Source organism: Uloborus diversus, chromosome 7 (assembly GCF_026930045.1).
Source record: "Uloborus diversus isolate 005 chromosome 7, Udiv.v.3.1, whole genome shotgun sequence".
Taxonomy (NCBI): domain Eukaryota; kingdom Metazoa; phylum Arthropoda; class Arachnida; order Araneae; family Uloboridae; genus Uloborus; species Uloborus diversus.
This window is the reverse complement of record NC_072737.1, coordinates 36,409,548-36,537,437: the sequence shown is the minus strand read 5'-3', so window position 1 is coordinate 36,537,437 and position 127,890 is coordinate 36,409,548. Positions and strand designations below refer to the sequence as shown.

At 33.7% G+C, this 127,890-nt stretch overlaps 1 protein-coding gene across 1 annotated transcript; it reads left to right on the top strand.

The window, feature by feature from the left end:
* Positions 1 to 15,726: 15,726 nt before the first annotated feature.
* Positions 15,727 to 121,924, top strand: LOC129226658 (protein outspread-like). Its single transcript, XM_054861288.1, has 20 exons — positions 15,727 to 15,874; positions 36,799 to 36,931; positions 84,889 to 84,969; positions 86,749 to 86,814; positions 88,516 to 88,667; positions 89,282 to 89,399; positions 92,119 to 92,378; positions 94,195 to 94,535; positions 96,892 to 97,160; positions 98,234 to 98,293; positions 99,304 to 99,513; positions 100,031 to 100,312; positions 101,682 to 104,108; positions 111,078 to 111,155; positions 113,495 to 113,627; positions 114,000 to 114,155; positions 114,927 to 115,050; positions 120,135 to 120,267; positions 120,865 to 120,970; positions 121,816 to 121,924. Exons 2-19 carry the CDS (start codon positions 36,812 to 36,814, stop codon positions 120,919 to 120,921), a joined length of 5,067 nt encoding a protein of 1,688 aa, XP_054717263.1. The 5' UTR covers positions 15,727 to 15,874; positions 36,799 to 36,811; the 3' UTR covers positions 120,922 to 120,970; positions 121,816 to 121,924.
* The last annotated feature ends 5,966 nt before the right edge of the window (positions 121,925 to 127,890 follow it).

The following is a 127,890-nucleotide window of genomic DNA, read 5'->3' as shown; positions in this document are numbered from 1 at the left end:
TAGGTTTATGTAACAGTAAGCAAAACAATTCAATTATTTTTAAACCATCCAATAATAAATCAAAATAACGATTGGGTTATGTTGAGGAAAGGAGAATAACAACAACCTGTTTATGACATGCAATGGCTGCCATTTTGTCCTTGTTGGACTCATCGGCCTGGAATAGTCAATAGCCAAACTGGAGGCAGATGTTTCTCATTGAAGCTGAGATTGCCAACAAAGTTAAGTTGCAAAATCGGCAATAGTTGCAGTTTTTTGTTAATTTCAGCTTCTGCACAAAAGAGTTTGAGATATTTGTAGAAACTTTTTTTTTTTTTGTTTTCAATCAGGTTTAGGTTTTAGGCTGAAATTTGGACAGGGCAGGTTGTTTTTACCGCCCAAAACTGTCCGAAAGTGTCTTAAACTGTCCAAAAGTATGCTAAAGCTAAAGGGAGTGTAATCTAATCAATTAGTAGTTACTGCAATATTCCTAATACATAAATAGAAATATTAAAAGTTTTAACTACTGAGTATTTGATAATAGGTTTCTCCAAAATGTTCATTTAGAAAATATTTTTCTTAGAAAAAAATTGCCAAAAACTATTACATAAAAACTTCCTTATGTAACAGTTAGTATAGTTATGAAAGTAAATTCACAACACTAGCAAAACAACAAATTTCAGTTAAATTTACAACTCAAAGGAATGTTATTAAATGTAATCAAGGGTACCCTTATGCAAAATTTTAAGGGGGTGGGGGCTCAAAAAATTTCCCCATGGTTTAGCAGAATATTCCCCATGGAAACCGACTTTAGTACAGATTAGCGATGTTAAAATTTGACATTTTTAATAACTTATTCATTAATGGCTGGAAAAGAAATATTTATACATTTTTGCAAAGAAAAAAGCATTAAAAGCAAGAAAGTTCTCATTCCTAAGGGGAGAGCTCGATCCCCCTCGCCCCCCTATATGGGCGCCATTGAATAAAATATTTAAGTGTAAAAAAAAAAAAAAAACTTTAATATTTTTTGTAGTGGTTTCTACATATAAATTTTACATGATATTTAACAAAAATTCTCTTTTTAATCATAAATTAAAGAACAATAAATTGATGTTTAAATATATGCACTTATATTTTAAAACTTGTGCAATTTGGAATTCATATTTTTAATTTTTAATACATTCTGTAACTATATATATATATATATATATATATACAATAAACAAAAACTATAGTAGCTTGGCAATTTTTAGAAACAGATTATTGGCACTTTCCAAAAGTAGTTTCGTGGTACAGTGAAACCTGTGTAAGTTGACCACTCGCGGTGCAGTACTTTGGCGGTCAACTTAGACAGGTGGTCAACTTATAAAGGGCGGTAATATATATATATATATATTTTTTTTGTCATTTCTTGCACCATGTATTCATTTTTTGAGGAATTCACCCTTACTCTTTCTGTTCAACTCACTTTCATTGTTTAACATTATTGAAAGTAAAACAATAATTAAAAATACTATTCAAATAATTTTGTTAGTTTTTCCTTGTTTTTAACTATATTAGACACTTTAGTTTTAGAAATTCCATATATGCCAGCTAATATTCTCTGGCTTTTTCAATTCTCAGTTAATATTAATATTCCATACTTTTTATTAATCTCAAGTTCAGCTAACTTTCTTTTGAAGCCTTTTTATGTAAAACTAATAGCACAAAGAGCAACAAGCTCGACTCTCCCAGTTCATAAAGGCAAAATCAAAGTGTCCTATCTCTTAATCCCTTGCACCAGAAACATGTAACTTTATTCATTAGCAAGCCCAGATCTGCGGACCCGCAGTGCGAGAGGCCCGCGTCCTTAAAGGGGCTAACGGCCCTAGAAATTTAAGAAAAAATAGAAAAAAAACCCCTAGCATTAAGGCTTATTCACTTTACTAATAGACACTGCTGGCCACTAGGGAGGGGCCCTACATATTTTGTTGCAGGATAATCAAAATGTATAGATCCGGGCCTGCTCTTTTTAGCACAATTCCTGTGTCACAACATATTGCAACTGAAAGGAAAGACTTTGAACTTTTCTACTGACACCTATTTTCATTGAACAGAGTACAAAACGCTATCTCAAATAGAACAACAAATGAAAAACAAGTTTGGAGAATAAAGAGCAGCATTAAGCTTTATGCTGCTGTTTAGTTAGTAAAATGCTGTTCTGCCATCAAAGCATTAAAAACATTCTTAGGTAGCTATAAAAAAAAATAATAATAATATTTTTAAAAAATGAATAGTAAAATGAAATAATTTGCCGAAGAAAGTTAAAAAAAAATAAACCAAGTGGTCAACTTACAAAGGGCTTTTTACAACACTCCAAACCAAATTTGGCGAACATTAGTGGTCAAGATAGACAGGTGGTCAGGATAGAGAGGTGGTCAAGTTACAGAGGTTTTCCTTCATTATATGAGATAGGACTAATTCCGTTCCTGACACAAGCGACAACTTACAAGGGTGGTCAACTTTACAGGTTTTACTGTAATTCAGTTTTAGATCATGAAATGGTACCATAGTCGAGAAGAAAATCTTCACAAAGTAATAAAAGTCTCAAATATATATATATATTTCCCTTCAGTTCCAAAATTCATGTATTGCATTTAAGTCAATTATTGCACTATATTTTGAACACTTTCATTTGCACTAATGACGAAAATTTTGGTTGCTATTATGGTAAAGAAAAGTAAAAATTTAAGTTATTAATAAAGAAATCAAGTTTTATGAAACTAGATTAGAATTAGATGTATGAATGAGTTACATATATGTTTATTTTTGAATGTTCACATTGAACAAATATTCAATATACAACTTAACTTTGACACATTGTATTCTGTTTTTGATATTTTCTCACTAATTACATTTTCTCAAAAAATGTAGTTTGGACACTTTCAGACAGTTTTGGACACAAGGGTTTTGGACAGGACGGTAAAAACCATGGTATTTACCTTAGGTTTTGCTATAGTGTCCAAAACCTTGCCAACCCTGGATTCAATGCTAACAGTAGGGAAATGCTGGAATTACAAAGTTTTTTTGGACCCTTTTTTTTCATCAGAAACCAAATGAGAAAGTCTGTACAATTGAGCTAACATACAATAGATGATAAAAGTGCAAAAAATGAAAAATTTGCAGTTACTGACCTTTACCTGCCTGCTGCACATGTTTCCAGCTTGGTTATTGACTATTCCTGGCAGATGAGTCCATAACAGGAATGAAACTGCAGTCTCTGGATGATATAACTGTGCTGTCAGTATTTTGCATGTAGTTCGGCCTTAACTCTTGCTTAAGGGGTTAATTTGCTGCCTACTGAGATGAAATATAATGGAAACAGGGTTCCCACAGGTCAGGGAAAACCTGGAATAGTCGGAGAATTCGGTCAAAAAATTCAGGGAAAATCATTAATTTCATTAAAAGCCTGGAAAAATTTATATTTTGCATTATAAACTTGCAACAAGTAGGTTATTATGTCCGTTACGTTTGGCATCGAAACGAGAAAGAATATAAGTGTTATAAGCAGTGGCGTAGCGAAAGAAGGGATAGGGGGGGGGCTATACCCTCCCCCCATGAAGCAACAAAATTATATGTATGAACACACATGTAAGGGTCTACAAGTGCGTCTTTTGACCTTTAATTTCGAAAAAAACATGGAACCATGAAAAATTTCTTGCTTTGCCACTGCACATGGGAAGGGAGCAGGATTCGAAAATATCATGATATTTTCGAAAATATCCGATATTTTGATATATATATAGGATATTTTGATATATATATCTGATATTTTCAATTAGCACAAACTGAAATCTTCAAAATAGTAAATGCATTTTTAAATCACTCTTTAATTTCTTATTTTATAATTACAATATGTAGACTTAAAATTAATGTTTCTTTCATTATTTATATCTAATATTTCAGTTTAAATTTCTATCAATTTTAATAGAGTTAATTTAGCATTAGCTGTTTTACTCATTTTTCTTCTGTTAGCTATTTTTACAGTTATATGATTCATATATAAATAATATGCATTACTCGGTGCACAGTCTTAAGATATTTTATGTTTTCTGAGCAATGTTTAAAATTTAATTAGGTACTTTTAATACAAATTAAAATTGTTACATTATTAATAATTTTATGAATATAAAACAAAAGTAAAAAAGAATATTATTTAACTTTGTTATATTAATGATGAAATATACACTATAAAATATATTAAATATCTTTTTGGTTATTTTTAATTATAAATAAACAAAATTGCTATGGTTAACATACTTTTTATATTGAAAATACCATAGTTGAAAAAATAAATATCGAAAATATCATGATACTTTCAAAATAAATATCGGATATATATCGTGATATATATTATGATATATATCGGCGAACCTTGGAAGGGAGTACCGTACTCAAAGTGTACAATGTTAGTAGAAAGAAGCATTAAAGAATGAATATTAAAGTCCTGATATTAAAATGCTTAACAGTTTGTTTTTGATTATGTTTCAAAAGAAGTCATAACTTTTAAGATTTTTTTAAAATTTGCCTATATATTATCTCTTGTATTGTTATTTTGAACTGATCCTATTTTTTCTTTTGAAATATTACCAAAAGAAAAAAAAAGAGATAGAGATTGGAAATGAAATGTAAGAGCGTCTTAATTTCTTCCCCCCCTCCCCCCCGTGTCTTGAAGTACGAAATGTAAGCTATTGCAGTCTCATCATTGTATTGGTTTTAACAAGTTCGGTGAGTGTTGCTCATCTGCCTTATTGCAGATTATGCAAACAGATACATCCATGACGATAATATCAAAAGATAAAATCATTTTAATCATATTTTTACAGTTTTACCATAAGTAAAATTAAATTTGTTTGTGTAAAAGAAACAAAATTATAATTTTTAAATATTGCACTAAAATTTTTCAAATATATCTATAAACACATATCCATATTGTACAATGATAATACATAAATCGTTTTTTCAATTAAATTGCCCAATTAAACTTTGCAGTTGAAAAATGTAAAATAAATAAAATCTCAGCTTCACATATTCAATGTTCAGGCATCTTAAAAAGAAAGAAAATGAAATAAATTTTTAATAAAAAAACACCGATTTACTTGTATCATTCGATTTTTTTAAGGTTATGTTACGCTAAGCATACTATTTATGAAAGAAAACAGTCATATTTTTATTTTATTTAGCTGATTGATTCAGATTAAAATACACTTAGTATTGACCTTACTATGTAGATTGCAAAATTTTATTTTAAATAAGTAAATTCGTTACGATTTTCTTCAAGTAACTTAGCCTGCAAGTGCAGGTGTATATTTATTTATAAATGATGTTGTTCACTGTTCGAACGCAGGGCCAAATTTAGCTCCATGCCGTCCCTAAGCAGATTTGAAATCTGCTGCCCCCTCCCTCATAAGAGAAGCAAAAATTCAAAACTACTCCAAAAAGTGCTCCCGAAATTTAAACTGTCAAGCTTATGAAGAAATGATGACGTTTCACATTCAGGGGCGTACCGATGGGAAGTCACTGCGAGCTCCCAAAAAAATTAATTCCTTATTTGGCAAATTTTGCTCACGATTCAGAAAATTTGGAGATAATATTGTTTTATATTTTTTTCTTTTTAAAATTTTTTATAATCGTTTTTTAATGATGCCTAACGTTCTCTCTCATTAGATATAGTATGATATGCGATTATGCGTGTAAGGTCATGTTTTATCATTCGTTAAAACTAGAATTTTCCTCCTCTCAAAAGTTTTAGTTCGATGCATCTCTGTTTATATTTACTCTGATCAATTACCAATGAAAAACATTTGATTTTCATAAGATGTGTAAAAGTAATTATTATTATTAGATTTCAAGAAAAAACTGTCTCTGCGAAAAAATGAAAGAATGCTAATATTTTACTTTCAAGAATAAAAAAATCATTTAAAAAATGTGTGGCTCAAGCAAAATTTGCCACGGCCAAGGCAGCTGCTTACTCTGCCTATTGGGAAATTGGGCCCTGCTCAAACGATCTTAAAAGCTGCTAGGAAATAACCAGCCAGGTGGTAAGCCCCGAGACCTTTCTAGAATCATTACCTACTTCTGTATGAAATATTTTCTGAAGGCTACAATGTTCTGTAGGCAATTCCAGTACATAAGTCATCTTAAAATAGTAATAAATAGGCATGTATGCATATAATTTAAGAACTGTACTACAACTTTCTCAAAATATCATAAATGTCTTGTAAAGTATTGATTTATTAAATTAGTTGGTTGTTAATTAAAGCAGTATATTTTGATTTTCAATTTTTTAATTTATTAATATAACACGAAAACTTTTCAAGCAATTAAAGTGTAAATTTTAATAAATTACTTAAAATTTTACATAATATATATATATATATATATATATATATATATATATATATATCGAATTCATATATATATATATCGAATTCGAGGGGTTTTTTTTTTTTCATTTTATGCGAAAATTTTCCATAGTATTGTCCATCTTTTTTATATCATCAAAAAGTAAAGATTCCACCGAAAAAAACTAGCACTTGTTTTTTTTTAAGATCAGATATTTTGACATGAGATTTTTCGATTGAAAATTATGTTACTTTTTTTAATAATAAATCAAAATAAGGGAAAAAAATAAATATTTTAAATTAAAAAAACTGCAGTGTATTTGAAACATAAAAAGATAACTTTTCAAAGTTTCATTTTTTTTTTTTTTTTTTTTTTTTTTTTGTGGGAGATAGAAATAAAAAAAAAAACAAAAAGTCGGTTTTTTGAATTTTTACATAAATTTGGAGGTTATGTGAAAAATGTGCAAAATTATAATTTGTAGACCTTTTTATTACCAACTACTTTGCTATTTAATTTTTTTTTAAAGGATTTTTTTTTACTAAGGAGTTTTGCCAGAAATCGAGCGTTTTCACTTTTCGAAATTCCCACCCTTCCCGACCTCAGATTGCCAGTAAATTATTTTTCCAATTAATTTTATTTTGCTCACCAAGCAACCACCTCAACTAGAAAAGGTTCCCGCCAAACAAGATAAACAATTTAAAGGATCTATCCATATTTCTGAGGAGTTGAAGGTGGGAGGAGGATCTAACTGAAGTAGGTGTGATGAAAGAGGAGAACAGGGAGGATGATAGTTTGGCAGATACTTGGCGGGCAAACTAGATATCATGACTTTTTAAGGTTGAGGTTTTTTTTTTTTTTTTTTGGTTTTGGATGAAGGCGTTTTTTTTTTTTGTGGGGAAGACTTAAAGGTTTTCTTGGCGGAGAAATTTTTACAACAGGGTTGTTTTTGCTGATATTTTTTTACTATTTGAGTAAGGGGAGATCTCTTTCGTTACATATATCTAAATCAAGTGTAAATTGTATGTATAGTAGAATATAATTTTTTAAATAAAACTACTCTCTCTCTCTCTCTCTAGTATAAGTATAAAAATACACACTCTAAACACAACAATTTCAAAAATGACGAAAAAATACTCAAATTTGAACATAACGCGAGTCAAAATGGCTCAGACTACGTGGTATTCAAATTTGAAACATTCAAATACTCAAATCAACATGTGTGCTCATTTTTGAGGTATTTGTGCTCATTTTTGAATATGCAATAATTTCAAAACTGAGTAATATGTACTCTTTTTTGAGTATGAAACAATTCAGCACACTATTTGAAAACATGATGGGTGCTCATATTTGAAACAAAAGGTTTCAAGAAAATTTGAAAGCATGAATGTAGTTACTCATTTTTGAAAACTTCATTTTTCTCAGTGTTCCAATGGGAGAAGAAAACCTAAACCTTGCTACTCAATGTCCTGTTAAAATGTTTGTTTTGTGAAGAAATAAAGATGTTTCATAAAAAAAACAAGTTTAGATAATCTTTGAAGATGATAATGGAAGCGGGTTCACATAGAATCTCCTGAAGTTTTTCTATTAAAGTTATAAAAATGCAATTTTAGGCTACCTTTCATGATGTAAAAAGATGGGGATAGAGTTAAAAAAACTCCTCCCTCCCCCTATTTTTCTTTGTCCATAATCTTTTTATTTATTTATTTTTTAATATGTTGTAAAACATCCTGACCTACTCTTTCTTTTCCAAAAAAATTTAACTGTTTTAGTTTTTCTATAATGGAATTTTCAAAACTTTGTCTGTTTGAAAAACAAACGCTTTTAGCCCCTGAAAAAAAAAAAAAAAAAAAAAAAAAAAACTTTTGACGCTTTGGTCTGAGGTGATATTTAGGAGTGAAAGCTTATATAATTTTTTCCTTTTTATTTAAATTTAAATCTCCGGGCTCTTGAATTTCTTGATGCACTTTTGTTTACCATTCATTTTTTTACCTTAGAAAAATTTAGAACTGGTGTCTCTACCTTACAATGTTCTGAATCACTCTTTCTCTCTATATTTTAATTTTTCTTCTATTTAAAACATATTTCCGGGCATCCCATGTATATTTTTGTCCACTGCGTTGTGATCTTCGTGGTGAAGTTTTGAATAAAAATATTCATAAAAATATGTTGGAAGCAAATCCCGATAACTTACATCTTATAAAATCATCGTATTTTTTTCTTTTTTGTGCCCTCAAACCTGTGCGTCCTTTAACAGTCAAGGTTGACGCCCTCTTAGAGGACCCAGTCCGCCCCTGGGCAGGCTAAATTTTAAAGAAATTATTGTTCGATTCAAAGATATTGAAAATTGTCTGCTTTGACCAGAAAAGGAACTCGACTCAATCACTGCGCCCCTTCCCTATCCTCCAATTGCCCCCCCCCCCCCTTTTTTTTTCTGCCTAACCTTCTGATTGCAATCTATTCTAGTTGAACTTTGCTTCTTCATACATACTAGCACGCCACATTTTTTTTTTGCAACACGCTGTTTACTTTTTTTTCCAGTGTGATGTGCGCCCTTTTCGGCTTGCGCCCCTAGGCCAGGACCTAGGGTGACCTATTGGGTAATCCAGACCTGGTCGGAAGGCATATGTTCAAGGCCCGACGAATCCCGGGCGACGAAAAAGAAATACCTTTGATGACTAATAGTTCTTTCAGAAACCGTGATTTTTCCTCGAACTTGCCGATCATTTCCCACGGTACTAAGAAACCATAGTCTGTAGTAATACGATATTCGTTGTGATTTCCCTCTGATAACATAGTACATACTGCTTTGAACACTGATGCAAAAAAAAGGGGGGGGGGGGGCTTGGGGGCACCCGAAAAGCTGATTATTTTGTTGTTGTAATATCGGACTATATTATTGGATTTTAACATTGCTGATAAAATGACCTCCCAAAAAATTTGAACTTATGGCCATCGGGATGGCCACCGTTGACTTTCTTCTCTACAATTCAAAGGTCCATTCTTATGAAATAACATAAAAAAAGCCCGTTTGTATGGAATTTTTAGTTTTCATTTTCGTGAAATGGGGTTGTTTCCAAAATTTTAAAAGTATTTTTTTCTGAAAGAGCATGCTTAAAAACATAGGATCTGACCATTTTTTAAATAATTTGTTAAAGTTTAATATTTTAAAAAAATTGCTTAAATCTGTGCGCTTTCATTGTTTACATTTCTTGCCGATGACATCACAAATGATGAAATGCCATTTTGTGTTGCCATTCACAGAGCAAAATATTTAATTCGCATCTTTACTCACGTGTATTGGCAACGATAGGGTTGATAGCTAGCGTAGAGCGCAATTTTAATTCGCTTCTTGATTATCATAACGTGGAAACGCGGTATAAAGATGCGCCAAAGAGCATTTGTGACGTCATCAAGACCACGCCTTGTTTGAAAAATCGGACATTTAAAAAAATTAATTAAAAAATAACTGTTTTGAAAATGAAAGAATTTTCTGGGTCCATGTTATTTTTTTTTTTTTTGCTTATTCTATCAATTTTAGTGACTAAAAGTACTACTTTTGACTGAAGGAAACAACCCCACTGTCCACTCATTAAAGAATAATTGTTCAATTGATCATTATTTTTTAAGTGAGGGAGCAAGACCCCTTTACTATTGGAAGTGAGAGGGCAGTTGCCTCCAGGACTGACCATGTGAGCATTCGGACAAATGTCCGAAACGCCGTTCAAAAGACGCCGATCGACCACTGTTTTCCTTCTTTCTTTTGCAAAAGTTCTTCTCAGTTGAAAAATGAAGGTTTTTTTTCGCTTTTAGCACTTCAGTTTGGAAAACTTTCAACCCCCCCCCCCCCCCCCAACTTTCCAAAGATCGTCTAAAATTTCTTTTTTGGGGCTTCTATTTTAAGAAAAATTCCAAGGGAGAGCCCCTGAAGGTATCAGGATACATCGAAGAGCATCTTCTACAAAGGGCTCCAAATTTCTCCTCCCATCAACATAACCAAAGATCATCTAAAACTGCGTTCTTCGAGATACAATTTTGACAAATTTCCTAATAGCTTAAGGTCAAGATTGACGGCCATTTCAGCTGTGGGTGAAACATAGACCCCATATTTGGTCACTCACAAGATGGAAGTAGGCGAGATGTTTACTAAAGTTTCGAACAACAAAGCAGAATTGGATGTTTATTTCGATGACTAACGAAAACAACGCAAAATATACTGTATACCTTTTTTATTTTTTTCATTGTTTAAAATAGTTTTCTTGAGAGATGAAAAATATTGTATTTAAAATTTCATCTTATCCTTATTGCAATAGACACTAATATGCTAAAAGCTATAATATTTCAATTAAATTGATGTTTAATGAGGATTTTTTATTTTATAGTTATTTTGATGCTTCAAATTCAAAAACCTTAATCTTAATTTTTATTGCAGTCGCCGTATTTAGCAGGGTTGTTTGGTTTGAACCGTGGTTTAAACCAAGTGGTCTTTTTAAAGAAACTATGTGGTTTTTTTTTTTTTTATAACAAAAATGTTTTTCTTTTTTTGAAAATTTTCATTGCTTCCCCCCAAATTTTTTCATGTTTTACATATTATTGCAATGAGTAAAATCTAATTAATGCAAAGTAACTATAGCAAAGCTTTGTATATGGATTAGAGATTTAATAAATTTAGAATCTTATATTCTTTGAGGTAATGCAAGTAGAGTAGGCATAAAATTGCTTTTTTATCTTCACACTTTTTGCATCCCCGATAGGCGATGCAGTCAGAAAAAGAAAAGAAAATATATGTAAAATTAGGAAAACAGAAAATATTCATGTAACTTATTTAAAAAAAAAAAAATTAATTTGAGTTTTGTCATCTTGAATTCAAATTATGTTTTTCGCAATCACGAGTGTGTGTGTGTATGTAGGCGTGTGTGTTTGTGTGTGGGGGTATGTGTGTTTGTGTGTAGGGGTATGTGTGTTTGTGTGTAGGGGGTATGTGTGTTTATGTGTAGGGGGTATGTGTGTGTAGGCATGTGTGTTTGTGTCTGTGTGCAGGCATGAGTGTGTGGGTAGTTGTGTGTATGTGAGTGTGTAGGTGTGTGTATGTGTTTGTGTATGTGTGTAGGTGTATGTGTTTGTGTGTGTGTGTGTGTAGCTGTATATATGTGTGTGTGTGTGTGTGCACGTGCGTGTATGTATGCCGTATGCGTGTAAGTGTAGTATATGGTGGTAACCTAGAGACGGTTTTCGCTAGAGGAGCAGCATCGTGAAGAGCCGTCAACGGTGATGCTGCAGAGGGTGGCGCCGGTGGAAATAAAATCATAGGACATCAAAACAGTCAAATGAAAGCAATAAGCAATCGTGATTGCTCAAAAAAATGCCAAATTTTCACCTTTCAAAGAACTTTCTTGATCCCAATATAATAAAAAAAGTATCCTTGTATGAACGGTGGAATAACCAATAAACATTAACTTTTATGACAGTCTTCATTATTAAAATATGTTAAAAGAGTATTTTCATTTCGGTTTGGACTGAAGCTTTTAATTAAAATGATTTTTTTTCTTTGATAAAAAAAAAATTGTATTCCTAAATGCATTAAACCAGGAAAAATGTCTACAATGTGGAAAATATAATGATTTTCTTAAAACCAACTTGTCATTTTTCTATAATTGTTGTCACAGATACATTAGGTAAATAAATTACATGATTTGTAACTTTTTTTCAAATTTTTAAACTAAATATTCATTGATCTTTTGATTTTTTAAGTTGTATAATGTACATCAGACTTATGATTTATTTGTAGATACTGCAAAATACTTTCCACATGTTAAAAAATGCCTGTTTTAAAATTTTACTTTTATTTTTTTTTATTTATAGTTAAAAAAAACGGTTTTTTATACCAACCCTGATCTTTAGTCACTCCCAAGATGGAAGTAGAAAAGATTCTCCGGGGGGAATACCTAAGTTTCCAAAAACAGAACTGGATGTATATTGCAATACAATGGAAACTATTGAACATTTCGCAAATTTGCCGTATTTTCTCCTGGATAATTAATTATTTTCTTGAAAATTTTTTCCTTCAAATTTTATCTTCAGTATATTCTTTTATCATTTTTGCTTTGTACGCTAATGTGCTAAAAACTGACTCTTTTATCTGAGTTCTAGTTTTTTGAGGGTTTTTAATTATTTATAATTATTTTTATGCAACAAATTCAAAAAAGTGGGCTCCGAATTCCGACTCTTCAAACATCACCAAAGATCGTCTAAAACTGCGTTTTTTAGCGCTATACTCTCGAAAATTTCCGTGGAAGAGCCCTCGAACCCATCTTTCCTAATATAGTCACATAACAATTACGTTTTTAAAGTTTCAGTTTTGAAAAATGAACGTGAAGTGCCCCCTAACCTTTTCTACCTTCAACATTACCGAAGTTAGTCTAAAAAGCATTTTGAAAGCTACAAGTTCGAAACATTTTCGGGAAAGGAATCCCCCCCCCCGGACTAAAAATTTCTGAGTGAATATCACACGTACGGCTACGTTGAAACTGTTAATACCTCCCAAGTCCCTGATGAATTTGATTGTTCAATGAAAGGAAAAATTAGTTATTTTTAAAAAGTAATTATTTGCTCCTTTTCAATTAAATGTTATTTATTGATTTTAATAAATATTAGCGTATTATTTGAATTAGTATTTGGTTATTTATTTAAAATAATTAATTGATCAATCAATGGATGTACTTTCTCTTGTCCTTTCTTTGTGCGAATGTGTTGCTGTGCTGTGAACGGTTGCCTACCCTATAAACGGGTCCTTATGGCATGTGTGTAGTGTCTACTGTGGAAGTCGGGCTTCGCACAAAATTACGGTAGGGGAGACCGGGGTTAGTTGTTACACAGGGTAAGTTGTTGCATTCGAATTTAAAAATAACCGTCAGCAGAAACTGACTTTCCTTGCAGGTAGATTATAGCGCTCACCCATCTGCATTCCATGACAATCACTGAAGTGCTTGCAGTCAATAGCATGGAGAGTGCTCAAAAAAAAAAAAAAGGTTTTTTGAGTCTGGAAGTAATTTTTCTTTCCGCTGTTATTTTTCTATTTGTGACGAAGCCGTTGCAAATAACGAATTTATTTCTGTACCAAGTGAAAGCCTACATTTTTAGGTAAGTGCTAACATATTCAAAAGTTTTGTACAAAGATATAATACCAGTAATATGTGCCAAGAACTAAAGTGGCGTCGTATGGGCAAGTTGTTACAATTTTGTTGGGTTTAGTTGTTACAAGTAACAACTTGTCCCATGCACGTTTTAATTTAATCTTATGTTTTATTTTTAAATGTGATATGGCTGGGGTCTATAAAAACAAGACGGGCAGGGGCAAAACACCTGAAGAAACATACCTGGATGTGGCTAAAGAAGTAATTGCAGGTAGCTCACTACGAAAGACAGCCGATGAATTTCATGACACTAGAGAGATTCTGCAGTAAGATTAAAAATGCTAGTGGTGGTAAGTAGTATTTCTGATCTGTTTTATTGCATGATTTAATTCATATAAAGTACCGTAGTTGGATGATAATAGTAATAATTCTGATCTCTTTCATTCTATGATTAATTTATTGTTAATATGTATGGTTGAATAGATAATAATAATAATTACAACAATGATAATAATAATAAATAATGTATTATTCGAATGTAGGTTTTTCTCTACGCTGCAGGAGTGCAGAAGCGAAGACGGTTCACAAGCGGAAACCATAGGTCAGCGCCACTTTAATAGATACACCAGTAAAAAATGTTTTGCAAGCGAAATCTGTGAAAAGGAAATTGTGTCTAACAGAGAAGAAATCAACAGACACAAAGGCAAAAAAAAAAAAAAAAAAAAAAAAAAAAAAGGTGCGTCCAAACAGTGCGTCCTTCAGATGAAGATGATGAAGACTGGTTCTGCATAGAGTGCTCTAAACCGTACTCAGAATCCAAAAAACCAACGAAACGTCTTCAATGTCGTAATTTTGACAAATGGGCACATGACCGATGTGCTAAGTTTGATAAATTACATGCTTGTGAAAATTGTAATTCGGACAATGATAATGATGATGATAGTTTATTAGAATAAGTCATTAATGAAGTAAATTTGTAAAGCCAAAAAGTTTTTGATTTTTAACGTGGTTAAGAATTTTTGAAATTTAACAGAATAAACCAGAAAATGTGTAAAATTCATTTCATAGTTAAAATATATCTCATGTAATAACTAACCCCATATACTGTAACAACATGCCCCGTGGTGGGGTAAGTTGTTACAATCTACATCTATTCAAAAAACTTGAAATATTTTGGAGTAGTGGCTTCTAATCATTTTTTAAAAAATATGTTGTGAATGTTAGACAATCTAGATGCATTTTAAGGTTTCACGCGTGTAAGTAATTGAAATAGTTTAGAGTGGAAAAAATATTGAAAAAATTGTAACAACTAACCCCGGTCTCTCCTATATTTGGAAAAGTGAAGCAGCGCACCTCAAACTGCCGGGCGAGCTGGCATAAGACAACATAAAATTAACAATTTAGTTTAGAATAAATTAGGAATTATTTTAATAATTAATGTTCCTTAATTTTGATTAAATATTTAATAAAAGATGTGATTTTTTGTGCTGATTAATTGGAGAGTCGCCGGTTTTCCCAAAATGCCCGAGCAAAACTTTATTCCCAGACCGACCCTATTTGCCATCCCTTGCCCCCCCCCCCCCCCCCCGTACGAGCTGTCTCTGACTTTGAGCGTTACTAAAAATGTTTCCAGAAGCGCAAGAGTTTTTAAACGCATTTGTGCGAAGGCGCAAGGGCGCAGTTACTCGAGATTCCTTTCGTACTTGCTTTGTTCCCAGGGAAACTGTCTAGTTCAAATGATTGGCACGAGCTTTCGGGGGTGGATTTTGGGGGGTGGGGGTGCTTAAAAATTATTTTAAAGACGCCTTGGAAAACAGCTAAATTGTACCTTAATTCCACCCCTCCCCCCACTTATTTAGAGTTTGGTTGTCAAACCAAGATTTTTTCTTTTTTAATTTCTGTGCATCTTTCGAAGCACAGCTCTGGTTAAATCTCAGAGAAAAATCAGCTCAGAGAGAAGATAGAGAAGGCTAGCTCAGAGAAAAATTAATCATCCTTACTTCCAGTTTCCAGTCCTACAATTTTGTCCACGAAAAAGGAAAAAAGTTGCACCGTTTGGCGAAGAACCCGGAGGTTTCGGGTTACGTCGGAGCAACCCTGTCCTCGGCCGACCCTCCCTCACCCCAAACTCGAAATGCTGCAACAAGCGGGTTTTCGAGTGCACACAGACAGAAAGGAGCGTCTGTTTGTTGTCCATCGCGAGGCAGGGATTCCAAGCGATTTCGTTCGCTTATTATTATCAGTCACGCGTTCGGCCGAGATGGCGGTGTTTTCGTGCTGCTGCTGCTTCCCCAAGTGTGACTGCGGCCCGCACCTTTAGATGTTCTTTGGACTTAAAATACCGATTTTATATCCTTCCTTAAAAGCGAGACGTATGCACGGTAAGTTCTAAGCACTTTTACAAACATCTGTTCTGCGAATATTCTCTCTCTACTTGAAGCAAGTGCATGGGAATCCAGGGGGGCAGGGCAGGTTTGTTATTGAGCAATCATGATTGCTTATTCTCACTTTTGACGTGATGATCCTTTTCCGAAACGAAGAGACAGTTTGTAGCAGCCTCGAAATGCATTGAAAAATACCGCCAGAGAGTTGCAAGTAACTTAATTTTTTAAACAATAAATATAATAATTTTATTGCTATTTTTAAATTTATCGTCTGCCAAAATTTGCTTCGGTTATTTTATAACTATCTATTCTCAACAAACATTTTTTTGTTTTAAAAACACGGGAACGAACAATAAAAAGGAAGTTTTTTTTTTTTTTTTTTGAAAGCGATAAATCTTTTCGCATCTTATTTATTCTTTTGGCTTTCTCTCAAACGTTATTTACGTGCTTTTTGTAGAAAGTCTATATGCGACAGGCACTATTTTTTCTGCTCATTAGTGGTCAAAATGTTTTACAAGCATATTTAACATTTTTTAAAAATCTTACGTTTTATTTTATATCATATGCACATTTCTTACTGCTCTGATAATTAATTTTTTTTTGGATTCTTAATGCATTATGGCATATAATTTTTAATGTGTTCCGACTAATTAGTGTTCTTTTCGTTCATTTAGTAAAAAAAATCGATTGAAGTTTATGCAAAACTATGACTTTTAAAAACATGGAGATTCTGTAAGACTGTATAAGAAAAACTACTACAGATTCAATAGTCCACTCTGTAGAGCACAGAAACTCAAAATGAAAAAATGTACGTCACAATGATTAAAGAAAAAAGCATTAAGCATTTTTTACATTGATTGCGAAAACTATAATTTATTAGTAACGAACAGGAGCATCCAGGGGGGAGGGGGGAGGGGTAAACATTCTCCTTAAAATTCCGAAATTTTTCTGTTTTGACAGTAGAAAAGAATTAAAACTAGCCGTATCCTCTTCCAATTTTTTTCCTGACTGTGCCACTGGAAGCAAATTTAATTCCTCTTTCTCTTTCTCTTTTTTGAATGATTGCTTTAACTGCGCAAATTCTTGAAGTAAGGTTACAAGGCGAAATATTTTGTGCGGGCATTTGCTAACGTCTGTCTGCAGAAAAAAGACACGCGAAAAATTCTATTCATCGTTCAGTACCCGATTCTGACACACCCCTGGTAGAAGACGGGGACAGTTGATTTATGTCAGTTGACAGTTTTTCTAGTAGTAAACAACATCTTAGCATCGTACTGTCAGAGCTTAACGCAATGAGCAAAAATATTACAAGAATCAAATTAAAAAAAAAAAAAAAAGTAATACGGCAGCAAAAAACAAGTTGAAAAGTAAGTTCAAAATGAATTATTTGATTCAAGTATGTGACGAATTCAACTTGTAAAGGCTCGAAATTCAGGAGTTCTTCATGAAAAACTTTTCCCTATAAAGTTTGTTTGAAGCAAATTCGCCTCTAAGCTTGCGGGATTTATATTTGCCTTAAATTTAACAGTTGGCGCTAATGTTAAATTTTTTGAACTGTTCAAAATTGAAAGAAAAATTGTTCAAAATTAAAAAATAAAATATGGGAATGATGTGTCCTCGCCGAGACCTTTCGAGCAAAGAATAAAAGTTTGTTCAAATCGGACTATTCACCACTCAAAAGTTATTGTGCGGGCGTGGGGGCGTGGGGGGGGGGGGGGGGGGGGGGGGGGGGGAGAGACCAATGCTCAGACAATTTTGCCCGTCTCAATGTCCTATTTTCCAGTTTTTAATTTTTTGATACTTATTTAATTATTTTATTTATTTTTGACCTTTTTTTTTGTTTTTCGCGATATTTTTTAGTTGCATTATGCCTTTTTTTGTGCTTATCTCTTCTTTCTCTGACTCTTACTGGGAAAATTGTCTAAAAATGGCATGACATGTGACAAAGGGGGAGGAGAAGGGTAAAGTGTGACACTTTGTAACAAAGGGGGAGGGGGGTAAAAAATGTTGAGAAAACGTGCGGCATCATTTATATACTGCCCTTTATTACAATACACTGATTTTTACTAGTAACGCATCGTAAGTCATCCAAGCCATTTCATATGAACTTTGCCTTTCATATTAAGTAGGGGAATGTGGGGCAAAGTGAAATAGCGGGGCAAAGTGAAATGGTGAAATATTTACTCTGCTTTTAGCGCCACCTATCTGGTAATATTTTAACTATATACTATCACATGTAATCTATTCCAGTCAAGAAAATAAACAGATTTTTTAAAAAAATACTAAGCATTTTTCATAATGCACTCAAAAGGACAAAATAACTTTTCTGGGTCTGAAAGGACAATTTAAGTATCCCTATAGTTTACAATTATTTCAAGAAAAAGACTTCACAAACGAAGAAAAGTGCGACTCAAGTCATTTAGAGAATGTTTTATCATTATCTAGCTTTCAATCACAAATTTGAGTGTCGAAGCATGCATATTTTTCTTAATGGGAAGGTTGGTTTGAAATGACTTGAGCGCACTTTTCTTTGTTTGTGAAGTCTTTTTCTTAGAATAATTGAAAACTGCAGGAATACTTAAACTCCTTTCTGACCCGGAAAAGTTATTTTTTTCTTTTGAGTGCATTACGAAAAGTGCTTAGTATTTTTTTAAAAAAAATCTGTTGTTTTAAACTTTTTGGTTTTCAAACAAAATTTTATTTTATAATTTAATTTTTTAGCGTTAAGTTGTACCTTAGGATTAAACAAATCATTTAATGAAATTCTGAAGTCTGTAAGTGGTCTAGTTGCTGAGATATAAGCAAAAGAATGGTTCACAACATATAAGTAACTTGGGATAAAGATCCTAATACGTCTCTTTACTTAGTCCGGTTATTGATTAATGGCATAGCTGCATAGAGATGAGGATAAAAACTCCGTGAAAGCAACGACAGTGAATAAATTTCATTCTTGCTCTAGAGAAGCCTTGATTCAAAATTTTCATTATGATTACTATTAACATAACTGTTGCAAGGTAGCAAAATTTGTATCAATGGGTTTTATATTTAAACATTTAATGGGGAAATTACATGAAATTTGCTATTTTCCATCCTAACTGAAATAATAATTTTATTTCAGAATTTTAATTTTTCATCGTTAGTTGTACCTTAAGATTAAGCAAATCATTTAGTGAAATCCAGAAGTCTCTAAGTGAACTAGTTGCTGAAATATAAGTAAGAGCAGGCCTCAGATTACTTCGTGACAATCAGGTCAAGTATAATAAAAGTGCTTAAAAATACCACCGAAGATTTAAGCATGTGATAATACAGGCAATTTTCAAAAATTACTTCTCATATTGTAATATTATGTTGCAAGTCAAAAATTATTTTTGCTATTATAAAATGGTAAAATTCTTTTTATTAACATTTTAAATATTAATTGAGACCTTCTAATACTCTGTGAAATATTTATTTAGTTGATATTAAGCCTTTCGTACTTTAAATATTTTCTAGGATCAGTCAAGTACATGCCGGGCAAAGTGGATGAAACTAATCCAAACGAAATAGTTAATTTCGTTTAATTATTCAATCATTTACCAAATCACTTACGTATTCATTTATTAATTCATTCATTTACATTAATCCATTTAGTAATTCACTTATTTATTCATTCATTCACTTATTTCTTCTATTCATTCACTCTTTTACTTGTTCATTTATTTTTCTTCATACTAACTTCATTAATTAACTAATTTAATTTTCAGTTTACTGTTTAGGTATCTTTTCATTTATTCATTAAACCTTTTATGTACTGATTCAATTGATAAAAAATATTTTCTATAATTGAATAGAAAAATAGTTCATTTTAAACTTTGTTTCATGATTAAAAAAAAAAAGTGAAATTTTTCCACTTTGAAAGCGCAAATTTACTGCCAAAAAAAAAAAAAAAAAAAAAAAATACTGTTTCAATGCAAGTTTTATTATAAAATAGAATGTTCTCTCTTTATGTACTGTAATTTTCAAAATAAATTTACAATTTGTTTATTCTGAAAAGCTCAGTAATCTTAACTATTTCACTTGACCCCACGTTCCCCTACTTTACTTATAAAATCGTTTAAAATGCATGTTCTTCCAAATTAAGTTTCATTCATTACGAACATATGTATGCAAATCTATTATTAGTTTTTTTTCAAAAGCTTTTCTAAAGTTTCACAGTGCTATAAATGCAAAGTAGAACGGCATTTTATTTGTTTCCTAACACGAAATAATTTAATACGAAGTCTTTTTTTGAACTCCAAATAAGTTTTAAGGTACTAACTCTAAAGATCCACTTTCATCAGCAGGTTGATTCTTTTGTTACTTGTTCTGAGTTTTCTAACTACAAGAATCAAGTAAGAAAAGCTGTTCAGTCAAGATGTAATTAAATTATTATATTTTGCGATTTTGAAGTACTCCCTTAGAATCTTATTTTAGGTTAAACGTTACATAGGCCTCAAGCCTTTTTTACAGTTGCTTTGTGTTTGAGCTTATATCCGAAACCAGTTTCTAGTTTAAAGTGACCTCAAGTAGTATTTCCGTTCTTTTTCTTTTGGTTTTCATTAATAAATTTTCTTTTAAATAGCGTTTTTCAAATGTGGCTATTAGCATCTAAACGTCTTTTTTAAATTAAATTTAATGTGCTGTAGTTGAATTAACAGTGATCAATCCTATCAATTAACTCGGGTAAGAAAAGATTAACGACCACTGATCTATTACTTTTAGTATTTTTCACATTTTGTGATTAAAAAGTTACAAAATATCAAAATATAATATTTTTTGTTCTGACTTCTAATTGTTCTTTCCCCTCATTTCCCCCAAGCTAAATTTTTATTCAAAACCAAAGTGAAAATGCGCCTGACTGTATTTTTGAGGTGCATTTCCTGTTTTCAATTTATATCAGTGGGCGTAGCTACAGTTTCTGCCGCCCGGAGCGGCTCCTCTATTTGCCGCCTTTTCATTAAGACATTACTAATACAATAAAATCATCGAAAGTTATTGAACTTAAAATTGAAAAATTTATTGAAGGAAAAAAGCAATTTATTTAATCCGTATTCTTCCTACAAAAACAGGGAGGAGGCAGCCCCTCTCCCAAAGAAAGCTCTAAATTTACGTCGAAAATTAATAGCAACGTTCAAGAGAGGATTCTCTCCCGAATCTTCTTCAAACTGTGGTTAATTAAAGTATGTGCTTATCCGAGACAGTACGTTGTAATCAGGATGAGATACAAAATCTCGTAAAACTGTAATAGGCTGCTGCAACAAAAGCAGAATAAATATTATTCAGAGGCTAACTAGAAAGTCGCCCGTCAAAGTATGACTGGTGAAATTGCTTCTAGATTTGAACAAAGTAATTGCCTGTTTGAGGATATTTTGATAGTTGAAATTATAACCCTAACTCCAGTGGATGAACCCTAAACCCCTGCAGGTAGCGTTCATTGTTGAGCATTTTTTCGTTTCTTTATTCCCCTGAAATGACAGTCTTACCAGTAAAACTGTCCAGTTGCCGGATCGAGTTTAGCCTTGTCACAATAAAGCCTTTCCCTGCATGTTAAACATTACCAAAACATATTACCAAATTATCATTCCATGGATCGAGTTTCATTGTTGAAACACGCGAGTTACTCGATCATCGGCTATTATTTATATGAGGATTTGGGAGGAAATTTGAACCGTTTACGAACTGTTCACAAAATTACGAACTTCAAAAAACGGACTTTCCAAAAAATTAAGGACTCTGAAAACGGATCGTTCACCAATTTTTTAAGTTCAAAAACGGAATTTGGCTATATCCATCGGTAAAATAATTTTATTGGAGCAGTACAATTCGTAATTTCGTTGGCTGAATTTGGATCGCTACCGAAAAACTCATTATCGCGAACATAAAAACTTGTCTAAAGATCTCCCTAGCTTTTTCGACAACTTTCATCGAAAAAATTATCGTATATTGTCGCGCGAAGAATTAACTACTAAAACCAAGGTTCAAAGTTAGGTGATTGACTGTAACACACCTGCAGCAAAAGTTCCATAATTATATCCGAAAACAAAGATAATAAAACATTAACATTTTCTCAACTTTACTCCAGTCTTTTTCAATATACACTAAAAAATACACTGGCACATTCTGAAGTTGTTGTTGTTGTTGTTGTTGTTGCAAATCTCCGGTGTTTAGCAGCGCTAAACCAGGACCAGGTCTATGAAATTCGTCACTCTCAAAAAATCCAACACCAACATTGGATCCTCCAAAAGATCCAATCTTGAAAGTCCCAGACAATTCAGTATATGTTCGGGGGTGGCCTGATGGTCGGCACACTTCACACAGGTTGGAAAAGTCTTATTTCCACTGCAATAAGTCAATGATTTTAGGTGTCAACTAATGAGCCTAGTGATGGTCGTCTGATCTTGCCTACCACACTTGAGAGATAATGCACCTCCCGGACACTTCGCCTAGTACCAATTATGGGTAGGAGGGACAGTCCAGGAGGACTTTGCATCCCTTTTAGCCTTAGAAAATAGCAACAAGAAAGTCAAAGAATCAGGTGTATATAATGGCTCACCAGTCCCTTTTTTAGCCAAGATATCGGCCATCTCGTTACCGTGTTCATCAACGTGAGATGGAATCCACTGAAAATGCACCTCTCGAAAAGAAGAAATATGCTCCAGTTTGTTAATAATAGAAACACCATTACCATCACCCACTTTATGCCAATTAGGGAGGTACTGGATGGAACTTCGGCTATCTGACAGAATCCAAACAGCTGAAGAGCCGGGAGAAGACAAAATTGAACCGAGCCCCTCATCGATAGCAATAAGCTCGCTTCTAAAAACTGAGCAAGAGTCTGGATTTCTTCTGCTTAATTTTGTTGCACACCCTTGGAATAAAATATAAACACCACTACCAGAGCAGTTTACGTTCAAACTTACTACCATCCGTATACATTATAATAGAGTCCTCAGGGACATTGTATATCACTTCTAAAGCCAATTGTTTCAAATAAGCCGGTGCATCTAATTTCTTGTTCACCTGGGAAGGAAGATCCGTGTGGAAGTAGATTCTGTTTAAACCAATTGAAGGATCAATGCTCTGTTTCAAACTATGCTGAATTACATTTTTTGGGATCAAGTTGTCTGAGTAAGCCAAGCTTAAAGGGCTATTTTTCTTTAATCTTTTATTGTTGGTCCACCCCAACAAGAGCTCAGACGTTTGATTCTGGGTCCCATAACTGGTGAGCTTTGAGAAATATTTCACCAAATTAGTTTTTCTCCTAAGGCTGAGAGGTTGCAGATCGGCCTCATATAGTACTATCTCATTTGGGCAAATATTACGAAGTCCTGTAATAATACGAGCCGCACTAAGCTGTACCCTTTCAAGCTTTTGTAAGTTGGTGTTTGAATGATGTGCTGAAGTAATGTTATATTATCCAGCAGTTAATTAAATACGTTACTTACGCTGAAAACCCGACTTCTCGAGAAGTACGGCAAATCTCGAATTCTGGGTTCGCGATGTTTCTGTATAGTTATTTGCTTGGAATATCGAACTCAGTTTAAAAAACATGCATGTTATATGTCTATAAAGAATTAGAATGCAATATTCTCTTGGTATCAGTCTATCAGTTCAAAATAAAAGCAACAATTAGCGAAAGTCGCAATTGCGAATATACCAACTCTTCTGAATCTCGGTGAACATCCAATGCAGTTGTTAGAACATCACGGTCGTATTGATTGAGAAGAGATAAAATGGAGGGAATGAAGACTTTCATTCGTGAAAGAAAGGTCCCAGGTCACGTGACAGATTTTAATAAAAAGCGTCAACCATTCGTCGTTGTTGAGTCACGTGACTTGAGCTCTTTACCCAAGCTTTTGCTTAGCCAGTGATTGGACTAGCTCTCTCCATGTACTAATTCCTGCAGCTCTAAGGTCATATTCATATTGAACCTCAATTCTCCTAAAACTTGAACTTTATATTGAACTAGTGGTACCCGCACGGCTTTGCCCGTTATAGAAAAATTAAAAGGTCTTTTGGTTCGCCTGTATATTTACAAATAATGTATGGTGAATTTTCTCGCCAATTGGTTTGTACCCATGTTACGGTTCCACGTTATGATAATTTCGTAATTTACTCGTCCATCTTATGATAGTTTTGTTCTTAAAATTGGAATAGAAAAAGAACAAGATTGAATTTTCGAAAAATCGCTTCGAGGTGCACACCCCCAATCCACAAACTAACTTTGTGCCAAATTTCATGAAAATCGGCCGAGCGGTCTACAGGCGCTATGCGCATCCAGACATCCTCCGGACAGAGAGACTTTCAGCTTTATTATTAGTAAAGATAAAGAAAAAGAAAATCTATAAACGTTTCACAAACTAAAGCAATGGAATGTTTTTGTTTTTCATTGACAGGCCATTCCTTTTTTTATAGTTTTACTTCGAAAAATATACCAATTTAATTACTTTCACTTTTTAAATGCAGCAATAATAGATAGTCGCATGGTTTGTGTATGTTTTATTCGCTTGGTAGAGTTGATCACTGACGCATTTCTAGAACAAACAGAAAACTTTGAAAGATGTTTTGAGTCGCTTGGTGCTGTTTACCGATGCATTCTAAATGAAACAAACTGAATAAAAATAATAACAAAGATGAAAATTCTTGGAACGCTCGGATTGAGCTCCTGTTTTTGCATCTTAGATGATCAGTTTACTTTTCACTTCGCAATGAAAATGTTTATTTGTCTTAGAATAACTTTCCTTACGTATTATATAAACATTTTGTTCCAGATGAATATCATTGATAAAAGTTTTCCTTTCTGCTATAATTTCTTCGTAGATAATTAACTATCATAAGCAGTAAGGGTGACCGGAGGTATTTCCAACGAGTCTTGAAATGTTTTTCCTGCATTGAAAATACGACAATAAGACTCAACAATTCTGTACTTCAGAGCCAGAGGAACGTAAATCACGTTATGATAATTTTACAGTAGATAGGAAGAACTTTTTTCTGGCGCATGCAAAGGATGGGACGCGCACTCTTTTAACCCTGGTAAAAAATTGAAAAGGATTTTTTGATAGAACTACGTTCACATGGCTCGATGCGGAATAGGCTTCTGCATACAATGTACAGTTTGACCACGGATCGTATGTAATTTGGCAGTCGGCCAAGTTAAGACGATTCCATCTAAATGAATCTAGCAGGGAGAAGGAAAAATAGCGATGGGATTTTGATGCCGCGTTTTATAATGTCACTAGCGCCTCATTAATTTATTGTATTCTCTAAAATGGAAAAAAAGGGGAAACAAACAGAGTTTCTATGGAAACAACAAAAAGAAAATAAAATGTTTTCATTTCGTCCGGAAATGTAAAAATGGTAAGCTTAAAATTATGTTGCAAAAAATATATCAGTTAATTTTTGTCGTAAGAAATAATAAGATCGAATTTCGTTTACATTTAAAAAATGATTGCAGTAAACGAACTGTCATTTGTACGAAACTGCGTTTGAATAATTAAGAGGCAAAAGCGCACATTTGTAACGAACCAGCTACCACCCCTGAAAACTAATAGATAAGTCCATTTCCGATTATAAACCGGATATCAATCTTTCCTTCTGGTTCTAAAGTACAAAATTTAGTCAAACGTATTTTCACGTTTCATCTTAAATAGAAATTTAGCATCGTAGAAAAAAAAAAGGGAAATAAATTTTTGAAAATAGTTTTTTTTAATGGAATTGATCACTATCATGGTTTTTATTATTTTCGTATATTGCACAACTCCATAATAAATTTCACTCCTCTAAAAATATCAAGGAGAAATTTACACATTGAAAGTAGGAAATGCGCCTCAAAAATTTAATCAAGCGCATTTTAATGCTTTGAATTAGAAATAGAAATTTAGCGTCGGGGGAAAAGGAATTTTAATTTGTTAAAGTTTACATTCAAATGTTTTGTTTTTAAATGTGAAATACATATCTTTCGGAACGTTAAAAATAAAAATAGCACTTATATCCTCTTTTTCTTTCTCTGCCATCTTTCATTTCATTGATAGAAAATTACTTTTTTTTTTTTTTTATGGAATTGACCACTATTTTGGTTTTCACTGTTTTCGTATTTCACTCCTTAAAAAATGTCAAGGAGTATTTTTCACGCCTTGAAAATAGGAAATGCGCCGCAAAAATTTAATCAAGTGTATTTTCATGCTTAGCATCTTAAATAGAAGTTTACCATCGCAGAAGAAGAGGGGAAGGAAATTTGAACATTTTGAATTTTACATTAAAGTGTTCTTTTTTTAAAGAAATTTTAATGCAAAATTTTAGTCATTCTGATTACTTAAAATGAAAACAGTACACTTCTCTTCTTTTTCTGTCATCTTCCATTTCATAGATAGAAAATTTAGCTTTTTGTATAGAATTGATCACTATGATTGTTTCCACCACTTCCTTATATTTCACTCCTCTAAAAATGTCAAGGAGTATTTTCACGCATTGAAAGCAGGAAATAAGCCCCAAAAATTTAATCAAGCTCATATTAATGCTTAGCACCAAAAATAGAAATTTAGCATCATGAAAAAAGAAGGGTAGGAAGTTTGAATTTTTTAATTTTACATTCAAATGTTTTGTTTATTTTTCTTAATGCAAAATGGTAATTTTTCTGAATGTTAAAAATAAAATTAATGCGCTTTTCTTCCTCTTCTTTCTCTGCAATCTTTCATTTTATTGATAGAAAATTTCCCTTTTTTATGGAACTGATCACTATTATGGTTTTCACCCGTTTTGCATATTTCACTCCTTTATACTGAATTTCACTCCTCTAAAAAGGTCTAGGAGTATTTTCAAGCCTTGAAAATAGGAAATATGCCTCAAAATTGCAATCAAGAGAATTGAAATGCTTTGTATCGTAAATAGAAATTTCGCATTGGGGGAAAAAGGGAAAGAAGTAAAATGTTAAATTTTACATTCAAATGTTTTGTGAATTTTTGAAAAGGCAAAATGGCAATATTTTTAAACATTAAAAAGTTAAACTAGTACGCATATAATAACGAATAAACACCTTTGTGCTGAAAAGTAAAATAATCAATTATCCAACGTATTGAAGCACAAAACATGCAAATTATTGCAGACACGTGTTTCGGTGTTACAAGGAACACCTTTTTCAATGCAAAGAAGTGTGAGCTTCTGGATGAAAAGTCATCCGAGAAAAGGATGATTTTCATCCAGAAGCTCACACTTCTTAGCATTGAAAAAGGTGTTCCTTGTAACACCGAAACACGGTCTGCAATAATTTGCATGTTTTGTGCTTCAATACGTCGGGTAATTGATTATTTTAGTACGCATATCTTCTTTTTTTTTCTTCGCCAGCTTTCATTTGATTATTAAAAGTTTGCTTTTTGTATTGAATCGTCTATTTCACTCTTCCATGATGAGTTTCACTCCTGTAAAAAAATTCAAGGAGTATTCTCACGCCTTGAATAAAATTTTAGCTATAGCTCTGAGTGTTACTTATTCCGTAAGTTCATTAAGCTATGTTAAAGTTTGGATATGACCTTTTCAAAGACATGAAAAGCACTAAATTTTTGAGAAAACAACAAGGGCGATAAAAATATTCAGAATCAGCTAATTGCGTCATATACATCAGTTTATTCAAGCAATATTTTATTCTTTACAAACTGATTTCACTTTATCTCATGTAAATAATCTACAACTACAGAAATTTTATTACTGTAGCGGTTTGTCTCAATTGTAGTTTCAATATTGAAGGAAGGTGTCAGAGGTCACGTTTTATGAGTCTTTAACCTCAAATAATTTTGAACATTGCATCAATAAAAAAAAAGTCACAACGAAAGCTAACAACGATTTCTTTGAAGTGTCAGCTTAAAGGTGAATATGTTTTGGTTTAAAAAAGAATATTCCTCGTTTTATTTATTTATTTTGTTGTTGATATTCAGCTTCTTTGAAAAAAATTATGTGACTTTGAAGCAAAATATAACTTGTCGTAATGAACGGTAAATCTGCTCATTTAAGGATTTTGCTTTGCTTATTACACATAATATCAGTATTTTCCGGATTTTCGATCATCCGGCTTGCTTTTGGTCCCAGTTAATCCGGATAAACGAGATTGTACTGTAATTTTATTGCTTTTGTTGGCTTAAAATAAACGAAAAACTCCTTAAATATTGCGTAGTTATCCAAAGTTAAGAAATAATGATTATTAAATGTAACATATTTTCTCCTGCGGTTCCCTTGACTTGTTCTGTGGCCCCTAAGGGGGTCATATGGCCCCCTTTGAGAAACCTTGGTATAGAGCTGAGGGATTCAAGCTTTTAAACTTTGGGGAACTTTTGGAGCTTATCGTTTTCTTGAACGAATCTTCTGATCCTAGAGTAGAAAAAAATAGTATACCAAAGTTTTATCTCACTCAAATTTGCAAAATTATTTTTGAATCTTTATTTTATCCCTATACAAACGTTTCAACAAGAAAATGAATAGCAAGAAAGCTACGGGTTTCTTTTCTTGGTTTTCCACAATATATATTTTGAGGATATAAATCAAAAGTAATAAACAAAATAGTTATTTTTACATGCATAATCTTTTCGATCGTAAATAAAATTAAAATTTGCTAAAATTTTGACTTCGGTGAAGCAGCTAGTGATCACTTGCGGAACTCCAGCCACAGTTTCAGGAAACCCTAAGGTTCTGCGGAAACGTTTAAGTTCTCTGGGATAGAGCATTTGTAAGGAAAAAGCTAAGTTTATAAAATGATTTTCAAGTACTTCATCTGAAAAAAATACAGATTAATTGTGTTTAACTCGATGCTTTCAGATTTAAAGACCGCGGTTATGTAAAAAACAATAGAAAAATAAGCCAAAGGATAGTCTGTACCGCAAAACCAATCAATAGAGGAACTTTTTGTAGTTAAAAAATATGCGGTTTTAATTAACACGGAAAAGTTTTTCTTTGCCATTCTATGAATTATGCGGCACAAGTTCTAATAACTGAGCACGATTTGTCCGCAAACAATGCCGGAAGCTACTATTTCAAGCTATTGACCCGTTGAGGACCATGGAGCACATGTGTCCCCTAAATTCAAAATTTATTTTGTAAATTATCAAATACAAATAATTTATTAATTGCATTTTTTCCTTTGTATTGAGGCATCAGAATCTTAATATCAGCATTAAAAAAAAAAAAAAAACTTCTTAGAAAATACATTATTTTTGACACGAAAGCATCGCAAAAGTTTTTCATTAAAACCTACAAAGCTCACCACATTTTGTAAGTTAATCACTTGTCTATCGTGATCACCAATATGCACCAAATTTAACTGAGAATCTTTTAACAAACTCTTTACAAGTTGACCATGACTACCTGTCTAAGTTGACAACTTAAGTAATGCACCGCAAGGGTTTAACTTACATAAGTTTCAATGTTTCCGAAATGAACAATAAATTAAGAAAATTTTAGAAAATGGTTGTTGCATTGCATTTCTTATGGACCACACAGTCATATGTGCCCCAATCATTTGCAGAAAAATACTGAACCAATTTTTAAAAAACTTGACATCAGTGATTTTTTTTACGTTGTCTTCCAGAGCTAAAGTGCATCAAGTCTATTTCGACTTAATCTATTTTAGCTATAAACACCTTACTTATCAACGTAACATTTCGTCGCCAAACTTTGCTACCTTCAGAGCTAAAATGGATTAAGTCGAAATGGACTTTACCATTGCAGCTCTGACCCCATCATTTAATAGTTTTACTCTAGGCACAATAGTTTTACATACAAAAAGTCTATACTCTGCGGTAAAGCTCGTCATATTTTTTGTTTTATATATATATCATCACAATTCAAATAAACTATAGGAGGCGCTGCTGTCACTGGCAAATGGCTGCTGAAAAAGGTAAAACAAACAGATTCAATAACTTATAACCTGCTTTTAAGTGAATTACAGTTCTCTTCGTGTTTATGTTTTTTTTTTTTTTGTTATTTTGAAATTACACTACATTCGGAAACAGTCTGAAGCCTACGTTTTTAACCAAAGGAGGCATAGAATATTTTACCTCTTTCCCTAATTTCTTGAATCACCAGAAGGTGGCGTATTCAAGCTCAAAATTTGCAAATGCAAGAGGCGAAATTTGTTTCCAAGGCAGCACGAAACTTAACTCGAAAAATCATTGCCACCGTTCTTGCAATCATATCTTTTATGTAGCAAAATAGTATGTAGCGCTAGCTACAATTATAGTTGAAGTAAAAATAATACAATTCTTGAAAACCGCAGACGGTTCAAATTGATTGCCGACTATGAGAAAAAGCGGCCATGAGTTTGTTCATTTCGTATTTTCCTTGAGCTATTTGAACTTCATTACCCTTTTGTGCCAGATTTACTCCTTGAAGTGTTTAATTCTCTTATTAAATTCCGATCATTGACTTTCCTCGTAGGGAAAGGCGTGTTAGATAATTTCATTTCTTCGAGTCTTATCACAGAATCTGATATTTTGTTTAAAGATAGTAAGGGCTTGTCATTTCTTTCTTCTTAGGTGTGGCCTGTATCTGCTTGCTGTTATATTCCACGGAAGAATTACAACTATTTAATTAAAGAAAAAGTTTTTGCTCATGATGTTTTTATTTTATGGCTATTTTGTTATTCAGCTGTTCGTAGCCATATCAGTTGTGAGATGGTATCAATTCTTCCTCTGATATAAGTGGACTTTTGAATTTATTATTCAAGAATAATTTGAAGAAAAGTATTCGTGTAAATTACGAAGTCACAACCATGTCACAAATTAAGACTCGAATATTCCGAAACTGGTTTCTGGCAAACAGATGCAATTAATAAAATAGACATCAATTAATGACAACAAGTTATTGGTTTGTAATTTACTTTCCTTTTCCATTTCCCCATGTTTTTTTGGAAAATTTTAAAATATTTTGAAATGTATATCTGTCTGCCTCAAGAGTCATTTCAATGTGGGGTGTGGGTCTCAGGTAAAAATAATTCAAGAACCACTGCAATAAATGAAGAGGTTGGCATTACGTCATTTTCTTTCCAACTTTATTTCGTTTCTCAAGTTCAAAGCTAAGAACCAAAGATATTTTTTAAAGCTTCTACAAGCGTATTTCTAAAAAATAGACTAAAATGGTATTTTTAAAACTTAAATTTTGGAAAATATTCTGGAAAAGTTCCCGACTTCCTAACGCCATCAAAGGCGAAAACTGACTTCAGTTTGAAGAAGATTCGGGAGAGAATCCTCCCTTGAACGTTGCTAATAATTTTCAACGTAAATTTAGAGCTTTCTTTGGGATAGGGCTGAGGGGTCGCCTCCTCCCTTTGTAGGAAGAATATGAATTAAATTAATTTCCTTTTTCCTTCAATAAATTTTTCAATTTTAAGTTCAATAATTTTCGATGATTTTAATGTATTAGTAATGTCTCAATGAAAAGGTGGCAAATAAAGGAGCCGGCCCGAGCGGCAGAAACGGTAGCTACACTACTGATTTACATTGAAAACAGGAAATGCACCTCAAAAACACACTCAGGCGCATTTTCACTTTGTGTTTTGAATAAAAATTTAGCGTGAGGGGAAATGAGGAGAAAAAAGCAATTAGAAGTCAAAACAAAAAAATTATATTTTGATATTTTATAACTTTTTAATCACGAAATGCAAAAAATACTAAAAGTAATAGATCAGTGGTCTACTCTATCTTTTCTTACCCGAGTTTATTGATAGGATGATCACTGTTTTCACGTACATTTCAATTCACTCCTCAAAAATAATTTTCCCTACGCTAAAAAATGTCAAGCAGTATTTTCATGCCTAGAAAAAAAAAAAAAAAATTGAATTCTGTGATCCCGAACTCAAATTATGTTTTTTACAATCACGAACTGCGGTAGGACATTACTTGTTGGGTTTCTTGTTTCTATTAATGGCTTTTATCGCAACCATAATTTGAATTCAAGACGTCGAAATTCAAATGAATGCCAGGGACTGGATGCTGGATGTTGTGTGCTAGATACTGCTTTTGCGTAAAAAGGATTGTCTAAAGTCGAGATGGTCGTTTATAAATAATTCGATTCCGAGACACATGGACGCTAGGGTGGTTCAAAAATACACGTGAAAAAAAAAGTTTCTCTTAGGGAGAAATCGGGACACCCATCAATATTTTTAGACTTGTGAATAGCAATAAACTGGAAGAATTTTAGCTTCCTATTTCAACTGAAAGAGGGTGCTCAACCCCCTCCCCTAAACTTCACAAGCATGTGGAGGAGGGTTAAAAATACATTGAACTGAGAGAAAAAACAATGCTACATGTTACAATATACACTAGCAATATGCATATACATTGCAACAAAATAATTATTCACACAAAAAGAAAACAGCTGGGAAAATTAAATGTTTCTAAAAATGTGGTATTTTCTATGCTACGGCTAATGTTAAATGAAGGGGTCATTGAGCACCCTCTTAAAATTTGAGTAAGAAGCTAAAACTTTTACAGCATAATACTATTAGTGAGTCTAAAAAAAAAAATAGGGGGTTTCCTGATGGACTCTAGCTGAAATTTTTTTTTTAAACCACCCTAATGGACGCCTGCGATATAAGCATAGAAAAATATAATCAAAAGACGCGGACTTCTTTCAACGGTCAAGTGAAAACAAGAAGTAATTCGTGATTGCTCAAAAAAAAAAAAAAAAAAAAAAAAGTAGTATCTCTATACATGTTGCGGTAAATTGTGAGTAATTCTGTGATTTTACATAATCCCGATGATAATTTGTAATCACCACAAGCCTTGATTAATGTAATAAACTATTGAATAAATATCAAACTTACACATACATGAGTGTGACTGTGCGTGTGTGTGAGAGAGAAAGAGCATAAATCTTTGAAGCACACACACAAAAGTGAACAATTACAAAAGTCTTCTCACTCTCCACAGGAAATCCTTACAAAAAGTTGTTCCAGTTCAAAGTTCAACCGTTCTTTGCTATTCAAGGAACTCTCATTACGGAAACATGCTAAATAATTCAAAAACCTTTAAAAAAATATATTCACGATTTCATACCCGGACAGACATAGTGTGCAGAGCGTCCATTCTTGGCATTCTTTCCGTTTGCTCTCGACCTCTCGTTTATGAAGACTGGCGAGAGGCAATCGGTTTTGAACTTCTTTGACCACTCTTAGAATCTTCTTTAAGATGGATGTTGGATGATTTAGTTATTTATGTGGGAAAGTTTCTTGCCGTCGTGAAATAATTACTACTTTTTTTGTGAGAATTTGAGTTTTCTCAATCCATTGGGCACGAATGGGACATTTTTACACTTGAATTTGACCTTTATTCCGCGAATTTCAAGTTTTAGCTTTTATTTTCTGTATAATTAAAGCTTAAAATTCCAGGAATAAAGTGCACTTTAGTTGTTATATTCTATATATTATTGCCGACAGAGTGGTGTAGTGGTTAGATGCTGATCTCTATATCACAAAGGCGCAGGTTCGAACCTGTTTCCAGTCGGTGGATTTTCCAAGATGTTGAAAACCGAAAGCATACACGTCGAACAATTATGCGGCAAGTAAAAGATTCCTCGAGTATTCATTTGACTTGGAGTGCACTTGACAAAATTAAACTTCTTGTGCAGTTTCGCATCTTTATCTATTGGGACATCTGGGCGTTGAAATTCTCGTAATAAAACCAGCTACCGATAGGGGTGCCACGTGAAAGAGTGGATGCTATATCGGGGGATCTCACTAGGTCTGCAAAAGGTCATGGCTCTAACTCAGCCCCATTAGATTTTGCCCCCTATATATTCTAATCTAAGGAACTTTTATGTATCATGATATAAAGTAGCAACAACTTTCTAAAAAAATTTTTTGTGTTTAAAAACTAATGATTTGCACTTATTTTGAATGTGACAGCAACACTCCGAACCACCTAGAAATCGTTATTTCTTCGTACATTTTTTAGAAAGTTCGTACTTTATTATAAAGAACGTTATGCATAATGGTTCCTTACATTTAACCACAGGGTGTCCATAATTTAGCTACCCTACTTTAAAGTTGTCTAGCGACCAAACTTTTGTTTCGAAATTAACGAAATTTTTTGTACAACATAATAAAGGGGTGGAAATTTATTTGAGCGAATAAAAATAAATAGTTTCAATTTCGTCTGCTGAGGACGTTTTTGATGAAATACATTACTTTTCGATCATCAAACTATGTGACTTTTAGTTTTGGAGGCATTTGAAACATCTCGTAAATCGTTTAGAACAAGAACTTTACCTAATCTTAAATACAGCACATGCACATCATGTAATGTTCATTTCATTTCCCAGAGCATACTGTGGTCAAGTGAAATACATTAATTAATTAATTAATTTTATTAATTTAAACTCCACCAATCACCACTGTACCAACCAAGTGAAGAACATACTTTCTTATAATTATAGAAGGCAGACGAAAATGATAGCCCTCATGTTGAACAGCCTCTGATTAAAGATATGTTTTAAAACCATCGCAAGTTTGTAACTCATAAAAAACGCTCTCTGGTGGCGACATTTTGAACTATTTTTTTATTCGCTCAAACAAATTAATCTCTCTTCGTTATGTTCTATACAAAATGTCATTAATTTCTGAGCAATCGCTCCTCCGTTGGACAAATTTTAAAGTAGAGTCGTTTTAATTATGGAAATGTATACGTAAAAATGTCACACGTGTGCAAATGGATTGAGAAAGTTGGAGAATTGAAGACCTCGTAGCAAGAATGGGACAGCTCCACTTTGCCAATGAAATAAATAATTTTTTTATCTTTCATTCTGTTCAAGAGTAAGAGATCTCCAACCAATATTTCATAAGATGTCAAGGAAAAAAAGCTGTAACAAACTACGTTTCAGGAGATAAACGGTAAACAGCTCCTCAATAGTTCAATGTATTTTTTTGAAACTAAAGTTATTTATTCATGACTCAAATTGTGTTCTTCTTAAAATCAACCATTATTCAAAGCATTATTAAAAATGCAATTGCATTTAAACTGTTATATGTATTTGGAGTAAGAACGAGGTAGTTTCAATACATAGCAGTTAATTATACATAGGAATGCTTCGAAACTCCCTTCTCATGATATCATCGAACTCGAAAACTGAGGCATTTGAAACTTCAGTTTCGAAAAATTACAGGAGGAAAGTCGCTGAATACATTTCCCCCCTTACACTACCTGTTATGTCTACAACGGTGACTAAAATTTTGTGAAATGAAGGAGGATGGTCTCAAAATGCCTCCTCCTAACATCGACAAAGATCGTCTAAATTTTTTTTTTGGAACTTGAACTCCAAAAAACTTCCAGGAGCAAAATTTTAACCTTTACGTCATCAAAACTGACCTAACACTAGCGTTTTAAAACTTCAATTCGGAAAAATTGCCGGTGCAGAGTCCCTCAAGGGAGGGACGATCGCCTTCATCGCTCCTCCCTTGTATCCGTCCTTGAAACTGATCCAGAGGAATTTTTTTTTTTTAAACTTTCCTTCGAAGAGTATGAATGGTTACTGTTACATTCTACGACTTAACATTGAGCATACTTTTACGAAGTAACTAGATGATATATTTATTTGTGAAGACATTGTGGAGAGTTAATTTATGAAATATAATTATTTTCATGTCAAATGTTACATCTATATGCTAACTGGTCCATTTAAACTTCCGGAATCTAAATAACTCCAGAGCAACGACGTTGATTAAAAACGTTACACCCATAATTACAAAACGAAAGACGAATGCCAGAATTCCTTCTCTAACTATAGATCGTTTCCGAAACTCAACTGAGTTTGAAGATTGAACAAGAGATGCAAAACATTTCAAAAAGAAAATTTTCCAACGTACTTCTAGCTCAGTTACTCAATTTAATTCTTGTAAGATTTTTTTTTTTTTTTTGAGCATTTATAACACAGGTCGACACGATTTTTGGTTCTGGCTTCAAAGTATTAAATTGTGGTTTGTTTTATGTTTCTAATCAAGGAAAAAATAATTATTTTGATCAAAGCTTAGTTTTGTAGAAATTAGAGGATTTTTTTGAATTCTTAAGTTGAAATACAGAATTTTTTTTAATAACTCAAGTAGAAATTTTTTTGCTGAATACTAATGCTTTTAGTTTAAAAAAAAAAGAAAAAAAAACCCCCATAAATAACTGCTTATAAATGTAAAATAATGAAAAATCAAGCTCAAAAATGAATAGTTTTGGTGATTTTGGTATGTTTATATGGACTGTCTTGTATTAAACCCTATATATAATTTAGGGTTTTAACTTTTATATTTGCTCACTTTGTTCACAATAAATAAATAATGCACATTTTGCACAAAATAATAAAATATGGCAGCAAGATATTATGATTTCGAAGGTTTTTTAGAAAACTTCTAATACCGGTATTAATACTGGTATTCCGGTTTTCTGAAAAAATATCGAATACCGGTATTGCATTTTTGGTCCGGTATTGCAATCCCTAATACTAGCTTTTTATTAAACACTGGCCGTCTTTGGCTGCCAGATAATTCTCCTTTTTGCGCTATTTGCTTTTTACGCCACATAGATTTTACTCGACTACTTCAATCAATATCAATATTATCAGTACATGTATTTATATTTATCTATCTTTGTATCTACTTGTTTCAATTTCTATCTTTACCTTACTTATAACTTAGTGTCACATTGGTGAATTAGTCTTGAGCATTTTTAAAATTTCATATTAATGGATCGTTAGATGTTTAAATATTATGAACTAAGACTTATCACTGAGTTATCTGAAATATAACCGCTTATTTAAAGAGCATTGCATTCCCAAAACATCAATTTCTTTTCTCAGCCGCAATTTCTTTCAAGAAATGTTTTGAATATCCGTGAGATTTGAAAGAAATATTTTTGACAAGTGCGTTTGTTTCTCTTCTTCAGGTTGCCTTCTGGGATGTCGGCTCTGAAATCTGAATGCCGGAAGTTTTCACCGAACGTGTTCAACAAAACCAAATGTCAAAATTGCTTTCGAACCAAAGAAGCCCATTCTGCAGAGGCCTTGGAAAATAACAGGGTAAAGTGTTTTTTTTTTCCTCTTTTCGTCTAGCGTTAATCTTAAATTAATTTTTCGTGCCTGTAGTAACATTTCTCAACTTGTGAGCAACTGTATTATAGCATTTGTTCGGCATCCAATATTTCATTCATTTTGAAATGTTTATTAAAAATAGAGTGGCCATTTTTTTTTCTTAAAACGGTACATTTAAAGGGAGTTATTACCATAAAACCATGTTACTAAAATAAAACCTTTAAAAAAAATCAATTGTTCAGTGTTTTTATGTTGAACATTTTCAAATCAAGAGCTTTAAGCCGACACCGAATTCATGTTTCTATGTAAATTGAAAGTAACTAAAATAAAATTAAAAACAGACATGCGATCAGCTAATTAACAGCAACAATTCAAACGCGATTTTCTCTAAACGTCAATTTTTAAAGCTTTTCCATTTTCCGAAAAACAATTTTACATATTGCTGTGATGTTTTCACCACAGGTTATTTACATATTCATTATTATACTGAAGGGAAATATTTGCATTAGGACTCACACTTTTTCATAAACGGCTGTTTTTACTGTAAAAAACGGTGTTTCATTTGATTTAAAAAGTTATTTTTGGTCAAAATTTGATAAACTATGAAATTATATAAATTGCTTTAAAATTTCCCTTAAATGGACCCTGAGATGTCTCTTGAAACCACTGAAAATTCTAAATATTTATCATTAAAACATTTTGAGAGAAAGTGCATAAAATTATCGACTAAACATTGCGCATTTTCTTGTCTGGTGGTCCAAAAAAAAAAAAAAATCTTTTTCCGTATTTCGATATTGTGTATGTATTTCTGAAAACGTGCCATTGGTTCATGAAAATTTTGAAATTTCTTAGTGAATTTCGTGATCGGCCACAACTGCGTGGAAGTTTCGACCAAATATTGTTTTTATTAATCTTTGTAGCAAAATTAGTAGAAAAATGTATTTTTCTGTTTTCGATGATGGGTAGTGCGGAAAAAATGGTTGTAGTGTAACTAAATTACCATAAAAATAGAGATGTCTAATAAAATTCATTTCTTTGCCATAAATCGTAGAAATTTTGGCAGTTGACTGTTTTTTTTTTTTTAAATAACATTTTAAATAAATTTTGTCAAAACGTTACAATACTGTTTCCGCCGCATTCATCTGAAATAGTTATATATTTTGTCACATATGGGTGCCATCTTGGCGATGTGTATCTCGGGCCTGAAATTTTTTTTGGAGGAAAACAAAACATGCTTCTTTCTTAGCTGCATTTTCACACTGTTAGATTCCAAAATTCCGAGACTATCAAGGAATCCCCCCCTCCTCCTGCCTGAATTGACATAGATTCTCCCTTATAGACTTTAAAGTATTCAAAAGACAGTAAGCAATTGATAAGATGTTTTCTATGACAACCAAGAGGCAACCTTTATTAACTAAATTTATTAAAATATATTTCAACAAACTAAAAAAAAAAAAAAAAAATTAACTTGAATTCTGAAATTTTGAATTCAAGTTATGTTTTTCGCAATCACGAGTTGCGACAGGACCTGCTCATTGGGGGCTATTGTTTCTAGAAACGGCTCCTGTCCCCAAAGCCTGCTCCTTCTCCTGGGTGGTTACGTGTGTATAGTTGTGTGTATGTGTTTGTGTGCAGGAGTGTGTGTGTAGGCGCGCGTGCGTGCATGTGTAGGCATGTGTGTGTGCGTAGACTTGTGTGTATGCACGTAGGTGTGTGTGTATGCACGTAGGTGTGTGTGTATGCACGTAGGCGTGTGTGTATGTGTGTAAAGGCTTGTGAGTATGAGCGTGCGTGTGTGTAGGACATGGACGCCCCCGACCAGGAGAAACGGATTCAAGGAGGCAGTGCTCGGAGCTGCCTCCGCAGAGGACGGTGGGCGGTGGTGCTGGTGTCCCTGGTCCAAGCTGAAAAAGGAACCGAACATCAAAGACGGTCAAGTAAGAACAATAAGTAATCGTGATTGCTCAAAAAAAAAAAAAAAAAAAAAAAAAATACAGCTTTGCACTTTGATCTATAAACATGGCCACTAATTCAAAAAAGTGACTGCTATTGAAATTGTAGACTGCCGGCTATTGGCGACTAAACAATTTCTCGGTTTTTGCCTTTTTACTTTTTTTACTTGCCCATTGCATTTTCTTCAAACAAAATTAATCGCTGTAGGCGGGGCTTAATTTACATGAGAGCTCACGAGGCGCTTCTCTTCATTTTTCTGAAAACTTGAACATATTATGTGTGTGAAAATAAGTTCTGAGCATAAAAGGGCTTCTGTACTTCTGTTTGAAATTAAGCCACGGCTCTGTAGGTCGTAGAAAGTGAAAGGAAATTAAAGTAGTGAAAAGAAAATGTTAATAAACGCTAGAAGGAAATCTTAAACCACTTTACTAAGTTCGACCAGTTTCCGTTCCGTGGATGATTGGACACTAATTCTTTCACTTATTGCAACTCAAAATTGAATTGTAGAATAATTAATTCTGTTATTTAAAAAGTAACAGACATGTAAACTTTTCATTTGGATTTCACGAAAGTCGTTGTGAAATTTACACAAAAAATAAATGTTTATTAAATGCAAGATAATTTTATTTCTATTAGGGAAAAAATATTAAATTGGATTTCCCAAATCAGAAAGACAAACGGACCTTTGACCGCCGTATTTTCCTCAATTAAAATTTATCGCTTTTGGTCGTCAAACATAAAAGGAAAATAGTGAAAACACAAACAACATAGACATTAACGCAAAACCTTAAACCATTTTACAAAGCCTGTGCAGCTCCCGTTTCAGGATGATCGAACACTATAATTTTATTACTTATTGCAACAAGAAATTTAACGTTATTTTAAAAGTAGCGAAAATGTAAACTTTTGATTTGTTTTTTATGAAAGTCTTTGTTGACATTTTCAAGCAAAATAAATGTTTATTAAATGTGAGAGATTTTTTTTTCTTTTTCTGAAAAATATATTAAATTGCCCAATTAAGGTCCTCTTAGCACCGTATTTTCCTCAAGTAAAATTTATCGCTGTGGGTCGTCGAAAATGAAAGGAAAATAGTGAAAACAAAAACTAAATATAGACATTAAAGCGAAATCCTAAACCCTTTACTGAACTCTGGCAGCTTCCGTTCCGTGGATGATCAAGCACTAATCCCGTTATTTATTGCAACAAAAAATCCGTCGCAACTTTCTCTCGTCAAAATAGAGGTTTGTCTTCGTGTTTTTTGTTTTTAATTCGATCCTTCGCTCTGCTCATTTATCCATCATTGCCAGCAGCGTCAGAATTCGCGCGTTTCTTGCCTTTTTCGGGCACTTCGAATGCCCCATTAAGAGCGTAGGGTTGTTGACCTCGTCTTTGGGCAACGGAACCAACTGATCAAGAGCTCCATTGTTTTTGTTTTACGTTTTATTTTTGTTTTTACCATCGTTCGCACGGGACCTGCAGAGCTTGACCAAAGGGCAGGCCCTTACGTAAGGACTGCGTGCTTTGTAAACAAGCGGAGAATTGGACGTGCTCTGAATAGCTTACAACTGCTTTCGCTGGTGAATGTTGCGGATCTTTACTTCCGATTGGGCAAACAGAACCAGATGTATGACATGTATCTGAAAAGATTTCATTTTTTTTTCTTTGTTTTATTAAATGTTGAAACTTTACTTAGAAATCTTTTTAACAATATCTTCCTCAACTAACTCTCTAGAGAGTTAACTTCCACGTGCTGTACAACCAAGGGTGCCCACCCTCCATCCCACGTTCAATGGCGCAAATCCCCCTCCCCCCCCAAAAAAATCTCAACCCTCTTTCCTTTTCTTATTTTTTTAGCTCTTTTTTATTTTGTTTATTATTTAAAAAATATTTTTTATTTATTTATTTATTTATTTTTAATTATTTATTATTATTATTATTGTTATTATTTTATAAAAGTTCTGTGCTACGCCGATGTCATACACATACATATGCACACACAAACTAAATAAATAAATGAAATAAAATACAAACAGAATAAAAGAAAATAAATAATTTAAATTAAAAATAAAACAATAAATAAATTTAAATAAACTTTTTTTTTTTAAATCCCCCCCCATTTTGATGGTGCAACTTGCGCCTGAAGTACAACTTTGTTTCTCCGGACTAACGGAGACCATAGGCAATCCGGATAAATGAAAATCCGGATAACGCGGGTAATAAGTAAAACACATTCTTAAATAAGCAGACTAATCTTTTATTAGGCAATAAACAAAGCTTTGTTACAAAACTGCATTGTACTGTTTCTCCGCAAGTACTATATTCTCTTTAGCAGCTGCAGTGATGTCAGACTGACGCTCCAAAGTACGCCATATTGTTTGTACTTCATTGTATGTTCTATGCAGTTGTACGTTCAATCAAAACAAAAACCAAAGAAATAAATGAATACCTTTGTGTGGAAAAGTGAATATTGATCAACAACGTTTTGACGCACAAAATTAGCAGATTCCTGCATGCACGTGTTAAGAGGTTTCAGAGAACCTTTTTTCAATGCAAATAGTGAGCTTTCGGATGAAAAGACATCCAATTATCATAATTTGAAGTTATTATTTTAGTAAATATATTTTTTTAACTCTACTAATTTCATCCGGACAAACCAGAAATCTGGATAAACGGAGACCAGATCAACGAGATTCTACTGGATTTGGTTTTTAAACAGTAAAGAAAATGAAAAACTGCGTCAAACTTTTCCATGTTATGACTAAGACACATTTTCAACACCTCTGAAGCGTATTTTACGCATTAAAATTCGGAAATATGTTTCAAAAATTTAGTCAAACGTATTTTCACACTTCGTATTATAAATAAAAATATTACTTCGCGGAAAATGGGGAAGAAATCGGAATTTAAAACTGTCCCATTTGATTGTTTTGTTTTTGCTTATTAGGAAAAATCTCGAACATTCTAAAAGCAAATATTCAAAATAGTGCACATCTCTTCTTTCCCTGCCATCTTCAATTTCATCTTAAGAACGTTTTGCAATGGAATTGATCACCAAAACAATAGATTTGCATTTGATTTTATAATCTTAATTTTTTTTGGTGATATTTTTTATTCAAATATAAGCTACATCGAACTCATTGGTCTCGGTGGCCGAGCGGTATTGCTCAGCAACTGCTTGCAAGCAGAGAGGCGCGGGTTTGATTCCCGCCTAATGCCCTGCGTGTTCGTTCTTCTGATTTCCTTATATTGTAATAAATCTGAATTGTGCTATCTGTCTTATGTGTCTGAGCAAAAGTCGAACTTCCACCTGAATGGGGCTCAGTCAAACGGAAGCCGCTGATATTAGTCTCAAAAACGGATTAACGGTTCGTTATCCATCACCATTGGTACTCCAAGGGCATCAGAAACAGCAACAAGACATCGATGTCGTATTCCTACTTCTAAATGTTTACCATAGCATCGAAAATAACCCATTTTGAGAATTTACAAAATATCATTACATGTTTCATGTGAAACTCTCGGTAAGAGTTATATTTTGTCAAAATTTTCTTCAATGAGTTCAACATTAAGCATTTATAGGTAAAGATATTCTGGATTCATTAGACTTCGATTGTTTCTCATTTGTTCTTTCTATTCTTTTTTTTAAATAAAAAGATATCGTTTTTCTTGTGAAATACAATTGCTTACTCACACGACCACTTCATCACTCAACACGTAATTCAGTTATCAATTACGTTTTCTTTCCACACTCTGAGTGAGCTTGCTGAGAAAACAACTTTACGATGAACACTCGCCTGATTATATAAGACAGGGGGTTCTGAAATTTTTTCGACCCTTGGCACCCTTTGACGAAATAGATTTTTCCAGCGGTACCCTAGTCCATCTCTGTTATATAAGCTAAATGCGAAAAATAAGGCCATCCTAAAGTTCATAACCAAATATCATGCTCATTTATGACTGAATTGGCACCAGCTTTTGCATATTCATAAAATTTCCTAATTGGGCTAAAAGGTACTTTTCCAAGATATCAAATCATAGGAAAAAATGTTGGCACATAAAGACATTTTTCTCTTTGAATTAGTCAACTACATAAATTAGGCTTCAAGAACAATAAACAACTTTTTGTTTTGCTAGTAAATTACAGTTAAGCATGTAGAAACAAAACTTACCGTAAAATAAAGTTTGATAGTTTTGACATTTCTCTTCAGTAATAACTTTTGCTACATTGTTGCCTGGTTATCAAAAACTGCTTATTGAAAAGGCTTAATCATCAGTCAGGCTTTATGATGACAATGAAGACACGATACAGCGAACTTTTGTTATGCTACATCAAAAAATTGGTGGATGTCTTGATTGGTCTACATGGCCTTATTTGGCACCCCAACCTAACATATCGAGGGAAATCATGGACACTTCGCGGCACTCCCTTCCTCTTTCTACGGTACCCCAGGGTGCTGCGGAACCCAGTTTGGGAACCCCTGGTATAGAATAAAAAAGTTTTGAAAAATTCTTTTTAATTCTAATAGTTGTTTACAAAAATGCATTAAATTATTATTTTTCTTTTAGAAATGTTTTCGATTAAATAGTGTGATACAACAAAACACTCGAGATATAATTCAATTGCAGATTGCGCTGTCCACACCCAAATTACCAATACACCATTTCGTAAAAATTCTAGAATAAACACCTACACTCAAGAGCTACAACTTGGAAGAAGAATAAAAGTCTGTTTCGAGAAAAGGAGTATTTGATTTCCGAATACAAAGTGATCGTACATAAATCTTTTCTGAAGTGCATTTGGTTTGCGCTGAGTGAGTTTTGCACAATGTTGCGTCACATACGTTGTGACGTCTGTTGTTTCACACTTAGCTGTCCTTTTTAAGAAGAGAAATCCTTTCGAATGGAAGTATAGCAGCAGTCCGAGTATATGAAATTTTGGTGAATTTTTACGTCGTTGATTTTGAGTTGAAATGCGTCAATGCTTCCACTTCACATTAGAACGCTACTTGAAGAGTCCAAATGGATTTGAAGTAGTTCTGCAAATGAAATTTGTGTTCTTCAGTTGATCCGACAAGGGTTTTGTCATCACAGATGTTCCGATGTAGCTTTTATTGTTTTATCGATTGACTTGAAAGAAAGTTATTGTTAAATGTTTTATTTTTAACATTGTTTCTTTGAATACAAAAAGAATACTTCACGAAGGACATTTTTATCTTCAAATCAACCACTTTTTGTTGGAGATATGCCGATTTAATCTATGTGAGAAAAACATTAGCTGTATAACTTCTGATGTATAGTGGATTTTTACATGCGTAGGACATGACCTATTGTCACAGAAAAGACAGCAGCCGTCCATTCTATTGTCATTTGGTAGAATATGCTCGAATGGATCGAACATGTGAACAAAAATTGTCATTTCCCTGTGAAAACCTGAATGCGAGAACTACAGCATGGTATGGCATTGGAGAACTAGTGGTACCCGTACGGCTTTGCCCGTAGTAGAAAATTAAAAGGTCTTTTGGTTCGCCTGTATATTTACAAATAATGTGTGGTGAATTTCCCGCCAATTGGTGTTCCCATATTACGTTTCTACGTTATGATAACTTGGTAATTTGCTCGTCCACCTTATGATAGTTTTGCTCTGGAAAATGTTCTTAAAATTGGAATAGTAAAATAACAAAATCGAATTTTCAAAAAAATCGCTTTGAGGTGCACACCCCCATTCTACAAACTAACTTTGTGCCAAATTTCATGAAAATCGTCTGAACGGTCTAGGCGCAATGAGTGTCCCAGAGAACCGGACATCCGGACTGAAGGACTTCCAGCTTTATTATTAGTAAAGAAGATAGGAATTCTCATATTGTGTGGTCAGAGGCCAACAATATCGCGCACTTTATTAGCGAAGTGAACCGGCTTTTTCCTCACCTAGATTTTAACAAAAGCAATCGTTTAACTCTTCGTCTATTGGAGGTTGAGGTATCAAAGATGAAACATATTCTTGACAGATAGAGGCATGGGAAAAGTAATAGTGTGTTGTATCTGTTAAATTTCTCGCAAAAAAAGAAAGCTGCCGTATCTCTGCTTGCATATGCGCAACTACGTTATTACAACCTTTCGTTCATCACCCCTTCATGTTACAGAAGAGTTAAAAAGATAGTGTATGGGGGGGGGGGGGTGCGGGGAGTCCAGTGGCGTCAATGTTTCCCAAGAGCAAAAACACACTCCCTCAAACACAGATCAATTGTCCCCCGATAATGACACTCGCCAAAAAGAATAATACCCGTGAAACACCCACCAAAATTTTTCAATGGTGCAGTCTGTGCCATGACCCCTATCCACTCGTGGCATGCAAGGCCTAATTAAGATATCAGGAGGACCTAGGCCAATCACTTTTTTGGGTGTCCCCCTATGGCCAAACCTTACACTTTTGGCCACTCGCTGAAACAATTTTAGCAATGGGGGGGGGGGGCTAATTCGCTCATTTAGTATCAGGCTCTGTGGGAACCTCTGGCTACTACACGAAAATGCAATGTGTGAATACATTCTGGCCTGATTCAAGTACTAGACCTCTCGTAGAAAAAAACATGGCCTTCTTAACCCATAATTTTCCATACTTGTTAGCCTGATCTTCTGTATAAACAGGGCTGTGGAGAATCAGTCTGATTTTGGGTTTAAGGAGTCGGAGTCGGGAATTGAAGGTTTAAAGTTCCAAGAGTCGGAGTCGAAGAGTCGTCATTTTCCCTCAAAGTTCGTAACGCTGCCAGTGCTTGCGTGGTCGGAGTCGAACTGATTTTGGGTTAAAGGAGTCGGAGTCGAAGGTTTAAAGTTCCAAGGGTCGGAGTCGGAGAGTCATTTTTCCTGAAAGTCCGTAACTCTACCAGTGCCTTAGACCATTGAAACGCGAAGTCAAACTTGCGGAGTCGGACTCGAACTGATTTTGGGGTAAAGGAGTCGGAGTCAGAGTAGAAGATTCTAAAAATCCTAAAATTTCCGGAGTCGGAGTCTTTTCCCGCTGTCTCCGCAGCCCTGTGGTTACAGTTTCCAAAAACTTGGGCCACACACTTCCCATCTCCTCAATGTCGAAACCTTGTTCTTCCCGGTATAGCGTTCAAATACGTAATGGTAGGGCGCGCCAGTTTCTCCCACTGTTGGTCTACGCCTCATGAAGCCAATGATTACGCCTCAATAAGTATCCGGGATGCGTGCGATACTCCCTTTTCTTAATTGTTGCCTCGCTCCCAGCCTGGCTATTCATCCGTCTCCTCATCGTTTGGATAATGGAACTCAACTCACCCCCAACGCAGAGGAGTCACATTCTTGTGCTTTTTCGGCGGCAAATGAAAAAAGTGTCTTTCGAGGCAGTTAGAAGTCAACTACTTCCTTTTTTTAGCACTTAAAAAAAAAAAAAAACAAATTTTGTGTAAAATTGGCATAGTTGAGCAGACGAGACGAAATATCGCACACTGGCAAGAAAAATGACATAACTCAGGGGAAAAAAAAAAAAAAAAAAACAGGAGGAGAAACTTTGGAGAAAATCAAGTTATTTGATCTGTGACCTTAACTATGTTTATCTGTTTTAGAGGAGTTTAGTGAAAAATAGACGTGTTACTGGCTTGGATTTTAGTTGGAATATTTTTGAAAAACTACTAAAAAAGTTTCTCAACTCAACTTAGCGCCAATTACCCCTCTCTGTTTATCGAAACAGAGGTAAACAGTGTCAGAGTCAGAGCTCAACTTCTCAGAGCTTCACAATACGTAATACATAATATTTTTAGGAATGCGTGCCAGATTTCTGAAATGTTCGACCGGGACACCAGAATCCCTGCGTCGTAGGTATTCAAAAGTGTGCACAACCTTGGCCGGTTTTTAGACTATTTCATTCTTAATGCCATGAATAAATGGTTAAGAATTATAAACCTAAACCAGGGCCTAATGATAAATGACTCATGCAGATAAATTTAAACATTTTATTTATTGCATTTCTGTATTTTCCGTTTGATTTTATCGATCATCGAGGCCAAAACACAATTTAAAAGAAATGAATTATTACTTAGTATTAGTTAATAAAATTAATTTATTAACAACAAATACTTAATTAAAATACCAGAAAGCACAAGAATGAATGTATTTACTTTTCTCATAATTAAAAATAGAAACAGAAAAGTAACTCTCCCCTTGTTTGCGCCACTGGCTCAGTGCATTCTTGTGACTTACCACCGGAACGCCCTGAATGGTTTAACTCCGACTCGGAATACGCGGCAAGAGAGAGTTACGAACATTTCTCCTCATTTCCTAACTTTTAGTTAGCGTACATTCTAAAATAACTCGGTTCATTTTCAACCGACTTCAAAAAGGAGGCGGTCATCAGTTCATACCGTATTTTTTTTTTTTTTTTTTGTCCACTCGCAGCGTCTCACCTAGTGAACCGATTTTGACGATTCCTTTTTTAATGGATAGGGGATGGCTCAACTTAGGTCCCATTATTTTGTTTGACCATATATGTTCTTCAGAAAAAAGTTATGGTCAGAAAGCAGTAAATTTCATGCAATTTCCCTATTAAATGATTAAATATAAAACCCATCGTTACAAAAATTTGGTGCCATACAACAGTAATATTAATAGTAATTTAGGGGATAATTTTTAATGAAGGCTTCTCTGAAGCAAGCATCAAGTTTCTTCAGTGTCATTGCTCTAGTAGGGGTAAACCTAACCTGGAAGCGAGGTAATGCAGTGAATAGGATCTGCTTAGCCTTCACAATGCTATCAAGTTAGGTTTGCCTCAACTACAGTAATATTTTTATCGTTATCACCTATGCCAATAACAAATGATCTGGGCTAAGTAAAAAGATACAGGATTGCATCACAAGCAGCTTGTATGATGTGAAATGTAAATTAGTTAGGGAAACCGTAATATTTAGATAGTTACAATAAAATTAACACACAAATGAATTCCAGAGAGGAAAAAAGATAAATTTTTAGTGCCAATCGCTTAAAGTTAAAGGCGTGTTTATAGTTTGTTTTGTATGGAGCATTTTTATGAAAAGAAATAAGGTGAAGTTTCGTGATAGTAACTTCTTACTATTTCTGAAATATATTTACACTAAAAAGAATGAAATAAAAAAAAGTTTGGAAAAAAAAAAAAAAAAAACCGACTTCCAAAATTGCTTTAAAAAGTGAAAAATAACTTTACTCGTTAAACACCATCGATAATTTTTTTAAACGTAATTTTTGAAGTTGGCGCAAAAACGATAGATAACATCATTCACAGCCATAACTCAACTACAACTATAAATTTAACCAGGCCCAATTTCTTCACTACCACATACTTTATGCATTGATGACAGCATATTTGAGTAACGATATAAATATTTCGCTCCTAACTTTGGATGATTCGCTGAAAAAAATATGAACGAAGCATATATGGTTACACTGGATTTTACTTTTTGGTTTTGCACCAACTTCAAAAATTATGTTCAACAAGAATTATCGATGATGTTTAAAGAATCAAGTTATTTTTCACTTTTTAGAGCAATTTTGAAGTAATTTCTTTTTTTTTTTTTCAAATTTTTTTTTATTGTTACAACAAAAATAGGGTATTCCAATCAGAATTTTGAAGTTAAGTGTTCGTTTTAGTTTTAATACACAATCGAGTCTCGACCTATACGAGGGATGCGTTCCAAGACCCCTCGCGTAAGTCGAAATTTCGCGTTGTGCAAAAATGTATGGAGTAGAATTTTTCATAAACACATCCAGTTATTTTGGACATTTGTAAACAACCTTCAAACTGTTTTAACAAAATTCTTAACTATATATTTCCTTTTTTATACACAAAGAACTGAATTTTTATTGTGTTTCAAAAAAAAAAAGTTGTTATTCAACATAAAAATACTGTTACGATGAACAAAATAAATCGGATAGAGATATAAAATGAAACTGTACGGTACGTTTAGTATGTAGTAATAACAAAATGCAGCACTATAATAATATTGAACAGATACAGTAAATATATTCGTCGGACTTTTTAGTTGTTCAAGCATATCGAAAATCTTTACTTTTTCTTTGATTGTCACAAACTTTCTACTTTTCGTTCCATTTTCACAATTGTAAGATAAATTATATTTCATCAACTTCATATTTAGAGTGAAAAAAATAAATGAAAGATGCGAAGTGGTTATTTGTTTACACTAACAAAGCAATGTTGAAGCTAGTAAGGGGTGGGGATAACTTCAACTTTCAGTGATGCTAAAGGGGAAATCCATTCACGAAACCAATATTTAATAGCCAAAAACCAAGTCCCGCGATTCCCTTCCGAAAATATTTGTGTTGCGGTCGAGGAATTCGCGTTATCTCTAAAATTTTTCACTCATGAAAAATTCGCGTTATAACCATTTCGCGTCAAGTCGAATCGCGTTGTAGCGCAAGTCGACTGTACCGTTAAAAAAAAAGAAAAAAAAATGTTTCAACAATGGGGTTGTTTCCTTCAGTCAAAAATACTACTTTTAGTCACTGAAATTGATAGAATAAGCAAAAAAAAAAAAAAAAAAAAAAAAAAAAAAAAAACATGGACCAAGCAAATACTTTTATTTTCCCAACAGATATTTTTAATTATTTTTTTAAAATGTCCGATTTTTCAAACAAGGCGTATTCTTGATGACGTCACAAATGGTGCGCTTTGGCGCATCTTTCCATTGAGTTTCCACGTTATGATAATCAAGAAGCGAATTAAATAATTGTGCTCTACTCTTGCTATCAACCATATGGTTGCTAATACACGTGAATAAAGATGCGAAATGCGAATTAAATATTTTGCTCTGTAAATGGCAACACTGAATCACATTTCATCATTTGTTATGTCATAGGCAGAAGCGTAAACAATGAAAGCGCACCGATTAAAGTAATTTTTTTTAAATATCATACTTAAACAAATTATTTAAAAATGGTCAGATCCTATGATTTTAAGTATGCTCTTTCAGAAAAAAAATACTTTTTTAAAATTTTGGAAACGACCCCAATCAAAAAACGGTTTTAATTGATATCAATTAGTACTTTACTATTTTCCTAATATGCATGACGGCTAAGTAATTAAATTGCTATTTCCTTTTGTTTCGCAGCTAAAATATCCGCTGCCAATAAGATCTAGTTTAACCGTGATCTCTTCTTGAAAAGGAGATCTACGATCACTGATGAATATCTTGTGACCTAATAAATGAGTCGTTGAAGATGGAAGATGAAAAAAAAAAGGCAGTTCTCTCTCTCTCTCATTTTTACCTGGATCAGAGGTGACCTTGGGAAGCGAGAAAGGGAATTCTTGACCATACTCAACTTGAATGAACAGCTAGGAAAAAAGAAAAGAAAAAGAAAAAAAAAAGAGAAGAAGAAAGGGAAAAAATCATCATGCAATAAAAAATCAGGATCTAGTTTTTCTCATTCATCAAACTCGTCATTATTTCCATTTGCCCAACTACTCGTTAAATTTTATTGTTTTCTTTCAAAATCTGTTGGTTTCCTGTAATTGATTGCACTTAAGCGCATGATGCATAAAAAACCTTTACAAAAATATACTGCGATTCATCATTTGTAATGGAAACAGTGGAAGATGAATAATTTTTTAAAGATGAATGTTTATTTTTTTAGAAAATCTTTTTGTGCCTTAAATTTGGAGAGATGTTTAGATGGTTTGTTTACGATCTCAAAGGTTTGGGTTTTTGAAGCAACAAGTTTTACCATTGAGGTGAAAATTAAGAAAAAGAAAATAAAAGCATCTACCATCCATTTGAATTTTGACGTCTTGAATTCAAATTATGTTTTTCGCAAACATGAATTGCGATAGGACCCTACTCGTTGGGATTCTTGTTTCTACAAATGGAATGAAATGAAAATGGCCAAAAAATTTGCACCCGTCATATTATGACTGATGATTTTCTAGAATACGAAATACGACACCTATTTGTTAAAAAGAAGTGAAGATTAGAATGCGGTAATGAAGATAAAGATTTTATGGCAGATATCCACCAGTACATCCAGTACATTTATCATAAAGATAATTTAAAGCGTATATACGTTTTGTATTTTTATTTCTTATCAATCTCAAATGAAGGGAATTAGTAATCTAGAAATTTTGTATTGAGATGAAGTTTTGCTGATTAAGTTCATTTATATTGCGTTTTCTCCTGAAAAAACGTAATTTTATGCAAATATTTCTTTTTTATGAATGTAAAGTCTGCTTGAGTTAAGCTCTGAAAAGAATATGAATAAAATCAAACCGCAGACGATTTGTAACCATAACGGCAAAAATTTCGCTCTCCGCTCTCTAACAGAGAAAAAAAAAATAATTTGAATTTAACATCTTGAATTCAAATTATGTTTTTCGCAATCACGAGTGTGTGTATGTAGGCGTATGTGTTTGTGTGTGGGGATATGTGTTTGTGTGTACGGGTTATGTGCAGTGGTCGGAAGTAGCGCGCTACAAGTAGCGACGCTACTGTAGTAACTACATTTTTTAGTAGTTTGTAGTGTAGCGCACTACTTTTGAAAATAAGTAGAGTAGCGAGTAGTTAGCTACAAAAAAAAGTAGTTTGTAGCGATTTCTAAAAACTACTTTTGAATAAAGTTTCAAAAAAATAAATAAATAAATAAATAAATAAAAAACGAGGTTTCAAACAATCTGACTAGTGCAAGTAAGTCTTATGCGAGTACAACTTGCATCAATCAGATTCGAAAGACTGAAAAATATGAGTTGACATCAAACATATATTGACGCCATAATTTCTATCTGTTTGACGCCATTAGTTTGTTTGGCACAAAAATTTTCACATTTCCGCAATATTCGCTTTGAGTGGAGCATGACTTAGAAAGAAAAGAATAAGTGATTACTGACAAGTAGTACCACGTACTACGTTAGTGTTTTCTGTCAGCAGAGAATGTCCCGTGGATGAACATTTTATACGTCAATATCCGGCTAATATGGAAGCTACTGTAAATGTTATGGAAGAGAATGATATTGAACTGCTTTGGCCGGCTAACAACAAATATTACAATGTAATTGAAACGTATGATGACGGAAATTTTTCCGTTTCATGCAAACTTTGCCAGCTAAGCTTTCGATATCAATGTCATCGACATATGCAGCCGAATCTCAACTTTCGCAAGGGATGCGTCCCAAGACTTCTCGCGTAGGTTAAAATTTCGCGTTGTGGAAAGGGGTATACGATTTTTTATGAACATAATATCATTTTAGACATTTGAAAACATCCTTCAAACTGCTTTAACCGATTTCTTAAATTCCTATTACCGAGCTTAAAGTTAGAGAACTGAAATTTTTCTGTATTAAAAAAAACAGTTAAATACGGTTAGGATGCACAAAATCAATGGGAGAGAATGACATAAAATGAAACAGTAAGGTACGTACATATAGTATGTAGCAATAATAAAATGCAGTACTACAATGGTACTGTACAGTAGATACAGTAATAAATTCGACGCACTTTTTAGTTGTTCAAGCATATCGGAAATTTTTAAATTTTTTTAGTTGACAGAAACTTTCTATTTTTCCTTCCATTTTGAAACTTTATATAAACGGTCCACTTATGTGAAATTATGTTGCATCAAGTTCATATTTAAAATGAGAGAGTTGTGGAGTAGCGATTTGTAAATTAACAAAGCGATGTTTCGACAAGTACAGTGCGGAGTACTTTTGCTTTCAGTGATGCTGAAGGGAAAGTCCATTCACGAAACTAATATTTAGTGCCCAATAAAGAAGAAGATACTTAAGACTTGCGATTCCCTCCCGAATATTTTTGTGTTGCGGGATGGGGAATTCGCGTTAGCCCTAAAATTCGTTACTCGAGAAAAGTTCACTATTTAGCCATTTCACGTGAGTCGAACGTAATTTAAAATAACACATTGAAGTAAAGTAAACATTCTTAGCTATGTTTCATGTTTCGGATATTTTTTAATATTTAATTAAAATACTTGTACCATTTGGGATATTTTTCCTATTTCTTTATTTTTTTCTTTTTTACTGATGTAGTGTTGATATATCAACAAAATAAAAGCCAATTATTAAATATTTTAAGTTTTTGAGGTCATTCAGTGAAATTGAAAAATGCTTTTATTTTATTTTATCAGAAGCGTAAGAAAAGAGATGATGTCCAGGTCCGAACCAGTAGCTTGAAGTTCAAAATCAATTAACTAATTTCTACAAAATATAAGCTCCTATAAAAGTTACTCCTATGATAAAAATTAAAGTTTCTCGTTTGTTTAAAAGATGTTTTTCACCGTCAAATCAATTTTATGTACATATATGTATGTCTATGTAAAATTTTAATCAAGTTATGACTGCATCTATTTATATTTTCAAGTAGCCGAGTTGCACTTCTTGAATGAAATATTCACTGTCAGGAAAGGATAAAAAACTTGAAGGTTGGAGTCTTTCAACTTTTTTAAATCCTTTCTTGCAGTGAATATTCGTAAAAATCGTAAAAAATGGTTTTAATGACAAATTGGTTCAGTTTATCCATTCATCAATCCATTGAAAGAATAAGTAATATTCCTTGTTCAAATGAGCCCATTTATTAATCTAAAGCACTTTTTGAATTTTTTCATTCAATCCTCAAACGGTGTGTATGTGTATGCTTTTCATTTATTTATTTTTTAAGAAGTAGCGACTACTTTTCAAAAGTAGTTTGTAGTTGCTACATTTTGAAAAAAGTAGTTGTAGTTAACTACTAATGAAGTAGTTGTAGTTGTAGTTCGTTACAAAAAAAAAGTAGTTTTTCCAACCACTGGTTATGTGTATGTGTGTATGAATGTGTGTGTGTGGGGGGGGGTATGTGTGTGTGTGTGTAGGCATATGTGTTTGTGTCTGTGTGCAGGCATGAATGTGTGGGTAGTTGTGTGTACGTTTTTGTGTATGTATGTGTGGGTGTCTGTATGTATGCGTTTGTGTATGTGTGTGTGTATGTTTTTGTGTGTGTATGTGTAGGTGTCTGTATGTATGCGTTTGTGTATGTGTTTGTATGTGTGTATGTGTTTGTGTAGGTGTGTGTAGGTGTATGTGTGTGTATTTGTTTGTGTAGGTGTGTGTAGGTGTATGTGTGTGTATGTGTTTGTGTGTGTGTAGGACATGGATGCAACCTGGAGACGGCTTTCGCTAGAGGTGCAGCATTGTGAGGAGCCCGTCGACGGGTGATGGTGCGGAGGGTGGCGATGGTAAAAAATCAAAGGAACGCCAAAAACAGTGAAGTGAGAACAATAAGCAATCGTGATTGCTCAAAAAAAAAAAAAAAAAAAAAACCGTCTTCATGGTAATCTGAAAAATCAGAGCAACGTTAACTTTGGACAAGTGCAGATAATAAGCAATTCGGGAAAAAAAATCGTTTCTTGATCTTTCTTTTTGGTAAAAATAAAGCGTTTCGAGATTTATTATTCCTTTGTTGTCAAAAAAAAAAAAAAAAAAAAAAGAAGAAAAAAAAGCTTAATTTAGAAAATGAAAAATAAAGGATAAAATGTCCCCTTAAATAATGTGTTTTTACAACAAATTAAATTGTTTGCACAGCAGCTCTTTCTTCTTGTTAAAAAATAAAACACTCTGAATTTGCTTTTATTTCCGTTGCCAAAAATAAAATAAATAAATTGAAACTTCAGAATGAAAATAATAACAAATCATCCACATTCATTATTTCACTGGATAAACCAGAGCTGCGGTGTAAGAGTTGGAGTCCTGGAGTTAGAACCGGACTGATTTTGGCGGAAAGGAGTCGGGATTCGAAGATTTAAAATTTCCAAGAGTCGGAGTCTGTCATTTTCCCTCCGAGTTCAAAACTCTATCAGGGCTGCGAAGTCAGAGCCGGAGTAGTGGAGTCGGACAGATTTTGAAGTAAAACTGTCGGATCGGGGGCGCTTTCACGGAGGTCACTGTGACCTTCCAAAAACGTTCTTATTCGGAAAATTTTGTTTGACAATTCAGCAAAATTATCATCATCCGGTAAAATTTGGAGTTCTATTCGCCAAAATTATCATCATTCGGCGAAATTTTGGGTTCCATTCGGCAACGTGATAATTTCCGCCCTCCCAAAAATTTAAGCTCATGGCACCCTTTAGTCGGGAGTCGGTTATTTCCGTCCGACTTTTCAGGAGTTGATGTAACTTTAAACATTCTAGAACGTAAACATTATCTTCGAAAATACACTTCGCCAATTACGCATTTCTTTTGAATCTACGCATTTCTCACATATCCATTAATGTAACCTTGTCACTGGTAAATATGCAAGAAACAACTCACTCCTGAATGATTCATGCGCATTTGAATAATTTGACAGACAGAGAGCCAAAAAGTCTTTTGTCCATGTCTTCCAAAAGTAACGCGAGACGATAGCAGCTTTCTTTTACGTTTTTTTCTCTTCATGTTAACCTTAAATGTTTTCTTTAACCGTCGAAGTAGATTAAAGATTGATGAGTTCTGATTGCTTGTTTATGTTCCGACATTCAAATTTAATTGCATGAATAAGATTGTAAGTTATTTGAGGAGGGAGTACTATTTCTGGAAATGAACTGCTTAAGTTCTTTTTTCCCCTTTTCGTAGCATAAAAACAAATGCAGATGGCCATGAAAATAAACTTAATTTCTTTCTCATTATTTTTTGGCTATGTGTAAATAGCCATCATTATTTTAGTTTTCGGAAGTATTCCCTGAATGACAACTGGGCCGTCCCAAACTCAAATTTTTGGGAAAGCGGAAGTTCTCGATTTGCCGAGTGGAACTCCAAATTTCGCCGAATGAAGCTAATTTTGCCAAATGGAAATTCTAAATTTCACCGAATAATGATAATTTTGCACCGAATGGAACTTCAAATTTCGCCGAATGATGCTAATTTTGTCGAATGGAGCTCCAAATTTTGCCGAAACGCGAGACAAAATTTGCCGAATAAGGAATTTTTTGTGTGATCACGGTGACCTACCATGAACTCCCATCGAGGCGCTTCTGAATGGCAACTGAATTAACGAAATGTATTTGACACAGCTTCTCTTTTAATCATGATAGTTACCTCAACTAAGGTAATATGACTATGCTGATTATTTTGAACCTCATCTATATGTTTCTTGACAGTTAACGACTTTTTCCAAAATTTGCTGCGGAAACGATCTTTTTCGACAAATATGGTCAAATACGCTTGTCCACTTTTCGGGCTTGTGTACTTCCGACCAAAAATTTGGAAGTGCTTAAAAAGAGAGCTCTTTCGCATTTAAGAGGGACGATTGTATTTAGAGAATTTCCAATACATTTTCGAAAGAAAAAAAAACGATATTTTATTATTACGAAAAACAAAACCCTGTTTAACAGTTTTGTTTTCGGGCTCTCGCACTCGTTTCAAAAATAATTAAAATGTAATATTCATACAAAGGAGTTTATTTTTAAATTTCCGTTTGTTATATTGGCATGGTAGGTCTATGCGTAAAGATGCAACTGCTTAGTGTATAAGGCTGATCACATGGTCGAAACCAAACGTCAAAATCTTAACTTAAATTAAAACTGTTCACCACTTACAACTAGTTCTTGCTCAATACTAGAGTTAAATACCAATGGTCAACAAGCCATAGCGGATGACAGTGCCTTGTCGGTATTTGAGTTGATCCAAACTAGAACCCCTATAACCACTATGGGAGCCTTAGATCAAACCATCTAAGTAAAATACATCATGATCTTAACTTTTTTCCTCCATCATCTGCATAAGGCTTTACGCATTGCCTTATCCAAAGGTGGTCAGCATTAGTCATATCGGGCCAGGAGTCTGATTAGAAGCCTACCTAAGTAGATACAGGGTGTTTGAAAAACAACACCCCTATTTAGAAATGACACAACAGCAAAACCGTGTGAGAGAGACAGGTGAAATAGATTGTATGTTGCACCAGTGCTCTGAAATTTTTTATACACTGGTTTTCAAAAATAGTTCGAGAATTGGACATCAGAGAGTGACATCTGGTCAAAACAAGTGAGTCAAATGTTTTTAAATTGGTGCATGAAAATGTGCTTATTGAACAGAGGTCAAATCTCATTGCCCACATCGATCCATTGGTTCGATTTGGCTACCTTTTGTAGCTGTAACATTATGCAATCGAATGGTCATATTACTGCTGTGAAAGATGGCCTTATCAAACACATTGCAATGAGATTTGAACTCTATTCAAATAGCACTTTCATTCATCAAAAAAAGACATTTGTCTACAGCGCTCTCTGAATTTTCGAACTATTTTTGAAAACTGGTGTAAAATCCCAGAGCTTTAGTGCAACATACAACTTGTTTCACCTTTCTATCTCACACGGTTTTGCTGTTATGTCATTTTTAAAAAGGAGCTCTTTTTCAAACAACTTGTATTATGGATTTGGATTTTCAATAAGATATAAGAGTTTACGGATAATCCATGTGAATTCTAGTCTGTTCTGCATTTTATTAAGTTCTTTTCATATTACGAGTATTAGCTTTCTCTGCGGTGATGGTTACAATTTGGTATTTTTCCTCAGATTTGGTATCCTCAAAGACTAGGAAAGAAGAAATAGTTTTGTTGGCAGCATGTACAAATTCAGTATTTTCAGAAGAAAGAACATTATATCACGTCACTGTAACAGTGACGAAAAGTTGCCTTAGCAAACGATCAATAAATTATCCAAATCTTCATGGACAGCATTCGAGAAAACGAAATCATGCTATCGTTCGAATTAATCAGATAGAACAGAGTAAGCCCCGTGACTTGTGACGTCAGAAGACGTTAATCTTCTCGTCGTGAATGAGTGACACCTGACCAACTTCATGATCTGAATACCTCCCAGCAAAGATTCTATGCTGTGGCTGGGCATGGGTTGTTATCGTAGACCAAATTGGACCCATTGCCTAAGAAAATGAAGACAGATTGCGCGTTGAAGGCCATCCCGTTGATGATATATTTCATCACTGGTTTAACGAGGAGTTAGGCCTTTTCATTTCGCACTTTTTTCGAATCTACGTTGTAAGCTTTCTTGTTTGAGAAATCTATCTCTTGTTTTATTTAGTGTTAATTGTACCGCACATGTTGCCAACTTCCATTTATCAAACTTGAATAAAGAACCATTGTAAATAGAGCTGGTTATAAGGTTTTTGACTTACACCTCGTTGTTTTTTTAAGGAGCACTCGATGACTGAAATTCATTTTTTAGAATCAAACATTGTTAGTTTTTATTTTTATAAATTGCCCAGTAATAAGAAGCAGGAAAAAGAGTTTTTAAGTTCTCTTTTATTAGCAGATGAAACGATAGTTGAAAAAAAAGTTTGTTTTAATACATTGCAAACAATTACGAATTAACTCGTGTTCTTCTGGCCATTTGTAGCAATAGATCATGGCATAACAACTCACACATCATACAAGGTGCCTTGATAAACAAAATGCAACATAAAACACTGAAAATTAGACCTCCTTCCCACGAGCCAACTTAATTGAATCAACTTTCAAACTGGCGGTTATCAGGACGTGTAACCAGGTAGAAAAGTGAAGGAATCACCCGGCATCTTTCACAAGACAGTCAACTCACCAGGCACATGTGCCGCTACCGGTCTCCTCCCAATGAGTTGAATCAACGTTTTAGTTGATTCGCCTCATCGGGACATGACCAAGCGCTTGCTCTGCACACCAGTAAACTAGTTGAGTCTACTCTCAGTCTTAACAGCGTTGGTGGAGCAACTGCTGGAATAAATTCGGCTTACTGGAAGAAAAGTTTATTCAAATAAGCTGCGTAGCACGAACTCAACTGAAAACGCCAGTCAACAAGTTGACAGGCAACTTTTTTGCACAGTTGATTCAAATAACCACTTCGTGGGTAGGTGACCTTAAGGGAAACATAGTGAAGAATTGATGAAATATCAACTCTTTTTCAGTTTACTGGGGGAAAAAGTACTTTCCAGACATCACTTACTTAAAATGATCAGCGTATACCAACACTTAGGTATGTGCAAGACGTAGCCCTAAGCCCTGGCTTGAGGGCGGAATCTTAAAGCTTATTACCTAAAGCTTTTGCCTTTATTTTACAAGTTGAACCATACCATTACTCGTGAATTTTCACTGATGTACTGAATTTATTTTAACAACCAGTTTGGTTATAATCTCAGCTTCAATGAGAGGACATTTGCCTCTAGCTCTGGTATTGCATATTGTGCAGTCTATAATAAGGACGAAGTGACGCAGTGTCTGGATGTCATGGCCGGACTGTCAGTATATGCTTGTAATTCTGCGTTATGGTAACTTACATATTATTTTCACGAAGAATGATTTAACGTTTCGGTGGAGAAAAAGACAACGTTGTACTAGAATTACGAAACACCTTTTTTAACACTTTGTGACAAAAGAGGGAGGGGTCAGATTTTTTGAAATGAAGTATGACCTCATTTATAGACAGTCACTTGTTAAAATATGAGTGGGGAGAGTTTAAAATAAATTGTGTTGCCCAATATTATCCCAAATGACTGTTGTATTTTGAAAGTATTTGTTACCATAAAAGACCAAAATTAGAGAATGTCGGCATTCACCGGTGATTCACCGGAAACATTCGGATATTCGTCTCCAGAATGTGAATGTTGATATTCACCAGCTGGTGTCAACTTTTACCAGATTCTGAACTTTCACAGTAACCAACCCTAAATGAAACCCGAGCTAAGTCTTCATAAATAATTGACATTTCGGCAATGATGGAAAATTGTGAGAAGCGATAGAAGTCAAGAGAATAAATGCGCATTACGTTATTTTGAAGAAAAAAGAAAATTAGTTTCTTCCCACAACCGAGGATATAAAAAAACTTATTCAATTATTTATTATCAGTAAAATTACACAGCTACTGCACCCATTCATTTTTCGCCTTAAGAAACTGTCTTAAATTACATGATTTGGTAAACTTTGGTAATAGAATTAAAACATTAACATATATTTCTTGAAATGAATTCTTCTTTTATCCTAACCGTAAACAAGCTAGAAGATGTGGATAACTTAACTCGAAACCACTCCCTTACGCATGACCTCCACCGTTCTACGATGTTTTCTCCATTTCTTTCTCCTCGTCTAAAACCAACATAATAAATTGTAGTCTTTTAAAAATTTATTTCATTCCCAGTTGTGTGTTTTAGTTTGTATATTTACTATTTCGTGCTTTGTCTCGGCAGTTAATTTTCTTGAGAGATAGTAATTTTTAAGCCTGTCGACAAGATTTTTCTCGGTAGTAAATTTTGTTAAAATGTGTGCTGATATGTGAAGGTTATGTTTATTTACTCAAAGGTCCACATAAACTTTCAATGTTTTCTGAAAAAGCAGTGTTTAAATTTTGTAACATTTCTGCTTTTAGATCATGTTTCTGTTAATGCTAAACAATGCAAAAATAAAAAAGTTCGTCTAGAACTAAATGTGCCTACTTTATTATGTATCAACTTCGAATTCAAAGACCAAGATTTGGCGTCTTGGCGACTTTTCAAATGTGTCTCTTATAATTTGCTGTTTCGGGGGCAGTTAATATAAAAGCCACTGGATCATATGAAACTAAATAAGGGTCTCGCAAAACCAGAAAAATATTTGTTTGCGCCACCCCCTTGAAGAGATTTGTACTAAAAACGAATCAGCACCCGTTCGCGTTGAGGAGTCTACGTACCAGGGTTCTACGTACCAAATTCCAACTTTCTAGGACATTCCGTTCTTGAGTTATGCGACATACATACGCACATATGCACGTAACACGTACAAACAGACGTCACGAGAAAACTCGTCTTTTTTTCGGGAATCGTCAAAATGGTTATTTCGCGTGTCTATATGTTCTTAGGCACTTATCCACATCTGGTCGAGTCGAAAAAACTCAACATTCATTCGGGGGAGAGCAAAATGGAAATTAAGGTCGATTTTTAAGTGAAAATTTTTTCGCGAATACAATACTTCCTTTTTTGTAAAAGAAAGTAAAAATTAATCATGATTAATCGCTGTATCGTCACAGTAAGGAAAACAAACATCATGTGATGTGTTTAATCATCTTGTTAAACAGAAAAGCAATACAATAAACTCCCGATTATCGGCGGTCGATTTATCCGTGGCTCGGATTATCCGCGGGTCTTTTCACTATTTTTTTAACGGTCATTAAACGTTTTTTAAACTTATGATTGTGTTATTGCTCGTTTTTAGCTTTTATATATGTATATTTTTTACATTCAATGTTAGTAAATGGAATGTAGCAATGTTTTTAGCAAAAATTTAAATGTATGTGTGACTGTGTGAGTGTTATTCACATTTTTTTTTAGCTATTGTGTACAGTAGTATCGTTTTTAAATTATTATTCGGATTATCCGCGGTTTTCGCTTATCCGTGGTTATCATGCCACCCTATTCCGCGAATAATCGCGATTTTACTGTACTTTTCATTACTAGAGTTCAATGTGTGCACCGAATGCTGGTCGAACAATATCTAATCTTCATTTCCCCTTTTTTCTTTTCTTTTACGATTTCATAAAAACTTCTGGAACCTGTGAAGTATTATGGTGCAAGCCGCATATTCATACGACAGTTAGAATACTTTTCAATGACATTTTGAAATGTGTCAAGGGCTTTTCTAACATCCTGTACTATTCATTTATATGCTTAATACATTAAAATATATTGTGCGATGCAATAAAAGCTGCAACACTACTAGAAAATGCCTAGAAAACTGAGCTTCTATAACTTTACTTAAAAAGATGATGTATCATTTCTACAAACTTTTATGGAAGCCCAACGTTTTAAAAATTTTCTAGTAGTACTCCAGTTTTTTTTAATAGATATTTTTAGAAGTGCTTTGATAACACTTGGTGATAACCTGTTTGGATTGGGTTCAGTCTCGTGGCCCATAGTTAAAACCCATGCAAACCCAATTTTTTCTGACGTTGGCATTGAATCCTTGCAAGTCTTAATAGAGTCTGAATCGCTGGGGATCCAACCAAGGACGGATAGCCTCTCACTTGGGTGACCCTACACCGGTAATTTTTCCTAACTGAAGTCCTAAAACGAAAGTGTAGGCCCATCTTTGATGACGCTAAGGAAGGACATGGGGTTCAAATCTCACACCTGGAAACTTATCGGAATTGAATGGTTCAAAAATGCAATTTTAGACGAACTTTAGTGACGTTAGGAGGAGTAGTTAGGAGACCTTCTCCTGTGCATTTTGCAAAATTTAAGTCTTTAAGACGCGATTGCAGACATCTCATGTAGTGTTTGTGGAAAGAATGGGTTTAGTGATTTTCCCCAGCTAATATTTCGAATCTGAAGTTCCAGCGAGCGCTATTTTAGCCAACCTTCGATGATTTAAGGTAGAGAGGAATGATCACGAAATCGAATTTCTAAAACGCAATTTTAGAATACCTCATTAAACGGAAAATGATAGGAATAGGTTTGGGAACGTCTTTGGCTAACTCTCTATATTTTAGTTGTTTTAAATAAAACTGAAATGGCAGCAACCCCCTCCCTAAGTAGGTGTATATCCGATGCGAAGTAAGAGGTAAGGTAAAAAACAATCGCCCCCTCTTAGAATCTGCCCTTGGGATCCGTGTGGGCCATTTTTGGAATCCCTGTTCCATACGATTGTTATTCTAGTGGAGATATTTTTACTCCCATCGTATCTGATCAGGCATATAGGCCTGGTTTTGGATTGAAGATTCTACTTGATCATGGGCTTACCGGTCACGCTTTCCTGTCTGGGAAATCTTCTTTATTTGCTGTAGGTAATGGATCAAAAAGATGCTTGTAGTTGATATCGTAGATTTTGACCCAGATGAGAAAGTCGGAGCGGGATTTTGATCTGCCTAATGATGCATCTGACCCCAAAAAGAGCAGACGGACATCCAAACACTGCTTGGCCGATGAGACCCAATTCAAGTCTAAGTGCAAGAAAGTTTTCTGCCCTAGGGATTTCTGTTTCATGATAACTGTAATTAAAGTAACTCGATAGGTAGTAAGTCACAGATGAAGGGGTAATTGTATGATTGATTCGAAAAACGAAAACGTTTAAATAAATATGTCTCGAGTTTCTTCGGGGTACTGGACTTAGGTGAATTTTGTTTCATTTTGACCTATTTGAATCATGTGTTTATTAATAATATTGAATATTAATTTCCAATTTCGAATTTTGTTTGCAATGCCTTTGATTTTAAAATGGGTCATTCCACATAAAAGCCGCCATTTTGTCCCGCACGTGTAAGCTTATATATTTCATTAAAAGTAATAATTTTAAAAAGGTAATGGACAAAATATTTTGCTGAATAGATCACATATGTTTGTGATTTCTTAAGCAGCAAAATTTTGTTTGCAATTCTTTAAAATTATTGTTTTTAATGAAATATGTGAGCTTTTGCGTGCTGTACAAAATGTTTTTTCCCGTGGAGTAACCAAAAGTGTGTAAACATCATTTATTACAGTCGCTGTTAATTGGTTCTTGAAAGCTTAGTTAAATTTTTAAGTTTTGTTTCAATTAGCATGTGACCTTCTTTTTATAATTCATATTAATTTACCAATTTTTTTTTAAACAGACATCTCTTAAATACAAATATTGGAAAATTAAAAGCTTTAAAATATTTTGTTCGATATTTGGAGAATCTTCATTATTGTTTTCAAACAATAACAAAGAACAGAAAATAATTTTTTGGAGAAAAAAAAGAATGAAAAAGCATCTACAGAGTAAAATATTTTTATATTTTTCAGTATGACTGCACTAATTTTACTATTATATATATATATATGTAAAACACTGAATAATTTCAGTCTTTGTCTCTCCTTGTCACGTGTCCCGCTACAATCAATACACAAAAACGTTTTCGTAATAAATAGGCTGTTATTTTATCCTGTGTCACACTTCTTGTTACTCCCTCTCTTACCTCTCTTGTCACAAAGTCTCACATTTTGCCTTAACCGTTTCTCCTCTTGTCACATATCACGCTATGAGAGTCCAGCGCACTGTAATAAAAAAGCTTTTATTTTACCTAAAATGTGGCGTCACACTTTCTGTTAATTATTTTCTTCCTCCTTTTGTCACCCTTAGCCTCACGTTTCACCTTACTTCTCTCCTCCCCTTGTCACGTATCACGTTATATTACACAAACGCATTATTACAACAACAACAACAAAAAAAAAATTACTCAGAATGTGTGGTGTCACACTTCCTGTTGCTCCCCCTCTTCCCCCTCGTGTCATAAAGTCTCACATTTCCCATTCCCCTTCCCTTGTCACATGTCATGCTGGGATACACAACCGTATTGTCATATAAATGCTTTTATTTTATCCAAAATGTTTGGTGTCACACTTCCTGTCAATCCTTCTTGTCACCAAGTTTTACAGTTCACCTTAACCCTCTCCTGTTCTGGTCGCATGTTATATTACACAAACGTATTGCTATAAAAATGTTTTTATTTTATCCAAATTGTGTGATGTCACACTTCCTGTTGCTCCCTCTCTTCCCCCTCGTGTCATAAAGTCTCACATTTCACATTCCTCTTCCCCTTGTCACATGTCATGCTGTGATACACAAACGTATTGTCATAAAAATGCTTTTATTTTACCCAAAATGTTTGGTGTCACACTTCCTGTCACTCCTCCTTGTCACCAAGTTTTACAGTTCGCCTTACTCCTCTCCTCTCCTTGTCGCATGTTATATTACACAAACGTATTGCTATAAAATGTTTTTATTTTATCCAAAAGGTATGATGTCACACTTCTTATTACACCCTCCCTTCTCCTTGACACAAACTGTCATGATTTCATGAACCAAGACCCCCTAAAGTTGTGACATCATTTGTAGACGACTTAAATAAAGGAAAAATATCAATAAGAAATATATATAAAAAAACTGAAATTTTACAGGAAGACAAACAAAAATAAAAACCGAGATAGTTCTGAAATCAGCTGTATTTGATAACCTTAATCAAGAATGCCTATTCCCATTTGACCTTATTTTTAAATTATATTTGGAGTTCTCGAAATTTTGGCCCTCGTAATAATTACCGTAAGTGATTGAAAATTGATGGTAACGGTGATTCATCCATTAACAAAAGAAAAGGGAGAAGGATGAGACCTATAATTTGAGGTTTTCAAAACACTCCTTTGACGATTTGCGAAGCTGTGCTTCAAAAACTGTCATTTCGTTGATTGCAATTTTATAAGGAGGTGTATTAAGTTAATCTCAACCATGGAATAAAAAAGGCGAAAAACCGTGGCAGTGTTATTCAATTAGTTTTGGAAGAACACTTTTCTTTTGCTTAAGTTTTCTGACGCAAATAACAGGTGCTGTTTATTGTTTCTAACGGAGATGCCCGACAACTTGAATGAGAATCAGGATTTAAGCCTGAGCATGTGAGGAGCAAAGAGATATAAATGGGCTGTTTTAAGTTTTTGTTTTTATTGATATTATAGCCAGGGTTGCCGAGGGTCAAGGTGGGCCCCTTATCAGTTTGGTTGCCGGGCCTCTTTCCCACCATAAAACTTATCAAATTTACACTACTCCAATTCGTAGTCGGGCCCTCTCAAGGGGGGGCCCTAATTTTCCCGACTAGGCAGGCATGGCCTGAGTATAGCACCCTAAAATCTCCGAAAAAAAAAATGTTCAAATATAATTCTAAAATCCGCAGTATCAATAATCAATACAAAAGTATTCAAACGTAGTTATTAATTTGAGTTGTAGCAGAGTGTTTTAGTTTTTCCTTTAACAAATAATATTTTGTTTTTCAAAAATCATTTATTCAACAGTGCGTAAATAAATTTAGTAAGTTTCTTTGACGTGTGGCGAAAAACAAGAAACAAATAGCAGTAACACAATGACAAAGCATGCGAAAACATGGCAGATTCAGTTCGAGAGATTCCATTTTCCCATTTTCTATGCAAATCACGTTTAACATTTACGAGTGGCAGTGAAGTAGAAATGCGTGAAATATCTACCACAGGTGGATTTCTCCCCTCTTTCCTCCGTGATTGCTAAGATCATTTCTGAGATCTGTCAGTTCAAAGATTCTAATCGGGAAACATCTTAAACGATCTTGTTTTTATGCATTGCTTATTGGTATACTTGTCACCCGTTCGCGCGGCCATTGCCGATATGCAATCCACAAACGTAGTGAGCGTTTAATTTGAATTGGCATTGCCTTGATTAAAATAAGAAGGTCATTTTCTTTCGTATGCTGATGAATAGAAATTCAAATACGCTGTCTCTGAATCTTTTTTAATTTTTTTTTGCTGTTTTGATGTAATTAGAAACCTATTGTAACTTTGTCACATTTTTCACTTTTTGATTCTGCTTTTCTTTCCACGTCGAGATCCATTAAGGCCGTCCGGTGAGTTTTTCCTTTGAAGCTTACGAGTGTTTAACTTTTTTTTACATGAGTAGGTTACCGGCCTACTGCATAACCCCCAACCTGGAGGGTTAACCCCCCTATTACAGATATTCAGCCTCAATGAAAAAAATTACGGAATATCGTAACGATTGGAAAAACCATGTTCGACGTATGGCACGAGGGAGACTTCCAAGAGCAGCCTTTTATTACAGACCAAGGGCAAACGAGGCCGTGGTAGGCCCAGGAAGCGGTGGGACGACCAAGAATCCGGAACAGGCTTTATGCCTAATCCTTAAAGAAGAAAAAGAAGAGAAGATTCTGTTTTTGCGAACAGCAGAATTTTGTAGAAGCGACTGCATGAGCGGTTATCCGTTAGATCTAAGACCTGATAAGAAAGTTACAGAAGAAATTTTCATGAGAGTCACAACACACTAGTTACTTCTGAAATAACAAAATAGCTGGAACTGCTGATTGAAAACAAAGTGCAGATAAATTTTTGCATCCGTTGCCGACTGCAATTCATTTCTGAACAAAATGTTGCATCTTGAAGCGAAATTGTAGTTGTAAATATTTTGTTAAGGAGACCAATTCGTAGTTGTATATAGAGTTAGCATACGCCCCCTTGATGTAATTTAAGAAATTAGCCAAAGAGCTAAAACATTTCAATTTAGCTCGTACAAAGCAGATGTTTCATTGGACAGACCATATTCTACGTACGTGGGTTAGTCTTAGTTTTACCTTTTTCAGCCGCCATTTTACAGAGACTGCAGCGCCTCCTGTAATCGATTTGAACTGTGGACAAAGAGTGTGGGAAGCATGATGAAAGTGCTTCTTTTTTGATCGATTAATGCATCGAAAAATCATGTATGTAAGAGAGAAAACCCACGTGTATATCGAAAAACGCTTCTTGAAGTTATACATAAGATCTACACAAAACGAATTAGGTCTGCCATAATAAAGCCTTTGTATATTTTACCGTAATTTTGCTCTATTTGTTCGAGAATTGTTGCATCAGTTTTATTTTAGCTAAAAGCCCTTTCGATTTACGTGGAAACTTAAAACGTGTGAGGCGCCCCTCCCCCAAACAGAGAAAATTGTGAGAATTTCTCTCAAAATGAAATTAAAAAAAAAAAAAAAAATGCTGTGAGGTTCACTTCTAATTGATCTTTAAAAATATGGTCCTATTACATTTTACAGTAACTTCTTAGCTTGCATAAAAAAACATGCAAATGATGGGCAAAGATGAAAAATTATTTGGATGTTGCAGGTGATTTTTTTCTGTCTTCTATGTATTAACGCGTTGGTTTTCTATTCCACAAAGAGATAGGAAGGCCATCCAACTAGCAAATGACGTTATCGTTCGTCGATCCACAATGATATTGGGAAGTGAGCACTTCGATTAGTATTTTGGTTTAATTAAACTATTTGGTTCATTTATTATTGTCTTCTATTATTTTAGTAGCATTAAAAGTTCTACTTTTTCATTTGAAAACATAAAAAGGAACCGATAATCATACATTAAAAAATACACTGAGCTTAATTCATAGTATTTTACATAAAAACATTTACAAGTCTTACAAAGTATTCAAATAACTAAACACGATTTTATTTTACAATCATGTTAGAACGGAGTGATAAATAAACACAGTTTCATTTTTCATTTGAAATTTTTTTTTAAACTAATCGCATTTTAACTACTCGTATATTGTATTGAAACATTAAGTCTTAAGAAGTATTCAGATAAATAAATGAACTTTCATTTTACAGTTACATCAAAACAAAAAATAATTTTACCATTGTATTTGAATAAGAATTAAATGAAATTTTAAAAAATAAATAAACATTTTTACTTAAGTAAACGGGAAACATGACTGCAATATGTTTCAAAGACATAACATCAAATCAAAGTTTATAATACCAGATTATTAATGTTAACTTAGCTGAGCAAATGCTTTTAAAAAGACATGAATGCTTGGGTGCCATCCCCCAAAGTAGACGGTGCCCTACCCCCTTCAATTATGAAAACTTCAAGAAAAATACCCCAAAAACATCTCCTCCATCTCCCTTAAAATTTCAAGGGCACAGTTATTTATAACTATAGCTGTTGAAAAGCTATCGTTACTATGAGACTATGATTCCGACCCCCCCCCCCCCCTTCGGTGGGCACTCTCGAAAAATTACACAGGAATTCAACTTGAAAAACGTTAATTAAAGAATGAATTATACAACATCATGAATACTGTATGTTGTACACCAAAAAAAAAATGTATTCAATATCTAAGCAGCCTTTTTTTTTTTTTTTTTGGAATTTGGCTACTATTCTATTTTTCCATTTTCAGCTTTTTCTGCTGCTAATGATTCTTGTGTGTGGGGGGGTGGGAGGATTTAATAGTTCATCATTTTAGGCTTTTGAAAAATTATTTTAAAAAGCATTAATTGCTGAAAAAGTAACCTTTTTCAAAAAACGTTTCATAGAATGACCATTTTAGCAACTTTCTTCAATACTTAAAACCTCATATATGTTAAATTTAGATCAATATTTTGCTGAGTATGCTCTTTTAGGAATTCAGTGTGACAGTTTTGTGACAGGGGGAAGGGAGAGGATTACAAGAAGTGTGACATCACGCGTTGTTTATAACAATATGCTCATGTTGAACAGCGTTACATGTAACAAGGAGGGGGGGATTTGTTCAAAATTTTGCAACATACTTCATGGACAGCCCCTTAATTCAATTTATGTTACAGTTTCAGAGTTCCTGAAAGCTTATTAACAGAAAACCCAAGGCGTTCAAAAAATATGTAGTTCAAGACATTTTGTCCTTTTTAAGCATAAACAAACAAGCATAAAGCATTTGGCCAAAACACGTTGTGTATCCACTGCTCAAAAGTAATCTTTCGCAAGCCCAGAAATTATGAATACCGTTAACTCAACCACAATTTGTGCATAAATATCATAAAAGTTAAAGGCAACAGTGGAAAAAAAAACACACACACACACACACACACACACACACACATATATATATATATATATATATATATATATATATATATATATATATATATATATATATATATATATATATATATATATATATATATATATATTAATTCACGCACAGAACCAGCTTGTTTGAATAACATTTCAGAGGCGTAGTTGGGGGAAATGTTTGAGTATCGAACCCACGACCTCCGGCGTACAAATCTAATCTTCTACCTCAGAACTACGAAAGCCCATCAAGGAACGTTTTTTGATCAAAATGACACATGCTAGCGTATGAAACAAACCGAAAATATAAGATTAATTCAGTTAAAAGCCTGTTTCAATAAACTTGTTTACATATTAACTGAATATCAACACCAAGTTACGTTGCTTCTGATAGCAACAAGTATGTTTGCAGAAAATTTTGACATATGTATATTGTCAGCTTCGAAAATCCATTTTGAATAAATGCGTATACAAAGTTGAAAAAATAAAGAAATAAAAAGTTGCAAGTTAACCGTTTCAAATATTAAAGCAGTGTACTGAAATTACAAATTACAGACAAAGATATCAGAAAGGAAACTGACAATTGTTTGTGTAATGGAAGAAAAGTTAAGTAACCTTAACTGCATGAACTCAAATGCACAAAATGTAAATTTGTTTATCTGAGAAAAGTACCTCCGAACTTTAAAATTTATTCCATGAGGTGCCCAACTTTTTTCTTCACATGCAGGTTGTTCGGAAGCGGAAATTGCTGACTCACTTTCACTCAGCAGACACTTAAGACTTATATTATATATATATATATATTTAATTGCCTCTACATTCCGGTACGTGGAAAGGATGAGATAAATCCAACAGTATTGTATTTAAAAATGTGCATCCGAAGTTATTGTACATATTTTCTATTTCAATCAGAGAAAGCAGCACTACTGTTTACTGGTAAACTGCACTGCTTTCAAAGTTTCGCGCCAAGTTCATAGATCGACGACTGGTGGCGTAACGAAGCGGGGGGGGGGGGGGGAGTTTTCTGGCCTGTTATCACGTGGGTCTCGCACAAACTGTCTATATTTCTACCTACGTTTACGTCAAGTGTACGTTTATATCTTTTCGTTTATCTATTATGTATAAACATACATTCATACCCTTTCAGTCTACTAAAATTTGTCTGTCTAATTAAGACATCTGACCATCCATGTGAAATACCATGTTTCTTATGTATCTATACTTTTTATGACTCACTACCAATTATTATTTTCATTTTTGTGATGGCTTCCCTGTCCACCATTTTTTTTCTATCATTATTCAGTATTATATCATTAATAATGTTCATTGAGGCACCATTACCGATTAATTGGCAGTAATCGGTAATCAGCCACGATCGGCCACACTGTCGAGTATTCATAATTGGCTAATTTTGACCGATTTATAGGAACGATACTTGACTAATTTATAAACAATCAGTAAAGGTATTTTTTTCGATTTTTTAAAGGAAAAATTAGGTAGTTGTGAGAAGGTATATGCATGTTTGTTTCAGTTTCCCTCTCCTCTCCTCATACTTTTAACGGGATACTCTTAGTTTTTTTTTTTTTTTTTTTTTGTTCACATAGGTTGTTTTGGAAACAACGTTGTTTTGAAAACAACCTATGTTCTTGTTGTTATCTTGTGCCAGCTGCGCTGTCAATTTGGGGTGCGCTGTTTCACTTTTCCCTTTTTACCGTAATTTGGTGTGAAGTCTAACTTCCACAGAACACACATGCCACAAGGACCCGTTCATAGGGTAGGCAACCATTCACATCACAACAACACATTTACACACAGAAAGGACCAGGACAGGAGAGAAAATGTACATACTTGCCCGAGCCGGGATTCGAACCTAAGAACTCTCCATCCACAGACAGCATACATCCTGCAATATGTTTTAAAAATTACTACTTTCTCTCATTCAACAAAAATGTCATGTTTAATATTTTATGATTTATTAAAACATGTTTTGATAAATTTTATTATTATTATTATTGTTGCAAAAACCAATAATTGAAGTAATATTTTTAAAAATTTCATACACTATGTTACGACATTGCCTTATGATCCAGTACTTTTTCTTCTACTTTATCTTTCGCATAGCACTTTAAGATTATCTTAAAATTTTCATAAAGACTAAAAATCCTGGTATAAGTAGCTACTACGTAATAAATAATAAAAATAGCTACTAAACTATAAGTGTCCACTGCGCGTGGGCAACTTACTCAGCATTTGAATTTTCATGTTCAGTTAACGGAGTAAATTTTGTTAACAATAACAAGAAAATGGGTTAACATAACTTGAATTAAGTTTTTGAATATTATTTTAAAAAAAAGCCATGAAAATAGAGAAAAACAAATCACCAGTGACAGAAATAAACAAGCTATTAGTTAGCGATAAAAAGTCAAAATTATGAATAAATAATAATAAAAACACGATGATGCAGAAATCGTAGCGTTGAAAATTATTATAATTATAGCAAATCGACTGCTTATTAATCGGTAATAGGTAATCGGCCAATTTTCTTATCAGTATATTCCTAATTTTATCGTGGTTGCCGACAGGGGGTACAACTCGAAAATTGCAAAATAGTGCACTCGAACCTTGGCATTAAAAATTAAAGAAATTAATTGAATAATTATATTAAGATAAAATTAATTTAACATTTTTTCCATTATTAAATTAAAAAGTATATATTACAATAAAATAAATAAAAATAAATTCATTCCAAGCAAAAGACAAACTACAAAATAAAAACTGGAAAATAAATCATAAAAAATATTAATCTCATGTTTGCCGGCTGGGGACTGCACTTTCAGCTTCCTGCATTTGAAGAATAAATTTAATTTAATTTAAAAAGAACTATAAGATATTAAAAAAACCACATAATAAAATTACAAAACTATTGTGATAAGAGAAAAAAATTGAAATATTGAACAATTTTAACAAAGATGAAAAGACATCTCTGTGTTTTATATTGAGAAAAAAACAAAATAGAAAATAAATATGTATTTTTTTAAAATCTTTAAATTATTTTCTTTAAAAATAAATATATTTCTGGAGAAGCGAAAAAAAAAAGGTAAACAAATAAACATAACACGTGTGCCCCTTTGCGTAGGATTCTGCTAGCGCCCTGGATTTTCTTACGTTTACAATGAGTAGTTTCGTGTGCGGTTGGCTTTAAAAAAAATATGATTAGCGTTGTTTTGAGCGCTTTTTAATCAAAGCGCTCCAAAACTATGACAAATTACATGCGTTAGGATGATACAACGTGGTTGAAAAACCAATGTGATTTCTCAGTCTTTTGGGCACGTTTCTCCCAAGACTGGTTTTATTATAAAGAAAAAAAAAATTGTTTTCTTGTTCGGCTTCTTCCCAAATTGGCTTGTATTCGCTTTCATTGGCGAAACCAAAATAAGCAACTTTTTACAATAGTTTTTGATGAAGCAGAAACATATTAAAAACTACTATTATTATTTTTGAGCATTAGAATTCGAACTGTATCGATGCTCAAATGATTCTTGATGTTGAATCCTCGATGTATCTTTATTTGGTATCTCGAATTTAATTGAATTGAGCTTTAATCAAGTTGTACTGTGGTGCCCAAGCTACAGTCGATCAGTAGTCAACAAATGAATAACGTCCTATTACTATGGGGAAATACAATGTTGAAATTTGATGTTTCCTCAGTGTCACGGCGGGCAATAGAGGGTTAAACAGAGTTTATGAAATGTCACTTTGAAATTGGTGGTTCAATCAACGATTTCATTAACACTCTACTTTGCACACCCATGTCGACTGCAATTTGAAAACAAGGTTTATGTTAGGAGCTCCTCTTCGAGTGAGCCTTGATGTAATTTTTTTTTTCAATTTTAATTGCTCGTTTTCGAGTGTGTCTTGACGTCTGTCTTAGTCTGAGAAGCTTCTTTGGCGAATGTGACTTGATATCACTTTTTGTCTTAGTAGCTCCTGCGACTACACACATTTCATTTTTACATTTGTGACTTCAGTGAACTGAAATAAAGTGCTAAACGCGTTGAAAACTGCGCATATCAAAACAGCCCTAAGCATATGCATTTATTAAAAAAAGTAGTAATAATTTTCACTACTCGTGTTTTATCTCTACAAATCAAACTGGTTTTACAAAAAATTAGCTATGCAAGGGATTCTCAACTTTTGGTCAGCGAGTTCTTTTCATGTGATCCGCGAAAAACTAGTGAAAATTAATCTATGTCATTTTTATAGCTGCAATTATATTTACTAAAGAAATATTTTGCGCTCATCTCATTTCGCCTGATAAAAATTGTCCTGAAAATATAATTTATATTGTATGTGGTCCACGAGTAATTTTCATGTGGTCCGCGAACAACTAGTGAAAATTAATCTATGTCATTTTTGTAACCGTAACTAAATTTCTTAAAGAAATCTTTTGGGCTCATCTCATTTCGCCTAATATAATTGTTTTGAAAATATTATTTCTATTGTATGTTGTTAGCGAGTAATTTTCATGTTAACCGCGAACAACTAGTAAAAATTAATCTCTGTCATTTTTATAGCTGTTATTAAATTCATTAAAGAAATCTTTTGGACTCATCTTATTTCATCTGAAATTGTTCTGAAAAATTATTTCTATCTAAGTGGTCCACGAACAACTAGTAAAAATTAATCCATGTCATTTTTATAGCTGTAATTAAATTTTTTAAAGAAATCTTTGGGACTCATATCATTTCGCCTAATATAATTGTTCTGAAAATATTTTTATTGTAAGTGATCCGAGAGTAATTTTCATGTGATCCGCGAACAACTAGTGCAAATTAATCTATTTTATTTTCATAGCTGTAATTAAATTTATTGAAGAAAACTTTTAAATTCATCTCATTTCGCCTAATATAATTGTTTCGGAATTATTACTTCTGTCGTATGTGGTCTGCTTAGGATTTGGAAGGATACCAAGTGGTCCCCAGCAGGGGCGACCCAATAGGAGGTCACAAGAGGTCCCTGTGACCTTCCAAAAATTTCCTTATTCGGCAAATTTTGTCTGACGATTCGGAAAAACCATCCCCGCTTGACAATATTTGGAGTTCTATTTGGCGAAATTATCATGACTCGGAGAAATTTGGGTTTCATTCGGCTAAATTTGCAGTTTCAGTCGGCAATGGGAGAATTTCCACCACTTTGAGAATTTCCACCATCCCAAACATTGGCGGCAATTCGGGGGGGGGGGCACTTTTATGGTTCACTTATTTATTTTATTTCCCAATTAGAAGCCAAAACTAAAAATTATTTTAAAAAAAAAAACGAATTGCCAAAACTTTCAAATTATAATTATTTGTTTTACTTTGTATACCTGTTTAAGAAACACTATTTAGCACAAGTAGTAACTTTTAGTCTCTGTATTCATTGTTTAGGTATTAATAAATCATTTGTTTTACTAAACAAGCCATACGTGTTCAATGAAATTATTACCAAGTGTTTGTGACATCTCAAAATACTTTGGGGTAAATAACGTAAGTCTAATTCATGGCCAAGTGTTTCTTCGGGGAAATTGCGTATAAAATTCGTAAAAATCTTAAGAAAAACGTGAGTTAAGCTGTCACATTTGCATTAATTACCACTCATATGAACTCAAAACCAGCCTTAGCAAAATGTTGTACCCTTTTTATCTTCGTTTTCTCTTTCATTTTTTTTTTTTTTTTTTGCGGCCGCTAAAAATCCTATGGTTTTTAGTTGTCGTCCCCCCCCCCCCTTTTCAATCCCAATTGCCGCCTCTGATCCCAAAAATTTAAGTTCATGGCACCCCCGGTCCTCAGTAGTGAAAAGGGTGAGAACCACCGATCTGGGCAATTGCAATAAATAAAAAGTCAGAAGAAGATTCAGGTTATCATCAAAGAAGTCCAACCTCTTTCTAATCTGAGCCCCCATTCACGAAGCCTCGGGCCATCCCGAACGCGTACTTATTAAGCATCAACCATTATATTTCAGAAGCTGAGTAATAAACTGGATCAAAGAGAGAAAGTGAGATATGATTCAACGACTTTAAGTCTTGCGTTGGCGTTGTCTTCCTGTCCGTACCCGGATGAATAATTCAATTCCCACGAGCTCTTAAGTCAAAAGCAAGTTTTCTTGCTATTGGATAAATTTTTCTGTCAATTGCCACTGAGTTTTTTCTTTTTTTTTCATTCGACTGTAGAATCTTAAAAATAAATTTTATTTCAGACGCAGAAAAAGCATGTTATCATTATATTTTTAGTGAAAAACTCTGAAAACTATAGCTATGTTGGATTTTTAGAATCAGCTGGCTTTTTCTTAAGAAAGGTTAACTTTTCTTTCAGAATGCCCCCCCCCCAATAAGATATTTCAGAACAATCTCTTTACACACAAAAAAATGAACCATTTCATTGAAACTGCGTTAAAAGCATTACATAATTCTAAGGCACAATTTGAACGGAACTTTTCGGAAGCTAAGCTCTTATTCTTTTCAATTCTTTTTAAAATTTAACAAACTTGTCGGAGGTCAAACTATTTACGCATTAAAATGACTTTGAATGGCTACAAGGCTCCCACAAATTTCTAGTTGAATGAGAGGCAAAAAGATCCAAGGTAATAATTTGTTTTTAATACTTGATATTATTTTACAGCTTAACCATAAATGCTTCATTACTCCTGCGTTACTTAGCAAGTGCTACAGCAGCGAGCTAATTGAAACAATGACCCCCTTGTAGTTAATAAATCAAGGAACCATTCAACGGCATAGCCAAACTTATTGATTGCGTCTTGAAATTGTGTTATAATTTTTATTCTGAGAAAAAGTCCTGTTCCTTCTAACTTCTGATCTAGAAGCAACAATGTTGTTGTTATTGTTTATTTTAAAGTAACTTATGAATTCTTCAAGTGCACAGTTCGTAGAACTCTTGTTTTATAAACTTTATTATATTAGGATAGCCAGAAAGTTCTGATTGTTTATGAACCGAAAGACAATGAAGCAAGTTTTATACATTTAATAATAATTACGATATAATATTCAGTCATTTCCTCTCTCTTGGATCTGCGCTTGGTGCTAGTTAGTTTTAAGACTAAGCAAAAAAAAAAAAAAAAAATAATTTGAATTTTTGGCATTTTGAATTCAAATTATGTTTTTCGCAATCACGAATGTGTGTGTGTATGAATGCGCGTGTGTGTTTGTGTAGGCGCATGTGTGTGGGTGTGCGTTTGTGTGTATGTATGCATACACGCGTACGTTACGTACACGTGCACATTACGTATGCATGCATGTGTGTGCGTGTTGTGTATGCAGTGCTGTGTGTGTAGACGCGTGTGTGTGTATGTAGGCATATGTGTTTGTGTGCAGGCATGAGTGTGTGTGTAGGAGTGTGTTTGTGTCTGTGGTGTGTGTGTGTGTAGGAGTGTGTTTGTGTCTGTGGTGTGTGTGTGTAGGAGTGTGTTTGTGTCTGTGCGCAGGCATGAGTGTGTGTGTGTATGCGTGTAAGTGTAGGATATGGACGCAACCTGGAGACGGTTTTTGTAAGAGGAGCAGCATCGTGATGCCGGTCGACGCAACGGTGGTGCTGGCAGAGGGTGCTGGTGGGAAAATAAAATGATAGGAATTCAAAAGAGTCAAATGAGAACAATAAGCAATCGTGATTGCTCAAAAAAGGAACTACAAAACTTTATTTCAAACACAAATAAGCCTTTTTACCATGGAAACAAAAAATAGATAAATAAATGAATAACGTTACGTCCAGTACGCAGAATAGCGCATAATGGTTTTCATAGAGTTTCTTTACTTTGTTATTAATGATACGATCCAGAAATTACTGACAATGTTATTTTTTTAGTTTCATATTGCATTTTATACTGTCAGTCACTCATGACTGATGCGACCAAAACTATAAGTTCAGTCTCAGTCACCGGGGACTGAAGTGGCATCTAACGTGTTAATCTTTTAAATATGTGGATTAAAACAAAGTTTTAAGAGCCTTTGTGCATTGATTTCGTCAGTAATATTCGAAGAAGTCTTCAGCACTTGAATCTACTCACATCACCCTAAACTCCTTCATTTTTTTTTTTGTGAAATATTATTTAAAATTCAGCTACTCATCGCACATCGTCACATCACCCTAAACTCCTCATATCCCCCTAAACTCCTTCTTTTTTTTTGTGTGAAATATTACTCAAAATTCAGCTACTCATCGCACATCGTCACATCACCCTAAACTCCGCATATCCCCCTAAATTCCTTTTTTTTTGTGAAATATTACTCAAAATTTAGCTACTCATCACACATCGTCTCTTTGAACACTGTCCAATCGCAAAAAAATCTCGAAAAGTCAAAAAGTATCCAATAAATATCGGTGAGTCAACTTAACTTATCGCTCTCCCCAATGTCTTCAAAGATAATCCTACCGGATGCTTCGATATTTGGAAACACTTTGGCCTTGAAGTTTTTTTCCGTAAGAAAATTCACTAAATCTCAGTTACAAAACAGAACAGAAATAAATTGAAGTTCATTGAGAGTTACAGTCTGAACCTACGCAGAGCTGAAAAGAAAAATTGTTTATCTCGGATACATCCTGCAGGGATTTGTATAACTGAAAGCAGAGTAAGTGGTGAAAAATAAACATCAGAACCATTTCCCCCATTTTTTCATGGCGATAAAGTTCTTTGAAAATGTTTACTTCCAGACGTTTTTACCCCCAGTACGTTAGAAAAAATGTTTATGGTAAGAATCTCCTTCCATTTTGGCGACAATGTTTGCAACATTTCAAATTTTGTTATAGATAGCAAACACGGAGCTGTTTTCCATTACATCATTAAAGAAAAGGAAAGAAAAGTAAAAACTCAAAGTATATATATATAAAATCTTTAAATTCAAACTATCAAAATAAGAATAACAATGCATAAATAATCAAAACGAAAAGATAAATACAAACTAAAAATAGAGAATACGTAAATACTCAGCTAATAAAATGCAAAATTTTATATTTTCTTAAGGAGAATAATAATGCATAAATAATCAAGACAAATAGATATACAAATAAAAAATGAAGAAGCAAGAGCTTAAAGTAAATACACAAATTATAAAATACATGAATTCAAACTGTCAAAATAAGAATAACACTGCATAAATAATCAAAACGAAAAGATAAATACAAACTAAAAATAGAGAATACGTAAATACGCAGCTAATAAAATGCAAAATTTTATATTTTCTTAAGGAGAATAATAATGCATAAATAATCAAGACAAATAGATATACAAATAAAAAATGAAGAAGCAAGAGCTTAAAGTAAATACACAAATTATAAAATACATGAATTCAAACTGTCAAAATAAGAATAACGCTGCATAAATAATCAAAACGAAAAGATAAATACAAACTAAAAATAGAGAATACGTAAATACTCATCTAATATAATGCAAAATTTTATATTTTCTTAAGGAGAATATTAATGCATAAATAATCAAGACAAAAAGATCAAATAAAAAAATAAAGAAGCAAGAGCTTAAAGTAAATACACAAATAAAAAAAAATGCAAAATCCAAACTGACAAAATAAAAATAGTAGTGAAAGAATTAAAAAAAAATAATGAGAAACAAGAGTTTAAAAATAAAACTGAAAACGTCTAAGGAACCAATACTGCCATAATAAGCACAAAAGTCGTATCTGCTCTTTTTTTATATATTTTAAATATCAAATTTGAGTTATTGTCTCGAGGTGATTCTTTACGATATATTTTACTTACACATTATGTTTTATAGTCGTTTGTGAGTGATTAATTTTTTTATTCTAAAAAGCGGAATCTGAATAAAATATATGGAGGCGTAAAACTTAAAACAACAATTTCTCATTTTGAGCTCAGCTGCAGCATAGCGCTGCTTATCATGTAGAGAAAAAAAAAGGAAAAAAAAAAGAAAAACATCGCGTTCTTTATGCTTTTCTGAACTGACAACCGCAATGGGGTAGTTTCCAAAATTTTAAGTACTTTTTTTTCTGAAAGAGCATGCTTAAAAACATAGAATCTGACAATTTTTTAAATAATTTCTTTAAGTTTTTTTAAAATTACTTAAATCGGTGCTCTTTTATCGTTTAATGCTTCTGCCGATGACATCACAAATGATGAAATGTCATTCAGTGTTGCCATTCACGGTACAAAATATTTAATTCTCATCTTTACTCACGTGTATTGGCAACGATAGGGTTGATAGTAAGCGTAGAGTGCAATTTTAATGCGCTTCTTGATTATCATAACGTGGAAATGCGGTAGAAAGACGCGCCATAGTGCATCATTTGTGACGTCATAAAGACCACGCCGTGTTTGAAGAATCGGACATTTAAAAAAAATAATTAAAAAATAACTGTTGGGAAAATGAAAGTATTTTCTGAGTTCATGTTTTTTTTTTTTTTTTTTTTTTTTTTTTCGCTTATTCTATCAATTTCAGTGACAAAAAGTACTACTTTTGACTGAAGGAAACAATCCCATTTCTCTGTTATAGATGCTGTGTCAACACAAATCCAATAAGTTTAACGTAATTCTTTTGAAATATCCTGAACTTTAAACTATGATTTTTCAAAATGTATAAAATCGCTCATTATCAGTAAAAATGAATAAATAAATAAATAAAAACGGGCCATTGTGACTTATGTGATTTTTGAGCTCAAAATTTATTTCATAAATTATTGACTACAAATAATTTATAAATCAAAATTATATTAGTTCAAAAAAAAATAAAACCTTAGCAAAAGAAAGTTATTGTTTAAAAAATACATAGTAATTTTCTTTTTTAAACATCGCGTCTACTGCAAAGCTTATTTTCGCAACGCATGAAAAACCCATAAAGCTGTCAATTTTTTATCTGATATATTGACAGGGGCTCATCGAGCTCACAGTTTTCGGAGAGCGAAAATTCTCAACTTGCCAAATGGAACTCCAAATTTTACCGAATGATGATAATTTTGCTTAATCATCTGACAAAATTTGCCGAGTAAAATTTTTTTTGGAAAGTCACGGTGACCTCCCGTGACCTCCCATCGGGGCACCCCTGATTATTATCATTAATTGTTTAATTTTCTTGTTTCTCTATATTATCTTGATCAGCACTGTTTTCCACTTCAATCAAGGAAAATAGTTAATTTTACATTTTTAAGAAGATTTGAATATGTTACTTCCCTCTCTCATTTTCAATCAAGATGTCTTATCGTACTAGATGGAAAATAAACGATTAAAAAAAAAAAAAAAAAGAGTTCATACGCGTCTGCGTGAATAGAGTACGGATTTTTATTTTCGGTTTCTGAAGTCACACCCAGGTCGCTCCAAATTTAAATTTTGGGAGAGCGAAAATTGTCTGTTTGCCGAATGGAACTCCAAATTTTGTCAAATGGGGCTTCAAATTTCGCCCAATGATGATAATTTTGCCGAATAATACTCCAAAATTTTCCGAATGAGGATAATTTTGCCGTATCTTCAGTCAAAATTTGCGGAATAAGGGAATTTTTGAAAGGTCACAGTGACTTCTTGTGACCTCCCATCAGCGCGTCCTTGGTCACACCCCAATTTTGAGATTTTTTTTAGAAAAAAAAAACTTTGTATTAGTGGTAATTCTTTATTGAATTCCACAACTTTATATTCGCTGAGGAGACTGAAATATACTGTTTATTAAAAAAGAATGGGAGAAAGGAAGAAAAAAAAAAGAAGCTTGCTTAAATGACTATTTGGCTAATCTATTTACGCTACTGATATCATACTTTTTTTAAAGCACTCCCTGCCTTTTAAATAAACTTAAAGCTGAAACTAATACTCACCATGACGTTCTCTATTTACCACCTCCCTTCCAAAAATACTCCAAAATCTAACATAAATATCAGATCCCAACATTCATTTATTGTTCATTGAATCATACTTTTCAATGCCTTCTTGTCTCGCTTACCATCGCTACGCAAATACACGAAGGTTGGGTTTTAGCTCACCATAGAACCACAAGTGTGTCCTTGTTGGACTCTTGCAGAAAAAAAATCTCGAGAGAAAGAGAGGAAAAAAATGAATTGCTATGATTTTAAAGCTTCCTCGGTTTCCTCAAGTGAAATTTTACCAGAAAGAAGAGTGAGGTCAGAGACGAACATCGTAATGTTGCTAAAATTAAAACTATTTTGAGAGTCGTTAAAGACACAAGCAATTCGGTATCAAATTTCGAAGAAAAACACCTTTTCATTTCCTTTAGAGCAGTTTAACTGGTCATTTTATTTAATTTTCATGTTAAAATTGTATATTTTTCAAGGGTGCCCTCCCCCCTACGATCAAGGACGCACCCCCATTATATCACAAAAGCAAGAGTTCCCCCTAAAAATGAGAGAAATACCCCTCAAAAGACCCCTCTCCTAAAAATTTCAATGGCACAGTCTGCGCCATAACCCTCCTAGGTGGGCATCTCTGCATTTTCATTAGTTGTTTTTATCATACGCTGTCACCATTGTTTGCCTTTTTTTTCATTATAGTTTTTTTTGCGTAAAAAATTAATCGTTATGGAAAAAAATAGAAATAAAATCCGTGATATATTTCTCTATTTAAGTGTGATAACAGCTATTCGAAATAAAGTGCAACAAACTTCATTAGCGACGAAAAATATAGGAGAACGAATGAAACTTTGGACTGAAAAATTGAACTGTTGGAATAATTTTTATTTATTTATTTTATTTTATTTATTTATTTTTTGTGAACTGATATCATTTCCAATGTAAAACGTGTTTAAAGTTCCAATTAATACATTTTGTAGTAATTTGGTTCGTTCAAACTAGGGATGCACCGATAAGCAAATTGACCGATTACCGATTAATGATCATTTTTGATGCTAGCAATTCCTTCGTCACTTCATTTTTACTTTAGAAATAGTTTTACAGTTTATTTCTGAGAGATGATTTTTCTCCTCTTTCCTAATTTTCTAAAAATATTTTCAAATTTTTATGCAATTTCTTTCAGCCAATTTTCATATTAATGTTATTAAAATCACATAATGTTAACTAGAGATGAAAATTAAAAATATTAGGGGCAGCCTGTGGTCAGCAGGCAAATTTAGGAGCATTTTTTAATTTAAAATTATTTTTAAATTATTAGTAGTCATTTAATCCAAGTTTTTACTCATTATAAAAAAATATAATCATAATCTCTACATAGTATAAAATGAAGTCTCCAAAAAGCGTCTGTTTGTTTGAACTCGCAAAACTCGAGAACTACCCGGCCGATTGCTCTGAAATTTTTACAGTTTGTTCCTTTAAGTCCTGAGAAGGTTTGCAGACTAGTTCGAAAACAATTCGATGAATAGTTCTTTTTTTATTCCAATTTAGGCCCAATTTTCACATAAATTCCCGAATATGGGGGTGAAAAATTACTTGCACATATTAATATTACATATCGTTCGAAAGGGTAGAATTTTCCGCGTTCTATGCTATTTGTTTCAATGCTCTACCTTTATTACAGCGGGAGTTATTTGCGTTTTTAGCTCGATTTTTTTAGGCTTAGCTGAAATTTAGGTACTACTTTCTTCATTAAATAAATCAATAAAAAGTGAAGGAATTGTCCCACAGCTTTCTTTTTGACGTCATTGGAAAAAGCGACCTTTTTTACTCCAGAATTAACTCGACCTATGGTCGATAAAATAAGCTTTTATCTCGAAAGGGAAAAAAGTTACAAACCTTTTTAAATCAAGTTTCAGAAATCTCGATTCCATTCAAATTGTGAACCATTTTCTTTCGCATTTTAATTCCTTAAACTTATTTTATTTTGTGTTTCCATGGTTACGCATTTTAAATCCATTTTTCTGGATTTAATTTCTTAAAAGTATTTTAATATTTGCCGTCATTGTTTGGAAGGGAAATCATGATGTTTTTTTTAAATTTATTTTTTACGCCTGATTGTTGAATATACGTCACTTGTCACAATTTTTATTTTCAAGTAATACCGGGCAAAGCCGGGCAACGCAGCTAGTATATTATAAAGGGGAAAAGTATTGACTCATGAAACATGATGCAACATGGTATATATGTGCATATTTAATTCAAGATAAAATAAATAAATAAATAAATAACATTACTTGAACTATCAGTTTGTAAAAATATTAAAAAATTAAAGTTTTTCCATATAATTTTTTTTCATCAACTAATATTTATTTATTTATTTTTCGAATCAAAAATTAATAATTTAAATAGTAAGTTGTATGATGTTAACCATGTGTGTAGTTACGAGGAACAAAATAACGCAATAAATAATCAAGTTGTGCCACCAAAAGCTGGGGTTTGGGTATCATAGTAAACTTTAGGAAATGATTCTGATATTCTTAAAGAAATAAAGCAAAAGAGTTAAGGGGGGAGGGAGAGTTGAGGGGAGGTTCCAGTGGGATCATACATCATATACACATTTGTTTATTTCTATTACTTTTACGCCCTTCAAAAGATAAATAGAAATAACATTAATAACATAAAAATAAAAAGTAGCAACTGTAGGGGGGGGGGGGGGGGAGGAAGTATAAATAATTTTCGCATTTCAATTTGCATGTCCTGTAATTTAATTATTCTTTGTTGTGTCATGTAAATTTCAGCTGTCAGAATTATTCTTTAATATTTCACTCAGTTTTATGCCCTTTCTAAACTTTCTTTGTTTTTACTCTGTACACTTTCATACTGCAGTTCTAAAATAATGTTTGCAGCAAATTACGTTTGTTTACTGTTCATAAATGTATTCATCATAGTAACTTGTTGAAGACATGCTGAAAAAAAAATCTCGAAAAATATTTTTAACCGCCGATTAATCGGCAAAATTTGGCCGATTATAAACAATCGGGAAAGTGGCCGATTAATCGGTGAATCCCTAGTTTAATCTCCGGTTGCAAACTAACACAAGAAAACTTAATAACTCTAGTACTATTTTCCAGATTTTTTTTCTGCTGTTTTTTGCCCGTATATCATCCAAGGGCGGATGCAGAAAGTAATCAAGGAAGGTATTCAAGGCATTATTCAAGGAGGGGGGGCGGTTGATTTCCAGATATTCCTTTTTATAAATTCCCCAAAACTCCGCCATCAAAGGTGTTCTATAATTGCTTTTTTTGGACTTCAATTTTAAAAACTTTCCAGAAAAGAAAGAGCCCATGAATCTAATATCGTCTGAAGTTGAGTTTTTGGAACTTCGAAAAATTTCCTATACAAAGTTGTGCTCCGTATCACTAAAGTGGTAAGAGATGTGCTACAATTGCGTTTTCAAAATTAAAATTATGAAAATTCCGAGGGAGAACGTTCGTTACGTTTTTTAAGATTATCTAAAATTATGGTTTTGGAACTTCTGTATCGAAACTAGACTGAGGAAGAGTTCTTGCATTGCGGCTCAAGGGGGGGGGGGTGATCGCCCCCATTGCCTCTCCCTTGAATCCGTCCTTGATATCATCACTATTCTTCATTTGTAGATCGTTTAAGTTTTCTCAAATTTTAAGCCGCGGCTTCTACCGAAAACATTTGCATGAGTAAAATCAAAACATATGTGAATTTTAGTTTTTTAATGTGCTGTGTCTTTAAAGGGTATAGCTGTGTCTTTATGTAGGAAATGTTTTTATAGAAATATTTCTTCTGGTATTTTTCAAAATTTTACAGTTCATTTTTCTATTTTAGGCTTCGAGGAATGTTTCCAAATGTGGATATCTTTTTGTGGCACCTGACTGGGATTTCAACGTCTCTGTCAACAGAACAAAAGTATGTACTTTGAATTAAAATAAACTTAAAGTCAAAGCAATTAGGAAAAGTCTTCGGTATGAAAATAATTATCAAAATATGCTGTTTTACACTTATTATTAAAATTGGTTTTAAACAAAAAATCAATTTTATTTAATCATTGAAGGATTTAATAAACATAGTAATTCACTTGAATGTGTTGTGTATAAAATGAGTGAGTGTGAAAATAATCCAATTAAGAAGCCACCACAAAGTAGATAGAACTTTCTCTTATTTTGCAAAAAAGACGACTCCGTTTATATTACATAGGGTAGTCTGAGCAGTATATGAAACTTTAAGAGCAATTTCATTTTCAGAAATTTATGCAATTGTCAAAAACTAGCATTTGGTACTTAATGTAAATTATTCTAAAATAATAATTTCAAAGAAACATACACACACGGGGAACTTTTAATTTTCTGCCTCAGCTATATTTATTGATTTAAATCAGTGCTGCCCATTGCCTAACCAACGGCTTAACCGTATGATCTTTTGTTTTGTTCGATGTTTGAAATCGAAAACCACGATTTAGCACCAATGTCACTAATTTGGAGTCAAATATTTGAAAATTGATTTCAGCAAACACATGCCCTAATAAAACAAGTATCAAGTAATAAAAGCAACAATTCTTGGTTTGTAATTTTCTTTCCTTTTCCATGTTTTCCCCTAATATACAGAAATTGTTAAAATATTTTAAAATGTTTTATGGGTTCTATAACCCTCAAGAAGCCTTTCAATGTGACGTGCAATCCTAGGGTGAAATAAGGTTGAGCACCACTGGTTCAAGTGAAAATGGTGCAACAACCCCGTAAATGAACAAGTCTAACCAGTGGACTAACCAGAAAAATACGTAATACGATAGTTTTTTAGAGTAGACATCTGACAGAGAAAGCATAGGATTGCTTTCCAGCTGTCAACATGAAGCAGGTTTTTGTTTTTCACGTCACAATCCGTCGCTTCGCCGTATTTCGATGAATATAGATTGGTTTATGTCTTTTTTGGTGAGAAATGTTTTGTGTATTCGAGGTGACGCAAACAAGCCCTTATAATCAATGATCACGAATTCCGCGTAAAAGGGAATGTGAAGATCTGTCACGTGACAATAAAGAAAGTAATAGGTCGTCGCAAGGAGTTTTCTTCCAAAAGGGATTGATACCTTGGCACTATTTATCATTTAACTACTGAATAATTTTCAATACATTGGTAAAATGATAAAAAGTAAGAGGAATACCGTTTGGTATGGTAACCCCCTTCCCCTTCCCCAAATCTTCATGGTACTGTTGAGAATTTGGGTTCTAAGGCGTTAGTTTGAATATTTTTGAATTGCATGCAATGTACCGACAGCCGGGGATGCCATCCTGAGACAGCAGTTTCTTCCTTCTTACGGACTCATCAGTCTCTGAGAAGTGAATAACCGAGCTGGAGGCAGATATCAACGCTTTGAGACTGAGGATGCTAACAAACGGATATAAAAACTGAATGTATCTCGCCGGCGAGAGTTCGCAGTTCATCTACCACATTATTAGCACTCTCAGCTTCAACAAAGGAGTTGACATCTACCGCCTTCTTTGCTCGGTTATTTAATATTCCAGACTAATAAGTCCATGATAAGGACAAAACCGCTGTCTCTGGATGGGATAACTGGGCTGTCAGTACATTACATGTAATTCTGCTTTAGCCTTTGCTTGTGGGCAGCAACTAACTGATTTTTAAATTGGTTAATTTATTTCTACGTTATTATTATTTTTTTTCTTTTTTTAGCGATGGCAGAGAAGGTGGTTTAAATTGTTTGACGACGGGGAGCTCACTTACGCCTTGGATGAGTTCGTAAGTTTTATATTTCGTTTTTATTCAGTATCAAAGTTATTAAGATGCTTTCTGTTGCCCTCTGCGGTAAAATGTGCAGCGGGCTAAACTTTTCTTATTTGTTTTTGTTAATGCTCTTCATTTCAGACCTATAACTGCTGGTGCATATCACTCCCCTTTTACAGCAGAAAGTTGATCGTTTTCTACAACCTACAATGCCTTTTAATGAACATAAACCATTTCAATTGTGTCAACTGCTGATAATGTGAGCTTTTGATTAGAATTTCTACTAATTCATAAATTACTATACAGACATAGATGAAATAAACTTTAGATTACGTATTCTTTTGTTTAGAACTGTACTTATCCGCCATTTTTCGAAAACACAATATATACTAGCAACTGCGGATAGAGTATTCTATTCTGTTTAGAATTAAACTTGTTCATCAGTTTTTGGAGATATTCAACTGCTATTGTGTGCTCTTGTTTAGAACTCTACTTATTCATCAATTTCTACAGTTTAACATCGTATTAACTACTTTAAGAAGGAATTTCGGCGCTGAAATAGTGTATTACTGAAGTCAAAATGTCAAACAATTTAGTGCACTTCAATGTTATTAACTACAATTGGTTTTTCCTTACAAACGAATTTCAACTAACTACGATTGAATTTCCATTTCTGAATAAAGAAGAGCAAACTCCAAAAGTCGCCACAAGGAAATTTCGACACGGGCCGAGGATGTCTTTTCTCGATCATATTCATACAGGATGGTACATCACCTCACATTGGATTTAAGGTACAGAGGGTAGTGGCAAGATTTCTTTGATACCAGTCACTAGTCGTGCATTTCCTACGGTATGGCCATCAAAGTCACCCGATTTTTCTACTTGTGACTTGCGATGGGGGCATCTTTAAGGTGTTGTGAAACAAGGACATGCTCCCAACATCGCCTCTTTAAAAACTCGAATAAGGTAATCGGGAAGACAAATTAGTTCGTATCCCTAGTAGCACAATCAGTTGGGAGAAGGTTGGTCAAGGGTGGCTAACTGCAGAAACTGGTTTCGATGGCCTTACAGTTTCTGGTCATCGTTGGGCCAACTGTGAATATTTTCGATTTACCATAGTTGGGAAATTGTTAGGCACTGTGGCAGATCGTTGGCCCTTCGTTGGCAAAAGGTTGGTTGAGTAACGGTTGCCAAAGCAAACATTGCCTACCGTTTTCCAACCATAAGCTCCACCGTTTTCCAACCATAAGCTCCACCGTTGACCAACCATCTCTCAACTGGCTGTGCTACTAGGGATATGTGCAAAATATTGTGCGTTGCATGCAGTTCTTGGAACATCACAATGATGGTCACATTGAATTTTATTTGTAACTAAAAATCATTTGTTGTAGATGAAATTGATGTTTGTATTTTGTCAGTTTGCATTTAGTCCTACAATATCCACTAATACACATTCAACGCCAAATTTCCCCTGGTGGTGATTTTAATTACTGTTTTTTAATTCAGAAATTCAAGTACCATGGTTTACTATGCATGCGCGAAAAATTTGGTGATGTTTTATTTAATATCGTTTTCTCTAGAGGGCTCTGACCACCTCAAGTTATTTATAACCACCCAGTATACTGCACCTTCAAATATTGGTAGAAAAAAAAGAAAAAACAGAATTCTAAGTTTCACAGTTTTATTGCACTTAAACTAAAAGAATTCTTGTTACAGCCGGACACAATACCGCAAGGCACGATCGACATGAACAAGGTGCTGGATGTGTCTGACGCCGAGAGTCTGACGGGAAATGAATTCGCCATTGCCCTCACAACTCCTGAAAAGGTTCACTTTATTAAAGGAACCTCCAAAGAAGAAAGCAAATGGTACATTTTGTTCTTTTACTTGAAGTTAATTAATTTTTATAAAAATCTATTGCGTTATTTTTCAAATTTCATGTTTCGAAGCTAGTGAGATGCTAAAACATATATCTCGTGCGACAGATGATGTTGATATTACTGCCTTTCTTCAGCCAATAGCTGTAACAAAATTTTTTGAATAGTACGAAACATGGCTTTCGGGCAATGCAGTCCATGAACTCTACAACAAAGTCAGTTATCAAATCAAGTTTGATTTTGCCAATTGTAGTATATCCTTCCAAAGCTATCTTTCAGTTCTTTTAGAAGTGAAATTAAACTCTCTCTACCCCTAAAAAAATAGATTTTTTGTTTATAAAAAGACAGGTATACCCAAGCATGTGGACCCCAGAACCAAAGAAGTAACGTTTTAAGAAATGCATACGTACCTTTGTATTCTGAAGTACAATTATAAGAAACAAGTTCAGAAGTACAACCCTGCAGAAATAAAAAACAATTTGTGAATTTATGCTTTTAACGTTGTTACTCTTACTATTACGAGGTTAAGATTTTATATCAAGAATCAATAATGCTATTTTTTACAAAGTGCGCGACCAACTTTCAATTAAATTCTTATTTTTCAGGTGGTTCGACGCATTGTCACGTGTTCTTCCTCGCCATTTATCTAGAGGCAAGCATAAGAGAAATGCGACTTTCCCCTGTGGAAAAGCTATAATCCCACCCTCTAATGTTATATCTCAGGTAATATTTCCATGAGCAAGGCTATTACTAACATTTGCTCTGCATAAACTTGAAAATGTAATATAATTGAGGTATGTTTTAAATTAGGTTTATATTTTATGAGCAATTTCTGTCATGCTATTTTCTTTTCAGATTATGCATTAAATGAAATTTCTAAGTATTAAGTTCTCGTGGGAAAGTAAAGCGCAGTATCTGCAAATTTTTCATTTTTTTTTTTTTTTTTTTTCATTTTCGTTATCTATTGTAGTTAAGTTTTAATATGCAAACTTTCTTGGATTCCACTGAACATAAAGCGTGTAAAAAAAAAAAAAAAAAACGTTAATTCCAACTTTTCCTTACATTCAGTACGGAATGCAAAACTTGTTTCTTCAAATGTATAAAAAACTCATTTTTGCAATACTGTGCTTTACTTTAACACGGCAGTAGGGGAATCTGCTGTACCCACCGACGGTTGTACCTACTGACTTTGGTCGAGAAATTCCGCGTATCGTCGAGAGAGATCCTAATTGGGGTTCAACGTGTGTCACAGTCGTTTCCAGTACCCCAGGAAATTTCAACGACATCAAACGAATATTTAAGATTTTATCACATTTTTTCGGTTTTAGTAGGATCAAAGTAAAAAAAAAAAAGTGAGCAATTTCTTTTTTTTTCGTCCGTTGTGGATTGTATTATTCATTTTTGTTGTAGGTATCATGATTCTTTATATTTTGAAGATTTTTTTTTCTGATTTTTAATGTTGTAAAACTGTGGTCCTGTCGATGTGACTGCATTGCAAAACTAAAATGGCATACCTTTTTACCCAAGGACACACAACCATGTATGCCCACGGACAGCAATCTTTAGTCTCCTTAGGTCACACCTGAGTCTTCTTACAATGTGAAGTACCTCAAAATGGTGCCTTGTCATCAACGTCCGAAATTTGGTTTCAACAATGATGATGAATTTGAAGTAGGGCTTGAATATATAGTGTCGAAGTAACCCCCTCCCCCTGTTGTAAAATCTACAGACCGTCAATCCCACCTGTTTTCATTTGAAGTCGACTTTTCTAGATTTTTGTTGGTTTACCTAAACCGAGTTTTTTGTAATGGGTTAATTTCGGTTAAAGGTTTCAATTTGCATATAAATTGAAGTTATTATGTAGGTACATAGAGAGCCATACTATCATGAATCTAGTTATTTTTTTTTTTGTTCAGAAACTTATTAATTATTTATAACATCATTAACTTTCTTAAGAGTAATAACTTTTTTAAAGAGTTCACTGATGTTAAAAATTAAGGCAGATTTTAAAAAAGGGAAAAACCTTCGATTAATTTTTAAAGTTTAATTTCTGTTGGATATTTTATTTAGTGCTATTTTCAATGGATATTTGAAGTATTTCAATATAAAATGGCTTATGAAAATGTATTGAGTATAATTGAGTTCCTCAGACCTACTTATATATTATTTTTTTATATGGCCATGGGTACAAAGGCACCTGTCTGCGGGTTGAACGGGGTGTTGTACCCACGGAAAAAAAGATGGTTTTTAAGATTTTTTTTTTTTTTTAAGTTGAAAACTTTGAGATTTTCACCTGACAAAAATTGCCAAATTAGATGATAAGTTGTAGATTCTCCAGAAAAATTTTCCGATCGGTTATCCATTCCCAGAGACCAGCAAAAATTGAAAAGTAAATTTTGTCCGTGGGTACAGCAGCTTCCCCTACAGCTTTTTAGGAGTACTGATAAAAGGAAAGTTGCAGGTATGATTTATGTTATCATAATTAATTTTCAGTGTTAAAAAATCCCTTTTGAAGTTCCCGTCGAAATTAATGCGATTATAACTTCAGTAACCATTTTATGTCTAATTTAGATTAATTTAGAAAACAGTAATGGCAAAAAATAATTTTTTAAAAAAACTTTCTGCCGGTGAAAACAAACTGAATAACTAATTTTTAAAGCAATACATCCCTAATAAAATAATACTTTCAGCAATGTATATTTATTTAATAGAAGTATCAGAGAGAATCATGAATACATTCTGGTTTTGTGGATCATTAAAACATTTTTCACAACTATTTAGATATGAGCTTTAGAGTTTCATTTTAAACATACAGTAAAACCTGCGAAGTTAACCACCTTGTAAGTTGATCACCAGTCTAAGTTGATCGCTTTTTTCAGGCACGGAATTAGTCATTATCACATAATGCAACTTTTGTAAGTTGACCACCTGTTTAAGTTGGCCACTAAAGTAGTGCACCGCAAGTGGTCAACTTACACAGGTTTCACTGTATTTATTTTAAGCATTTTAATTTCCTAAAATCTGTTCTCCTGCATCCCTTCTCTTCTCTTTATTTTTGCAATAAATGCCAAACCTTCATACTTGGAAAAGTTCATCACACAACAATTGCCATTCTTACTCTCTTCGAAATTGTTCGAACACGGTCCACTGTGTGATTTATTACCAGGATTTCAGATAATGCTTTTATGGACCCCCCGTAAACTCATTAAACAGTAAAATCTTCAATAGCTAACCAGAGAAAAATTCAAAATATTATCCTTCTTAATTTGCTGATGAGTTATTTATCTGTTTTTTTTATGTACAAATTTTCATTAATTATTTAAAGTACGGAAAAACTCTTATTTTTTTTAATATTTTCCATTTGATTTTTACTGCAATATAGAATACTTTACATACAGTATTTCCTCTGTAACCTTTTCGTGTATTTTAAATTTTATTTCAGGATTACTCTGAAGACGATATTCGGTTAAAAGATTACTCCCGCCCCAAATTTTTGAGCACGTCTGAGTTAAACGATAGTGACGAGAAAGAGTGGAATTTGACTTTGAGTCAGGAGGATGAAGTGTTTTGTGCCAAAGACGAAGGAGCTGTTGTAGATGAAGACGAAGAGAAAACATTTACAGACAAAAATGTGGAAGTGAAAAATGCTCTGAATAATATTATACCTGAATCCGTGCAAAAGGATATTGAAGGTAAACTGGGGTCAAAACAGTGTCCGAATATATATTTAAAATGTCAATTATTTACTTGGAAGTCTTCCTTTGACAAATTTGGTTCAAATGTAGCACAATACTGTTCTCAAAATTTCAACACGAAGAAAATTGTTACAAAGTTAATAGCACTTTATATTATGACGTGTACCGGTTCATTACATTCAAATATATAAAAATTTTAATATTAATTATCTGACGCCGATTGAGTTTTAATGAAGTATTATCTGAAACCGATAGAGTTTTAATGAAGGATTTCTTTAGTTTATTCAATGACTGGAAGGCCCTGCGTGATACTTTTACAATTTAATCATTGATTAAAAATATTGTTTATGAATTTAAGATTGAAAATTAAATTGCAGTTTTATAATACTCAGAATTAAGTACGCATTGTAATAATATAATTTTTTTCCCTTTTAGAACAAAGCGTGAGGATAGCTGATGAAAAATATCCAAAGTAAGCTTTTTATTGACCTTTTATCATCATATTGCGGTGTAAAATATGCAGAACTATGCTATGCATTATACATTAAATGCACTGCAGTAGTTTGAAAATTTATGTTTTAATTACATAGTTTTTCAATGCTAAAGTATTAAAATATCCTAAGTGGTTATGGATTCAATTATCTAGCGTTCACACAATTGTTGTGCTTATGTAGCTACTTTCTTTTTAAGAGAAACTCGTTTAATTTTGAAATATTTTTTTTTTAAATGTTTAATTTCAAACTTGTATTGCACAATATAGCTTTAAATATAGCACTTTATAGTTTAAAGCACTGAAGTTAAGATAATACTTTTCTTGTTTTTCAGGATGTTAAAAACATTTTGTAGCAGAAAATTTGATTTTTACCAAATAGTTTTAGTTAGTGTGTCTTTGCAAAACTCTCATGAGGTAGAAATTTAAAAATTTTGATGTGCGGTGGGAAAGATCAAAAGTTAAATAAAATTGAAAACAACTTACAAGTTTAGTTGGATGAAAAAGAAATTTACGCATTATTTTCCTTTATTCCAGTAGTATAATACTAATTAAACATGTGGAAAGTGAAAATATTATTTAAATTTTGCTTCAGGAAATTTTCTGGATTTTATTACAGGATAACTACAGAAAGGTAGTTCATGCTTTTCATAAAGGTCATGCAATGAAACAAGAATTTCCCATTTTAGGGATTTGGTGTCTTAGTAGGGTGTTTTGTGTAACAATTGATATTTCTATTAAAATGAAGATGCCCTAAAAATATACAACTTGTGACAATAAAGTTCAGTGAATAGTCCTGCAACATTAATGTTGATGAAATAACAGCAAAAGTTTCTTACTCTCCTTCGAAATAGTCACCTTCCCTAACTATCTGCCGCTGTGATCTGCTCTACATATCCTCTAAACTTTGAAAGAAATTTTCTTTCGAGGTGGAGTTCAAATGTCTCGTCAAGTTTCGTTGAATGTCAGGAATATCATCCCATCTCGTTCCTTTTAAAGCGAGTTTTACTAATGGAATAGGAAGAAGTCCGGAGGATTGAGATTTGGTGAATAATCATTGATGTTTCTTTTGGTGTCTTGCCATGCTTAAAACAACTTTAAATTGATTTTTTGTTCATTAATATTCTTGTTCATAGTTAAGAACAAACATACTAAACAAGCACTTTGTAAAACAAGTGTCACACGGAACACAAATAACGTTCTTCTAAACAACGGTGGGGGCTGATGGGCAACATCTGCCACTACTTAAGTGCAGCGTTTTGTTTCGCCAGTGTTGCCAATTTGACCTTTCTACCTTCCTTCACGGAACTTTATTGTCAGATGTTGTATTTAGCATAGCAATTATCTTTGCCAGTTTTACACCATTATATTTGTTCTTAACTAGGAATAAAGAATTCCTTTTTGACGAAAACAACTTATCTACACACCGAAGGAACAGACGTTATCTTAAGCGGGAAAATCGCGTGCAACGGAATCAGCGCAGCCGGTTCGATGGAGTTTCCAAAATGATTCCAAGCAAAAAAGCCACAGATAAACATCTGAATGATGCCCAAGATTCTCTGGGGAATGTGAATGCCCTTTCAGCCATCGCAGCTTCGGAGAAGCTGGAATATCTTGAGTCCATCCAAAGCAAAGAAAACAATGTCACGAGTCCAAGCAAAGAAGTGGCCGAAGGTGATGTTAATCAATTCTAAATTAAGTAATAACTAGAACCTGCGTCATATGAAAATTAATATGCAACTGCATATTTTTGGATTTTTTTTTCGTTCATGAATGTAATTGCATGAAAATGGCGAATATTTAAAATGTATGCATACTGCATTTTTCAATTCCTTTTAGATTTTTTTTTCATAAAATGAAGATTAAACTACTATTTTGTTCTTCATAAAGAAGGAAAAATCGAGCGACTTATGAGTTTTACACAGGTTGCCCGATTTTTTGTGCATTCTATTAATGCATCCTATTTTCTGTGGTCATTATCGCCAAAAATACAAAAAATGCACGAACAGGAAAAGGCTATTCGTATTTTTATTCACATTCGAAATTTTTTAGCTTCGTGAATAAAAAATTATTGGTGTATATTTTTTGATTTTTAGTGCATATTTTGATGATTTTACTGTGTACATAATCGCACATAATCCGGCTCTAATATAACGAAGAAGGCTTTTTATCCTTTTAGACCAGTGACTTTTTGTGCTAAAGTAGAACTGCCTCTACAGGTGAACTAACCAATCAATGCCTAATTATTCACTTTCTCGTTTTGTGCATTAATTTATCTACTGGTAGAGTTGGGTGCTAGTACGGGAGAAATTTCGCTATTATAAGTTGACAAATAACTACCCGATAAATTTATGAACATTGCTCAAGGCAGGTGTTTTAGTTTTTTCAAAAAAAAAAAAAAAATCTACACCTGTATGTATAACCTGGAGCAAAGGAGGATCAGAGGGGACATGATTCAGTTGTTTAAATTTATCAAAATGAATGATGTTAATGGATTAAATTTTTGCACCGAAAGCAGGACGAAGGGTCATTGTTTTAAGCTATTCAAATCTTAGGCTAACCTGGAACTACTACTTTAGTAGGGTTGTGGGCACTTGGAACAGCTTACCGGAAGAGGTGGTAATGGGCAAGGGGGTTTATAGCTTTAAGACGGCCATTTATCTTCATTGGGGACTAATAAATTGACTATGATCAGCCTAGCTGGGCCAAGAGCCTGTCGCTGGTCGTCACATTTGTATTTGTATTTATATGTAAAGATAAAATTCAGTAAAAATACGCAATGTTTCAACCTTCAAGAAGTTTAATGTTTTTGTTGAAGCCTTAAATCTGCTTTTGTGCGAAACTGAAGTACTTAAATGGAATGTGTAAAAAAGAGAAAAATAGTTTAAAGTTCATTAGAGTGAGGTTAGAAATATTTTTAGTGATTATTCCTGTCATTTTGTTACGAACTGATAAAAAAAAAAAAAAGAGTCAGAGGTAGTCGTTACAAACCACGCCAATGGCTAAACACAGGGCTTTGACATTCTCCCCCAAATGTCGTCAAAATTGCCACGAAAACATTGAATTCGGCATCTCTTTTTTGGTGTCAAGATGGGCAAGACTTCACCAAGTTGACGCTAATTCATTGCGTCACATATGTTCTATTACTTCTGTTTCACTACGCCCATTTCATATTGATAATTTCCTCATTGTGCTAAAAGAAGTGCAACATTAAAAAACCTTTTAGAAGAGTTTTTCTTCAGCTGAGAAAAGATATTCCCTCATTGCGTGTGCTGTATCTTCAACATACACAACACATCAATAATTGAACCACAATATTCAAAATATAGCTTGAAGATACTATTGATAGACATGAAATACACCGCCAGTTGTTCAGAAAGCATGTACAGAAACTATAAAGTTTCTGATGGTCTAACACCCATTGCCTAATAGGTATTGACTTATATTAGATATCAATATCTATTAAATACGCATATAAAAAGGCCTATTGAGTGTAAGTTACGATAGGCGTACAACAGCTTCCGTAAGTAGTGCCAATCTTATGATTTTTTTAAAAAATATTTCAAGATGAAATAGAGTTATGAATTAACTGCTGTATACTAACCTAGATATTTAAGCGTATGTTGAGAAAGAAAACTTTTGTAAAAAAAAAAATACCATTCGCTTTTATTGTACCAGCTTTGTCGTAGGCCGGTGGAAAACTTTTCAGTCGTTGCTAAAAAAGTAATTATGAAGTATATTGTTAAAAAAAGTTTAACTAATTTACAGGCTGAGCTTACGAAAACATAGATTAGTGGAGTTTGGACTTTTGAAATGATAGAAGATTTCGAGGATTCCCTGATTAACGTCATAAGTTGAAAGGCGTTCTTGAAAGATTTTTTCACTTAATATTTGTTTTTAATTTGTTTTCATGTTTGACAGAAAAAATATTTTCTTTTTCCTACTTCAAATTTTCCTGTAGTTCAAACCACTTATAATGTGCCATACATAGTTTCAATTTCTTTCCTTTGAAAATTATTGTTTCTTACAGATGATTCATCTTCAACTGATACCATAGGCTCAGTGAGAAAAATGAATTCTGTAACTTCCAAAAAAACAAATTTAAGAAAGTCCGAATCCTTGAAGAACATTCCATCACAATCTCACTCGGAAATGCGAGACCAAGTGACGAACCTGCGAAGGTACCACTCCTTTAGGGGATCTTATTCCTCGAGGAAGCAGAAACCCTGTATAGCATCCAATCAGAAGAAAGTCAAACTTGCCTCCAACTCTTTCAGAACATCTAAGGACTCGTCAGCAGTATGTATACCACTATATTATTAAAATTTTTTTGTGTCTGTGGGATGTTTCAGAAAGGACTCTCCAACTTTGAAATGAGCGATACAGCAGACCTACCTAAAATCAAGGGCACACCCCCTAAATATCGTGGAAGCCCCCCAAGAGCAAGGCTCCCCCCTCTGACCATTTCAAAGGTACAGTTTGCGCCGTGACCTCCTCCCCCTAGGTAGGCACCCTGGATGCAGTGAGATGGTCCTGGTGAGATGTAGAAAGCTGAAACAAACTTTTTGTTGGACTGACAGGTCTGGAATTTGTAATACAATGGTTTTCAGAAATAGTTCAAAGGTTGGACATCAGAAGGCGCTGCAATTACAAATGCCTTTTGAGTCTCTCCAATTAGTATCTGTTTGTGTGTGTGTCCTTATCTTCATCTCCCCTAGAACAGAAGCGAATTGACAGTCTATCTAGACACCGAAAGGTCATGATTTTTCGAGAAGCCTCCTTTTCTTAGTCTCGTCTTTGAACGACTTTAATTAGTTGAAACGTCAGTACTCGGTATTTTTTTCCTATTTCAAAAATTTGGCTAAACACTGGCGAATTGCGAATAACTCCTTCCTCCGTTTTAAACGAAAGAGGATTGAGTAGATGAGGGGTAAAAAATTCACCATGTGCCAAGTAAATGCTCCCTGGTGTGAGCGAAAGTAGATAAAGTAAGATGCGTTGCTGAATGCGCCGCGACGAGAAAGGAACTTTTTTTTTTAGAATCTTTTTTTAAAATGAGACCAAAAGAACATGTTTTCTCAAACTTTTTATACATTCAAAGATGCGTGTGCGTATGCAAGCGTAGTGAAAAAAAAAAATGTGTATCACTTTTTCACATTTTTTATTTTAAATCCACTGCACATAATTGTATATGTGAATAAGAAAATTATGATTTCGTTTCTATTGCAAAAAAAAAAAAAAAGAACATTGAAATTAAGTCAAAACTTGTCTCTCTTAGCTTGTAATTTGAATAATTTTTGTAATATGTAAAAAAAAAAAAAAAAAAAATGCAGCAACTATACAATCTTAATATGATTTTTTTTGTCCACCAGGCACGAGTTGAACATATGGAGGCGGCAGCTGCAGATACAAGTAATGACGTTAATTCACAGGTTGGTAAATTTTTCTAGTTTAAAATGTTCTTTGTTTACTTCTTAAATGTTTGCACAGTGTGAAACCTACGAATGTTAATACAAAGATCTTGCGGAAATTTTCCTACTTAGTTTTATTATGCTTCCATAAACATTTGCAATTTGTGTCCAGGGGACAGGAGAAAGGCGCATTCCCTTCAGCCTCATGTCTAAAAATTAGGAAGTGGAGATAACTGGTGGTGCCATCTCTGGATGTTTAAAACTCGTTACAATGAAGGTTTTTTTTTTTTTTTTTTTAAATGGTTGAAACGAGCAAAAACTTTAAATGCGATTTTATTGCTGTCAATGACCACATTTGGAAGTTTAAAGCAGAACTAACGCCTATGATAACTATTTAATCTTTTGGTTCTAAAATCTTTAAACTAGTCCAAAACTATGTTGATTACCACATATAGATTATTTGGTTCCCGTAACGCCTGAGGATTGGTTGAGTCAGATTTGGGGACATTAACATCTTTGTTTCAAATTTCAGGGGAAAAGGAAGTTAACTGATGATATGAGTAAGTTGTGTAAAACGTTAATGCGGCTAAAAGAAGTACCCTAAGCTTTGTTCTTCTCCGAAATGATTTCTGTTAGCCGGTATGAAACTAGAATGGGGCGCAGTTAGAATCAAATCTTTACGAAGAACCTTTGACTGCTTACCATGATTTTTAATTCTCCTATCTTGAGAGAGAGATACACGAAGATAGCTTTGAGTCGGAACTTGAAACAGAAAATATGTTTGCTCCTCGGTTTGAAGTTGTTCCTGAAAAACATTTTTCTCTTTCATTTTTTTTTCTAAAATAATTACTGCAGATAGTTATTTCTTTTCAGTCTAAGAGAATTTTCTGAATTTGGAATGTTTTTTCTTTGAATATAGCAAGCATTCTGCTTCGTATACCTCAATGCACCGAAACTTCAATGAACAAAATAAAACTTCTGTCATTTTCAAAACCAAAGTAACTACAATTAATAATCATATTTTTTTGCAGGATGTATTTATGAAAACAGGATGGATTCTTCGTCAAACTTTAACCAAAGAATGGTCAAGACATTGGTTCGTCTTGAAGGATTCTTCCCTTACCTACTACAGAGATCCTTCTGCTGAACATTGTGGTATTATGGACGGTATTTTAGACCTCAACCAAGTGAGCAGCATTCGAGAATATGAATCTGACAGACATTACGCATTTTGCTTATTGGTAAGTTTATCTAACTGTTTCCTTCCTTCACGAATTCTTTAGATTTCAATGCTTCATGTGAAACAATTGTTTTAAATCACTGAACTGATTTTTTATTTGTATCAAGATATACTTGCTTAAAATTTTGTAATTTTGACTTATAATGCATATCTAATATGTAATTTGTTGTAATGCATTTCACTTTCAGTTTTTCAATTTTATCATTGTATTCTTCATTCTGAGACGTTCTGTACTCATTCGATTCATTTGTTTCGAATAAATGTAGCAGATTTAGAGTTTCTATTTACGAATTGGTTTGATTTTTATCCATAATTTATACCTAAAAAACATTTAATGTTTACAAATTTAAAAAACATTCAGAAGTCTTCTTAGAGACTTCATGTAACTCCTGGTTCTTTTATTCGAGTCTTCGAACAAAATTTCACTTACATGTCTGCTCTAAAATTCTAATTAGGTCACATTTCGTATCCTTTCCTTATTAAAAAAAATTCTACTTATGAAGTAATGATTATTTCAGATGTGGGATGGCAAGAAACATATCCTGGCAGCAGAAACAGAAGAGATGCGGTTTACTTGGATACAAGCTATCCAGTACGCTACGAACTTGTGGAGCTCAGAATCCAAAGAAGACTTCATCAAGACGGAAATTGTATTGCCGGAACATAATTACAGCCTTTCTGATAGGATCTCTTCACCATCTAGTCTCATCTCATTGCAAAGTTTGGAGGAAGACGGACCTTCAGAGTCTTCCTCCAGCGATGACCAGTCAGAGTATTTTTCAATTGTTGACGAAGATGAGGTAATTACAAAAGTTCTTACTTTCTGGTTTTCAAGACATTTTCTTGTCCATAAATGATGTCACACTTCTCCCCTACGAATTTGGCGTAACTTCACAGTCTTCATATGGCAGAAAATCCATCTATAAAGCGTGTGAATGAAGTCTTCCATTGCTCACCGATACTAGCTAAATTTGGCGATTTTAGTTAAAATTTGGACAGACTTTACTTTATATTTAGATAACGGGGAGACGAAAGCTAATAATTTATGCGTCGAAAAAAATTTTTTGCTACGCCCTTCCAACTACTACTTATTTAGATTTTTTTCATTATTACACTATCGTATGACTTCCTGGTAAAACCGTCTGCACTCGTGTACTTTTCCGTTCGTCTTCAAAATGTGAAATAATTATCAAATGCTTTGGGGCATCAGTCATGAAAATTGAAGTCGCTAAATGGGACGTAGCAGTTCACGCCTTTTGTTTACTTCCTCTTTCACCATGGTGAAGAGTAGGTAAATAAGGCTTTGACAATTTTTTGGAGAGAGTTTTTTTGAAAGAGAAATACTATGTAGATAAGGCTTTGACCATACACTCTTTAGACTCATGCACTTTTTACTCATACCCTTTTCCGTTCGTCAACATGCAAAAGGGGGAAGAAAGTACGTGCTTTAGGGCATGAATCATGAAAATTCAAGTAGTTAAACTAGTTAAATGGAACGTAGCATTTTATGCCTTTCGTTCACTCCTCTTTCGCTGCGTTGAAGAGTAGGTAGATAAGGCTCTTTGAAAATTTTTTGGAAACATGGAAGTGAAACAGTGCAAAGTCAAAGCAGATGGAAACTTTTTAAATGTTAGTAAATAAAAGGGTAATGCAAGCTTATTAAATACATCAGAAACTTTTATTTATGATAGTAAGTAAACCATTTAACTTATTGGCTGATGAAACCAAAAAATATGTTTCAGTCAATTCAAGCCCGTTTTCGCATGAAGCAGTATTTTAAAATACGGCTTGTAATGTTTTACATTTAGGATCACCACTTCAGCATTTCAGCTACAAAATAGCGTGGGGAAATTTATTACTTATCTATGATTTTTTAGAACAGTAAACTTTTGTAGTACAAGACAAATTTCAGCGCAAACGAAACCAACACCTACGACAACTACACCATTCTATGCAACAACACAAACTTATGCTGCGTAACTATTACCTACAGCACACATTAGACAATGTTTAGATCTTCCCCGACATAATAAATTTACTCATAATGGAAAAACTCTAATAGGTCGGTTCACCATACCCAAGTCTGTTTTGGTACCTTTCCTCTATTTTATGTTCAACCTTTGAATATATATTTACCATAATGTCTCATTTATTTCTTCTTCTTTTCAGGATACTCCATGTTCAAATTACCACGATGACGACTTGGATATGATTCTGTCTCTGCATAACATAATAAATGAAAATAACTTATGTTATTTGTCTGGCAACTCTTGTCATACTAAAGAAGCATACAACGCTGATTCCAAACCAGATTCAAACCAAGAACGGCTATCTAAATCTGAGGAAGACATGACCGAAACTGAATTCTCTGAGGCTGATACTTATTATGGAAAAATCAAATCCGAAGATGTTTTTAGATCATACTCAGCTGATGCAAAATCTGAGGATGGGTGTTATGCTTGTTCGAAATTTAAGTCGAAACTAATTGCTGCTAAAGAAGAAATACGAAAGCTTCGGGAAGAACTTCGAGAAGCCCACTCTAGTTTCGACAATTTAGAAATGTTTTCTTTCAAAATTCAACAGGACATGAAGGCAAAAGAGCAGAGTTATGAATCTCAAATTGCCCTGATGACAGCTAAGATTGACGATCTTACTGGTAAATTCACAATTGCAGAAAGAAATTACAGACAGTTAAAACAAAAAGTTGCCAAAGATGAATACAAACAAGAAAAGAGGAAAAGTTCGCTGAAAAATAAAGATGTGCTTTCTTTATCCAAAGAGTACGAGTCAAAGCTCTCCGAACTGGAAGTGAAAATGATGGAAATTGAATCATCGATAAGAAAAGGGTCATCAGATGCTGAATCAGAAATTTCTTCATCGCAGGAAACAAATGAAATTACTGAATTACCTCAATCACCTTCGAAGCACCAACTAAGTAACGGGTTATTTTCTCGATTACAAAGTTTAGGAGCTAGAGTAAAAACTGCCGATGAGACAGTTTCAGAACAATCTCTAAACATTGAAAACAATTCCAAAGGGCCTAAAATTTGTGTTCAAGTACGAGAAAGTGAAGGATCTAGTTCTTTGGACGATTCTGACGATTGGCAAACTGTTACACTTACCAAAAATGCACCTAACGGCTTCAGCGTAAGTTCAGATAAAATTCCGAAAACTTTTTCCGACTTGAAAAGTATGTTCACTCAGAAATTGCACTCCCTCTTTGATTGGTTTAAACTGTCCTTAAACACTATTTCACAAAAGTTCGAATCCGAAGAAAATGAAGAAAAATCTAAACTTATTACTTGTGTTAACGAAGTGTTAGATGTCCTATACGGTTCTGTGCCAGAAGATATTAAATCCTCGGAGACCAGACTTATCTATTATTTTGTGTTACTCTTTTCTGAAGCTTCAAATGTTTATGAAAGGATTAACTCCGTTTCGTTTATTGATTCCTTATTGAAACTTAATGTTACTGAATGGACTTTCAGTGTTATTAGCAAATTGTTATGCAATATTTTCATTAGTGACAAAAAATCGAACGTTTCGGGAATCATTCGCTTAACAACTGAAATTCCTCAGCTTAAAAGGTTTTGCCCTTTATTTAATAAGCTTCTGCATCCAACCAATCAGGACAGTTCCTTCTCTACTTCTGTAGAAAAAGTAACAGAACTGACAAATCAGTACGATGAAATTCTTGAATTGTTCGATAAAGCCAAGAACAAAAGATTTATAGCTTTGTGGGATACTCTATCTGATGTTCCTGTTCAAGACGATGCGGCCAATTCTCAGAAAATCAAACCAATGCTTAGGTATGTTACTTCAATCGCCTCAAGTGTCTTCCAGGCTGCAGAAATGCAACTGTGTTCCTTCCAAAGCCAATCGCTGCACATTCTTAAAGCAGAACATGACGTCATTCATTCGTGGTGCTCAGAGACATATAAAGCTTTAACTTACATTTTTCAGACTTTTCTTGTTGATCTTAAAGAACAGTGTCCTATGATTAATGAGTTAACTGTTCCCATTTCAGAGCTTAGCAACGCATCTCATACAGAAATAACTTCAGTCGTATCTGAACTAGCATTTCTTTACATTGCTGGCGTAGTTTTAGAAACTGCAATGTCTTTTATTTTAGAAAGTAAAGATTGTGCAACTTTGGACAGTGTACCTCACGAGAAATGGATTATCCAGCTGAAGAGGAATTACTCAACCAAGACGAATTTTGTCACCGATGGTAACCTCTTTGACTGTTCTCAGTGCATTGTGTTGAACGCCACACTGTCTCAAACAAAAATCGAGGCGATTGGTATCAGTAACGAGAATTACTGTGAGTCAAAATCCATATCGTCTGGCCTTAAATTTGAAACTGAAAATTCTTCGGCGCTTAGTAGTACCTGTGCAAGTTGTTTGGAAATTTTTACTGAAAACATGTTGAACAAGAAAGCTGAGATGGAATTAAGTAACCGGAAGTGTTCACAGTGTGAAAGACTACAAGTTCAACTGAATGTTTTGGAAAAGGAGCACCAGTCCGAATTAAATTCGCTGGCAAATAACTTCCGCAATGAGCTTGAAATCTTAGAAGAACGCCTTCAAAGCAATGTAAGTTACTTCCGAAGAATTTTTTCATTATCTTTTTAAAGCACTGTAATTTTAGACTTTGTACAGAAAGGACTAAAGAAAATAAATAGAAAAAGGCTGGGGGAATCTGGAATTAGATTTTCATTGTTACTCTACTCTGTTCACATGAGAGATAGACTAGATGTAAAGAAAGGAATAAGTCATTTGGCGATGTCAATCACGCGTTTGGCTTGGTGCAGAACAAATTGGTGCCAAGAAGACAGTGAACACCAATGCTATTGGTTTACTTCTTTCTTATTCCCCCCAAAATCCCCCAAAAGTGCCATAATGGCAAATTTCTGACACCTATTCGCTGGCCCGCGCCAAGCCTGATCGGCGCCGTCGTGTAAGTGTCTTTTGAGTGCCGTTATTCACTGGCTTTCGGGGAAAAGATAGTAAACACCTGAAGTGAGGTTTCGTAGACAAATATAAAATGGAAAAGAATACGTTTGGAATTTAATTTATTTAAAAAATAGTGTTCGAATGTTTAAATTTGGAATATGGTGTACGTTTTTACTTCATCGAGTTCAGCAGCTCCTCTGATATGCTAATAATGCGTTTTGGAAAAAGAAAATATTTTAAACATCAAGTTAACGCCACTTTGAATATCTGTCTAATTTCTAAGTGATGAATAACTGATAAAACTTTTATGCTTGTCAAACCATGACAACAGGAGCAGTGACGCAACTAGAAAATAGTTTAGGGAGGCACATTAAAAAAAAATTCTCTTTTAAAAAGAGAGGTCCGGGGGTTCTCCCCGGAAAATTTTTGAAACTTGAAATTTTAAAAACGCAATTTTTTAGACGGACTTTGGTGGAAGAAAAAGGTACAAGGGGCTCGCAGAAGTTTGTAGAAGTTGAAGCCTTAAAACGCGATTAGGCCATTTTTATTGACCTTAGAATAAAAGATGAAACTTTGGGACTCTCCCCGATCTTTTTTTTTTTTTTTTTTTTGAAAAATTGAGAAATTAAATTCTCATCTCCCATCAATTTTTCGAAATTTAACTTCGAAAAACGCAATTGTCGATAATTTTGAAGATTTTTACGAGAAGAAGAGTGTTGAGCTCTCACCAGGATTTTTTTTCAAAATTTATGTCCTAAAAACGGAAGCAATATTCTATGATATTAGGAGAGAGATTTTTCTTATGTTTAAAAAACCTAATTTCTGCAATATTAAGGGAAAGCGGTTTGGAGGCGATTGCCCGAATGTTTTCTGAAATTGAAGTATAAAAAAAGTGATTGTAAGACCATATCTGGTATCATTAGGGTCAGCAATTTTTCGAAATTTAAGCTCCCAAAACGCAATTTTAGGTGATTTTCAAAAGCAGTTTCAAATGATGTTGTTTGGTAATCGGGGGCCTTCCCTGGAAATTTTGTAAGCTTGAAGATCTGGAATAGAAATTTGAAATGCTTCGTAATGCTTTTAAGGGCAGGGAGGGGGGGAGGAGAGAATCGGAGGAGTGGCAGTTTTAAGACGAACTAGAAAAAAAATTATTAGTAGAAAGAAAAGAACTAGGAATGATGGGGGAGGTAGCAGACCAATTAGCAGTAACTAATGACAATTTTTAAGTCAAAGACCTGTTTTCAAAATAAATTAAAGTTTTACCCCAACATCATAATTTTACCCCAACAGAGCTCGGCGCCTTTTCGACTCTGGCGCCGTCGTGCGTCGCACGATCTTGCACATAAGGACGGCGCGGCCCTGCCTATTTGTTTACTTCTGGTCTTTTTTCTGGTGAACGCAGTGTAGATGCGTAGGCCGGAGAGAAGAGAATTTTTTCAGATGAGTTTTTTTTTTTTTTTCTTTTTTAAGAGCTAAATATTAGTACATACGTCGGTAATGTTAAAAAAATGATATTCTGTTTTTCCTGCTATGAAACATATATATATACTGTGTAATTAAAGCATTTTTTTATGCAGAACGTTTTATTCAATGTCGTAAAAAAAGAAGATACACTTTTTGCAAAAGTTATTAAAGAGCAATTCCACGGGATACTCCCATTTTTAAAGCAAAACAGTAAGCATTTTGTAATATTCAACGCAAAATATATGTTGTGAAAACAATATTTTCCCTGGTTTATTGCATATTTTAAGCTGAATTTAATGGCATTGTTGGATTCCAGAAATACATTTTAAATAGTTTTCTAAAAACTTTCAACAACATAGCAACTGACAAACATTTTAAAAAGTAATATGTCAGTCAGTTAGCATGCTCTTAACTCTCTTTTAAAAATCATCCAAAATGTATTTCGAGAACTCAATTATGCCATGAATTTCAGCTTAAAAAATACAATAGTGCGGTGGAAAGGACCTCTTGCACCGTGCATATTGTGCATTGAATATTACAAAACACATAATTATTATTTTGCTTTAAAAAACGTCTGTTAGTTACGCGTGGAATTGCCTTAAAATAAACTTAAATATAAAAACCTTATTTCAGTGGATGAAAATACAAAGATAAATAGAAACGCAATTATAGCACATTAATGAATTTTTTCGCTGCTTGCAACTTTATACAATTTTCAAGGCTTTTGTCATTAAGTGCATCGTAGTTTTTAATGATGATCATATCTGAAAGTAATCACTGTAGTAAGTTGATCCGAAATAAAATAATAGTTTAAAAAACTAAAAAAACACGCTTTCGTAGCAAAATGAACTAAAAAGTGAAAAATAATCTTTGGATGATAGTAGTTGACCAATCACTTAATTTTAATGTAATACAAAAAAACGTGGGGTGCTGTCTATTTACATTTTTGCTTGGACAACAAATGGAAGAAATTCAAGACAACTGATAAGAAGCCCCCCACGCTTTTTTGTATTATATTAAAATTAAGTGATTGGTCAACTACTATCATCCAAAGATTATTTTTCACTTTTTAGTTCATTTTGCTACGAAAGCGTGTTTTTTTAGTTTTTTAAACTATTATTTTATTATTCTGTTTTTTAGTCTTTTCTTGGAGAATTATCAGGCGACGAAATTATTTATAAAACGAGTGCGAGGTAATATCTTAAAGTTAAGACAAGAGCACCCCGATGGGAAGCTACTGTGAGTCATCTATGTATGTTTGCGGAAATCATATTTATATTACTTTGAAAATTTGAGATGCATTTGAATAAAAGTTTTGTTAAACAATGGTCTGATCAGCAATGAATTTCCAATTGATGGCTCACCTAAATTTTGGCATGAAATTAGTTAAACACAATTATATTTCATGTTCTAATTACCTTGGAACATTGGAACAAATTTTGTCTGATGCAGAAAAATTAAAGGTTTTTGTAGATATTTTTAAATAATTTTTGTGAGCATTTTTTAATGTATTTTTTAAAATTTTTCCTTTTCACATTGTTGGATTTATGCCAAAATATTGATTAAAATTAAAGGAAACTAACAATTAAAGGAGTTAATTAATTTGATTATAGAATATTGCATTGTCATCGGGTCTGAGGTCGCGTGCCAAATTTCAAAAGAATCCGATCGCAGGAAGGGGGATAAATTTGAGCTTCAAGATTCCGTTACAAGATACATACATACATACATACAGGTGAAGCTAATAAAAGCGTGTTAAAAATATCTACGTGCCATAGGCCCGGATTGGTCGTGTTCTGCCATGCGCAGAAGTGTCCGGATGCCTTGGGTTACATTGTCAAATATGCATGAGATCTGCAGCGCATTTTGAGGTGTGCTCGGTAAAATTTAAGTTTGTTGAGCAATAGAAATATTTCAGTTTATTTTTTGAAACTACTGAAAAGCTACAAGTATGATTCAACTGTGCCGCAGGCTGCTGACACCGGCAAAGATTTAATACTTTTTCATCACGTTTCGTCGAAAATCAACCATTATTCTAGACTAGACTGAATTCTTTAATGTTATACGAAATATATATTCATTTTTTTAAAGCAATGTTTGTGCGACAACATGAAAATCCCAGAAACATTCCTTTTTACTTCCTTTTACAAAAAAGGAAGTATTGTATTCACGAAAAAAATTTCACTAAAAAATCGGCCTTATTTTCCATTTTGCTCACCCGCGAATGAATGTTGAGATTTTTTTTCGACTCGACCACGCAAGGATAAGTGCCTAATAAGACACGCGAAATATCCATTTTGACGATTCCCGAATTAGTTACAACGAGTTTTATCGTGACGTCTGTTTGTACGTATGTAACAGGGCCGGATTTAAGGGAGGGCAGGCGGGGCCTCCACAACAAAGGGGCCCCCACAATAAAAGTGTTTACAAAATATCCTAGCTTTCACGGGTTGAAAATATCGGATATATACATATACTAGTGGCACCCGCACGGCTTTGCCCGTAATAGAAAAATCAAAAAGTTTTGGTTCGCCTGTATATTTACAAATAATGTATGGTGAATTTTCTCGCCAATTGGCTTGTGCCCATGCTACGGTTCCACGTTATGATAATTTCGTAATTTATGATAGTTTTTTTCTTAAAATTGGATAGAAAAAGAACCACATCGAATTTTCGAAAAATCGCTTTTAGGTGCACACCCCCATGCTACAAACTAACTTTGTGCCAAATTTCATGAAAATCGGCCGAACGGTCTAGGCGCTATGCGCGTCACAGACATCCTACAGACATCCTCCGGACAAAGAGACTTTCAGCTTTATTATTAGTAAATATATCAAAAAATTAGGATATATATCAAAGTATCTGATATTTTCGAAAATATGATGATCTTTTCAAACCCTGATTAGGGGCCTCCACTCCTTCGTTGCTCCGCGGCCTCCACACTTCCAAATCCGGCCTTGCGTATGTATGTGCGTATGTACGTATGTGCGTATGTACGTATGTGCGTATGTACGTATGTACGTATGTGCGTATGTGCGTATGAACGAATGTGCGTATGTATGTCGCATAATTCAAGAACGGTATGTCATAGAAAATTGAAATTTGGTACGTAGACTCCTAGTGGGGTCTAGTTATGCACCTCCCCTTTTGGTTGCATTCGGGTGTTTCTAAAGGGGTCTTTTTGTTCAGAAATCATTGTTAATTTCGATACAAACTCAAGTGGTGTTATAATTTGGCGGACACTTGGCGGTATATCGCCAGTCTTTTGGTCACCAAGTTTTGTCACCAACTTGGCGACAAATTTAGCGTTTTTTTTTAAATTTTTTTAAAATCTGGTTTCAATTTAACCACTGTTGGTGATATTTAGAGAGTAAACTATTGAATCAGATTAAAATGGTCAATAATGGGAAAATAACATTAAATTGGTGTAAAAGGAAGTCATGTGATGCACACATCAGCTCGTTTGCATGAGCTCCGGGAATAAGTGATAACTTTTTTTTTTAATCAGATTCCTTACAAATTAAATCATTGTGTTCGACTCTTAAAATAACAGGATTCAAGACATATTTTTCATCTTCTTTTCCTATTTTTCCATTGAGCGAATGCAAAGTTAAATGTAGCTCGTTCAAATGAAAGGCATGGTCGGTGTATGGACTAAAGAGAAAAAAAAATGACATCCTTGTAAGTTGACCACCTGTCTAAGTTGACAACCTTTTTCAGGCACGGAATTAGTCTTTATCGTATAAATCAACCTCTGTAAGTTGATCGCCTGTGTAAGTTGACCAATAAAGTAGTGCACCGCAAGTGATCAACTTACACAGGTTTCTCTGTACTGATAAAACTCTAGTTCGAAGGTTTACCACCCGGTAAGAAAGAGGTGCATGAAGAAAAATATTTCATTTAAGAACAAAATATTTTATTCAAGGTGTTCCCATTTGCGGCCCATGATCTAGGCATTGACCAACTAGGACCAGTCCTAGGGACCACCAAGGTTTAGGGCCCCTTTTTCTATTTAATGTTGCATGTGATAGGATTCGCAATTATAATACTTTAAATATAAAATTGTTAAAAAGAAACACCTAAAAACTTTTTCTCTTTGCATTTTTTGTGAATTAAACTAAGCATTCAGTATATTTCCATATCAAATTATTCTATAGTACTAGGTGGCCCCAACCCCTGCTCGTTGATGTTCCCCAACCCCCGAAGGTTGGTTAGCAATCTTATTTCATTCGCAAAAATTCAAATAGTCTATTAGGAAGAATACGATAAAAAAACGCGTTGTGAGTTTCATTTCGAACGAAATGAAAATCTCCCTCTCCCTCCGGAAAATAGAATATAAGGAAAGAGCTCATACTTTGAACTCAATTCTACTCTCACCCGAAGACAAAAATAAATTGATAGAAATATGCAAAACTGAGATATTAAAAAACACTAACCTAAAAACTATAACTTCTCTATATTTGCTGTGCGATCTGATATTTTCAGCACACCCTTTTTCTTAAAACAAGGTTCCAGATCAAAAGAGTGGTTTCTAATTTCAGATGTGTACGAGAGAAATTCTATTATTTCATGATATGCATAAAAATATTAATAATAATATTATAATAAGAAAATAAGTAAATACTTGAAGATGTACATTTTAAGATAGACAAACGTTTACTGGTTTGAGTGATCAAAAATAAAATTAGTGGGATGAAACTAAAAATAAATATAGAAGAAGTTATGAAAACTAGTTGTTTTTCTGCTAAATTTAACATTGCTTTAACTTTAAAAATTATGAAATTTTAGTTAAATTACCCATTCTTGATTTGTTTTTCATTGTAATAAAAAGTATATGAATATTGTCTCCATTGTTCAAAATGTACTATGTATTAGTTTGAGAAAGAGGTTGCAGTTCTGGCTTTATAAATACAAAACTCTGATAACTTTTTTCCCACATTTCTTTTAATGATGTAAAGGTATTTTGTACAACTAAAAATTACAAAATATCTAAATATGTTGCGTTTTTCACAATTTTACAATTTTGTTGTACTATGAAGCTTGCGAACAACTATTACAGGTTATGCACTTTGCACCGTGAAATAATTGAACGTAAATCTAACCTTTGTTGAATTTTGTATTTTTTTTTTTTTTTTTTTCATTTAGAATGAGGTGCATGAACAAGTACTAAGAAAAAAGGAAGACGAATTGGAGTCGACAGTTTCCGAACTACAGCGATTAAAAGTATGTTTTTTTTTCTCTTAATTTATTCAAGCCTTAAACGCCATACGTTTTTATTTGGCAGTGTACCCAATTTAATCTTTCAAAGCACGCAAAATTTAAGCCGAGTTGTTGTTGTGTATTTTGTTCAATTTTGTACGCTTCATAACACAGTGATTTAGCCTTCTAAAATAAAAACCATGGAAGCACACAAATAGTGAAATTGAGGCAGTGAGAAGCAAAGGGATGAAAATGGAAATTTTAAAGTTTCGAGTAAAACGCGTTTAAAGTACACATCTTAGGTAGGCTTTCATTGAAAAGTTTTTCTAAACCATGCAGTACATCAGCACCTACCAGGGTTGCTAGTATCATCTCTTGACCCAAGATAGAGGTGAGGTTCACCTCCCATTTGTACTGGTTATCTCCAAATTTTTTATTTCGCTACTTAATCCTTTCACTTCTCTCTGCTCGCTACCCCAATAATGGGGGAGAAAAAAAAATTGAATTTCGACATCTGGAATTCAAATTATGTTTTTCGCAATCACGAGTATGTGTATGTTGGCGTGTGTGTTTGTGTCTGCGTGCAGGTATATGAGTGTGTGGGTAGTTGTGTGTATGACTGTTTGTGTGTGTGTGGGGGGGGGGGGAATGTGTATGTGTGTAGGCATATGTGTTTGTGTCTGTGTGCAGGCATGAGTGTGCGGGTAGTTGTGTGTATGTGTGTATGTGTAGGTGTATGTATGCGTGTGTGTGTAGGTGTGTTTGTATGTGTTTGTTTGTACGTGCGTGTATGTATGCGTGTGTGTGTGGGATATTGAAGCAACCAGGAGATAGCTTTCGCTATTGGAGCAGCATCGTGAGGAGCCGGTCGACGGTGATGCTGCAGAGGGTGCTGGCGGGAAAATAAAATGATAGCACATCAAAACAGTCAAATGAAAGCAATAAGCAATCGTAATTGCTCAAAAAAAAAAATCAAAACAAAAAACAAAACCGTTAAATAGGAAGCAATTGAAAGAGCATCTTGAAACATATTTTTGAAGCAACAAATATTTGCCATCGTCCACCCGTTTTCGAGATACCTTGAAGTCTGCTGAACTTTTAAAAAAAGCGCCAAATTTAAAGATTTGACGAGAAATCGATCGCGGATTTTCACCGTCTACATTCATGACAAGAAATGGATCGTGCAGTTTCGCCGTCTACATTTATGACGAGAAATCGATCGCGCAATTTCACCGTCTGCATTCATGACGAGAAATCGATCGCGGATTTTCACCGTCTGCATTCATGACGAGAAATGGATCGCGCAGTTTCGCCGTCTACATTTATGACGAGAAATCGATCGCGCTATTTCACCGTCTGCATGCATGACGAGAAATCGATCGCGCAATTTCACCGTCTGCATTCATGACGAGAAATCAATCGCGCAATTTCGCCTTCTGTATTCATCTACCAAATCGTGCGAAAGATGTCTTTCCATTCCTCAACAAAACTCGCTAAATTTGGCAACTTTTTGTAAAATTTCGGCAGAGTTTAAGACATCAAATTTAGATTGCGGGGACACGTGGGCTTATGCGTCCAGAAACACGTTTTTACATTGCACTTTTGATTGCTACTGATTTATTACGTGCCTTTGTCTGTATGATCAATTAGAAGCGCAAAGCAGCAACCTATTTCTAAAATTTGAATAATTTGAGAGAGAATTCAAAAACATTTTGATAACTAATGACATTACTTAAACTTATTCTCCAACTGAAAAGTAATTATGAATAAATGTAGATGCTGCGTTTATACACGCATGATTTTAAAATAAATTTTGTGCATTAATTATTCATTTATTTTTTGATAATAAGATTTTGATGTTTCAAAAAACATGGGGAAAATATAATAATTTATAAACTAGTATTTGTATTCGATAATTTATAAAATAAATTTGGTGGACATAAATTTCGCGTAGATTTTAAAAACACTTAATGATTTAGGTGCGCGTACATAAACAAACTACTAGTGTAGAAGTGAAGACTCTACGTTTTAAACAAATGAAAAAGAATGAAAACACTTCCGATAAAATGGTCGCTACCTATCCTTACAACTGAGATACAAAAAGGTCAAATATCAATTTACTGCCAGTTTATTGACAATATTATGGTCTGCTTTTACGAAATTAGTAATCCATTTTTCAGTGTCAAAAATAGAACAAGTTATTCATTTATTCTGTTCGTGACAATGATCTTCATCATTGAACAATATTTTCTTTGATATTTGATAAAGTTCATAAAGATTTTTTTTTTTCAATTTTACTTTTAAAATGTTGCTTGTCTTCCTGAAATAATACTTGATACTTATTTTTTTTTTTTTTTTTTCAGAACGAATACGAAGATAAAATACAAAATTTTAAAAATTTGTATGAACAAAAACTTCGCCTTCAGTATGACAATATCGAAGACAATACTATTTGTGAAATTTATAAGAGGGAAATTGAAGATGTAAAGGTTAGTTTTTTCTTTCTTATTTACAAAAAGGGTAGAAATATTTTTGTTGGCTGTTCTGTTCAATCATTACAACAAACTACGACAGCCGATATTTTTCTGACTTGATTGTGAATATTTTCTCATTCCGAACAGACAAAAATGTTTTTAAGACTACTTTTTGCACTTGAGAATTCAAAGGTCAATGTGTTGATATTTCTTACACCAGACATGACAACCAGAAAGGGAAAAGGGGGAAATTACCTGATCTTGCCCCGCCAATTCTCGTTACATGGATTTTAATCGAGTTTCCAAATTTTTTACGTTTGATTACAAAATAAAATTTTTGTGCATTGCATTTGATACGATAAATGAATCTCCTAAAAATATATTTATGTTCCTCTTTTGCAGGATATGTTTAAAAAGGGTCTAGTCGCAATAGAAAACTCTCACAATCGCATTACTTCAGAAATGGAGAAACGTCACAAAGATGAAGTTGCTCTTTTAAATGCCGAAAAGCAGAAAGCACTAGAATTAGAAGCTGAGGCAACAATAAAAGGTAAGGCTTATTTTGAAATTTACGTTCACAGTTTAAAAAACCTTGGTTTTTGACTTTAAAAATGTTACTTTCTGTGTGTCCTAATAGAGTTTCAAACCTTTGTGTGGTATTTCTACTTTATAACAACAACATTAAATGGAAAAAATATTAGATTTACAAAAAGCGGTCGTTCAGTTTGTTAATTCTTTTTTTGTTCTGACATTTACTCACAATCCAATACAATGCAGGCGTCCATGTGCCTTGGAATCGAATTATTTGTAAACGACCTTCTCAACTTTACACGATCCTTTTTACGCAAAAACAATGTTCAGTACACAACATCCAGGATCTAGCCCCTGGTATTAATTTGAATTTTGAGACTTGAACTCAAACTCCGCCATTAGTAGAAACAAGAAACCCAGCGAGTAGAGTTATATCGCAATTCGCGATTGCGAAAAACCTAATTTGAATTCAAGGTCTCAAAATTCAAACTAATTTCCTTTGCATTGTTGTTTTAAAAATCATTTGACTGACAAGAGGAAACATTGTTTTTAGTTATTTGCAATTGCTCATGTAATTTTTGCCTTGGATTTTTTGTTTCAGAATTTTTGGGTCCAGTTTAAGTAAGTTTTTCTTCTGTTAGTTATTTACTCATATCAAATGTCATAAACGAAACATCGAATAATAAAGGAACAAAGAATTGCGTCCATTTTTTCTAACTAACAATGTTTGAAATAATTTCTGTTATTATTATGCATATCATGAACTAAAACATATTTTTAATGTTTGCAGCCTTAGAAGCTATAAAGAAGTCGCATGCAAAGCAATTAAAAGAGGAGAAAACTTCCATAAAAGAGGAACTAATGAATAAATTGCAAATAGACGGGCAGTATGAGACTTTTTACCAGAAATATGGGTAATTATATTGCATTATGCCATCTATATTTCTCTAACGTACTTTTAATTTTTAATATATATATATATCCGTTACTCCAAAATCTAAAGCACCCTCTATCGGCATTTTTTAAACTACATCTTCAAAATTTATCTTCAAGAAAATACTAATAAAAAGAATAATTTTAGCGAAAACCGCAAACGAATCGACCAATTTTTCCGTTTTTTATGGCCATTTTAAAGTTTGGACCCTAAATATTAATGGTGCTTATTTCCTTCGGGAGACGTTTGGGACTTTTATTTTTGCTACTATATTGTTTGTCCAGATGTGTACTATTCCCCCCTGAAAGTTTTGCCCCAAGAGTTCAGAAACACCCTGTATATCTATGTGTGTGTGTGCGCCATTCGTCATTCGCTCTTTTTCTCAATCGTTGTTTCTGTGACACAAATCAACGATAATAATTGGCGTAACCATCAAGAAAATGACTAGTGGCTTCTTCACTAGTCATCTCCACAATTTAGATATCATGTTGAAGGTGTAGGGAATTTTCTTCAACCTACCTATATCCTCAGTAAACACCTTAGCGACCGACTACAGGGCTTCCGAACCCTTTTAGATTTAATGAGCACGTACCCCGCACATGCTCGGTGGGTCTTTATGTTCTCGTGCACCGAAATCGAACCCATGATTCTGATCAGGAGTCTGATGTCCTAACCATTAGCCTTAAATATGTAGAAAAACAAATTCTAATCAGCCTTTGAAAACAGGTCCAATGTGGTCTAGTGGTTAAAATCATTGCATCTCACGGAGAAAGTCCGAGTACGATTCGAACAGTGGGAAGAATCTAACCAGGGCCGATCCTAGGGTGTCGGCCGCCCGTGTGCAAAGACTTAATGTGCCGCCCCTCAAGAGTAATTTGCATATTTTGACTAACCTTTAACGCCCATATAAATCTTTCTTCACATTTCTATACCAAGTTCTAATTTAAAAAAAAAAGAAAAAAGAAAGCAGAAGAATGATGAACTTATAAGAAGGAACAAAAGTTTTATAATAAGAAACTCCTTAGGTACAATTTATATCTTTTAAGAAAGTAATAGATACCAAAATTTACTCGTCGCAAAAACGCATTTTATAGTCTGTCTTCGATGACATCAGAGGAAGGATGGAGGAGGGGGATTGCTCCGAGAAAATTATCGAAATTGGCGTATGAAAAATAGTTTTAGTTCATCTTTGGTTGTGTTCGGTTGCAAGGACAAAAGAGTTGTGTATGTTCAAGGTGCATGGAGAAATTTTTGAAATTGACGTCAAATATCGCAATTTTAGAGACGTTTTCGAGACTTCGGGGAAAGTAATGTTGGAGCTCTTTCCTACATTTCTTTCAGAATTGAAATCAATTCGAAGCTATTTTTGGTGAGCGTATCTTAGGAAGAATCGCGCTCTTCCCGAAAATTTTCCGAAACTGAAGTTTTAAACACTCAATTTTGGGTTACCTTTGTCGACGTTGCTAAAGGGAGGGAGATTCAATCGTCTCCAATCGAAAGTTTTCGAAATTGAAGTTTAAAACTCATATTTAGGCTGTCTTTGCTTACGGTAGAGGATCTGGCGGCTTTCCTCCGGGTGTTTCTCGACACTATTGTTTCAAAAACCCATTGTTGGCTATATTTGAAAACGATAGGGGTAACGTGAAAATGTTCTGGACCGAAATATTATTCGGAACTGAAATCCATTATGGGCTATTTTTGGGAAGGAAGAGTTTTGGGGCTCCCAAACGAATATTTCTAAAAGCGCAATTATATACTATCTTTGGTGACGTTAACGAAACTGGGAAACTTCGGTGGATCTTTCAGATATTTTTCGATATTAATATCTAAAAAATACAATTATTGACCTTTTGTCCACCTCACCTCGACCATTGATGGGTATGCCCTAGCGCTGTGAAAAGTTACATAAGCCAGGCAGTTCTAATCCGGAATTTCGTAGATATTGAAGTCCCAAAATCATATTTTAGGCATTGTTTGAGAACAATGAGACTAAGAGCGGGCGGGGGTTCAGTGTGTCCTCACGAACTGTTTTTTGAAACTGAAGTCAATTTCAGGCTAGTTTAGGTAGGAAGGGTTCTGTGACTCCACGGAACCGTCTGAAAACGAGAATTTCGAGGTGTATTGTGATAGGGTTGGGGAAAAGGGGGATCCGGGGTTCTTCTCCAAAAGTTCTTGAGACTGATGTTTGAAAAACGCAATTTTAGTTTGTTTTTCAGTACGTTAAGTGAGAGGGGGTGGGATTAGAGGTCTCTCTAAAGACGCAAATTGAGACTGTCTTTGATAGTAATGTTTGGGAATGGATTTCGGCGCCCTCCATTGCAAAAATTTCGAAAAAGAAATCCGAAAGATGTCATTAAGCAATTTTTGATGATATTAGGAAAAGCTGCCCTCTGAAAACACATTTTGGACATTAGAGCCAACATTTTTAGGCTATGTTTGATTAAGTTAAGGTGGAAGAGGTGAATCAGAGAGTTAATTGGGTCCTTTAGATCGGTGGTTCAACCAGCGAAAGTTTCCGAAATTTAATTCCTAGAAACGCAATTTTAAACATTCTTTAGTCTCGTCAAGGAGGTCATGGCATTCTTTTGGATCTTCGTTTTGTAGCTACATTTAAATTTACTTCCCGGTGCAAGAACCCTGTCCTGTTACCTGATCAGAAACCGGGCAGTTCATTCGGGAACTTAATTAGAAAAAAATACCGTAAAGGGGAAAAATTACAAAATTTTTGTTCGTCATTCCAAATATGTTTGACGCCCAGGAGAGTCGCAATTTTCCACTTTCTCTCCACGCATCCACGATTATTGAACACAGAATTTGTTGTTTGAAATGCTTGCGAGAGTATCTAATCAGTATGGCTTCTTTTTTTAATAAATAAAATATGTCTTCATTGTTTGGGTCTATAAAATTTTGGGGGGGGGGGGGGGGGGGTAAACATTAGTGGCCGCCCTCCGTGCTCCTTTTAAAAGGCACCCTTTCATGCTTCAGGAGGGGGGCCATTTCCCTCATTTCTCCTCCCCTGTATCCATGCCTGATTGACGGTTCTGTCACAAATTTTGCAACCAAATGAAGCATGTGTGTAGAGAGTAGATATTAATAGACAATAAACCAACAAAATGTTCCCTAACATTCTATTTTTCTTAAACTATGCTATGCTGTCGGGAAATCGAAACTTACGTACTTTGTTAATTGAACATTTAAAATTCAGCATATTGATTCGATTTATTATAAGTTATCTTGTGAGAAATTCTTGAGGAATTTTGCTTGATTATAAGAATTATATGATGCGGCCCGCGGCCGCCCCTTGCTTTGGCCGCCCTTGTGCGGTGCACACCCTGCGCACCTGCTAGAATCGGCCCTGAATCTAACAATTTCACTTTTATCGCTTCCGAAAACTATTGAAATTAAAACGAGAGAATTTCGGTATAGAATTTTAAATGTGCACCAAAAACTCAGAGGCACTTAGAAATTACGGGATAAGCAAGTTTTTCAAGATTATCCATTGCCGTGGAAATTGTGGGATAAGCAAAGGGTTTGCTTGCGAATTCCAAAAACTGAACAAACTGACTTCCCTTCGAGAGGTATCTAAGGATACAGAAATGAGATGGTTCAAAGTCAAAAACTGACAACACTTAAGAATGTCAGAAAATAAAGCTTTAAATAGTGTTCCAAGGGGCATATATTACTTTGACAAGCACCATGTAAAGTTTTAGAGTTTGCTGATTAGTAAACTTAAAATCGTCACCCCTTTTTCTTACAGCTTGTTTTGGCTCCAATTATTGCAACACTTTTACAAAACTGATTGCACTAAGAGAATATATGTTTTTTTTTCCGAATGTACTTATTTGCTCAACTTTCTTCTACATCTAGTTTATGCAATGCACTTTAAAAAGAAAAACATCTTGCTAGCTTATTTTGCTGCGGTTAAAAGAAATGATTCAGTGTGTTGTGTATATTTTTAAGTGTTAAATATTTAGTGTTAAATATTTAGATGTAACTTAAGAGTTTCATAATACAATAAACTCCTGATTATCCGCAGAATAAGGTGGCACGATAACCGCGGATAAGCGAAAACCGCGGATAATCCGAATAATAGTTAAAAAACGATACTTAGTGTATGCAATAGATAAAAAATATCAATGACACTCACACATACATTTAAATTATAACTAAAAACATTGCATCTACTAACATTGGAAATATTTTTTATGTAAAATCTTAAAGTGAACAACAACACAATCATAAGTTTAAAAAAAATGTGAAAGGACCAGCGAATAATCCGACCGCCGATAATCGGGAGTTTACTGTATTTTTTATACTTATATAGGCACAGAGGGTTTAAAAAAATTAAAACTTTCAAACTTGCGTTACATTCAGAACTTTTGAAAAGCGAAATATTTTCACATCATCGCATGTGTTGGACGGTAAAAGACATGGTTAATGATCTGACTCGCTATCCAATCAGGATAAAACTAATCTTAATCGGGACAAAACTGTGTCAAAACTATTGCTCTAGCAATACAAAGGTCAATTGTATGGACATATGATGCGTTTAGAGCTAAAGTGGATCAACTCCATGAACTACTTAATCCATTTCAGCGCTAAAACTTTACTCAACCCAAAGCACTTTGGGTTCGTATTATACAAGACGTTCAGAGCTAAATTGGATCAAGTCCATGAACGACATGTTCCATTTTAGCTTTGAACCCTCGTTTAACACAAAGCACTTTATCTCTGAATGCCTTGTATAATATGAGCCTAAAGTGCTTTGTGTTAAACGAGGGTTCAGAGATAAAATGGATCAAATCGTTCATGGACTTGATCCACTTTAGCTCTAAGCGCCTTGCATAATAAGAACCCAAAGTAGATCTTCTTTTCCATGAACGATTTGATCCATTTAATTTCTGAACCCTCATTTAACACAAAGCACTTTAGGCTCGTATCATACAGTTCGTTCAGAGTTAAAGTGGATTAAATCCTTCAGCTCTAAACGCCTCGTATAATAAAGTTATGATTGAATATATGATAGGATAACATTTTTTATAGAATTCAAATTTTGTTTTGCAGAAATGAACTTCAGGAACTGAAGGCCGAAATCCTCCATATTACCGACTTGTATTCTGAAAAGTGCCTGGAAAATGTAGCTTTAGAAGAAAAAGTAAACTCCTTGAGGCAGCAGTTGCAAGAAGCCCACAACGAGGTTAGCAAATGTTTGATTTATTTCTTAAAAAAAAAAACTGTACAGTTGTAATTAGTACCAATGGCACTTTTAGAGATAATCTACTAGTCATTTAAGCCTTACATTTGCTACCCATTTCTGGCATTATTTATTTATTTATTTATTATTTTGCAAGGGTGAACGGTTTCTGTAATCTATCAGGTTCTTAGAATCATTAAGAAAAACAATCAGATGGCTTAAAGTTTTGTCATACAAAAGTAATAGTTTATACGAACTTTTTTTTTTAAAATTATGCACTTCTGAAAGAATCAAAACTCTTACTTCAATGTACCAGAGAAAAATCTACTTTTATATTTGAATTTTGCATAAAATAAAAAGTGCAATAAAAGCAGTTGTGGTAAGAAATTCAAAATGTAATAAAAGAATGAATTTGTAACTCAAATAGTTCCTAGAGCGAAAATTTTCTAACAATATATATAAACACATATTTTTTTAACAAAACAAGTTTAATTCTTTGTATTTGGCATTCGATGTTTTTAATGAAGTATTATACTTAAAGTATATTGGATCATTATGTTCAAGCTTTCTTAATTGCTTTTCTATTTCCTTTATTTTTAGCTATATGAACTTTTAATTAGAAATAGAGATCTGGATCTTCATTTGTCAGCGAATTAGCAGTTTAAGAAGCGTCTGAATAATTTGATGATTTTTATCTTGTTCATAGGTATGTTGTACACATTTGTTTTTGAAGTAAAACACATTTTTTGTAAAATGCTTATGGCATAAGACTGGTGCTATCTAAAAAGATGTATCTACTGAATATTGAGAGAAATTCCAAGTTGAACAAAACATTGAACAAGTTAAGTTAATCGAAAGAGTAATAGCAGCGGCGACTTAAGGGGGGGGCTTTCCCCCCTCCCCCGCACTTTTGTAATTGTAAACAATCAGCGGTGCTTCAAAAAAATGTTTTGACGATGTTTGGTTTGAACAGCATCGATATGTCTTTTGCTTTCAATCGGTTTTTAATAGATTCGCTCGCAAACGAATGCCAACAATCGTGAGGACGACTGCCCTGACATTTGTAGTCATACTGCATTCACTGGACAGATAGACCAGATGTAAACAGCGAAATGTGCCATTTGGATACCTCTATTACGGTTTGACTTGGAAAAGCACAAAATTGTTGCCAAGCAGATGGTGAATGTGAATGCCATTGGGTTTTTATTTTTTATTCCAGAGAAACTTCCCACAAGTTGCCACATCTGCAAACCTCCTAGCAACCTGTTTGCTTACTTTTGGTCTATCTTATACGCAAATTGAGTGTAGTGTGGTTTGTTACCCTTCAATAATTTTCATAACATCCAAAACTATACTTGATAATTTTACCGAGGTTTTATTGAAATAGCGAAGGTCTTTATTTCGTTCTTTTAAAAGAGCATTAAGTACTTTAGCAAACGAAAATATTTAAGAGATTATGTGATTTTGTGAAAATCATCGTGGCAATAGACATGCAAAGTGTTTTTGTTTGTTTTGAAAACTCTATTCTAGTAACTTTATTCTTTCTTACAGGAATGTTCCTTCTGTGCCACTGTATGTTTACCAGCTTCCTAGACTTTGGTATTTTCTCAGCAATATGTACAAAATATATTTTGTTTTAATAAATTGTTGTCTAATTTGTAGTTGACTTTGTTTACTCGTTGACATGATTTGTTACTCAATTACATTTTAATATCGTGAGGACGACTGCCTTGACATTTGTAGTTATACTGCATTCACTGGACAGATGGACCAGATGTAAACAAAGAAATGTGCCATTTGGATACCTCTATTACGGTTTGACTTGGAAAAGTACAAAATTGTTGCCAAACAGATGGTGAAGGTGAATGCCATTGGGTAAATAAAATAATAGCATTTCAACTATCGTGCTCTGCTTATTAGGGTGGGTCAAGAAACAAGAAAGTTGGAGTCTTGATTTGAAATACCCGCCAAAAGTTAGTACAATACTTATGTAAAACATTATCAATTTTGAAGAACTTCTTGACGATTCGACCAAGACAAATTTCTCCAAAAATAGGAAAAAATCGCCAATTTTTCAAAAAAAAATGTATGCAAATATGGATGTTTAAACGTTCTAATACTATTCAAATATTTCTTTTTACACTGTTTTGACATATCTTTAAAATTATTTACATTCCTTTACTGTGCATAAGCCTTAAAATTTCGTAAAACTAACCAAAAATTGACTTCTTAAGATTTTTTTTTTTTGCACATTGCAATATTTCTTCTTTTATAGTTCAGTTATTTTTTGCATTAAATGTGCACAATGCAGCTTTTAGATCGAAATACAATTGTATTTTATGTATGAACAGCCCAGAACCCACCACAAGGCAGTGGCTGCCTTTCGTGTTCCATTTTGCCCTTCCCATCCACCCAGTCACTTTATTTACATATTAACAAATATATTTATATTTACAATTACCGTATGATTATAAAAAAAAAGCCTCCTCCCTGTATACCAATCTACTGACTCACTAACCAGTTTTATAATCCTTTCAGCAGCTGAAGTTTGAAGGAGAAACATTTAATGAATTCATGATTAACATCATTTCTCGAAAGTTGTATTTTTTCTAGAAGTCACAAAAAATATCCTTACTTTTCACACCAAGCTTCAAAACTTAATATTGGTTTAAGAAATTAGCTTACAGTTGTAGATGTGTTTTCTGATGAATAAAGTTTTGCCTTGTATGTCTTTCTGTAATCAAAATCCTTTATATTTTTAATGTCATCCACTGCCATGGCCAATAACAAATTCTCACAATTGGCAAAGTAGGTCTTTATTTGAAGCACTGGATCCAAGAGGTTTAGTAGATTATCGGACAAATGAATAGCAGATTGTATCTTTCAATATGTGCATAGGCCCATGTTACACGGATGTTTTCTATTTCTTTCTTCTTTTTTTTTTTTTAATTTTTATTTTTTCGAACTATACTAAAGCATATAATTTTGAAAGATATAACTTACGAGTATCTTCATATTATTAGTAATTCAGCTTGAAATATATATAGCTCTGTCACTCCATTAGCACACATCAACAAACGCTAATAATTCAAATGTCTTGGATTTTTGACAACGAGATCAGGGTCACATGTTTATTTCTGTATTACATTGAAAATATCCGTAAAATACTTTTTTTCGCTTTTTATGAAGATTTATAAAACTTCGTTATCTTCCGATCGTGTTCTTGCAAAGTTAATGAGGGTTCATTTTTCAAAAAAAAAAAAAAAAAGTTAAAGCTTTATCAATAATTCCTCAAATGTTTCTCTTTCTCACTTCAGCTGTTGAAAGGGTTATAAAACAGCAAGCAGTTAGTGAGTCGGTAGATTGGTATTTAAGGAAGAGGCAAGATGTGGTTTTGTATGAAAAACTTTTATGCTTGTGATCATCAATGCCAGAACTGAGTCATAAGTCCTACTTTAAACCTTGATTCAAAAATAGAAATCTGATTAAAATCATTTAATTAATGTAAATATAAATGTATTTGTAAATATTTAAATAACGTGACTGGACTGCAGAATGGAACACAAAATGCAGAAACCTCTTTGTGGTGGGTTCTGGGCCGTGTATAGATATTGCAAAATATGATTGTATTTCCGAATAAAAGCTGCAGTATATAGTTTTGCTTAATTATTTTGTTAGAAATTGGCTAGTTTGTTATGCATATTTATTTTACATACTTTCGAGAAAGCATCAATGATATTGACGAAGATATAATCATTTCTTGCAAAACTGCGAATTTTGGTCGGAAGATTTTTTGCTTATGACATGCAAAATATCAGTCAAACCTTACCAAACTCTCAGAAAACTTGACAGCATACAAGAGAAGTTTAATACTAAAATTTTAAATTAAAGTATTGAAATTTTGGTAAAATATGAACGTTTAAAGCAATTAATTTTTCATTGCACATTCGCTGAAGATGGAAATTAATAACTATTACAGGCAAATTGTCACACAACCCCTTACGATTCGTCACCTTTCCAAGAATAATTGAAATGCGGCTCATTAGATCGCTGATATCTTTCTGAAATTTTATTATGAGCTGGAGGATCTGCATGGTTTTTTTAATTATGATAGTTAGAAATGGCCATCTTTCGCGCAAGCGCAGCAAAAAATACGCAGATCCGCATAGAAAAATGTAAAAGAGTTATAGGAGTTAAACCCAGTTTAAATTCAAGCTTACAATCATACTGAACAAAATAAAAAAAAAAGTGACAGCTTTCAAGACTGGGGTTTTTAATTGTAAATTAACCTATAATTCAACATTCATTTTCGCATTGGAATGATGTTAGTTTTATTACTTTTATACCTTCTGATCTCGTTAATTTTTCTCTAGATTATTGATAGTAAGTAATTTACCTTCTCATAAAACTAAAAACGGCAAATGCAGTGCAATTGCAGTAAAATGAAAATACAGGAATATGTAACAACAATAATTTAATCTTTTTTCTAACCCTTTTTTTATTTATAAATTTCCTTTTGGAAAACTAGCGCTTTAGACTTAGTTAAAATATAGAACATAATTTGCCTCTTTTTATCCTTTCTCAGTTCACTATTTTCCCCCAGATGATACACATTTCTTTTTCATCTTTCTTACCGTAGAACAGATTATACAACAAATATATTGCACGCGCAACAGACTGAAACAATGTGATCAACAGCAATAAGGAAATCAATCCCAAAACCCTGTTTTCTTTTTTTCCTTTGTTATTGCACTTAACTAAGTTCATGTCATGGAATATATATTTTTTTTAACCTTCTGATTTCGCGAATTCCATATTTTGTTCTAGATTATACATACAGTCGGACCTCCATACATCGAAGTAGCAAATTGCCGGAAAAAAATTCGATATATAGAAACTTCGATCTGTAGAAACGATCTTATTTTATCCTAAAAATCTCCTAAAACATTAAAATTAAAGCTTATCCCTATCACAATTTTCGTGTATGAAACCTAATTTCAAATTTATACGAGCATCGAATTATATGAAAGTTAATAATGAAAAAAATAACAGAAATTACATTTTTGCGCCTTCATACATCTTCATTCTTCGGCAGTTTAACTTGATTCGCAACATGAGGGGATTTTCGTTTTGAAGATGTAATTGCGAGAAAGTAAAAAATCAATCTGCTTAACTTGAATGATTTTTACTGAAGCTAAAAAGACTAGGAATGATAATCAACAGACAAAAGGGCTAACTTGAAACTGATTTCACAATGTTAGTGGTTACAACTAAGATATTTGAAATAAACTTGAGGGAATTTAAGAACTCCAGAACGAAACAACGACCTATCTACTCACCCCTCAACCCCAGATTCTTTATGAGTTTCGTAGAAACCTTCAGTGAACATAATTTTCTCCCCTAACCTTTATTTTTCATGAGACAAACAATCTGAAGTGGAAAAAAAATCTACGAATGTCTCGAAAAAAATTTCGATATGTAGAGATTTTTTCGATATATATAAACAATTTTTCTATGTAATAAACATAGAAATTTGTAGGGATTTCGATATATAGAAAATTTTGATATGTGGAAGTTCGATATATGGAGGTTCGACTGTATTTAATAATTTACCTTCTTATTTAGGAAGTTATTTTCTTATTAAAAAAGTTCTTTTTGCACTGTAAAACGGACTTTACGACGAAGGTAGCACACCTGCAGTGAAATGAAAATGCAGGTGCAAGTAACAACAGGAATTCGATCTCCTGACATTTTCTTTCATTTATTTATTAATAGTGGTACCTGCACGGCTTTGCCCGTAATAGAAAACTAAAATGTCTATTATACCGGTATTTATACCGGTATTCTGGTATTATGTTTTGAAAATACCGAATACCGGTATCGAATTTTTGGTCCGGTATTGCAATCCCTAGATGCAACAGTTGAAGCTTTCAAGTTTTTTTTTTTTTTTTTTTTCATTTTTTTTTTACAATGTGAACATATTTTAGGATTCGGAGCTCATACCAGTGAGGCCGATGCTCTGGCTTTACACAAAAATGTAAGTGATAACTGAATAAAAAAAAAAAAAAAAAGAAGAAGAAGAAGAAGAATCGTTTTGACACCGATACACCCTATTACCGATCAATAGAACTCGACGCACTTTTTTTTTTACATTTAAAAAATAATTCTATCTTGAAAAGTATTTGAGAAATTTCAAAAGTAATTCCAAACTATTATTCAGACTTTTCATCAACATAAATTTTCTGCTAAACATAGAAGTCCTAGAAATAGCTTTCGTTGCATATTTTGATTGAATCAAAAAAAAAAAAAAAAAAGAAAGTCAGAAAAAGAACTGGAGAAAAAAATGAGAAGTTCCAAGGTTTCTTTTTAATATCAACGCATCTTCATTAGACTACAAAACACATAACTAGGAAATAGCTGGAGACGTACATTTTAGAAGTCAACATAGTTGAAGGTTTTTACTTCCTTCTATATAGTAAAAGAAGCATTTTATTTGCGAAAAAAAATTTTCACTCAAATATCGGTCTAAATTTCTATTTAACCGAATGAATGTTGAGTTGTTTTTCAGCCCGACCGCATGTGCATATTATATCTAAGAACGTTTGGACGTCCGAAACATCCATTTTGACGATTCCCGTGTTAATTACCACGGATTTTCTCGTGACGTCTATATGTGCGTATGTATGTACGTATCTCGCTTTGCTCAAAAACGGTATGCCGTAGAAAGTCGAAATTTGATACGTAGACTCCGAGTGGGGACTAGTTGTGCATCTTCTCTTGTATTCGAATCTTCTAAAAGGGGTCATTTATTATCGCTAGTTGAAATTCATTTATACAATTCTACTGCATGATTAAAAAAAATGGTTGTATGACATTCAATTTTTTGAACATTGTCCATATTGAAAATCGAACATACTGGAAGCATTTTTATGTGAACTGTGGGATATTAATTCTGCACTATCACACGATTGTCACGAACGGAGGTGAGAGTGCTAAACGCTCTTATGCGCATGTGCAAAAGTAAGCCATGTGGGACCATCTGCTTCCCCGATTTTCAGCAATAGTTGCGGACAGTATAGGTCTATTGCGACCATGGTCGGATATAATTTTTTTAGTTTCATCTTTGCGAAATTCTTAGAATTTAGAAGATAAAAAGTTTTTATGGGCAATTTTCTTCAGAAAAGGAACGTTGTGTAAAAAGTTGAAGTAAACCAGGAGCGGCAAGCAAACCAGGACGGCAAGACGGGATAGCAGTAGCAAACCAGTACAGACACGGAAGTTTTATATGTAAGATTTTGCGACATGCATTCAGCCTTATTTGTCTTATTGAAATACATTTAGACAATTTATTCCGAGCCAACATTTGTTTATTAATCATTTCTTTGTTAAAGATTATGCCAGTCAGAGCTATTGCGAAGACAATGCTTCAAATATTCATGCATCAAATAGAATTTCCAGGATGGCTGCTGTTGAATGTAATTGGAATCGAAGCACTCTTATTTACAAATACCTACAATAATTGCTTATTTATTAATGAAAAAACTCTGATATTGGAAATCGATTCAGCAATTATTATTGTCAGTGAATCTTGTTTTTTGTCACGTATGTCAAGCAATCAAGCACAAG

Excerpts from the sequence above, each read along its gene's own strand:
- LOC129226658 (XM_054861288.1), top strand. The coding sequence starts at position 36,812 with ATGTCGGCTCTGAAATCTGAATGCCGGAAGTTTTCACCGAACGTGTTC. Across the intron at positions 94,536-96,891 it reads AAGCAAAGAAGTGGCCGAAG|ATGATTCATCTTCAACTGAT; the intron begins GTGATGTTAATC and ends TGTTTCTTACAG. Across the intron at positions 113,628-113,999 it reads TGAAGATGTAAAGGTTAGTT|TTTTGCAGGATATGTTTAAA; the intron begins TTTTCTTTCTTA and ends TTTATGTTCCTC.